Source organism: Ruditapes philippinarum, unplaced genomic scaffold (assembly GCF_026571515.1).
Source record: "Ruditapes philippinarum isolate M1 unplaced genomic scaffold, ASM2657151v2 ctg2509_1_1_1_1, whole genome shotgun sequence".
Taxonomy (NCBI): Eukaryota; Metazoa; Mollusca; class Bivalvia; order Venerida; family Veneridae; genus Ruditapes; species Ruditapes philippinarum.
The window spans coordinates 54,454-198,632 of NW_026864529.1; the positions used below are offsets into that span (position 1 = coordinate 54,454).

Sequence of the window (144,179 nt, forward strand, 5' to 3'; positions counted from 1 at the left end):
ATTACAAGAGATTTGCATAAGACTTACATGTTTTATTAAGCATATAGAGTGCAGTGGTGCATATATAAATGTTTTTAAGAAACAGTTTTGCCGAGTTTTGTATTCAACAATTATACAACGATTTTACATATGCGTGAACAAACATTAACGCGCATAAGACAATTCGTTTATTGCAATTGACTGTTGTGGCAAACTCACGAATAATGTCAAACAACACATAGTTCTATTGGTCATCTGATTAACCAGTGTCTCAGTGTAAATACACTTACCATTAAAAGTTCTAACTAATTGTAAAGAACAGAATGAAACAGCCATGACATTTGCCATTTCGTTAATGTTAATCCATTAATGCTCTTTTAGTTCTATTTTGTTCATTTACTGACACCTTGTTTACATTTTATTTCGCTATGTAAAAGGTTTATCCAGTAAAAGTTATTTTGTCTAAATATTCCCCAATTTTTATCCTTTGTTAGAGTATCAACTTAATATATTAGGGCCTTACCAATACTTTTTATACATAAGATCTGAAAATTACATAGGCCTATAGTTAAATGATAAAATGGTAGCATGTAGGCGACCAACTTATCACAATTATACTCAAACTAGTCATTTGGTGTGATGGCAAAGTATGTTGTTATGATCTAGATCACCTTGGCATTGTGTGAATTTCAAAACCGGTAAGATATCTAATAACATTAAGATTATTTATAATATATGTAAGCAATAAGGTATCTAATTCTTCCCGATATTTGTTTTCTTAGAATAGTCTACTATCTACTTCAGAGTGTCTTTAACAGCATTAACAAAAATCTAGCTACTGTATAAGAAATCAAATAGATAACAAATGTTCCTTTTCTGAAGAAAAGAGATATAGAAATTTTGCATTCAGATATAAAATAAAATATCATCATTAAGGTACAATCGTCTTTTCTAAATTCAGATCATTACGGCCACTAGTTATAAAAGAAGACTGACAAATAGTTCATATGCTAGGTAAAAAAAATGTTTTCCCTTAAACAATATAACAAATTATTTCCTTTATACTGTACTTAAAATTAAATTATAATTATGTATATATTGTGGCGGTACTTTATTACATCACTCAATTAGTTCTTTCAGTAGGATAGTATTTGTGTTTTTAAGTAAGACGTTATACATATATAATATACTAGGACGGTTTTTGATGACGGTTTTGTTGATTTAATGGTACTTTTGAAATTCAATAAACGATTGTAACAAAAAATCAGAACAATATCTTCGCTGTAATATGTCTTTCTCCTTCCTCGTGTTAGCGATGTTACATATTAAATTAACCAATCAAGTTGTTAAGTTCATGACATAGATTTTAAGTAAATGATACTTGCAGGAGATCATAAAGTTTTGTGGGAGGAAGTATGATTAAACAGAACTGAATGGCAAGAACTATGCTTAACAATTTATTTTAGAATGGTCAATGAGATATCCAGATTTCAGTTTGTAATTTTTAAAATGCAAAATGAAAATTATTCTTACATAAAAATCTGTAAATTTTACAGGAATTCAAACTGATTTTGGACGACCTTGGGCCGACAAAATACTATAAGTTTGCAAGTTTCCACCCAGCAAAATTATAAAATTGTCTAGAATAGGTCAAATACGCACAGTGCTTTTAGACTGGTAGAAATTAGTCATCATGACTTGAATCTACAGAGCAGATCAGAGAGGACGCTGAGGTCTGATTTATTCTCCCTATAATTATCCGAAAGACCAAATATACTGTTGGGATTAACGGAGACAGAATTACAATCTCGTTTTAGATATGACGTAGGACAATGACAGGATTGTTTTCTGAGAAAGACTATAAATTCTTTAACATTGCCGATGTCACAATAAATGTTACATTTTTGAAATTACCACTATCTCGTGCAATAATCTCATTGGTAAAGTTATCGTTTCTTACAATTGTCTGTAGTGTCTGCTTATTTTATATAGAATATTGTTAGAAACGTCAGTATTCTTTGAGGTGATGGTTATTGCTATAAAGATTAAGTTTCACTGTTACAACTATTTTTTAATGTGGTTCGTTAAGTCAATAGGGCATATCTATTATTGGGGGGGGGAGTTGGCTATAAGTTCATTGCAAAACAAGTATAAAAATAACATAAACTATTCTAAATTTCTAAGTAAGTACATAAGTACATATACTGCCTTGCATAATGCATGAAAATAGTTAAATACGTTAACTTCAGAATGAATCTGTGCTTCTTAGAAAGATAATGTAAAGAAAGGAGTTGTTCTTATACATGGGAATAAACCAAAAATTTTGAAATATGAAAAAGACCAAGCAACGTATTTTTGCGACAAGCCGCTTACTTAACTTGAACGAAATTACCAACTCTCTCTAATCAAATTGATTGTTGCGCAGTACAATTAAAGAAAAGTACATTACCTATAAACGTCGTTCTCTTCATATAGAGACATTTTCAATTCTTGAATTATAATGACGCTTTACCCATCGGTCGTTATACTTGCCAACAAGTATTTTAAGTTTCTAAGTTCAAAATCTTTAAAAGTTTTTAGAAACAGTTTCCATACGTAAAAGCTGAGCTAAGGAAGAATTTTTCCATTATAAGTCGGCCATTAAAAGTGCATACAATTTACAAAGTACTAATTGAGTTGCCATTTCAGTCAGGCGTTTCTTTTAGTTCTATTTTTGTTCATTTACTGACACTATGTATTAAATTTAATTACGCTATGTTAAAAGGTTTCTCTAGAAAAGATCTATTGGCTAACTCTTCTCTCTATTGTCTTCCTTGTTCGGTGATTTAACTTAATATATAATGACTATCAAATATTCCTGACATTTTACAGATATCATATAGGCTTTTAATTAAATGAGGACGATATAACATGTAGACAAACAACTTATCTCTATAAAATTCAAACAATTGATTTGATTCTTTACTAGCTATTCTACTAGTGATTTAGCTCACTCTTACGCTGCAATAGGCTATATGGGAATATATGTTTAAGTTTGACTTGTGGTTCAGGTATACCATCCTGTATACATTGTAATTACATACAAAATCAGACACAGGGTAGAAGCCACCAACTTAAGGTAAGTAAGATAGATATTAAATTGAAATCTAAAATCGTTGGCGAGATTTGAACCCAAAGTGGTAATGGACAAGTGATTTGAATGTTGAGACTCGAACAACTCTGCCACGAAGGCCATGTTATGACGCCCAAAAATACGTTATAATATTGATATCAAGTTAAGGTTATAATGTCTTAGAGGAAAACAAAAATGTTCAGTTAAGTAAATAAACAGGTAAATAAAATAGATATGTCATTTATTTTACTGCACTTTTATATTAAAAATATATATTGCATGTCTAAATTCCTAAAATTGTGTGGTATTTCTTCGATTTACAACATATTAAATCAAACTGCGTTATGTAAGATGATTAAAATTTTTGCAAAACCATATCCATTTAGAAGTTTAAAAGTACATTTATTTAAAATTTAAAAAAGCTTTATCTGTGGTTGACATATTATTACAATGGTATTTACGTACATAATACAAATCACGAGTGTTTACCTGAAATTCTTTAGACTAAGTGCTATTTTTGTTCATGTGTTCATTTACTGACGCACAATGTTCAAAAGTAGCATTACTTTACGTAAAAATCTTGTGTCAGTTTTAAAGAACGCTTTAAATAGCAAGTATATATTTTTCCGACCTATTTACTGTCAGAGTGATTAAATTGAAATGGACTCTCCGGCTTGTTTTGATGTTTTTTTTTATAGAAAATAAGAGTACTTGTTATGGTGGTTGATTTGTGCCATTCGTGTTTTCGCCCCGCGACCCCGCCAGGCGAAAAGTCGAGTTTTAACAAGTTAAAACGGCGGGGTCGCCGGACAAAACACGCTTATTAGCGAGGGCGCGGGGAGAAGATAAATAAATAAAACTTCGCCCCGCGTCGGCGCGGGACGAGATTAAAGAAATAAAACGGCGGGGGAGCGGCCCCCTTCATTTAAACTTGTTCATTATCGACCTTTCGCTTGGCGGGGTAGCGGGACGAAAACACGCTAATTAGCGGGGGCGCTCGGCGAAGTTTAATCATTAAACTTCGGCCCGCGCCCTCATTAATAAGCGTGTTTTCGCTCCGCGCCCCCGCCATTTTAACTTCTTAATTTTCGATTGTTCGCTTGGCGGGGTTGCGGGGCGAATGGCATAAATCAGCCACCATAACTTGTTGCTAGAGTTGCCAACATGCATTTACTTTGTTCACATAATGGTTTTGAAAATAAGTGTAATTCCAAAAAAAGCGACGTATATTGCAACAGTAAAATATTCTTCAGAAAGAAATTCAGTTGCGTTGAAAATTAAAAAAAACAACATAAGGTACAATTCTATAACAAAATACCTTTCTGGTGAATAACTAGAGTTAAGAGTGAGAAACTTGGTGTCTTGCAAGCTTATTTGAAGACTTCGCTTTTGATTGCTTTTGAGCCCAAAGCATTAAGTCAAGGTCACTGTTACCGAAACAGAAAATTTGTATCCGCTTGATAAGAAAAGTTATATGTGAGATAGTTTAAAAAAACAACTACTTTATATTTTATATTGCACAAAGTTACATTGTACAATTTTGTTATTGTTGTTGTTTTTTGTATTTTTTGTTGTTTTTATGTGGTTGTTGATTTTTGTCTCACTCATTTATTTATTCTTATCAAAAAACTAATTTATTACTCGACAAAAATTGAAGATCAAAGTCTTTATATAACAGTCCGTTAATGATTTCAAAAGTTTTAGTTTAAAAACTAAAAGTTTATTAGTACCCATTTGTGTTCATAGGTATCTGCTTTCGTTGAAATCTAAATGTATTTGTAGCATACGTTTATTTTATGATTTGCAATCTATCTGTCATTACATACCCATAGCTTAAAGAAAAATGAATTAATCATGATCTTTTTTAAGAGAGAGGGGGACAGATGTATAAAAGGGAATGGCAATAGCTATTACATTGATCACATTTCCTCCATTTAATAATCATGTCGAATGTTAAAATTGTGAATGCAAAAAACAAGATTGATTTTTTAACGAATCATAAGAATATTAGTCATTGGTGTAGCTTTAAGAAGACGCTACATCCATGGAATGAAACAATCAAACCGAGCTTGCAACGATTTTAATTCTACCATTTTGGACGTTATTTAAGGATTTTGTTTTCCTATTTCTCTATTTCATATCAGTGCTGTAATATTTGGCTTGTCCTTTGGGTTTATAATTTCAGTGTTTTGAATACCATTCATGTCGGCGCTAGGTTTGCATCTTTCACGAACAAATCTGACCATGTTTGCAATGTTCACCTTTTAACTGTTGCAACTGCTCTGGATGTATCTCACTTTACTGACAATTTAATGTATGGAACATATATTATTGAATAAAAATTAAATGTGGAAATAAAGAAAGCAATAACAACACAATTGTAACCGTTGTTTCTGCAAATGAAATTTCAAACTGGATATTTTATTAAAAAATTAGTAGTGAAATACGTTGATTTCCTATCACCGATCTTCGCCCAGTAACAAGTGTATTAATTATCCGAGAGATGTATATTCAAACTAGAAATCTAATTTAAGAATGTCAGTCTGTGTCAATTAGATGTCTTACTTTATAGTTAGCCTAAGAAATAAAAGCAAAATGAAAATGTTTTTATATCACAACTCATCTGGTCCTAATACTTTGTAAGATATCTGAAATGACCCCTTAATGGCTCCTAAGGCTTAATGTGATAGAAACGAGACGGAATGGCTTAGTTTGTGGATAAAAAAAAATGGAAAACATAGGATGTCACGTTTAATGAAAGAGGTCACGTATACATCGTAACTATATTTTCGGAGATGTTGACTTATCACTTCTGCATTATTCCGATATACTAATTTATCTACATGAATTTTATCACAATCTTTTTATTTGTCTTTAAGTCGTATGATGTAGTGTTAAAGTATAATCTGAAAGAACTATTTTAAATGACGTTCAATTCTTTTTGGAGTGGACTCTGATCTTATGTGAAAAAGTAATTGTCTACATACTGTTGTTATTTTACATTATATATATGTAGTTCGTTAAAGTTTTCATTCAATCCTTACACATTTGTTGACTTTGTTTAAACATGCAAACGATCGCAGCGGCAAATTATTTCAATTAAACAAGTCCGGAATTAATAGATTACTTTGACGTTTTGTACATTAGGAAAAAAGAATATCATCAACGGACAAGCAAATCATTTCCCAGTTTCTTTGTGTATAGACAGACCATAAACTTCCTAACATTACGAGAATGGATCAAAATGTTCTTGGCCCGATGCAAATCCGGTAGTCAGAGAACCCAACTAATAGTCTTACTTTTTAATATTATCGCCCTCTCCGTCAATGACACGCCCGTCTACTTATCAAAGTGTGATTTATGTTACTTAATCTGTGTAAAACCGAGTGTAACTCGGTCAGTAGTCTTCAATAAGATAACGGTATCGACGTATTGTGTGTTAACGTCAGTGTAGTGGCTAGAAGTATATCGTGCCCAGAACTTTTTGATCATACCTCGTATTTTTCAAGACAGAGAGAAAATTCAGGTGATTATGAAATACGCTTTTATTAATCAATATCAAAGGACCAGAGGACCAACACTAGATCTATGTTTAATCAGCATATTTTTCAACACCTAGAGCAATAATTTTTATTTCATTCATTTCCAATGTCAACATTACCATTTTCTATTTTATATCTCTATATTCTTGAACAAAAATACATTTTTATCGGATTGTTAAATAACAAAGAAGAGTATATGCATGTAGTTTACAAATGAACATCAGCTGGTAAGTTCTTTTGAAGTGTTAAAACTATTTTTTTAAATTAACTTTGTCGCATATTTACTTGAAAAACCATTTTTTTTAATCATTTTTGACTTCTATACCTTTTAAGTACATTGTATATTTCAAGTAATTTTAAAAAGTAATAAATTACAAATAGCATTTTTATTTGTCAAACAACAACGAAATTTCACTCACTTAATTTATACTTAATAATGAAACACCCACCCCCCACCCCCCACCCCCCCCAATTACCAATAGTCACGTGACATTTGCGACAGATACCAATCACGTTAAGATTTGAAGAAATTTATGCTATAAACTGATATTTATCCGCAGCTTTTTTAATTGGTCAGATGTCATCGGGTCATAAAATGTTGTTAGAGTATGTTACCGCAACTTGTAACCCCCTTTGGTGCGATATTTGTGCGTTATGCAATTATTTAGCGTAAAACGTAGGGGTCCGAGAGAGAACAGCCGATTTAAGACACTTCGTTTGATGCGTGTCTGAATAACTTTGAATCGGCATAACTTTTTTAATAAACAAGCAATTAACATGCAGTTTAAAGCACGCGATAGGGAATTAATTTACGGAGGGAACCGTGTCAGGGATTTTTGTTTGCTCCATCAGCGACTTAATTATCTTTCATTACGTAATATGCATGGTTAAAAAAGTCGCATAAAATGTTTGACGTTATGTTAATTTAAAATTATCTATTTCATCAAATAATTATTCTCACAAGTGCATGAACATACCTCATTTTCAAGACAGAGAGAAAATTCAGGTGATTATGAAATACGCTTTTATTAATCATATAGAAAAGGACCAGAGGACCAACACTTCTGTAATCTATGTTTAATCAGCATATTTTTCAACACCTAGAACAATAATTTTTATTTCATTCATTTCCAATGTCAACATTACCATTTTCTATTTAATATCTCTATATTCTTGAACAAAAATACATTTTTATCGGATTGTTAAATAACAAAGAAGAGTATATGCATGTAGTTTACAAATGAACATCAGCTGGTAAGTTCTTTTGAAGTGTTAAAACTATTTTTTAAATTAACTTTGTCGCATATTTACTTGAAAACCCTTTTTTTTATCATTTTTGACTTCTATACCTTTTAAGTACATTGTATATTTCAAGTAATTTTAAAAAGAAATAAATTACAAAAAGCATTTTTATTTGTCAAACAACAACGAAATGTCACTCACTTAATTTATACTTAATAATGATCCCCCACCCCCCAATTACCAATAGTCACGTGACATTTGCGACAGATACCAATCACGTTAAGATTTGAAGAAATTTATGCTATAAACTGATATTTATCCGCAGCTTTTTAATTGGTCAGATGTCATCGGGTCATAAAATGTTGTTAGAGTATGTTACCGCAACTTGTAACCCCCTTTGGTGCGATATTTGTGCGTTATGCAATTATTTAGCGTAAAACGTAGGGGTCCGAGGGAGAACAGCCGATTTAAGACACTTCGTTTGATGCGTGTCTGAATAACTTTGAATCGGCATAACTTTTTTAATAAACAAGCAATTAACATGCAGTTTAAAGCACGCGATAGGGAATTAATTTACGGAGGGAACCGTGTCAGGGATTTTTGTTTGCTCAATCAGCGACTTAATTATCTTTCATTACGTAATATGCATGGTGAAAAAAGTCGCATTAAATGTTTGACGTTACGTTAATTTAAAATTATCTATTTCATCAAACAATTATCCTCAAAAGTGCATGAACATACCTCATGTAAATGACCAGGTTCAAAATCACAAACAGTTTTATAACAACATATAAGAAAAGTTGTCTTCTGGCTTCAACAGCTTCTGTAATTTTTTACCATTAAAAAGTGCATACAAGTTACAAAGTACTTATTGAGCTTTCATTCGTTAAGCGATAATCCAGCAAATGTTTTTTAGTTCTATTTTTGTTCGTTTACTGACACTATGTATTAAATTCCATTGCGCTGTGTTAAAAGGTTCCCCTAGAAAAGATCTTTTGGCTTACATTTTCCTCTAATGACTCTTATTTTGTTGTATGGTTCGGAGTAATGGGCTTTTGAAAATATTAATATAGTTCAGTCCTTTCAGCTTAAATTTTATAAGTTTGTATTGAAATTCAAACCATTTACACCTAATTGTATGTTTTTGGCTAACTTGGTGGGAAACCAACCCTTGTACATGCTACAGCTATATTGTAACAGTTATGATATTGGAATAAGTTGATAAACTCTAAAGATAACAAGATATGTTCTATTCTTTACAATACTGCTTAAAAATTACATATTAATGATATAATTTATTCTCCTTGGATGGATTTTTTTTTTAAAATGTTTAGATGAACAAGGTATGTCTGAATACTTTATTACCCAAAAAGTAGACAATCTTAACCATTTCAAATTGTTAGTTAAGATATCAGTTGTATAGAATTGGATTAGTACAGTGTTTATGTATATATGTATAGAACTTATAAGACTGAACATAGTTTTGAGGAATATCTTGAAGTATTGCCTATAAATCTTGATATTTCTACGTGAAAGTTTAGAACTATGAATCATAATCTTCCTAAAGGGAAAGGTAGATATTTTAACATTGAACGTGCTGATAGAATATGTAACTTATGAACAAAAATGTCTTGGAGACGAATTTCATTATCTTTTTCAATGTACACATTTTTCTAATGATAAAAAGAAATATATTCAAAGTAACTATGTTAACCACCCAAGCTCTCATAAGTTTAAGGAACTTATAAATTGCTAAAATAAACTTTATAAAGTAGCTTTAATATACTATATATTATGATATAGATGTTAAACTAAACAAAACTATTCTAAAGTTGCCTTCCTTGTTCAATGTTTCAACCAAATGATATGTCAGTGACTAACAAATATTTCTGAAATTTTATAAATTTCATAGGCCTATTATTAAATGATGAATGTTTAATATACTTAAAATAAAATTCAAACATTTACAGAATATTTTAGTCGGGGTCCAGGGCATCCTCAGATTGCGAAAGTCATATGGCTGTATTTAAGCTTGACTTATGATTAAAGACATTTGATGTTTAACTAGCTATTTAACAAGAGATTTAGATCACCCTTACATTATAAAGGTCATATCGGGGTGTTGACAATCTTGACTTGTGGAAAAGAGCGCAGATGCACAATCGTGTGCAATTACATTCAGAAACACGCACCGTGTAGAACACATCAACTTTAAATAAGGTAGATGGATAGATCACAAGAAAAATTAAAGTAAAATCTAAACTCGAAGGCAATGGTAATGCACAAATGAATTGAAAGTTGAGACTCAAACAATGTCGCCACTAGCGTCCTGTTATCCAGCTGCAATCTATATTATAATACAATGTCAAGAATTAAAAATTGTGTGGTTCAAAGAATTGTAACCAAAAACACATTTGTCCTTTATTTTATCAAACTTGCATATCCATGTCTACAATTGCATGGTATTTACACAATTTACACAATACTTAATCAAACAGCGTGATATCAGCTTATCAAGGTTTTAGAAAAAAAACTCATGCATTAAGATGTTAAAAAGTACATTTTTACTTTATCGAAGGTAAATATAGGTAAAAATACCTTCAATGCTATTTTTGTTCATTTATCGACGCACAATGTTTAAAAAAATAATATCATTATTCTATGTAATTTTTAGGAACGCTTAAAACATCTTACTTTCTTATTTTATGTCAGAGTGGTTTTAATGAAAAGGGCTTTTAGAGTACATTTACCTAGAGTTGTCAAAAGGCATTATCCTAGTTTAAAAGCAAAGGCATTTTGAAGCTAGTTACATATTCATGATCATTCTAGTAATTTTTAAGAACGCAACTAACAGTAAAATACGCGTGCAGAAAGAAATTCAGTTGCGTTTAAAACTAAAAAAAAAAACATAAGGTACCATTCTATAACAACATAATTTTCCGGTCAATAACTAGAGTTAGAAATAAGATAATTCAATGAAACTTGATGTCTAGCAAGCTTACGGGAAGACCTCGCTTGGGATTACTTTTGGGTCATGCAGGGTCGCTGTTACAAAAAATAGAAAATTGTGTTCCAAGTCAAAAACAAGAGTTTGGAATGAGATTATTCAAGGAAAGTTGGTGTCTTGCAAGCTAATATGAAGACCTTGCTTTGGATCGCATTTTGGCCCCTATAGACAAGGTCACTGTTACATAAAAATGCGTTTTGGTTATAAAAGCAAATGTCTCTAGCTATTGCAGTGGTCACATTTCTCCTATTTAACTATCTTGTCAAATATTTTTTCCGATAGAAACATTGCAGAAACCAACATTGATATTTCAGTAATGTGACATAAGAATCTTAGAGTCCAAACGATGCCACATTTATCGAATACCCTAATCAAACCAGGCAACATTTTCAATTTTATCGTTTTGGACGTTATTGAGTGATTTTCTTTTCCTATCACTCTATTTCATATCAGTGCTGTGACATCTGGTGTGTCCTTTCGGGTTGTAATTTTAGTGTTGAGTTTTGAATACTATTCATGTCCGCGCTAGGCGGTGTAAGAAATATTGCATCTTTCATGAACAGATCTTATTCACCTATTAACTGTTGCATTTGCTCTAGATGTATCTCACCTTACGGATAATTTAATGATGGAATATATATTATTGAATAGGAAATATGATTAGTAAAGAAAGCAATAGCAACACAATTGTAACCGTTGCTTCTGCAAATGAAACATTAGTAATGAATTACTTTATTTTCCTATCACCGATCTTCCTCATGTAACAAAGTGTGTATTTATTATTCCAGAATATATACAAACTGTATTTTCAAACTAGAAATCTAATTTCAGAATGTCAGTCTATGTCAATTACATGTCGTACTTTATAGTAAGCCTTAGAAATAAAAGCAAATTGAAAATGTGTTTATATCACAACTCATCTAGTCCTAATACTTTGTAAGATGTCTGAAATGACTTATTAATGGCTCTGAAGGCTTAATGTGATACAAACGTGAAGGAATGGCTTAGTTTATGGATTAAAAATGGAAAACATAGGATGTCATGTTTAGTGAAAGAGGTCACGTATACATCGTAACTATATTTTCGGAGATGTTGACTTATAACTTCTGCGTTATTCCGACATACTTGAATTTTATCACAATCTTTTTATATGTCTTTAAGTCATATGATGTATATTTATCAATAAGTCATTTTAATTAATATTTAAATATACTCTGAAATATCTATTTAAAAATGACTTTAACTTCGTTTTGGACTGGAGTCTGTGCTAATGCTTGAAAGTCATTCTCTACACTTTGTTGTTAAATTACAGTATAAGTATTTAGCTCGTTTAAAATTCCATTCATTCCTTAAACATTTGTTGCCTTTGTTTAAACATGCAAAAGATCGCAGCAGCCAATTATTCAATTAAATCAAGTCAGGATTTCAAACATTACTTTGACGTTTTGTACATTTGGAGAAAAGAATGTCATTCACAGACAAGCAAATCATTTCCTAGTTTCTTTCTGTATAGCCAGACCATTAATACTTCTTAATACTATTTTCAAGAACAGAGAGAGAAAACACAAGGTGATTGAGACATACATGTACACTTTTATAAATCAATACCAATACAAAAACCATAGGACCAATACTAGGTCTATGTTAAAGCGAAGCGTCTTTATTGCTTAATCAGCATTTTTTTTCAACACCTAGAACAATTGCAGTATATATTAAATATTCAAGATCAATTACATAAAAATATTTGTATTTTATTCATTTCAAATGTCGACATTACCATTTTCTATTTGATATTTCTATATTGATGTTAAAAAAAAGCAAAACATTTTCATCGGATTGTAAACTAACAAAGAAGAGTATATGCATGTAGTTTAAAAATTTACATCACCTTGAAAGGTCTTTTTGATTTGGGTTATTTCAGTACCTTTCAAGTATAATTCAAGTTATTTCAAAAAGAAAAAAGTCATAAAAGCATTTTTTTGTCAAACATTAACAAAATTTCACTACATTAACACTAAATAACGATCGATTTTGAGAAACATACAAAGTGTGTATAATTATAATAATAAAAATAATTATTATAATAATAATAATAATAATAATCAACTGCCTGAAGTAATTGTGCAATGTCACAATTAACTTATAATTTCTAAGTTATCTTATATAATGAATTTATTTAGTTCGCCATTAAAACGCCATACCAGTATCCAAGAACAAAATTGGAAAGGAACATCATTTTTCTTTACATATGCGTTAATCCATTTAGTGTCGCTTTACTGTAGTTTTGGTTATTTTACTGACATCTTCGGTGACGGTTTTGTCTTTAAACGAATCAAATACAGGGAAAGAAAAAAAAGAAAGCAAAATTACTCTTCCCATTTCCAATTCAATTCAATTTATTTACAAAATGCACAAGTCCCACAATAGCGGGAAAACATCAGCAGCATACATACATAAACATATACAAATACATAATGGAAAACGGCTATATTACATTCTTAGTATAATAGTAATATATAGTTACAATTTGGTGAGAACAAATATATATTATAGTAAAATATTTAGTATGACTAATGGATCAAATGGAACACATTTCATAATAACCTGTACAAAACGAAACGAAAGCCTATCGAAAAAAACAAACACGAAAGATATCCAGGTTATAAACAGGTTCTAACAATTTATCATTCATTTCAGTATCAATTGTTTGTAATGAAACAGAAATTTTCATATTTGAATCTTAGATTTGCTTGAGAAAAAAAATAATATGTGCGCAACGTACTTATAGCATAAAGTTTGTAATTTAATACTTAATGTAATAGTGTGAAATTATATTTATTATACATATAGCCGAGATGACATAGTATTTCAAATATCTTAAGATATTATACTTTTCAAATTTCAACAAAGGTGATTGATTACATGTTGCATAATTTCAACATCTTTATGAAAGAGAGAGACAGACTTATATTAAGTACGTATAACAAAGAAACAAATTTTCCTTTAAATAATTCAAATGTCAAATAAATAAATATATTTATATGCTTTAGTCAATATATAATGATTAATTTTGTATATTTAACAATATAAACTTAACTATTTCATGATACACAAGAAAATGAAAATAATGCAATATATTTGCAGCATAAAGAGCATTTTTGTCAGTAATGTCATATCAGAAGAATAGTAAATATTCTAAATTTTCTAAAAATGTAGTATTTTAATGTTTCATATTTTTGACATATAAGTTTCAGTGAAGTTTCACATGTTTTAACATATAAGTTTCAGTGAACCTTTCATAAACATCATATGTGAACTATGTGAATAAAAATTACAGAATATACTGTTTATAAACAGAAATCATTAATATCTAATACATAAACATTGTATATTAGTATGTTGACATGTTTCATCTACCAATACCTTAATCTACATCCAAACTGACGTATCAAATTAAGCCGGTGTTTCAGAGGGCGATTGTTGGCCAATAATATCTTTGATTTTAGATTCAATGACATCAAAGTTTCAAAAACTTATTAATACATGAGCGGGACTGTCGAAAGTATACATATATAATTTTACTAAATATATAGACAATGTTTTCTTTGATGACAGAAATGTATTCACAATCAGATTTATATATTGAAAAAATATTTAAACGCATGAGTTAAGATCTTTGTAAAGGTTTTTCTGTGGTTTTAGAGACAATACAGCGCAACACTTGATTTGCAATATTGAGTTTTCCAAACTTTATTTATAAAAAATATACCCTTTAACATTTTCATGTAAAAAAAGGGAGGAAATTTAGAAATTTATTTTTCTAAAATTCTAAAAATTTTTCCAAATTAAGAAATGGCCTGTAATTTTTTGTTTAAATATATTCACAAAATTTTTCAGTACACATTTTACATATTCTTCGATGTTTGAAAATTATTTTATTTGCATAATTATATGCATATATAATTTTTTGCAATTGTGGTATACACACAATAACAATATCAATCACAAAACATACAGGATCTTTAAGGTTTTTGTAAAGGTTGGGGTTACTGAGGTTTCGGGGTAGAGACCAATCACAGCGCAGAACACCTGTGCTTCTGACAGTACTCTGAGTTTTGAGCACTGTATATTCAATACCTGAATAAAATATGAGTTTGCATGTTTTAATAGTATACTTGTTAACCTTTAAAAGACGTTTCATTGTATCTAAATGCAGTTACGATATTCATTTATTCCACGCAAATTGCATTTCAAATGACCAATTGCAAGTTATTAAACCCCGCTGATAAAATAGGATATTTAATGGTTTTGATCTTCTATGTATTTGTTCGTCCAACAGTCCGTTGCAATATCTCCTTATCGGTTTGGGTTTGTCCAATTCTTTAATATTGGGGCAGAAATGTTTATATATACAGGGGAGTTAATGAAGATCACCTAGTTTTATCAAACTCCATCAATGGTTTTTAAGTCATCGCCCTTTGTTATGTTAAAAGGAACATTTCTACAGTTGTTGAGGCAGTAGCCGATTTTAGAGTATAGCTGATAGCTTGTCAGCTTTATTGCTCTTTCAAATCAACAATGTCTTTTTAAAATGTAAACAAATATACGAAATAAAAGAGTGACATTTGCTCCATCCATAGTAATTCTTCTCCACGTTTTCAATTCGCTTTGCAAGTTTTTCTTGTACTAGGCAGAAGCAGTCATATAGAAGTTTATGCATAACGGCGTTTTTCGGACCAATGTTAATTCATCAGTAGTTAAAGCAATGAGATATTGAATTATTTAATGCATGAACTATTTTCTTGCCATGTCTAACAAACATTTTTCTATTAAACATATAAAGTCATTTAATATCCTTTAAAATAATCAGCAAGTGTTTTTGTTTGTCACAATTAGTACATATTCTGTACTGTTGAATGCTTTTTAAATGCAGTTAATCATGATCAGTTAAATTTCTGCCACAAAAGTTAATTAAGGTTTACATTATTAAAAAAACAGTTTAGTTCTACCACAGCTTTATACCATATACCTTGTCATTATTTTCCTTTATTTTATAATTCCAAAACTTGTTGTACAATCTTATGAAATATAGAAGCGCTTATTCTATAAAACTTGTTTTACAAGTAGAAAAACATTCAGAATAACTATAAAATGAAAAAATAAAAAATAATTCCAATTACCCCTAAACATGTTCACAAATATGCTACATTTACTTTTATTAATGACATGTTTTTAGTAGGGCTGGCAACGAATACCAAAATTAATACTCGAGTACTCGGTCATTTTTCCGATCGAGTACTCGGTTACTCGGACGATTTCCAATGATCTTCAAAGTTTAACACACAATATCAACACCGTCCGCATGCTACTTTCGTTATTATTTACATTCATAGAATTCGTAACTATAGATAGGAACAGAACAGAACAGATAGGACTGCAAAGGAGACAAATTAATTAAAATTAAATCAACGACATTATACTTTAGAACATTTTAATTAATGCAATATCAAGTTTACCACATGTTTAGCAGTTGAAACATCTTTTTCTTCTTGTAATAAAATAGACTGATCGGCGGCAACAAAAGTTTAACCGGGTCTAAATACTACCTTAATTATTATATCATAATAGCAATACGGCCCTTTGTTGTTTTCAAAAATGTTACCTTGTACAAACTGCATTGTGTTACACAATTAAAGGTTACTAATTCATAAGAGGCCGGATGACGTAAGCGACACCTGTGCGCGTGTCAAACTGTTGATCGCCTCATTAAATTTATGGTATCATTTTCACACCTCTGCAAGGAAGTTTGTGATTGCATTTTAACAGTTATTTATGAAGGTATATACCATATACCGTCATTTTTCCTTTTTTTGATAACCAAATTTTTGTAAATTATGAAAAAATAGAACATTATAAAATTTTTTACAAGTACATTTGAATAATCAGTATTGTTTAACCGATTCGGACATGTTCACGAAGTATCTTTCGTTACCGTTATTTGACATTGTTTTAGACTGCTTCAGATCCCCTATCCCCTACTTCACAAAAGCGATCCGTTTCAAACTTCATTATAATGATGCACAAAATAAACGAAAATTGATACATTAAATGTATTTACAATTTGCTAAAAAATGTTTTAAGCAACAGCGAGGCATCTGTGTTAAAAATGATAAATTATAAAAGCGAAATGGATTTTATGGTTATTTTCACTGAATAATTGCATTTTATAAATAAATGTACCCAGAATTAGATACTGAACTGCCACGGTATAATTCAATCAAAATGATATGGGAGTATATCGTTGAGGTCATTATACATATGTTTCCCAATAATGGCATTTTGTTTAAGATGAACTGTAAGTAAGAAAGGATTTCTGACAAGAACTGAAAAATACAGCACGTAACCTCATTCAATAATGTGAAATAAAAATGTCATTAAACGTTGTTGAACACAATACTGATTCTTTTGAATTAGTACACAGCTGCTAGCACCTCGTCTAATAAAGGTTTGACAGATGTTTACTTGTCCAATAAAAATAGATATTGAACTCAAAAATGTATAATAACCTCACATTAACTGTTTTAAGGAATGGGTAAAATGTATTTCAAAGTGTTTGTGGAAGTAACAAATTCAATGAAAGTTTATACATTTGTGTAATAGAAATAATTTTGATAAAAAATATGTAACAACGTATGTAAATTGTATATACATATAAATACAATATAAACACAACTCGATTTATTCTCCCGAGTGGACAATGGTTGCACCATATTTACACACAAAACTTACAATGATTTGCAAAATGTTAAACTTTATAATACTCTCTATTTAATCTTTCATATTTATGAAAGATAAAAGCGTGTCTATGTTAAGCTGTAAATTAAATTATAGAAAGAAACGTTTGGCGTATTTTAACACATGCATTCAATCTTTTTGTTACAACATAGAAAATTTCACAACCTTGTGATGGTCAATACTTGATAGTCTTATTACTACAGTATATAACTGAGCAAAGGTCCTCCACAATGTATATGAACAAAGGTCCTCCACAATGTAAGTGAACAAAGATCTTTTACAATGTAAATGAACAAAGGCCATTCACAATGTAAATGAACAAATGTCCTCCACAATGTAAATGAACAAAGGCCCTCCACAATGTAAATGAACAAAGGTCACTACAATGTAAATGAACAAAGGTCCTCCACAATGTAAGTGAACAAAGGTCCCCTACAATGTAAATGAACAAAGGCCATTCACAATGTAAATGAACAAAGCTCCTCTAAAATTTAAATGAACAAAGCTCTTCCACAATATAAATGAACAAAGGTCCTCTACAATGTAAATAAACACAGCTCCTCCACAATGTTAATGAACAAAGGTCCTCCTCACATTTAATGCTTATGTATCTGAAATATAAAAAATCATCATTTAACACTACCTGTTTAGTTGGCATTAATAATAATAATAATACTAATACTACTACTACTAATAATAATAATAACAATAATAATAATAATAATAATAATAATGATGATGATGTTGACAACGACGACGATGACGAAGATGATAATGATCAAGAAATGATAATAATAATTATTATCATTATTATTTTGTTATGATGAAAATATGTTGTTCTTTGTTTTTTTATTTATTTTTGAAGAATATATAAATTGATGACTAGTTGACGGTAATATTGTCATTTGCTGTTATATGATAAATATTTATTCATTCATTTCAATTTGGTTATATTATATTACATTCTAACACTATCGGAAATTTTCCAATATAGACATAGAAGGCCGGAAGCGCGCATTATTCTACAACAATGCACTCGCCGTTCTTATTACCTCCCTGTGTATTTCCAAACCGACACATTGACGGCGCAATTTTGTTTGAAAAATCTGATAAATAAATAACAATTTTTTGTCGAATTTTGTTGTGAAAACTATATAGAATGAAAGAAAATGGTTTAATCTGAACACCAATATCTTTAATTCAGTCGTTAACGCTGTACAGAAGTTTAAAGTGTTGTTTACGTGACGTCACAAGGTAGCGCCAAACAACACGTGCAAAACAATCAAAAGAACGCTATTTCAATGTCGCAAACGAGTTAAATTTAACATTTATTTGGTTTAAACATATTTATTGCATATATTTTAATCATACATTATACATACATTCAGTTTCATAACCATATACTAACATAATACACGCAAAGGATTTTGACGGAAGCACTAGGTGCTTATTAAAGTCAATCTTCATTATTGATAAATTACAATAAAACTAATACATGGCTGGTAGATCTATGAGCAAGTAAATAGCATATAAAAATGTGTACCACAACCGCTTCTATTGATTGTATACACAATATTTTTGAAAAAATACACAAAACTAGGTTATGTGGTAAGGCACTTGCATTATTTGTAATTGATAGATATTTCAATATAATATATTAATAGAAAAAAAAATAAAGAAAGAGAAAAAGAAGAAGGAATATTAAGATGAAAACCAACGTTTAGAGTTGAAGAGACAAATGATTTTTTAGCATACGGACAGTATAAAGACAATGATTATTTTTTAAGTGTTTACCAGTGTAATTGTTAAGTCGTAGACAGTACTTTGCAACATTTACTCGTCATGCAAACCTCCCACTATCCATTATGTATTTTTGGACAGCCAGAAATAACTCCGTATTGTCTGATTGAGAAAGAGAAACATCCCCAAACAGAAGAGTATGAAGAGAGACATTTTTAGTGATTTGACGCACTTTTGTAAGAAGGCATGTACGGTGGCAACTATAAAAGTGGCATTCGAGAAGATAGTGAAAGTTGTTTTCAGGTTGTCCACAATGGCAAAGGGGAGATTGGACTATATTACGAGTGAAAAGGTGATGATTTAGTTTGCTACAATTCATGCGAAGCCTAGCATGTAAGACCTGTGCCATTCGTGATCCGCTGTAAAAATAAGCGGGCGTACTATCACGGACTGGCATAACTTTACTTTTAAAAACTTTTAAAGTGGGTGAATTTCTTACATCTGTTGATAGGTTATTCCAATCGCGAACTGTCATGGGTAAGAAAGAATTGTAATATTGGTTAGTTCGGGAATGTACAGGTCTCAACTGATCTGGGTTTCGAAGGTTGTACGAAGACGTTGATCCAATATTTGGGGGAACGAGATTTGTTAGATATTCTGGTGCAAGACCATTTATCATCTTATAGAACATTATAAGCCTGTGATCGCGTCGTCTCTCTTCTAGGGATGACCAATTCACTTCCTGTTGAAGTTTATCGAGAGAGACCAGTTTGGTTGCTCCCTATACAATCTTGTCAAGCATATCCTTTTCAGCCATAGAGCAATTATTCCATATAACATCTGCATATTCTAGAATTGGTCGGATGAAAGAGGTGTATATTACTTCAAAAGATTTCCTATCAAGAGTAAATTTCAGTCTACGCATAATGTGAACCCGTTTCCATGCTTTATTTACATATTAATATGTTCATGCCAAGAGCAGTCATTTGAAAGAATGATACCCAGATGTTTGTGGTGTTCTTCTTCCGGTATAATTTGGCCATGCATGTTTAGAGATGGGTGGTTTTGCTGATGCATTTTTCTACTTAGCAATAGGCATTCGGACTTTGCAGGATTAAAGTTAACTTACCACGTATCGGTCCATTCTGTTATTTTTAGGATATCAGATTGGAGGAGTTCTGCAGCAGCATTTGGGTTTTCAACAACAATATATAAACTGGTATCGTCAGCAAAAAGACGGATATGACTTCCAATGTCAACGACAATATCATTTATAAAAATAAGAAACAATAGGGGTCCTAAAATTGAGCCCTGGGGAACTCCAGCATTTACTGCATCCCATGTAGATTGAGTACCAGGTAGCACAACGCGTTGTCGTCTTCCGGAGAGATAATTAGAAAACCAGTCTAATAATTTACCCGAAATACCAGCATTTTCTAGTTTGACCAACAGGCCTTTGTGCCACACCTTATCGAATGCCTTACTTATGTCAAAGAAAACCGTTCTCACTTCTAAACCATTATCGAGCGCTTTACAAAATGTATCATATAAAAGTGTTAACTGATTAACTGTGGAGTCACCTGGTCTGAATCCAGACTGAAAAGGGGACAAAAAGCGGATAGCATTTAAATGATTATAGATGTGTTTGAAGATAACTCTTTCGAAAACCTTTTCAATGCAACTGAGTAATGAAATAGGTCTATAGTTGACAGGGAGACAAGTGTCACCTTTTTGTAAATAGCACAGACATTTGCGTCTTTCCAAGTTTCAGGGACTATACATGAACGAAGAGAGTGATTAAAGAGAGAACATAGAGGGATTGATAATTCAGCTGATGATTCTTTGAGAATACGGTTGTTTATTCCATCTGGGCCCGATGCTTTTCCTGTAGAGAGATTATTTAATGCGTCTTCTATTTCTTGTGGACTAAGAACCAGAGATGTTAGGAGATTAGTGTCAGTTGGAGGAGTTGCTTGCGGGACTTGCTTACCACTATCATTCAGTAAAGTTTGGCTACAAAAATAGTTATTCAGCAGTTCAGCTTTTTCGAAGGAATCGTGTATAAGATTGTCAGTATATGGACTTTTTAAAGGAGGTATAGTTTTGTCTGTATTTGGTGAAATAAAATACTTAAGAGTAGACCACCAAGACTTAGGTGAGAGAGGTTCGGATTTAAGTTTGTTTGCCATTTGTTCATAATAATCAAGTTTAGAGCGTCGTATTAATGTGACGGTGTCATTACGAAGTCTCCTAAATTTTGCCCAAGAGGATTCGCTGTTAGTTCGTTTGGCCTTCCTGTATGCACATTTACGTTTTCTAATAGCTTTACGGACTGATGTGTTCATCCATGGTACATCGTTGGGCGTATATTCTGACAATTTTATTAGGGATACATTTGCTGCTGATTTCTAAAATATTTTCTGTTACATTGGTTGTATGAATATTGATGTTCTCATGGTAACAAGAGTGCCAGTCGAACTCACCTAGTGCTTGTTTCAGAGTGTTAAAGTCACAACGGTCATACATCCATATATGTCTTGAATAGGAAAGCAATTTTGGCTTGTGAAATTTCAACAGAGCAAAGACTGGACAGTGAAACCGAACATTTTGGTCAAGAAAATGGTCACCGACACCAGAAAATAAAACATTTTCAGCTTTAGATACAAATATAAGATCTAGAGTTGAGTTTGATGTTTTTCGGTAAAATGTGTCGGTTCATTAATAAGTTGCACAAGATCGTTCTCTCGACAGAGTGAAGCTATATTTAAAGATGCATTACGATTTTGAGATTTGAAATTAAAATCTCCCGTGATGAATATATCGGAAAACCCAGTATCGACAGCTTGTGAAAAAGAGTCTTCTATTAAGCTATTATAAATTGAATCAGCGTTAGGTGGCCTGTAAAAGTTGCCAAAAAGTATCTTTTTGTTGTTATGCAATGTAACTTCGACCCATAAGCATTCTAGGTTATTTGGTTCAAGATCAGCTCTATGCTTGAAGTGAAGATTGTTTTTAACATATATAATAACACCTCCATTACTGTCTCCGTGTCTGTCTTTGCGGAGAGGCAAATTAAATGAAGGCATTTTCAGATTTTCATCGGAGACAGAATCGCTTAACCAAGTTTCTGTGAAAGCTAGAATATCGAAGTCCAACAACTCAACAGACAATAAATCTATCTTGTTTTGAATACTTTGAACATTATAATGTACGAAAGATAGGTGGTTGTGAAAAATAGAAGGATCGTTAAGAGAAGACGATACTGAGGACAAAGACGATCTAGCTGTACTGGGTCCAGGGTTCTTATGTACATCGCCACAATTTGTAATAAATGTATGTACCCATAATACTAAAACACTGACAAAAAGTATCCGAATACAACCGTAAGTAAACAATAGGTTTGAGTTAAGACGAGACAGGTTCGGGTATAATTTTCTTGGTTGCTGTATGACATTATGTCTAGCTTGAGTTTTGGATAATATTTCATAATGTAACGAAAATAAGAGAAGCAGGTTGCAGAATACTAACATGGTAATGAGGAAGTGAAACGTCAGTGGGATGTTTGATGGAGATCTATAAGTATACATGGTACCTTGATTTAAATAATTATCGCTTTTCGGAGTAAAGCCAAAAGAATACTGAGAGCTAACCATTTTCAAAGGCTAAAAGTCGGATGACCAAGCATTTCATATACTCCGAATACACGAAAGTCAACATACTGAATAATATAATAAATATTGTGCCGTTGGTTTGAAAAGAAAATAGAGAGGAAAGCAAAAGAAAGAAAATGAAAATGATAGATAAAATGTGACTTAAACAACAAGGATTCATTCTTGTGATGCAGTAGGACTATTCTAGAGTACAAAAAAGTAGTAAAACAAACTTTCAATTTGGTGAAATATATCACAAGTTGTGGTATACAAATATTATCAATATGCATATAACGTACTATTGTACTAGATCGTATTGACAAACCCCTATACACGAACATGCGTACAGCGCACACACACACTCACGCATACACATACCAACACACACACATATAACGCGCACGCACACACAAACATATCACACAAACATATTACTTAAGTTAAAATATTGAAACAGTCAATATACATTGAAACTAAGCTACTCACACACACACGCACACATTAGATAATTCATATTGATATTGTTTCTTTTACATACCGAGACTTTATCAGTACATGTTCACATGAAATATTCACAGAAGCGTATTTACAAAAACAACTGAAACAAGCAACCTAATTAGATTATGAGAATCATATGAGATTATAGTTGTATTTGAATTACATAAACATAGTTACTTCATGAAAGAAAAAGACTTTGAAAATGATGTTGTCAATATCGTTGTTCCGGTAGCGCATCAAAAAAAAAAAAAAAAAAAAATAAATAAAAAAATAAAAAAAAATAAAAAAAAAAAAAATCCGCAACTTTTAGGCCTTTATCGAAACCGAAAGTATGAAGACCAATATACGGATAAAATATATCATTTCTCACCAGATGTCTCAGTGCGCATTAATATCATTATCATCATTATCATCAATGTCTTAATATCATTTGATATCATCAAGGTATTTAACTATCTCAAGATGTCAAAGATGTCAACTTTTTTCTCCCTTAACATCGTCAAAATGAGATTTCCGTATCAGTTCACTTAACATATCAAAATCATTAATATTTCATACATAATTATAGATATTATACAACTACTTGTTAATAAAATATTATATGATATTCCAGTATTATCTAACTGTTAATCAATATGCAACACAAAAAGCTTGTCAAACAAATTACACAACTATACAATATCATCAAAATGACTTACATATTACATAACATCATAATACACCCAACATTGCATGCCCACTATATAATATCATCAAAATGACTTACATATTTCTTTACATCATAATACAAAAAATTGCATGCCCACTATATAATATCATCAAAATGACTTACATATTGCATTACATTATTATACACCCAACATTGCATGCCCCCTATAAAATATCATCAAAATGACTTAAATATTGCATTACATCATTATACACCCAAAATTGCATGCCCACTATGTAATATTATCATATGACTTACATATTGCATTACATCATTATACACCCAAAATTGCATGCCCACTATATAATATCATCAAAATGACTTACATATTGCATTACATCATTATACACACTATATAATATCATCAAAATGACTTAATATTGCATTACATCATTACACGCCCAACATTGCATGCCCACTATATAATATCATCAAAATGACTTACATATTACTTTACATCATTATACACCCAACAATGGGTGTGTTACATTCTTTACTCATACTACCGAGCACGCCACGTAGTTTTTGTTGTGAAGTATATTTGTAAAATTGTTCAGCGTGGGTGGATTACATTTAATTATAGATATAACAGAGTAACCGTTATCATTATTTTCACGAGAAAATCGTGCACGCTTATGCAAAGCGGTAAACTATTCGTTGATATAGACAAAGTTCAGCATCAATAACTTAAAAACTCAGCATGACAGCAATCTACCACAAGGAACATACCCACGTTACTACATTTCACGTTAAATACCAAAAACTCAAGTCCTAGGCATCTCCAGAAACGTCTTTAAACATCAAAATTCTGTCTGAACAAAACATAAACAAGTTACCGCCATGTTACCGGAAGTGTAACATTTATTTCACTATTAATACTTTGTTTTTTGCTTGAAAAATATAGAGTGAAATAAAGTAAACAAACAAATTTTTATCAACGTTTTCAAAATTCGTTATTCTCAAAATGTTTCTACACAAGGTAGATTTAACGACAGTTTTTTCAGCCCACTGGAACAGCTTTTAAAGAACGTTTCTATTGGAAACTCTGAGTTGAAAACAAATTTAACCACCAAACATATAGACAAACTATATGATAATCTTTGTATTTTTTCTTGACGTGTTAGAGTAGAAAAATTATTTACATGTACAAATTAAAATTATAAAAAAGACACACGTGTTAGGCATGCAACGACTACGCGAACGCTGCGCATACGAAAGTAATTCAAATTTATACTCATCGATGCGGTTTAGCCTTTAAGTATAAGAGTAAAGTAATGATATTTTAATCTAGAAATATGCCATAAAGAACAAAACGCAACAATTATTTTTTAATTGGCACACGTAATTAACAGTCTACGGTGAATGGTCATTGAATATGAGTCTCAATCTATTTTTAGACTTGGAAAATCCAATTTAGCCAGTTAATATGATACTACCCCCAGTGAATATGATTTTATAAAAAGTTCTGTTGACTACAGTTTGGACCAATGAGATTGCAGCTATTTTTAGATCATATAACAATGTAGAATAATGCACGGTTTGAGTTTAAATGCGTAGTAATATAATCACGAAGGCCGATAGGCTTGAGTGATTAATTACAAAGCATTTAAACGAAAAACGTGAATTATTATACTTTATTATATGATCTAAAAATAGCTGCAATCTCATTGGTCCAAACTGTAGTCAACAGAACCTTTTATAAAATCATATTCACAGGGTGTAGTATCATATTAACTGGCTGAATTGGATTTTCCAAGTCTAAAAATAGATTGAGACTCATATTCAATGACCATACACCGTAGACTGTTAATTACGTGTGTTAATTAAAAAAATATTTGTTGCGTTTTGTTCTTTATGGCATATTTCTCGATTGAAATATCATTACTTTACTGTTATACTAAAAGCCTTAACCGCATCGATGAGTATAAACTTGAATTACTTTTGTATGCGCAGCGTTCGTGTAGTTGTTGCACGCCTCGCACGTGCGTCTTTTTTCCTGCGCTTCAACGAGGCAAAATTTGTACATGTATATAAGGTTGTACTTTTTCGTGATTTTTTTTTAATCCTTAGCCTATTCATATAATAAAACAATTATTGACTAGTGAGCAATTGAATATGATGTGATATTCACCAGCAGAAAGTCATATTGACCTCGGCTATCGCCTCGGTCAATATGTCATCTGCCGGTGAATATCACATCATATTCAATGGCTCACTAGTCAATAATTGTATAACAATGCACTCAGAATTGATATCTATTTCCTAAATAAACAAGTACTGAAATAAATATAAACTTCATTAGTGATTTTTTTCGTGGGAATTATATAAATAACACATGGCTTTGGCGTGAAAGAGGATATTGTCAACCCGAGCACTGGTATATTATCCCGAGGCGCAGAGGGGTAATATGCCAGATCGATCAACCCCGACAGCCATGTGTTATTTATTTTATTATACCGAAAGACCTACAAGTCTAGCTAAATCATTATCAGAAATGTTGGCAAACGGCACTTTTTTCATTACTCAAAAGCTATAAATATGGTATTGACAAAACTAAAAAAAGAAAGATAGTCGAAGGGAATTAAGTAGTACAATATGAATAACGGAGTTTGTAGGTGTTATATCCCTTACACTAAAAAAATCACATTGTAACAAAGTTTAGTTAAACTTAAAAATTTGCTGAATATGGAGTTATGCGAGAGTTATGTACCCCAGGTTGATATAAGAAATATTCCCCGGGGAATATATCCCAGGATGGTGATATTCAATCAGAACATATAATAAGCCTATGGGAGTTTTGCATTGAAGGATATATTGAGGTATAATAAAATTAATTAACTTACTATCGGGAGAAGTATTTTAAGACTGACATGGTTGAATATCATCGATAATACCTGGAAGATATATATTGAATACATTGTTCACATATCAAAGAAGACAATATATGATTATCAACAGTAAAATCAGTAAAATTAAAATAACTAATACTCGTTAGAGGGAGGTTCAAATAACCTTCAAGCTTACATAAATAAATAAAGGATATTAAATGAGCCTCTGGCAAGCATAACATTCCCTTTATCACATACATAAGACAAGAACAGTTACTGTTTAAAATTAGAAAAATAATAATTTTCATAACATTTAGCGTGTCTTTACGGTTTGTTTGTACCACGCAAATGACGTGACGTCAAAATATTTGCAGTTTACGGAGTGGCATTGCGGCACAAGTATGTGTTAAATGAAATCTTGTCTTAATTACACTCCTGTGTCGTGGTTGATGTCATAAATATGTTTATAATATACATCTGTGTTCTCATATGTTTATCAAAATAAAAGACTCATTTTATACTAGGCCTATTGTCAATGTAAGATGTAAGATATTGGTTGTATTAACCTGTACGTCTTTCGCAAAGGCAATTATATTCCTGCATATACGTGTGACACATCTTCCAATCTTTACTCACGTTGTCACATTCATCCATTTGATCTTGATCGACCAATTTAATCCCACTTGACTTGAAACATTTACATTCGCCCTATTGTTATATAAAGATTTAATTACTTTATATGAAGAATTAACACAGCATGTTTCTCAATGGGTCGAATTGTTTTGTGAAAACAAAAAAGAACGGTATTGTATATGATACCACACTATCACATCGTTTGGCCATTAATTAGAATATTCAAATCGATATCTTGCCCCTCACCACTGTGGGTTCGAATCCAGACGGGGACTTTGGATTTTTTCATGTTAGGAAGCTATCCCGCTAGCAGAACGTCGGTGGCTCTACTCAGGTGCCCGTTCGTGCATGAAATAATGCACGGAAGGGGTCTTCCTCCACCAGAAAAGCTGAAACGTCGCCATATGACCTGTACTGTGTCCGTAAAACAAACCAAACGGTCAGTGTACAAAACCGAGTTTGCAATATATATGCTGATTTTCTCAATATATGATTCCAATTCTTCAATATATTGTTCCAAAGTAGCCATGTATGGAACCAGGTGTCCTTATATGAAACCGAATTATCAATATATTAATTCCTTTTTACAATATATGAAACCATTTCATCAATGTATGGAGCCAAAATATCAATATATAAGTTGATTATCACAATATATGATACCAATTATTTAATATATTGAACCAAAGTAGCAATGTATGGAACCAGGTGTCCTTATATGAGACCAAATTATCAAAATATTAATTCATTTTTACAATATATGAAACCTTTTCATCCATGTATTGAACCAAATTATCAATATATAAGTTGATTATCACATTATATGATACCAGGTCTTCAATATATGGTACCAAAGTAGCAATGTATGGAACCAGATGTCCTTATATGAAACCGAATTATCGATATATTAATTCATTTTTACAATATATGAAACCATTTTATCAATGTATGGAGCCGAAGTATTTAATTTATGAGTTGATTATCACATTATATGATACCAGATCTTCAATATATGGATCCAAGTAAGTCATGTATGGAACCAGATGCCGATATATGAAACCGAATGATCAATATATTAAATCAATTTTACAAAATATGAAACCAGCTTATCAATGTATGTAACCGAAGTAGCAATATATAAGTTGATGTTCACATTATATGATACCAGTTCTTCAATATATGATACAAAAGTAGCAATATATGGAACCAAAATGTCATTATATTGACGGGACTTTTTAAAAGGCTGTATTCTATCCTTGCACCGGTATTACAATTTCGCGCCAATATTCCTTGTTGAACTGTCAAAAGACCAGTGCATACTGCACATTTTCTAAATAAGGAAATATTTGAATTTAATGTCACATTCACTTAAAATGGACTGGGCAGGCAAAACTTATCATTACATATGTACGAGTTGTATGTCATAATTAAAGCTACTGAGTCGTACATTTACAAAAACATTAAAACATATATATAAGTTCATCTCGACCTTTACCTTTGATCAAAAATGGGCATGGCCAGTAATACACATCAAGGTTAATCTACTCACAAAGTTTAAAAATAACCAGTCAAATAATAATTAATTTCATGAAAAAGTGTATGCATTGTAATGACAGAACCCAGTGACCTTGGCCTTTGACTTGTTGACTTGAAAATAGGCTATTTTGGTTCCATATAATGAAAATTGTTATCATAGAATGTAACATCAACTTATATACTGCTACTTTGGTTCCATACAGATATAAAATGGTTTCATATATTGTTAAAATGACATAATATATTGATAATTCTGTTTCATATAAGGGCATCTGGTTCCATATATGGCTTCTTTGGTGCCATATATTGGAGAACTGGTATCATATAAAGTGATGATCAAGTCATATATTGCTACTTTGGTTCGATACATTGATAAATTGGTTTCATATTTTGTAAAAATGAATTAATATATTGACAATTCGGTTTCATATCAGGACATCTGGTTCCATATATGGCTATTTTGGTACCATATATTGAAGAATTGTTATCATATAATGTAATAACCAACTTATATATTTCTACTTTGGTTTCATAAATTGATACATTGGTTTCATATATTGAAAAATAAATTAATATATTTATAATTCGGTTTCATATAAGGACATCTGGTTCCATACATGGCTACTTTGGTACCATATATTGAAGAATTGGAATCATATATTGAGAAAATCAACTTATATATTGCTAACTCGGTTTCAAACACTGACGGTATGGTTTCATATATTGTAACTGTGGATTAATATAATGGATTCCGGTTAAATAAGAAGGTGTTTTCAAGTCATATATAGTCGAAGTGAACTTATATATTATCCAAATGGTTACATAAATTGAAAAAGAACAATATCAGACAGCCATGGCTTTCCATATGTCAGTGTTTATCCGTGCTGTTCAACTTCAACGGGGAGAATGTTTATAATGTCTGTAGTACAGCTACGGATGAACACTAACTTACTTAGTGTCAAGCTTTACTTGGTCGCATTAATATTCACTTTATAACGTCACGACTATTTTTACGAAGGCGGTTAAAAATTATGAAGAACTAAGAAAAATAGAAGGTGACTATGAACGGAATTTGATAAAGTATTGACTTTTGTTCTTCTACTAAAATTTACACAGATCTTTTTAAAGAAATAAAGCGTTTTCATTGGATGACAAATAAAGCTGGACACTTTAGGACTGCAATAACTGTGTTTGCGATAACCAAAACTCATTTTTTGAGTGACACCCCTTCTGGCATTTTGTAACAAAATTAGGAAGCAATGATCAGTGAAATATTGTTACCTGATGGGAAAATGGTTTTGTGCAATTTCCAGCAATATTGCTTGCTGAGCATACGCATATAGGTACACCTTCAGGTCTCTTGTATAAGTCATGTGTGTCTTTGCTATAACAATTGTAACTTTCGCCTTCACAGGAATTGTTCAGTATACCCATGATCGAAATCGTGCAACCTTTCATGTTAACGGAAAAACAACAACATATTTCAACTGTTTTATTATCTTTTGTTATATATATATACAAGTCATCACATGTAGATCATCGACGCCCAGATCTATATCTAGGATCTTACGCCGGCTGCATGCATAGACCGGAGTATTAAGCTAGTGGGTAATGTTTACGTGTAACGAGGCTCTGCCGATTTTCCGCTTAACATTTACCCGTGAGTTAGATATCCCCGTCTGTAAAGACATCTGATGTTTGATTCTTTTTCTTGCATATTACATATCAATCATATTTCGGAAAGAAATAACGACAACTAATATTTTCATGTAGCACTTTTTTTTCTTAAATTAGTGTATGAATTTACACTTTCATTCAATAATGTCAAACTGACATCGTTCTAAGCTCGTAATTCATTCATTAAAGCAATTCATACATTAAGGACGCTCGGGCATGATGTCATTTAAAGCACGCGACTTGACTTACATGGAGGTGTAAGACAGGTTTTTCTAGCACAAGTGTTAACGGTAGATAATCCTGCCTGATATGCAAGAAACTCAGGTGTTTTCATCTTTATCAATATTCAGATAAACGTGTTTACAAAAATAAATAAAAAAGCGCAAACATTTAGTTTCAATTGATACTTACATGTCACATCTTGTCGACAGTGTGAAATCTTGTCGTTTTGTTTCATTTCGATTAGTTCTGGTAATTCTAAACATTTGCCATCACACAGAAGACAGCCTGGTTATAGAATGCATGCGAATTTTAACCTTAATAACATATTTTATTTACTTATCTTTGTTTAAACTGTATATTTGATTTTGTCAATCTGCTTTCAGTACATTATAAACGTGGTAAACAGTGTTTGTGTACATATACATATTGTTTTATTTCCGCAGTTTTGCATGCATGAAAGTGATGTAAATATTTTGAAAACAAAAAGAACATTATTTCAAAGGAGATGTACAAAAATCTACTTACTGCTATTTTTGACACGTGTATCATTTGGACAGTGCATTGCTACAATATAACATTATAATGTTGGTTATAAATATCAGCGTAAAAAAAGAAATTGAAACTTTTATCGCATGGTTATAAGGATTTTTTATTTCTTCTTACTAACCTATTATATTCGGTACACTTTCAACTGTATTGATATATAACAGTGCTGCTTCTACATTGATATATTTAGGGACAAACTTAACTGGTATATAACAGTTGAGTTTTGTTGTTTTTTTTTGTTTTGTTTTTTGGTTTTCGTTGCACCTGTAATATATTAGTGTAATCAGGGTATCACACATTTTATGATTTATAACATTATTATATAGTTTACATATAGTTTATTTCAAACAACTTCACAGTAAATATACAAAAAATATCAATAATTAATAAATGTACACAATACAGACATGAAAGCTGAGCTTATAAAGGCCTTCTCCTTACAGAGTTACGGCGCATAAAATAAGATCAGCTAGTATACGCGACTTGCATGAATTTTATCTGATTTTACATCCTTATCTTTAAGTAAATTAAGTCCAGATTGATTCTAACATTAAGTTTAAATCTTAAGCAAAATATAATGAAATAAAAAAGAATGATAGTACAAGACCGCATTATTTTCCTATTAAATAAAATAGAATTGAAAAGAAATAGATGATATTTGTTTGTTTGTGTGTAAGATGAAATTTTAATTTCATCGAGACAGCTTTAAAAACTCGTGAGAATACTGTTTTTTAGGTGCACGAGATGAAATAAAATTACACCTTACACAACAAACAAACACATTTTCTTAAAAACAAGTTTAAATGAAATTTCCTTAATATTTACTTTAATATTTAAATCAGTTTTCCCATTAGTCGAATTTCTCATAAAATACAAGAAGTCTTTGGCTGAAAAATAACTTCGACAATCAACGTTAATGGCGATGATATCATTCATTTTATTGATCGCTTGTTTTAATATTAAAAACAAACAATTCTAGTTGGAGAAAAAGTCAAACAATATATCCCACGGGGGAGGAAGTGTTACACGATGCATGGAGTTCTTATGATAACTTGTCAACGAGTTCTTGTGATAACTGGCACGGAGTTCGTCGGACAACTATTGTTTATACTGCAAACCACTCGTCAAAAATGGTAATTTTCATCGTTAAAAAGTGAGTTTTAGGTGCTAAATTAATTTTAATGATTAAGCTTGCCTTACATATCGCATTATGTGTCAAAAACTAATTCATAGTCCATTTTTCATCACCTCTTGCTTAAAATCTAGTAGTTTTGAGTAAAATTTCCAAGTTATTGCCATGTCGCAAGTATTGGCCTGTTAATTTCAAGTCTTCATCTTTTCTTAATAATTACCTGATTATAATGCAAAATTGCCAACATAAAGCCCTGGCTAACAAATTTATATCCGATTTTTCAAATAACCCGGAGTTCTTGTGATAACTTTTGTTACTGCCAATGTGTAACTTGTGCTAAATCACGGCACGTTTTAGCGTTTTGTATTATTCAATAAGGTTGTAAATACTTTTAACCTTTTCCCTTATATAAGCGTGTTTTGACGGCTTCCCCCCCCCTTTTTGAGGCCTCAAACAGTGAAAAAATGCCCTATTTAGGCCCCAAACACTGTTTTTCGTTTGAGAAATGTTGTAAAAAAAGTGACCACTTTTTAGGCGCCGTCCCCCATCCAAATATTACATCAGGGTTTGCCAGAAGGGGATGTGCCCCCTTCTGCTTCGGGGGTTTGAAGGAGGCGGAGTCCCCCTCATCTCCAAGAACATTTTGGACATGTGACAGGCTAAAAATGGTCTCAGGTCGATCTTAGGGTCACTAGTAACTGACGCTGAAAAGCCTTTTACTCTATCTCAATTCAGTGAGAAGTTGCAGCACTTTGAAATCAGTTTTGATGGAAATAAACAATGCAAAATAGTGATTTTTTGCAAATTTGAGACGTCCCCCCGTTGCCATGGTAACAGGAAATTTATCATTGAGCATGCTGTTACAGAGACTATGGTGTAATCAACATTTGTGCCAAGTTTCATTAGTATTGAAGCATTTTTCACAGTTTCATAGCAGTTTGAACTTGTTACAGGAGGCTTTTCAATGAAAACGGTCATTTTTCGCAATATGCTCATGGGGTAAAAGGTTCAATGTAATATGCTCATCCTTTGCACAAAAATGAGGATATATTGTTGGTCTTGATCGAGTGTCTGCAAAGGATAAACAGGTGATAGGCGATCATCTACAGTAAAGATCAGCGACAGTATCATGGCGTAAACCACAAAACAAAAATGTCCCAAAACTTACACGTTGTTCTCAAGCAGATGATATATAGTTGTGCATCGCTTATCTAAGGGCTAAGTAATTTGTATTATTTTATACCCAAATAAAGAAGTACATGTATAAAACCGATATGAATTGAAGTACGTTTTCTTCTTCATTGAAAATTGTGAAATTATATTTTGATAATTTTCACTGTGAAAATAATTATCAAATATAATTTTCACTGATAAATCAGTAATCCACTGAAAAGAATAAAATAGAATAAACAGAAAGAAATTTGATAGGGAGAAACTTTCAGAGATATAGAAATGAAGAAATAACTAATATGTTGATCATTCGGATAGTTCGACGATTGAATAGGAAGCATACAGATGATGTGAGTTTATGTGATTATACTCAAGAGAACCTCCTGCTTTCTCGGATGTAGGTATGAACGGTCTTAAACAGTTTTCTGTTTGCATCATTGCTAATGTTTGGGTCTCCATTTAACAAAGATTGGAGAGTTGCTGAACAAATGGTAGATATAGTGTTAAGACGACAGGCCCTGCTGTCAACATAGCGTTGTGGTAATTTCTTTTCCACTATTCCACAATGACAAAGAGGAGATGGAGAAATATTTTTCTTAAATATATGCAGATTTAGAGAACTACATTCAGTACGGAGTCTAGCAGTTCTGTCGCCTTCATAGAAATAAATCGGACATTTAGGGCTGTTTCGTCTCAAATAGGATTTGAAGGAGGGCAATGATCGTGAATGTTGTACTTTACTATGAAGGGCGTTCCATTTGATCAGGGCAGTTGGCAGAAAATTATATTTATAAAGCCCGGTCGGTAATATAGTTAATATGACAATGTCACGAGCAATCTTCTGAAAGATGGAGGCTTTGCATGAGAAGTGAAGGATGCAAATGTTTATTTCTTTTACGCGAGATACCAATAGATTCAGATGAGTTGAAGGTAACCAGCCCATTTTGGCCTAAGCTGATAGTTGTTAGTTAAGATGGTAGTAAGATAATCATTAAACAAGTTCAGTAAACAATCGTCTACTCCAGCAGCTTTCAACTTAAAGAGAAGACCTTTGAGCCGAACTTTATCAAACGCTTTACTCATATCGAAAAATACTAAGTTGAAGCCATATTAATTATGTTGTGCTGGTTTAAACAAATAAATGCGTTCAACTTTTCCTCGACACAACACAACAAGAAAATAGGACGATATTTATTGGGAAAAGATGGATCGCCCGTTTTAAAAAACAGTACAGACATTGGCTTTTTTTCATGTCAATGACATTGTCGTCTGAACAACGTTTTCATGCATTGTAACACCGTGTGGTTAATAAAAAATATTCATTTTGAATTGTTTGTGGTTTTAAAATTAACATTAACTAACAAACTAACATCAATTAGATCATTAAAGTATTAAAACAATATTCTAGACTTGAGCACATATAAATGTATTCCAACTACATGTATGTATTTTTCGTAGTATATTAATTAATGCTAATAGGAGATCTGTAATAATCAATCTGTTACATGTACTACTAATATACATGTAGTATGTTTTTAACTTTGATTTAAATGCATGATAGAATTGATCAATAAATGCTCCAAGCTGAGACTTACGTTCCAAATGCGGTATTATCTCAGTCTTACATCTGAAACACGACGATTTGCTTGAACAGTTACTCGTATTAGGACTAATACGAAAATCTAAAACATTTAAAAAAGTTCTATGAACAACATTATACGTATCGTATGTAGAATATTATAATAATATTATAAGCTTTTTTTATTAATATTTACAATACTAAGTGTCAATGTTTATAAAAAAACATTAGACACATATTTTGAACTGTTAAAAACCACACTGTTATTGTGGTCGAGTATCAGGGTCTCTGTTCGTCGCATCGTGCAAGTTAATTACATAAACTTGTAATCTGGCGAAAAAAATGGGTACTGACACGTACGTTCAACTTATTCATGCGTGAATGGGAAATAAAGAGTAAGAGAAATGGAAATTACCGATTCCCTTTTCAGCTTCCATAAGTGATGCGAGTGAGGTATATCCACTGGCAGCGGATTTATCCAGTTGTACACTTTCTGTGGATTTTATATGTGTCGCAAAACATACCAAAACAAGTACAAAAATTACAATAATTGCAACCCATTTCTGAAATAGAAATGCTTTTTTAAAGAAGTAAAGACTTGAAAACAAGATCAATGTGTAGAGAAAAGTCTTCGAAGCATAAATTAAATTCACATTTATAGTCTGATTGCGGGTTACTTTTTAAAAACGAAAAATTATCATAGATATTATACTCTTTTGGTAATGCCATCGCCATAATTGTCCAAAACGTATTTCATGTCATTAAGATTTCAAAAACATGGCCGTCGATTGAGTATCGTACTGTGAGATGGCCAGTGATGGCTGAAAAGAGTGCAAAGAAAATCGTAAGATTCAGTGGGCATCAGGTGACTGGATGGAGTAGTGGAATTTTTAAGTTAGAAAATTATTTAAGAAACAAAAATAGACTGGTTTTATTTTGGGAAAATGTTCATTCTAACGGCATTTTTTAGTACAAGAAGGTAGTTGGGTTTACAAACCTATTTCGAGTACGCTAAATTCATTTTTTGCTCTACCACAGCTGTATTTTTAGTCCTAGACCTTTAAAAATCAATTTCAAAATGGCCGCCATTGATTTTTCAAATTTTACTTTAATTCTCCCATGGGCGAAATACAAACACATATTTTTAGACATTTCAATTTAAGGCTTTGTTATTTTTAGTCTGCTGAAGTGTGAACGAGAAGAATAGATGCAAAAACAATAAGATTTATTGCGCCAGCCATCTTGGATTTCAAAATGGCTGACAATTTCCTATGTTTCATACACTGTATTATTATTAAAGTAAACAAGCACAAGAATGCATTTTATTAGGCTTGTTTTCTTTTATTGGAAGTGCAGTGATACTAATTCAGACTAACAAGCGCAGACTTTGAAAAACATCTATAAAAACTACAAACTTTATGGTGCGAAAAGGTCACAATTTATACCGTAAACGAGAGTCATGTTTGCGTTCACTTTGTCATTTAGATGTTATCTTTATACTTCTAAGAATAATACAATGCATGTTCTTTAAATCATTGCGATGTTTTTTAAATTGGGTTTTTATCGCCCTGATGGGGGACCTGCTCAAATGTCTGTCCGTCTGTCTATTTATCCGAGCGTCCTCTTGTGTCAGTTAGGTGTATTTGCGATCACAATTTGGCGTTTAGATTAATTCCGTACACCCCGACCTATAGGATTATTCATTGGTTATGAGAGGCAAAAGCTGCTTTTGGAGTTAGAAACAATTATGAAGATCACAGACTTCTTAACAAATCTCTCGGTAAGAGCTTGTCCCCGTCTGTCCGTTTTTAATCCTGTCCATATCTGTCTTTTTTGGATAAATTTTGAAATAAATTGCATTAATGTGTGGCACATTGAAACTATGTCTTAAGAAAGACCCAGGTTTGAAGCTCTACTCCTCAAGTTAGACTTGAAAAGACGTGCATTTTAGTATTCTGTCATTAAGAGATGTATTTTGAAATAGTTAAGCATACATATACGGTATAATAACGGATTGGGAAATGATGTACAATGTACTTAATATTATTACTTAATCTTCAATCAGGGATACCATAAAAATTGTTTGGTTATTTTTTATGGTCAATGTCAATTGCGCAAGTACATGTACTGGGACGTGAAGTGCTTGAGAGCCAATTCAACTGTCCAAAGATCAGGGTCATGTCTATCAAGAAAGACAATTTTGTAATAATTTATTAGAGAGGACTAATGTCAACAATATTTCATGCACGAATTAATATTTAAAAAAAGTATTAGTACTTCCAAAAGAACTATAGGAATCGCTATCCAGGCTGGCATTCGAAAAATTTTTTTTTTCATGTAATAGACTCCTTTCCTGAATAATAGAGTTAATGTTTCTTCTTGTAAGAGAAATATTCCATATAGTGTTTATCCCATAGAATCCCCTACATACTAGTGCCGAGCTTCGTGCATGAGGATAGCAATTCGTTTGCTTATATAGGTAACCCGACAAGAACATAGTGGTTGAGGCCCCTGTTTTGGGACTTTCGTTGTCTATTTTGTTATCATGTTGTATTAAATTATCTGTTTTGATTGACCTAGAATTGTATGGAACTTTGCGTAAATTTTTAATTTGAAAAGGTCGTGTCATGCACAAGCATGGTTATGTCTACAGTTAAACTTCTATATTATAAGTCATGTCATAAACGTGACAAGATGGTTGTGTCCGATCTATAACTTTCTCATTAATTGATGCCTTTTGAAATAATTCTGCATAAATATATGGAAATATATGGCACATTGGGACAATGAGTCACATGTAAAACCCAGCTGATAATGTAAATCAAAGACCAAAATCATACTTTCACTTCAAACAAAATGTTTCTTTAAAGTGTCTAAAAAGTCTGGTTAACGATTTTGTCATTCATGGATGAATTAAAAAAATCATTTGGGATAGATATGGTGCCTCTTTGTAAGACGACATGTAGCGTACAAATGGTCCAAGGTGGTCACACTTGTATTTCAAAATTCATAATATGAGAATGCATTGGTGGCCATGTCCAGTCCATATATGTGTTATTCAGCGAGAGCTAAGAATAAATAAGTGGTATTTTGAAACAATTTGTCTTGAGTGAGAAAAGAATTGTCGCATAAAGTAAGATTTCAGACATTAAAGGTCATATTTCATTTCATATAAATATTTTGAAGGAAATGTCCGGTCATGAATTCTGTCATTAATTGGGTGGATATTGACGTAACTAGGCATACATTTGTGGCACTTCAGGACTTTTTGTAATGCTTAAACACTAGGTTGCTAGCTAGATAGGTCAATTTGGAACATTGATGGTTGTGTCTATATCCTTGTCATTTATCCATGGATGCTTTTTAAAATAATAAGAAATACTGACAATATAAATAAATGCTTCTAAATGTTTCTATTTTTTGTAAGACTTGTAAGACTACAGTTATTATTACTTCAATTTAAAAAATGAAAAACAAGATTAACAAGGAAATGACTGCGGCGTTCATTGAACGCAACACCAATACGAACCAGCAAAAAAAGGTAATGGATCCTTTACTGAGCCGAGCTTCAGAGACATTTCAAGTGGCACGCCCTTGTTTATCTTTGTTTTACATATTTGTCAGGAAAGTGCAAAAATAGTTGATACACATTTTAGTGACTAAAGTAATTCTATGGAGTGATAGTTGAAAAATATGAGATAAAATAATTATATTGTGGCAAATGACATCAAAATATGTTATAACACAATGGAATAAGATACTCTATCAATTTCTTGAAAGATAGCCAAGAACAAAATAAGTATGAAGATTTGAATATATCTAAAGTAGTCACTTGAATGATTTTAAAACATGTGATAGAATAAGGCACAGCGTCCTTTGGAAAGTGACATATTATGTAGACGTTGATATTAACAAAGGCAAAACGCAAAATTTCTTGTTTTTTTTTCAATTAAGTAAATTAAAATTTAAAGACATAGGCTTCGACGGCATAAATTTTTCATGATTTAGTAGCAAAAAAAAACCATAATGCTCTATCAAATCATTCTGTGGTAATAAAAAGGGTAAACAGCAGTGAATCGTCAATATATTAGTTGCAGGATTGGGATCATTTAACTGTCTAATCTTCTATCAAATACCTGTAGACCTATAATGTTTTCCTCTATATTATACATTAACCGTAAGACAGTGCAAGCTCGTAGACTGTTTGTGGTTCATGTTTGCGAGACTTTTTTTCAAAGTAAAAGACAATAAAGAATCAAATGACTTTACCATTTATTTGAGTTTATTTCAATTTATAAATATGTGATCTGTTTTAACCACGTGTAGGCGTGTTAAAGTTTGATTGATAAATACGACCCTTTATAAAGTAGCTATATCAATACAACAATAAAAAAATAACATGTAAACACATCTGCGGATGTTTCTAAATTCCAAATTTCGCAATTTTCCCCTTTGATATATGAATTCTGCTTAGGCCGGTGCTAGGGTGCTCGGACGGTAACTTGCAATTTCCAGTACCGTCCATATATAGGCTCAATCAAATCGAACCTACAACGTTTTCAATTTTGCCGTTTTGGTCGTTTTTAGGGATTCTGTTTTGTTTTTGTTTTCTATTTTAAATCGGGTCGTACAGTACATATTGTTGCAAAGACATGCGGGCCCAGAGACATAGTCGCTGACCTGTGAAGATGACAGGCAATATTTAAAATATTTATATAGTGACCTTGACTCTTGGCATTCAAATTATAAAATGATCTAGTTTCCATAAAGGTTTACACAAATGCTATTCTATCAAAATAAAGAAAACTTAAACATCTAATGGTAAATTAGAATCTGCAGGTTTTATGTAAGACATCTGGGATCTCAGATACCTGATATAGATTAAATGTCCATGAAGAATGACCTGTGATAGTTTGAAGTAATGATGTAAATTAAAGTGTGCAGTATACGTACACAGTGTGTACAATTCGACATGACATGTTGCTCATATCATTATACAATTTTTGATACTCATCCCTACGGTTTAAAAGCACTTTACTTATATTTGTTAAAAATTAAAGGTGTCCATTTTGAAATCAAAGATTGCCGGTATAGCAGTCAATTTGAAAAGCATGTATAACTATCAGCCAATTATTCCTAAAAGTAATTGAAACTTTATTCCATGTAGAACGGACATACGATACGATATGTACCAGAAATAATCATTTTTTTAAGTAGACGGTTAAGGACAATGGCGGCCATTTTGATTTGACCTTTAGATGGTCAAGGACGTCGAGTACAGCCGTGGTAGAGCAAAAATGGATTCAGCGTACCCGAATGATGTAAAAACGATTGACTACCTGCTTGTACTAAAAATGCCGTTAGACTCTTAACGGAGTGTCTTTTCTGAAAATCAAACCCGTCTAAAACAACTGCATTGTTTTCTTAAGAACATTTATAATTATACAAGTCTCTGGGACAATTTGTCACTTGGATATATACATTTTTAAAAACGTTTTTGTCAGTCCTGGTATCACCATTACATCTCTCTCAATAAAAATGGAGGTACATTTAATTGTCTTGTAGGCATTTTGCAAACAATGCTCGGTTTCTATGCTAATTAAATCCCCATTGAGTGTAAAGCGTTACAACGATTCTCATTTAGGAGGCATTTTACACAATAAAGATATTTAGTCTTGAAAAACGGGGTACGGGAATGATCTGAAAATTTTCAAATAATAGAAGTACCAATTTATGTACCATATATGCATGAAACTGTATCTGGTTGTATTCCTTGAAAGTCGTAATTAGCTTAAAAACGTTTTAAATCAAATATATATATATATATATATATATATATATATATATATATATATATATATATATATATATATATATATATATATATATATCCAAAATGTAAAGTTTAAAACAATACGGATAAAAATAGCGGGAAAAAAAGAATGAAGTGATGCCTTTTCCAGTTTACATTGCAATTGTTTATTAACAAAACTGTAATAAATAATTGAAGAGAAATATCAACCGGTTTCACCCGTTAAAGGGATCTTCAAGATAATGACGTTAATAACGTCACTCCAAAGTTTAATATAATGCCAATCTATAAAATGCGAGAACCAGACACATTCAAAAGAAGAATGAAAGAAACTGTTTTAATAAACGTTCTTAAACCAGAATTGAATTCAAAATAACTTTGATATATATATAACAATAATATTATAGCTTATTATTATGTTCCTTTAAAACGTTATAAGAGTAACGTCCCTTTACACTGTTTTGACGTCGTTACCAAGCGACGTTATTAACGTATATATATGATTCCATGTACTTTTCTGGCTTTTCTGCAAAAAGAGGAAATAATATATCCGTTACTATCGCAAAAATGGTTTGACATCTGTTTGACTTTGTTGGACACCGGCATTGTAAAGTTCAAATGGCAACATCTTATCTTTACTGTTGGGGTAAAAATGGGTTAAAAACTTGTAACATATCCCTGAGACACGCTTTTTAGACCTATCATTGTTTGTATAACATGTATCATTGACCTGAATACATACAGTTTTGTTAATTGAAGATTTGCGTGACAAGAGATACTTATTTTAATGAACGTAACTTCTATCATCTAATTGTCCGTTTTATTTATACGTGACTGTTATATTGCTGTTAAATGGCTGTGTAAACGATACACATTATTGCCAGTTTTATTAATATGTTTCTATTTTATTTGAGAATTTCTGTTAAAAAACTTTTTTTTTCTCTTTTTTTTCATAATACATGTTTATTTTGAAATTGTAGTAAAGAAAGTTAAAAGAATGAATAAGGAAAAAAAATCAAAGTTTAAGGAGGATATTATTCTGGAAATAAGGATGCTAGATTAATAAACCTTGTCATAGTATTATGATGAGAGAGTTTGAAGTAAACCCTATAAGTAATGAAGAAGTTGGAGTAAAATAAAAAATATACCAATTTCTCGGAAAAAATCTAAGTTCAAGTGGGACATAATTCTGGAAATAGTCTTGCTAGAGTATTAAACTTTTTTTATTTTTGTAAAATATCAGTCATTTTATTTGGAATGAGACAAGTAGGGACTTTTAAAGTGCATGTTATATTTTAACATGTGCAGACGTTTCGTATGAGCAAATGAACAATTGTGTAAAACATAATTTAAATGAATTAACAGAGTACACGCATATTTAAAAATTAAAGAAAAACGGCAAACCTTAAAACAAACAAAGAAAGGAAAATTGACATGAACGTGAAAAGAGAGGAAAAACGTATAAATTGTGTTACATAAAATGACAAGAAATAATTCAGAGGCTTAGATAATGTTGACAGATTAATTTGAGATATGAAGTAAAGACATTTAACATAAAGAATCAGGGCTAAGAATCAAAACTGCGTCGTATCCTACAAAATGTAGACAAACGCCGCCATCTTGGAACGAAAAACGTATGTTTTTGTTTATAACTCTTTTTGTTGGTAATGACTGAAAAACAGATATATGTATTAACACGCTACACTATTTTCCGCTTCGTTTGGTATATGTTGCTTGCACAACTATTTTGTAAAACAAAAGTTTTAGCGAACTTGCAACTCGAAGCGAAGCAGAATTTTTATGAAAATTTGTGGAAACGACGCAGTTCATATTGCTTATTCAATCGTTTTTTCCTTCAAATAAATTATATACTCATTTCAGTGTTTACCATTAACTTCAAAATATAATTTTACATCATTTACTAAAATTTCATTAAAAAGAGATGTTTATTTTCTAGGAAAATAATGATTTTTACGAAATGATACGACGCAGTTGAAAATAAAATATGATACGACGCAGTTATATTTTTTGGCAGTCTTTTCAACAGGGGTAATTTTGGCAATATAATTATGTCTATTTTATGGAATAACCACTTGCGATAGATAAAAAAAACCAGAGTATTTGCGGTGTATAGCAGTGTTTTTTTGCTTTTGATTATTTAGAATACATTGTGTCATGCCCAGTATAACATTTAATTTGAAAGTTTACATTGCGGAAGCTACTTTACAGTTAAACATGACCGTGTTACTTAAATTATCATAATTTTTTGAAATAATTTCTTATGTTATCCTGTATGTTCAGTATTATCCCTATTTATGGCAAAAAATATAGTAGTCTATGAACCTGAATTTATTTTGGCTAGCTACGCTCTAAGCAATCTGTGGTTCATCATGTTCTGGGTAATGACTGTTTTTTTTTAGGTTTGTTTTCAAACTTTCACTCTACACATTAGCTTTACTGGGGAGGGGGGCAAAGACCTGAGGTGCGCCTTTGTGCATCATTTCAGGCAAAACGTTGCACCTGCAGAGAACCATCGACATTTCGAAACAACATGTAGCTTGATAGGTTTCCACACGAAAGAATCAAAAGTCCCTGGTGGTTTTCGGAATTCATAGCAGTTCAGTTCAAGTGATTTGAATAAACATCTCGGCTTCGGTCGAACCTGTCTGATTTTTTTCAACAATTTGTTAACGTCAGCTGTACAAATAAGCAGTTTTAGTTTTTTTATATAAAATTCTGGCGTGAAGTTTTAAGATTATAAATATTTGAATTAATTATAAAGACAACAACATTTAACTTTCTTATTGAAATGAAATATTTCCTTAATCTCTAAGATTATTTTTACTTTGATATTTCGGTGCGAATAGCAGAGAAATTTTCAATGTAAACAGGGGGTAAACCTCTTTGACTGATTCAATATATAAAATTGTTGCATCAAATATTTACAGAATTCATTTTAACTTACCAATACGTGATGTTTGATTTGTTGCTAATGTAAATTCAACTAAAAATTATACATATATACAATGATATAATTCATAATTTAACAAATTCAATTTGAGATATTCGTATGTATTAGAGTAACAACGTACATAAACACACAAAGTGAAAAAAGCTTGAAAGTATTTAGAGGTTAGTATATATCTTTTAAAAGTTGTAGTATTTTGTCTTCTTGTATTTAAAGTATTGATACATTATTTCGAATTCTGTTTTAAACAGTTTTAAAATGTTAAATTCATTTGACCAATTATTACTACAAAAGTAAGCTTTATAAATACTAAATCGTACAATGGTGAGTATAACATTTATGTAAAAGTATTCTTCTTGAGATATTTTATAACCGAAAATAAGGATGTCGAGTCTACGTATATTTCTTTGAATTCCGCACTCTTGAAAAATATATAAAATTTTCTCCCAAAATACATTAACTGCCATACAATCGATAAAAAGATGTTGATAATCTTCTATTTTAGGGGTTCATGAGGCGTGAGCCTTTTAAGCAGTTTAAAAGTTTTAAATATGAAAGATATACATGTAAAATTCTACAGTTGTCGTGTTTGATAAAAGAAAAAAGTGTTTGGTAGCTCCAATTTCAATCAGCGGGAAGGACATCACATTTGCATTACCATATCTATCATTGTTAAATACATGTGGTTTATTTTACTTCCTGATTTAGAAACCGGGGAGAGGATTTCAACAATTTATGAACTTTAGCCGTCACAAAATATATATCATGGAATGAAACGCGATTATAATCGACTTGAATTTGTCGAGTTTACGTGTTTTCGTTAAAGTGTCTTCGCATATCCATCATCGTCCGTATTCATGTATTTTTGCGTTTACGTCTTCGTCCCTTTTTTTCTGACTTTTCGCGTTTCAATTTCTTCAATCATAGGTGGTGGTCATAACAGAGCACCCACCCTTACCATGATTCAGAGAGCCGATACTAGACAATTAATAAAACATCTTAGACGGAAGGCTAGTATTATAATAAATATATATATATATTGTTGTAAATACGGAGGCAGAATTTCATTTTTAACATTATTGGCATATACAAACAATATTCAAACGTATAACTAACTCAGCCGGAAACCCAGAAAAGGTTAGAAAACGCAGTAAAATGACACATGTCTATTTTAAGAAAAGAGGTAATGAATATTTTTAAAATAGAGGTCATCTTAATGTAAGTCAAGGTCATGGTAACTTTCCTCTGAAAGGACAGGACAACGAGCTGCGATAAATAATTATGGTACTTAAAATTAAAAAGTTAAGCAAAATACAACCATTCAGAAGATCAAAATATAACAGTACTTCAAAATGAAAAAAAAAAATTATATCCTTTTCAATATAGTCGATGCATACCCCAAATAATTTAATTGAAATTCTGCAATATTTTGAACACCTATTTTACTTACCACCACGTTTGAGCGTTTAAATCTGTCCGCGCTGATCGTATCATAAGAAAAATCTCCTTTTGTACAACCTGTCATATCCAAAACTTTATATTTTTTATTTTAAAACAGTTTCTGACATACAACGATTACTTATACGCTACAAAAAAAAACCAAATCGAAAACAAAACAGCAAATATTGTACACGAAGCCCAGTCTTATATACAGTCAAGTAACTAGTTCCAGTTTAAGTCCAGTTTCTTCAATGTCTTTTTCATTGGAATATTTCTAATTCATAATGTAATACAATCTATGCATTACACTTAATAATTAGTTTGTAAAAAGTTTAAATACACTCATAAACACTTTCCATATGAACTACGTAAATAACCGAGTATCGAGTGAATACGAGTTGTTTCCCTTATCTCCGAACAATACAAATTAAGCCATTTTTAAACCGCTAGTTTGTTGTGATTAAATGTCCGATTTTATTTTTTTAAACCAATGGAAAGCTTGGGATCTTAGCTTTGTCACAGTATATAATTTTACATATCTTTGGATATCAAAGTATTTAAATTAACTGTTCGTTTGATTGTTTTTTTATTTTACCCCTTTTCCCAACAGTATTTCAGTCATATAGGCGGGTAGTTTCCTAACCATCGTTCCTGGAGAGTTACACCAGTACTAGACAACCTTCCTCCGCGCTAAACTATCAAAGCATCTCCCGGGGATCGAACCCACGCAAGGGAGGTAACTGGATTAGAAGTCATCAACTCCAACCCCTGACCACGGAGGTGGTAATAAATGAACTGTTAAACCTGTCATGTGTCAGCCAATTTAACATGCAATTTATATAGTGAGATACGCAACTCGAAAACTTACTGAAAGTCGTCTGCTAGTTGGGGAAAGTGTTTATCGGTGTATTGTGCGTATGAATAAAAATAGCATAGAATATCATTAAACTTAAAGTGACATTATGCTCATATTTTCATTGTCAAGTTGAGCTGAATTGACTTTATTTTTCCAAAGATTGAATGTTTAAATGATGTTTGACCAACAGATTATTTTTGAAAACGTTTTGGATAAAATTTAAAAACTGCCTTAACTATAACAAGAGGGTCATGATGGTCCCAGATCGCTCACCTGACCCATCGACCGCATCCAAGCAATGTCTTCGACAAGTTTGATGACAACTGAGTCAAACATGTGACCTCTAGTGTGTTAAAAAGGATTTTCCATATTTGGGCAATGTGACCTAATTTTTGACCAAAGACGACCCATATTCACACTTGACCTAGAAATCATCAAAATAACCTTCCTGACCATTTTCCAGGAAATTTGGATCAAAACTGCAGCCACTAGAGTGTAAATAAGCTTTTTCTATTTCTTAGTTTTTGACCGGAGATGACCAATCTTCGAACTTGACTTATATATCATCAAAACAACCCTCCTGACAAATTTCTAGAATATTTGAATCAAAACTGCAGCCACTTGAATGTTAACAAGCTTTTTCTGTTTTTAGCTCCTGTCCCCTAGTTTTTGACCAGAGATGACACATTTTCGAACTTGACCTAGAAATCATCAAAACAACCTTCCTGACAAATTTCCAGAATATTTGAATCAAAACTGCAGCCACTAACATGTTTACAAGCTTTTCCTTTTTTCAGCACCGGTGACCTAGTTTTTGACCAAGACAACCCATCTTCAAACTTGACCTAGAAATCATCAAAGCAACCTTCCTGACAAATTTCTAGAATATTTGAATCAAAACTGCAGCCACTAGAATGTTTACAAGCTTTTTCTTTTTTTAGCACCTGTGACCTAGTTTTTGACCAAAGATGACAAATCTTCAAACTTGACCTAGAAATCATCAAAACAACCTTCCTGACAAATTTCAAGAATATTTGAATCAAAACTGCAGCCACTAGAATGTTTACAAGCTTTTTCTTTTTTTAGCACCTGTGACCTAGTTTTTGACCGGAGATGACAAATCTTCAAACTTGACCTAGAAATCATCAAAACAACCTTCCTGACAAATTTCTAGAATATTTGAATCAAAACTGCAGCCACTAGAATGTTTACAAGCTTTTTCTTTTTTTAGCACCTGTGACCTAGTTTTTGACCGGAGATGACAAATCTTCAAACTTGACCTAGAAATCATCAAAACAACCTTCCTGACAAATTTCAAGGATATTTGAATCAAAACTGCAGCCACTAGAGTGTTAACAAGCTTTTTTTAGCACCTGTGACCTAGATTTTGACTGGGGATGACCCATCGTCGAAAAAGGGGCATCATTTTGTCAAAATGCTTGATAGAGTTACCTCCTCCTGTCTACAGGTTGAGGTCATGCTGGTGAACAAGTGTGCAAAGTTTCAAAGCCATATGTCAATGGACTTTGAAATTACTTGAGGTATTACAAAATCTTTAACATAAGTGGTTACGCCGACGCAGACGCCGACGTCGACGCTCGGGTGACTGCAATAGCTCTACTTATTCTTATCGAATAGTCGAACTAAAAATGGAGGTACATTGGCATTTTGCAAACAATGCTCGGTTTCTATGCGTTACAACGATTTTCATTTACATGGCATTTTACACAATAAAGATATTTATTCTTGAAAAACGGGGTACGGGAATGATCTGAAAATTTTCAAATAATAGAAGTACCAATTTATGTACCATATATGCATGAAAGTGTGTCTGGTTGTATTCCTTGAAATTTGTAATTAGCTTAAAAACGTTTTAAATCAAATATATATATGTTGCAATGATTCCATGTTCTTTTCTGGTTTTTCTGCAAAAAGAGGAAATAATATATCCGTAACGGTTACTATCGCAAAAAAAGTAGTGAACATCTGTTTGACTATGTTGGACACCAACATTGTAAAGTTCAAATGGCAACATTTTGTCTTTACTGTTGGGGTAAAAATTGGTTAAAAACTTGTAGCATATCCCTGAGACACGCTGTTTAGACCTATCATTTTTTGTATAACATGTATCATTGACCTGAATACAAACAGTTGAAGATTTGCGTGACAAGAGATACTTATTTTAATGAAATAAAATTGCCACAAGTAACTTCTTTCATCTTATTGTCCGTTTTATTTATACGTGACTGTTATATTGCTGTTAAATGATACACATTATTGCCAGTTTTATTAATATGTTTCAATTTTATATGATAGTTTCTGTTAAAAACTTTTTTTTTCATAATAAATGTTTATTTTGAAATTGTAGCAAAAGAAAGTTAAAAGAATGAATAAGAAAAATTCAAAGTTTATGGAGGAGATAATTTTTTTGATTTATAAACCTTGTCATAATATTAAAATGAGGGAGTTTGAAGTAAATCCTATAAGTAATGAAGAAATTGGAGTAAAATAAAAAATATACCAATTTCTCGAAAAAAAAAACTAAGTTCAAGGGGGACATTCTGGAAAAAGTCTTGCTAGAGTATTAAACCTTTTTTTTTTTTTGTAAAATATCAGTCATCTTATTTGGAATAAGACAAGTAGGGACTTTTAAAGTGCATATTATATATTTAACATGAGCAGGCGTTTCGTATAAGCAAATAAACAATTGTGTAAAACATAATTTAAATGAAGTAAAAGAGTACACGCATATTTAAAAATTAAAGAAAAACGGCAAACCTTTAAACAAACAAAGAAAGGAAAATTGAAATGAACGTGAAAAGAGAGGAAAAAACGTATAAATTGTGTTACATAAAATGACAATAAATAATTCAGAGGCTTAGATAATGTTGACAGATTAATTTGAGATATGAATTAAAGACATTTAACATAAAGAATAACGTTCGTAAATAAATCAATCCCAATTTCTTAATTTTATGCAACATGTTACCCACAAACCTTTTCTTTAAAAGAAATGTCTCCATCATTAACTAATCAAAGGTAAAACAATAATTAAATATTCTTAGGAACATAATTATATAATTCTGCCTCAAACAATAAACAAAATTTGTCGTTTGTGATATTATCAAGTGATGTGTTTGATATTCGATATCTAAGTTTATTTTTCAGGAATATGCGATGCAGTTAAAAATTCATATGAGCCGTGTCACGACAAAACCAACATTATGCGTTTGCGACAAGCATGGATCCAGACCAGCCTGCGCATCCGCGCAGTCTGATCAGTATCCATACTGTTCGCTTACAAACCCTATTACAAGTAGAGAAACTGATAGCGAACAGCATGGATCCTGATCAGACTGCGCGGATGTGCAGGCTGGTCTGAATCCATGCTGGTCGCAAACGCACTATGTTGGTTTTGTCGTGACACGGCTCATATTGATAAATCATGTCATATGGACACTTATTGTATGGACACCTATTGAATAAACTAAGCTACTAAACATATGATTAAAATGCATAAAATTCGAAATGTCAGTAGAACTTTTTTAAAGGTTTGTCATCAAAAATTAATAAACAATGCTAGAACATGTCTTACATTTCAAATCGTAACTTTACATTTTACACCATTAAAATTTTATTTTATTTAAAACAATTCGAATACAAAATGCAAGAGGGAAACAGAACACACAGATGTTTTGCAATTACAGAACAGCTAATTTTTCTTAATAAATTATATCATAACAAAAGCATTCTCATTTAATAATGGATAAAGTTTTGTTGTTTTTGTTTGTTTTTATCACTTGAAAATACTTTGATGTAAGTGACTGATTCAATATATAAAATTGTTGCATCAAATTTTTACAGAACTCATTTTAACTTACCAATACGTTGTGTTTGATTTGTTGCTTATGTTTATTCAACTGTTTTTTTGTTTGTTTTTGTTTTTTGTTTGTTTTTGTTTATTCACAAAAATTATACATAATAACATTGTATACATAATTATACACATATACAATGACATAATTCATAATTTAACAAATTCAATTTGAGATATTCGTATGTATTAGAGTAACAACGTACATAAACACACAAAGTGAAAAAAGCTTGAAAGTATCTAAAGGTTAGTATACAGGGCTGGGAATCAAAACTGCGTCGTATCCTACAAAATGTAAACAAACGCCGCCATTGTATGATTTTGTTTATAACTCTTTTTGTTGGAAATGCCTGAACACCAAATATATGTATTAACACGCTACACTATTTTCCGCTTCGTTCGGTATATGTTGCTTGCACAACTTTTTTGTACAACAAAAATTATAGCGAACTTGCAACTCGAAGCGGAGCAGAATCTCGTGGCCACGAGATTAATAAAAACTCACAAATGTCACCTTTGTGCCACCGTAGAATTTCCATTACGCCAGGCATATAACCCTTCAGTACGGTGGTACAAAGGTGACATGTGTGTGTGTTTTTATTTATCTCGTGGCCACGAGATACTATGGCGTGGCCACCAGTTACTAAGTTGGACCACGAGATAGCTAAGTCATGGCCACGAGATAATATGTCGTGGCCACGAGTTACTGAGTCGTGGCCACGAGATAGCTAACGTGTTCTTGTTACTTGTTTACAAGTAAAGAAGATTATAAACCAATTTGTTTTTGTATAGTACCAAGAATACTTTCAAGTGTTTCAACTGTAAGACTTATTGCAACACTGTTTTTTCAGCGTTAATGTACATACAAAGGGATGTAACCGCTTCAAAAAAGCGCACTACTTTTTGTATTTGCAATTAACAGCATCAGGGTCTGAAATTTGGCAACCATTATTTGTTTGGTCTGACGAGACAAACAAATAAAAACTTGCGTCTTCAATCTAGTAGACACAGAAGGGAGTGAACTCATTGTATTAAGTGACCAGTGCAGAGGATAGAAAGTAATTTCAAGGACAGAAATAACAAAGTAATAAAAAATAAAGCTACTTCTAGATCTATAGACCTTTTTTCAATACGATTTTCCATAGCAACCGATGTTGCATTTCGCGCATGCGCATTCTGCGTAGGGCAAAAGCGCAATAACGATACACTATGTCACGGTTCAGAACTGTTCACTTAATAGGAAGCGACCGGATAGCTCAATCGGTAGACCCTCGGTACGGTATTCCGAGGGTCCCGGGTTCGGGTCCTGGTCAGGCTGCACATTTTTCTCACCCTGTGACATTTGGCGCCCAACGTGGGGCCGTGACTGAATACAGCTCAGAGTCTAATTCACATTGCTCTGTAACTCTGTGAAATTCGAGGTCGAATTTCAATATAGCAGGGGAGTATGTCACGGTTCAGAACTGTTCACTTTATAGGGGAGAAGTTGTGTAAGCGGCCGGATAGCTCAATCGGTAGAGCCTCGGTAATGTATTGCGAGGGTCCCGGGTTCGAGCCCCGGTCAGGCTGCTAATTTTTCTCACCCTGTGACAACTACATTTAGCGTACTCGAAGGCTATCATAGACGTGATTATAAGTTTGTCACCCAGAAAACAGCATTTTTGTGATAAATTAAAGCGGTAAGTACTTCAAACATGAATTGATATTTATAACAGATATATAAAGTTAGCGGGACTAATAATTCAATGACCAAACGTCCTGTTCAAGGTATCATACAATGACTTTTTCCATCAGTAATTTAAACTGAAACTGCAGGGTGTTAAAGATACAATTTTATTACCCATGTATTACATAATATTATACAATCGGTATTCCTTTGACACGTGATCGAGTGACTGCTTAATTGTTATTTTAAAAATAAATAAATATATATTATTGTAAATACGGAGGCAGAATTTCATTTTTAACATTATTGGCATATACAAACAATATTCAAACGTATAACTAACTCAGCCGGAAACCCAGAAAAGGTTAGAAAAGGCAGTAAAATGACACATGTCTATTTTAAGAAAAGAGGTAATGAATATTTTTAAAATAGAGGTCATCTTAATGTAAGTCAAGGTCATGGTAACTTTCCTCTGATCAAGGACAGGACAACGAGCTGCGATAAATAATTATGGTACTTAAAATTAAAAAGTTAAGCAAAATACATATGTACAACCATTCAGAAGATCAAAATATATCAGTACTTCAAAATGGAAAAAAAAATCAATATCCTTTTCAATATAGTCGATGCATACCCCAAATAATTTAATTGAAATTCTGCAATATTTTGAACACCTACTTTACTTACCACCACGTTTGAGCGTTTAAATCTGTCCGCGCTGATCGTATCATAAGAAAAATCTCCTTTTGTACAACCTGTCATATCCAAAACTTTATATTTTTTATTTTAAAACAGTTTCTGACATACAACGATTACTTATACGCTACAAAAAAAAACCAAATCGAAAACAAAACAGCAAATATTGTACACGAAGCCCAGTCTTATATACAGTCAAGTAACTAGTTCCAGTTTAAGTCCAGTTTCTTCAATGTCTTTTTCATTGGAATATTTCTAATTCATAATGTAATACAATCTATGCATTACACTTAATAATTAGTTTGTAAAAAGTTTAAATACACTCATAAACACTTTCCATATGAACTACGTAAATAACCGAGTATCGAGTGAATACGAGTTGTTTCCCTTATCTCCGAACAATACAAATTAAGCCATTTTTAAACCGCTAGTTTGTTGTGATTAAATGTCCGATTTTATTTTTTTAAACCAATGGAAAGCTTGGGATCTTAGCTTTGTCACAGTATATAATTTTACATATCTTTGGATATCAAAGTATTTAAATTAACTGTTCGAAAACTTACTGAAAGTCGTCTGCTAGTTGGGGAAAGTGTTTATCGGTGTATTGTGCGTATGAATAAAAATAGCATAGAATATCATTAAACTTAAAGTGACATTATGCTCATATTTTCATTGTCAAGTTGAGCTGAATTGACTTTATTTTTCCAAAGATTGAATGTTTAAATGATGTTTGACCAACAGATTATTTTTGAAAACGTTTTGGATAAAATTTAAAAACTGCCTTAACTATAACAAGAGGGTCATGATGGTCCCAGATCGCTCACCTGACCCATCGACCGCATCCAAGCAATGTCTTCGACAAGTTTGATGACAACTGAGTCAAACATGTGACCTCTAGTGTGTTAAAAAGGATTTTCCATATTTGGCAATGTGACCTAATTTTTGACCAAAGACGACCCATATTCACACTTGACCTAGAAATCATCAAAATAACCTTCCTGACCATTTTCCAGGAAATTTGGATCAAAACTGCAGCCACTAGAGTGTAAATAAGCTTTTTCTATTTCTTAGTTTTTGACCGGAGATGACCAATCTTCGAACTTGACTTATATATCATCAAAACAACCCTCCTGACAAATTTCTAGAATATTTGAATCAAAACTGCAGCCACTTGAATGTTAACAAGCTTTTTCTGTTTTAGCTCCTGTCCCCTAGTTTTTGACCAGAGATGACACATTTTCGAACTTGACCTAGAAATCATCAAAACAACCTTCCTGACAAATTTCCAGAATATTTGAATCAAAACTGCAGCCACTAACATGTTTACAAGCTTTTCCTTTTTTCAGCACCGGTGACCTAGTTTTTGACCAAGACAACCCATCTTCAAACTTGACCTAGATATCATCAAAGCAACCTTCCTGACAAATTTCTAGAATATTTGAATCAAAACTGCAGCCACTAGAATGTTTACAAGCTTTTTCTTTTTTTAGCACCTGTGACCTAGTTTTTGACCAAAGATGACAAATCTTCAAACTTGACCTAGAAATCATCAAAACAACCTTCCTGACAAATTTCAAGAATATTTGAATCAAAACTGCAGCCACTAGAATGTTTACAAGCTTTTTCTTTTTTTAGCACCTGTGACCTAGTTTTTGACCGGAGATGACAAATCTTCAAACTTGACCTAGAAATCATCAAAACAACCTTCCTGACAAATTTCTAGAATATTTGAATCAAAACTGCAGCCACTAGAATGTTTACAAGCTTTTTCTTTTTTTAGCACCTGTGACCTAGTTTTTGACCGGAGATGACAAATCTTCAAACTTGACCTAGAAATCATCAAAACAACCTTCCTGACAAATTTCAAGAATATTTGAATCAAAACTGCAGCCACTAGAGTGTTAACAAGCTTTTTTTAGCACCTGTGACCTAGATTTTGACTGGGGATGACCCATCGTCGAAAAAGGGGCATCATTTTGTCAAAATGCTTGATAGAGTTACCTCCTCCTGTCTACAGGTTGGGGTCATGATGGTGAACAAGTGTGCAAAGTTTCAAAGCCATATGTCAATGGACTTTGAAATTACTTGAGGTATTACAAAATCTTTAACATAAGTGGTTACGCCGACGCAGACGCCGACGTCGACGCTCGGGTGACTGCAATAGCTCTACTTATTCTTATCGAATAGTCGAACTAAAAATGGAGGTACATTGGCATTTTGCAAACAATGCTCGGTTTCTATGCGTTACAACGATTTTCATTTAGATGGCATTTTACACAATAAAGATATTTATTCTTGAAAAACGGGGTACGGGAATGATCTGAAAATTTTCAAATAATAGAAGTACCAATTTATGTACCATATATGCATGAAAGTGTATCTGGTTGTATTCCTTGAAAGTCGTAATTAGCTTAAAAACATTTTAAATTAAATATATATACCGGTATGTTGCAATGAGTCCATGTTCTTTTCTGGCTTTTCTGCAAAAAGAGGAAATAATATATCCGTTACTATCGCAAAAATAGTAGTGAACATATGTTTGACTTTATTGGACACCGACATTGTAAAGTTCAAATGGCAACAGCTTATCTTTACTGTTGGGGTACAAATGGGTTAAAAACTTGTAACATATCCTTGAGACACGCTGTTTAGACCTATCTTTTTTTGTATAACATGTATCATTGACCTGAATACCTACATTTTTGTTAATTGAAGATTTGCTTGTCAAGAGATACTTATTTTAATGAAATAGAATTGCCACACGTAACTTCTTTCATCTAATTGTCCGTTTATTTACACGTGACTGTTATATTGCTGTTAAATGGCTATGTTAACGATACACATTATTGCCAGTTTTATTAATATGTTTCTGTTTTATTTGATAATTTCTGTTGAATGGTTATTCTTGCATAAAACTAAATGAGGTTTAAGAAAATTTTCACTCAGGGTCACGTTTTTTGTTTCTTTATTTTTTGTTTTATTTATTTATTTATTTTTTTTTGGGGGGGGGGTGGGGGGGGGGTTCTGTTCTTTTACGCAGAAACACTGCATCAGACAAGATAGCCCCTTCTTGCTCAGGATCTACATGCGTGCTTGCGCGTGCACGATAAAAAGTGAATTAACCCTTGTTAATAATAAAATTAGTTTGCATTATACACTTGTGTTGCTTATGATTCAACTGTCACGTGACTATGGTTATGATTTTATACATGCAAAATAGTCAATTTTATACCGAGAAAAAAGACTTGCGTCTTCAATCTTGCAGAGGCAGAACTCTTTATATTAAATGACAGTACAGTACACAGGATAGGGAGGAATTTCAATGATAGAAATAACAAAGTAATAAAAAATAATGCTACTTTTAGATCTGTCGAGTGTATTATAGTCATAAATACACGTCATAGACAGGTCGGAAAGTTATAATCGGCCCTAAAACGAAAAATACCCTTATGGTAATTTTCATAAGTGCTAAGTGTATTAACGTCCTATTGTATACTACAGCACACAGAATCATATATTGTATATGCAGAATGAAAACTGTATAATATAATTTATATCTTAGAATTTGATAACAAAAACATTATAAGCGAAAAATGGGTGTCATGAGGTGTGAGCCTTTTAAGCAGTTTATATTAGTACTAAATGTTTTAAATATGAAATTCTACAGTTAGTGGGGCGGGAAATAAGGTCTCTGCTGTCAAAATAGTGCAAATTATGATACAAGCATGAACTTTTCAGGAAATTATAATTAGACCATGTAGATTTCAAAAGAGAAGTGGGCCCAAAAATATCTCTGCTTATTCAAGATGGCCGCCATTTTTAAAATGGCCGCCGTATAAAATTAACGTACACAATAGCTCATCCATTACATTTTTACAGACCAGAAACTTACAAAAAGGCATGCATATAGTCTCTCCTTTTCAAAAGGTTAAATTTTACAAAATTTTGCTTTCATACCTCTTCAGAATCCAAGATGGCGTCCAATATGGCTGCCAATTTTAAAACTGATATATCTCTTTTATAGTATAATATGTTGCACATAGTATGCTTGTTTCCACATAAAATTGTTTAAATATATTATAAAAATGAAATTATAGGTTAACCACATTGTTATTAAAAAATTTAAGTTTTTTGTTCAAAAAGAAATATATAAAAATATGGAAAAAAAAGAAGAAAAAAATGTCATTCTTTGCATTTTTCTCCAACATGGTTTTATATATATGTGTACAAAATTCAAAAGGTTACTTAGTTTCTTATAGTGTATTTGATATTCAATCAACACTACCTTTTATTGTATAAATGTAACAAAACCATAAAATGTGAAGATTTTATACTTAGTCAAAGTGGGTTGAGTAAATTTATCCGACATTTGTAATACAAAATTTATCCGACAATTGTTATACAAAATAATGAAATTTGCAAAGGTAAGTAATATTCATCTTTTTTCCTTTTTTATATTTTTTATGAATTCATATGCAAATATTCACTGTAAAAATATTTTATTGTATTAAGGTATTTTTGTCTTCCTTCGGGTCTAGAGGGTGTGCTAAAATATCATTAAATGCAGATCCAATCATTTGAATATTTCAATTACTAGTATAAAATGTGTTTGCATGATATAAGTTGTTTCAATATTCTTAATATAATTTGTTAATTGTACGAAAGAAGACCGAATATACATCAAGGAAATATATATTTGATAAATTCATGCCTGTACATGAGTGAAATGTTGTCTATTTATGAATATAATTATTTCCTTGACAATTTAGTATTTGTACAAGCTTGTAACAGAATGATTCAAAGTTATATTTACTTGCACATCATTGTAACCAAGTATAATTGAATTAGTACTATCCATTTCTAATACCTTATGTAGACATACTATTTTCAAAAGATACAAAAACTAAGGCGACTTATACATCATATTATCTATGTGTGGTGAAATAGGTATCCATAATATCGCTTGACCTACATAGCTTATGTTTTGAAATCGGGAATTAATGACACTAGATCGCCTTAGTTCCGCTGATGGAAAAGGACTATAAGTCTTTAATACTGAAGTATGCTTAGATCATAATAATATGGAGTATCATTTTTTTCACCAAATACAGTCATAGTTTATAAACTATTGAAAAGAAACACGTCTCAGAACTTTTTTACACAATAAGACTAATATAACTTTATTCCAATAAGAAGTCATGTAAACTAAGTAATGTTGACCCTATGCCAACAGTTCATGAATTTATATTGCATCACAATGACATGATAAACGATATTTTTCTGCTCTTTTCGGAGAAGAATTTAAAACATAAGTCAATGTAAACTAAGTGACATCCAAGGGAAAGTCATTTGGACCGCTGGAGTATAATAAGCCACGAGGGGCACAGTTTTTAAAGACTTTTGTAGGGAGTCACATTCAAGTTAAAAAAAAAAAACAAAAAAAAACTACAATGCCTAGAGCTTAGATGGTCAACATATAACCTTACCAAGTAGAGGAAACCTCTTTTAAAGTTACATAAAACGTTTTTGGATCATGTACATGCAAAATAAAAAATGTTCTCAAAAAGCAAACAGAGCACAGGTATTAAGCATGTAGTATCACCTTGTGTCTTTATTAACTTATTACATGAGTCATGCTCAAAGAACCACCCAGGTTAACAGACTTGTATAGGAAAACACATTTAAAAATTCTAGCGTTAAACTATAAAGATTTGAACTAAGATATTTGGGATGTAGCATGATATAACATGCATAAGTTTGTGTGATACTACTGCATTTACAATGGGTATCACTTAATTTACAAAGACTACTGTAATAAAACCTACAGTACCCGAAGCATAGACATTATTCATGTAATATTTTTTATACTCTACAAATATTTGATAAATCATGGACAAGATTTTTAAGTCCTCTCGTGTGAAACATTTTTAGAAACTAGATATTGGGCATGTTTCTTTAAAAGCAACCTGATACAAATATTACACAAATCATGTGTGTTATGACGTAATTGACACGCTCAATATGATCGTGTTACCTTCCTTTATTAAAGAATTGAGACCTTTTTCCAACAATGATCTTAGGTGAGTGAACCAGGGTCATCATTACCCTCTTATTAAAGAAATAATGTGATATGATTACTTTAAGAAATACACTTAGTTTATATCTTAACTTTTCAAAAAACTGCATGCAAGCCATGCAATATCATTGACATACATATCTGTTTCTCATCACATAGATGCGGTGATGTGGCAGTAGCCTTTTTTTACTATGTAAGTTCAGACATTGAATGAAAAAAACAACATTATCTCATTTTGTTGGCTTTTAAGCCATGTTTATATTATAAATATGAAATTGTAAAGGAGTCAAAATATGCGTGTATCGACTACCTTTTTACCTTATATTCATGTACATGTTTGTCACTTAAAGCACGTTTACTTGATTTCTTGTCTTCTTATATATCTTTACAATTAACAATTAATATATAATATCAAATATGCTGAAACAAGAATTATCATGCAACTGAATGTATACACATTATTGTATGTGTATTTCTTGCCCGGAGATAGACAAAAATACCTTCATCCAATAAAGAGTACTTTTTGAGATGGGACATTTGTATAAGAATTCATAGAAAAGTAAAGAAAGGCAAAGAAATAGAATGGACTTAGTACTTACCTATGTATAATTTTGTGTTTTTCAATTACAATTATCAGAAACAATTACCACACCACTTTCACAAAATATAAAACCTACAGATTTTATGTTTTTACATTTTTACAGTAAAAACATGTTACATGTATTAATGGAATGTCAAATACAGTTTAAGAAATGAAGTAACTTTTTAATGTTGTACATTAGTTTAGAAAATCAAATTTGAGGAATATGCAAAAATTAGATTTTTTTTTTAAATATATTTTTTAGACAAAACTTTTGAAATGTTTACTTTTGTTAAGATTAACGTATAATTTGATTATCTCTTATATGTTTGAACACTTTTTTGTCATAAAAGATAATTTGTGCAACAACTTATACAGTAACTATAAAACTGATATAACAGTTTTGCACAAAATTGGCGGTCATATTGGACGCCATCTTGGATTTGGAAGAGGTATGAAGGCGAAATTTTGTAATATTTAAATTTTTGAATAGGAGAAACTATATGAATGCTTTTGTGTATGTTATAGGTCTGTACAAACAATTGGAATTAATGAGCTATTTTGTATGTTATGAAAATTTGAAAATGTCGGCCATCTTGAATGAGCAGAGATATTTTTAGACCCACTGTACTTTTGAAATCTACATGGTCAAAAGATGATTTCCTGAAAGTTTTATGCTTGTATCACTATTTGCACTATTTTTAATTTCCCGCCCCACTATAACCGCTGCAGGAGTTTGCAAACGTAAAACTAATCCAGTCGGGAACCCAGAAAAGTTTAGAAAACGCAGTAAAATGACACATCTCTATTTTTAGAAAAGGGGTAAAGAATATTTTTTAAAATAGAGGTCATATTAATGTAGGTAAATGTCATGGTAACTTTCCTCTGCTCAAGAACAGGACAACGGGCGGCGATAAATATGGTATACTTAAAATTAAACAGTTCAGCAAAATACAACCATTCAGAAGATCAAAATATATCAGTACTTCAACATAAAAAATCAATATTCTATTAAATATATTCGATACATACCCCGAATAATTTAATTGAAATTCTGCAATATTTTGAACACCGAATAAATTTGGATTATTTTACTTACCACCACGTTTGAGCGTTCAATCCTGTCCTCGCTGATCGGAGCATAAGGACAATCTTCTTTTGTACAACTAGTTCTGGCTTCCAAAACTTTATAAGCCGCTTTTTAACATTTTTGTTTTTCATCAGATGCGGCATTAAAGTTTTGGATTAGACCCGTTACGAAACCTAACCAGAATAACATAAGTTGATTTATTCTTGTTTTTCACTTGCAAATACACTTGACCCGATTAATTCTTGTGCATTTTACGGTAAAACAATTATTTAAATATCGTTCTATACCAATTCAAGTAATAAAATATTAATACCGTCATTAAAATTGCCTATTTAACTGTAAAACATCAATTTTCGCCGACTACAGTCGGCCATGACATTCAAGTGCCACGCGAGACCTCGTATGACGTCATTCGCGGGAAAAGATTTGAATAGAGTTGTGTACTATATTTAGAACATTTTGTTGACATGATTTCGATATTTTTATTCAAGATAATGTTTTTATTTATTTTCATAAATTTTTGAGTATTTAAATATGATTTTATTGAATATAACAGTCAGTAAATAACCTTTTTCAACATCTTAAAAAAAAGTAATCTATAAAAATATTGGAGGCACATGGGTTCATAAAGGTCAATCTCGTAATCACGTGGTCAAACATTTTGGCAATATGGCGGCCAAGTGCCGAAATTTTTTCCTGTCGGAAACTATTAGGTAGTTTATGTTCCTAATAAGATTTTTATTTGTCCATCCTTGGTTTATCAACAGATTATATATCGTTTTATCAAGGTATGCTTCACTTTACTTCGTGGCATGTTCGATAAATAAATACGAGCGTGTCAGATTCCTGGCACGATTATTGGTGGACTTTCCCTACGGGGTTATCTTCAGCGTTCACGTCATGTCATATATATAAACGGGTACGCTGAAGACCTTAAGCTATTGTACAACCTGTCATATCCAAAACTTTATATTCTCTCAAAAAGAGTTTCCTGACATATCACACAGTCAAAACAAAAATTACTTATACGCTACAAACTACAAAATCGAAAACGAAACTATGAAAATATTGTACACGAAACCCAGTCTTATATACAGTCAAGTACAGAACCAGTTCCAGTTTAAGTCCAGTTTCTTCAATGCGTTTTTCATTGAAATATTTCTGACGTTTGTAATGTAATACAATCCATGCATTAAACGTAGTGATTAGTTTATAAAATGTTTAAATTATACGTATGAATATAAATGGCATAGAATATTATTAAACTTAGACGAGTCCTCTCTTGTTTACGATCTTCTTTTATGCGATGTATGTTTTGTGTACTCGTTGTTCATCACGATCTAATATAGCAATATGCCGATGCCTTTTATATTTTCAATATAGATCTAATATTATTGATGCTAGTGTGTCAAATCATTTCGAAATTCAAGTACACATAATTAAAAAAAAACTTTTTTTGTCTGTCCATATTTTCAGCTATGGTTATTACTATATTTTTGTGTCTACGGAGTAGTGGCGGCATATAGGGATCACTTCTCCGTCGTCTGTATGTCCGCACTCACAGGAGAGTAATTATGTGGCTAGAGGAACAAAAGGTAACTGTTCTTTCTCTTGATGTCATTCATTCCGTAATGCTTTTATGTGGCTATTTTCTTTTGTGTGGCTAAAAAGAACAATAGAGAGAACAATGGAGTAGCCACATAATTACTCTACTGTTAGAACTTCCGTCTGTCTGTCCGTATGTCACAAAACTTGTCCGGACTAGTCCTCATAAACTACTGGTGCAATTTCATCCAAACTTTACAGGAATGATCGGTACCAAGTCTTGTTGGGCATATTGTCAGCACTTTCCGGTTCAATGATTTTTGTCAGAGTTATGGCCCTTTAATAATTTTTATTTTTAAAGTTTGTCCGGACTACTTCTCTTATACCACTAATGCAATTTCAATGAAACTTTACAGGATTGATCTGTAGCTCAAGTCCTTGCGCATATTCAAGGGTTTTCCGGTTGAATGATTTTTGGCCGAGTTATGGCCCTTTGATAAAATATGTTTTTCTCTGTGTGTTGCCAGATACACAAAAGCTTGTCCGGACTACTGCTCATAAACTACTAATGCAATTTCATCTAAACTTTACAGGAATGATCAGTACCAAGTCTAGTTGTGCATATTGTCAGCATTTTACGGTTCAATGATTTTTGTCAGAGTTATGGCCCTTTAATAATTTTTATTTTTAAAGTTTGTCCGGACTACTTCTCTTATACCACTAATGCAATTTCAATGAAACTTTACATGATTGATCTGTAGCTCAAGTCCTTGCGCATATTGCACGGGTTTTCCGGTTGAATGATTTTTGGCCGAGTTATGGCCCTTTGATAAAAAGATGTTTTTTTCTGTGTGTTGCCTGATACACAAAAGCTTGTCCGGACTACTGCTCATAAACTACTGGTGCAATTTCATCTAAACTCTACAGGAATGATCAGTACCAAGTCTAGTTGTGCATATTGTCAGCATTTTACGGTTCAATGATTTTTGTCAGAGTTATGGCCCTTTAATAATTTTTATTTTTAAAGTTTGTCCGGACTACTTCTCTTATACCATTAATGCAATTTCAATGAAACTTTACAGGATTGATCTGTAACTCAAGTCCTTGCGCATATTGCACGGGTTTTCCGGTTGAATGATTTTTGACCGAGTTATGGCCCTTTGATAAAAAGGTGTTTTTTTCTGTGTGTTGCCAGATACACAAAAGCTTGTCCGGACTACTACTACTGGTGCAATTTTATCCAAACTTTACAGGAATGATCAGTACCAAGTCTAGTTGTGTACTGTCCGACTGTCACAAAACTTGTCCCAACATGAAATTGGCCATCATGAGGCGACACATGACATGTGATCACTGACCGCTCTTGTTAAATATTTAAAATCAAAATGTCTCAATGTATAATAAAACTTCCCAATCTACTATATCAACATATCAATATCAATTACATTAGATATAACCACAAACATTGACATGCGTTCTTTTGTTATCAAAAAAGTTTTGAATCCACTATCAAAATTAGATAGGTGAGGGTGTAAAATAATTTCGCATGTGTTTTCCGTTATTATCATTTATGTATTGCTTATTATAATTGTTTGTTTGTTTCATTTTACGCCTTTTCCAAACAGTATTTCAGTCATATAGGCGGATAGTTTCCTAACCATCGTTCCTGGAGAGTTACACCAGTACTAGACTACCTTCCTCCGTGCGAAACTACCAAAGCATCTCCCCGGGACCCACGCCAGAGAGGTAACTGGATTAGAAGTCATCGACTCTTACCCCTCGACCACGGAGGCGGTTTTATGATTGTATGAACTAATTTTAACTTAACTTAATTTTAACTATTATAACTTTGTGTTGCTACATGCAATAACTGTAAATAACGTGTCGTTTATGTATGCACACAGAAAATATGAAAATAAAACTTGAAAACTTAGCGATGAATTCGTTGTATTCTAATCTGGGAATATTTGCACAGAGTTATGTTTATTCTGCAAGTCTCTGGTAATTTCTGTTGATAATCAGCTACATGTATGTCTAAAAATTTCATCTCAAATCTGAAGGCGCATATATTGCAACACAAAAGCCTCTGCCAAGCGGAAGCCACGCCAATCTGTGTTTTTTTTAATTTTTACTAAAAGCAAACAAATAAAAGGTTTAAACAAATCATTAAACAAGAGGGACAAGATGGCCCTAGATCGCTCACCTGACCCATCAAACTCAACCGAGCAATTACCTAGACAAGCATCCTGACCAAGTTTCATGACAGGCGAGTCAAAAATGTGACCACTAGTGTTTACAAGGATTTTCCATATTTGAGTAGTGTGACCTAGTTTTTGACCCCATATTCGAACTTGACCTAGAAATCATCAAAAGAAACATTCAGATCAATTTCCAGGATATTTGGATCAAAACAGTAGCCACTAGTGTTAACAAGAGTTTTCTATTTTTAGCTCCTGTGACCTAGTTTTTCATCCGAGATGACCCATGTTCGAACTCATCCCAGCAATTACCTAGAAAAGCATCCTGACCAACTTTGATGACAATTGAGACACAAGTGTGACCACCAGAGTGTTAACAAGCTTTTTCAATATTTGGGCGGTGTAACCTAGTTTTTGACCCCAGGTGACCAATATTCGAACTTGACTTTCAAACCAATTTCCAGGATATTTAGATCAAAACAGTAGCCACTAGTGTCAACAAAACTGATCTATTTTTAGCTCCTGTGACCTAGTTATTCATTCGAGATGACCCATGTTCAAACTCATTTGAGCAATTACCTAGACAAGCATCCTGACCGACTTTGATGACAATTGAGTCAAAAATGTGCCACTAGAGTGTTAAGTTTTTTCCATGTTTGGGCGATGTGACCTAGTTTTTGACCCCAGGTGACCAATATTGGAACATGACCAGAAATCAATAAATCAAACTTTCAGACCAATTTCAAGGATATTTGGATCAAAAAAGTAGCCACTAGAGTGTTAACAAGTTTTTATTATTTTTAGCTCCTGTGACATAGTTTTTCATCTGCGATGACCCATGTTTGAACTCATCCGAGCAATTACCTAGACAAGTATCCTGACAAAGTTTGATGATGACTGAGGCAAAAATGTGACGAACAAATGTTGATGGACGACGAAAATCTCACCCGAGCTAGCTCACGTGAGCTAAAAGGCAAAAAAAATCTTCTTTTTTTGGGGGGGGGGGGGGGGATGGTGTCAGAGATCATGTTTTTTTTTTAAATCATAATTTTATCCTTTTGTTACTTTAGGCACTTTTGTGACGCTTTATATTATATATACATGTATATCTTAAGTTTCAGGAAAATAGCTGACATGGTTTAAAAGATATAAAGATATTAAAGAAAACAAAAGACATAAAGATATTTATAATTTAAGGAAAATAAAACAGAAAGACATTACAGGAAAACAATCAGTACCAGACAAAATAGATGATCAGTATCACTTTATTTCATGTAAGTAATTTAAAAGAATATGTTTGATCTTTGCAACTTGAATAATTGCAAATATAACAGGCATACAAACAATCAGATAAAACAAGCTATATAGAATACATTCCTTGAGAAAAATACTATATTGGAACTGAATATGTCATGTCATATTGTTATAGATTATAGATAACAACAAACCGCAATTATAATTCCAAAGAGAACTTCAGCTTGTTTGGCTCAAAATCCAATCAAGTATGAAAATACTTTAACCCCTTTACCTAGGTATAACTAGAACAGACAGTGATTATAAGTATACAGCTAGATCAGCCTGCACAGATCAAACCCAGTCTGGCCAGGCTCTATACCATTGGCAGCTCAACTTTTGTATCAACTTAATAAGTTCCATAAAATTCAAATGGACCCTTCAAATGTTCTGAAGCAGGGCACTTTATGTGGGACACCTGAACCTCTCTAAAATAGGGAGTTAAAACGTCACCATATAGCTAGAACAATGACTCCTACGTACATCAAACATCAGAAAAAAATATTACGTATCTTAAATATATATCTTTCAACTTTCATACAGACTTTACAGTAAAAAAATAAATAACAAATTTACTTTGGTATGACCGACAAAATCAGGGATTTTTTCCAGGATTTTGGGAACATGATCCATACCCATGAAATTGGGAATTTCAGCTGGGAAAAAATGCATGACTGAAATTTTGCAGTGATGACATGGATGCAAACAATTACTGTCTATGATGGCATCTTCAAACATTTTAGCACTATTACACTGAAGAAGCCCTTATTTGCAAAGATTTTAGAATTTTTATTCAATATTTTTTTTGTAACTTTCAATTCCGAATTTTTTCCTGTCACTGTGGATTGGGAAAATAATATACTATTTTCAATTGGGAATATGACCCAATAACGGCTAAAAAATAAGCCAAAAAAAAACAACCTGAAACTTATATAATTCATTCCTTGACAAGTCTCGCCTCACATTAAAATCAGGTTTTACTTGTCATTGTAACAAAAATATTAAGTGGCTGTCTATAGTTCTCTGCTTATTTTCCTAGCTTCATGTGTACTCTTTAAAGAGACTTTTTCCTAGTTCCTCAATATCTCCATCAAAATAGAGCCAGCTTTTGAGCTTTAACACATAATAAAAATCCATTCTGCCAGAATCCGTTCGAGCCATGCTTTTTGGTAATTAATTTAGTTGGTACAGAAGCTGCAGCACCTATTTAATTAGAGCCTGTATGTCCAGCATTAAGCCCACATCAGTAAAAGATCCTATATTTCAAACCAGCTCTCCACATTTTACAATGTTTAACTTTATCTGTTGGTTTTTCCCGGACTTGGTACCACATTTCTGTAAAAACAAATACATCAAATAAAATAACATAGTTGTTGGAAATCATACATAAATTAACAAAATTAAATACTGTAACACTAGGAAAAGAGAGAGAGAGAGAGAGAGAGAGAGAGAGAGACACTATTACATCACTTTTTTGAAGATTAAATATTATACATGGTTATAATGATACATAAAATGTAATGACTGCATAAGAAATGACATTGTTTAAAGCTTATTTTCTATATTTAAAGTGGAAACACCCGTCATGTCAATCACTCAAAATAAACATGAGGGCCATGATGGCCCTGAGGTCGCTCACCTGTATATAGGCCCCTGGAGCGGGGCCAGTTTCAACCCCAGGGCTTTTATTTGAACAAACTTGGAAGACACCCATTAAAAGATGTTTCATGATGTTAAGTTTTTACTACCACACATATAACGAAAAACAATGACTTAACCTCCCCAGTTTAAACCCCAGGGCTTTTATTTGAACAAACTTTGTAGACACTTACTAGAAGATGTTTCATGCTTAATATCTATACTCTAGCTATTTGGTTTTTTTCAAAGAAGATTTTTAAGTTTTTGCTATACACATAAGGAAAATCAATTACCCCGGGGCGGGGCCAATTTTGACCCAAGGGATTTTATCTGAACAAACTTTGTAGACCCTCATTAGAAGATGTTTCATGCTTAGTATCTAAACTATAGCTATTTGGGTTTTTTCTTAGAAGATTTTTAAGTTTTTGCTAAACACATATAAGGAAAATCAATGACACTCTGGAGAGGGGCAAATTTCGACCCCAGGGTTTTTATTTGAACAAACTTGGTAGACACTCACTGGAAGATGTTACATGCCAAATATATAACCACCAAAGGAGCATTCCTGTGAAGTTTGGATGAAATTGACTTAGTGGTTTATGAGGAGATGTCATTTAAAGTAAAAGATTACTGACGGACAGAAGCCGGACGGACGCCGGACGAAAAGCAATCACAAAAGCTCACCCTGTCTTTTTTGTGACAGGCAACCTAAAAATTTGTTAACCAAGGATTTTTCTCTTTTGAAGCCAATATTCTGTGTGCACTTCCAAAAAAGTGAATACTAATCAGGTTTCTACACAATTCTACATGTAAAAACATTACTATCATTATGTTATAAATTTATTTATCACACATCTTACTATTACACTACTAAGGTGTTGGTTCCCATTAATACAATCATATTTCGACAAACAACTTGAATATTATTAAGCTGTAGCAGTATTATTAATTGATAGCATGGTCTTCTTACCTCTATTTTCCTTACAACGTCCATTCCTTCAATCACTTTTCCAAAAACAACATGTTTATTGTCCAGCCTGCAAAAAGTTAGTGGCCAAGTATGAAGACAATACACAAAGAACTTAACAAGAGGGCCAAGATGGCCCTAGATTGCTCACCTCACTCATCCCAACAATTACCTAGACAAGCATTCTGACCAAGTTTCCTGACAGGTGAGTCAAAAATGTGACCACTTGAGTGTTAACAAGGATTATCCATATTTGAGCAGTGTGACCTAGTTTTTGACCCCATGTGACCCATATTCGAACTTAAACTAGAAATCATCAAATCAAACTTTCAGACCAATATCCAGGATATTTGGATCAAAACAGTAGCCACTAGAGTGTTAACAAGATTTTTCTATTTTTAGCTCCTGTGACCTAATTTTTCATCCCAGATGACCTATGTTCGAACTCATTCAAACAGTTATCTAGACAAGCATCCTGACAAAGTTTCATGATAATTGAGTCAAAAATGTGACCACAAGGGTGTTAACAAGGTTTTTCCATATTTGGGCGGTGTGACTTAGTTTTTGATCCCAAGTGACCCATATTCGAACTTGACCTAGAAATCATCAAAAAATTTTTAGACCAATTTCCAGGATATTTGGATCAAAACAGTAAGCTACAAGAGCCATGAGTCAACATGGCCATCCCCCGCCGAATGTGTTTGCTCATTGGAAGAATGTATATATAGTAGAGCAGAGTACTTTTGGTAATGAAAACTGATGGCTATAGTGATTACAGATTTGAAACCTATGTGAATACTGATGGCTGAAAATAACAAAGGGCAATAACTGAAAAATAATGCAGGGTAGGTTATCATTCTTGTGTGCTGCGTACCTCCTCAGTAAAATCTATCCATGTATGAAGTTTCAAGTTGATACCTCAAATACTTTTTGGGAAAAAAATTGAATTGAAAAATTAAGTATGAAAAATAACAAAGGGCAATAACTCAAAAATTATAAAAGGTAGAGTTATCATTCTTTTTTCTTGTGCACTGCACACCTCCTGAGTTAGATCTATGCACCTATGAAGTTTCATAATGATATCTGAAAGGCCTTTTGAGTTATGCTCTGGACAAAAATTAATTTTGAAAAATAAAAAAGGGCAATAACTAAACAATTATGCAGGGTAGAGTTATCGTTATTGTGCACTGCACTCTTCCTCAATGAGATCCATCCACCTATGAAGTTTCAAGTTGATACCTCAAAAACTTTTTGAGATAAGCTCTGGACAAAATAGTATGAAAAAGAACAAAGGGCAATAACTAAAAAATTGTACAGGGAAGAGTTATCATTATTTTGCACAGAATTTCTCCTCAATAAAATCTATCCACCTATGACATTTCATGTTGACATCTCAAATACTTTTGAGTTATGCTCCACTCGGGTGAAAAATTATGTATGAAAAATAACAAAGGGCAATAACTCAAAAATTATAAAAGGTAGAGTTATCATTCTTGTGCAGTGCACACCTCTTGAGTGAGATCTATGCACCTATGAAGTTTCATTTTGATATCTCAAAGGCTTTTTGAGTTATGCTCTGGACAAAAATTAATTTTGAAAAATAACAAAGGGCAATAACTCAAAAATAATGCAGGGTAGAGTTATCAAATTCTTAAGCACTGCACTTCTCCTCAATGAGATCTATCCACCTTTGAATTTTCAAGTTGACACCTCAAATACTTTTAGAGATAAGCTCTGGACAAAATAGCATGAAAAAGTACAAAGGGCAATAACTAAACAAGGGTGCCATAGTCACAAAATACGCCCGTTTACGAAAGCTTTAGATGGAGATAGAGGCATAATGGATAAGTATTATCTAGCAAGCAAGTTTTTATTCTTGGCACTGTGTTGTTAAATGAACCTTAAAACAAATCAGTAGGGAAGATATGCACAGGATGTGTGACCTTTACCTTGGTCGCAGGGACCTGAATTTTATGCACGGCACTCAGCCTCACAATGATGAACATTTGTGCCAAATTATACTGAAATCCCTCTATGCATGTAGAAGTTTTGCTCCAGACAAGTGTTTTTCTATGAGCTCTAACTGTGACCTTCACTTTTGACCTAGAGACTTGGTTCATGTGCAGGGCACTACGTCTCATGGTGGTGAACAATTCTATAAAGTAACATTAAAATTCCTCCATGCATGTAGAAAATATGCTCCGGACAACATCTGGATATTTAATCATCTCCAGTGACCTTGACCTTGCAAATATTAACCTAAATTAAATGTGTCACACCTGTAGTCATGATAGTTACCATTTGTGCTACAATCCATCAATAAATGATGACTAAATGGTCCCTATACACATCTTCAAATTTTTATCTGAACTTTGACCTCTATGTGTAACCTTGACTTTGGTCGCAGGGATCTGAATTTTGCGTGCAACACTCAGCCTCACAATGGTGAACATTTGTGCCAAGTTATATTGAAATCCCCCTATGAATGTAGAAGTTTTGCTCCGGACAAGCATTTTTCAATGAGCTCTATGTGTGACCTTGACCTTTGACCTGGAGACCTGGATCATGCATGGAGCAATACATATCATGGTGGTGAACATTTCCATAAAGTATTATAAAAATTCTTCCATACATGTAGGAGATATGTACATGTAGGAGATATGCTCCAGACAAAATCTGGATATTTCACCATCTTTAGTGACCTTGACCTTGCATATATTGACCTAAAGTACATGTGTCACAGCCGTAGTCATGATAATGACCATTTGTGTTACAATCCCTCAATAAATGATGATTAAATCGTCCCTATACACATCTTCATATTTTTATCTAAACTTTGACCTCTATGTGTGACTTTGACCTTGGCTGCAGGGACCTGAATTTTGTGCGCGACACTCCGCCTCACAATGGTGAACATTTGTGCCAAGTTATTTTGAAATCCCTCTATGCATGTGGAAGTTTTGCTCCGGAAAAGCGTTTTTCAATGAGCTCTAAGTGTGACCTTGACCTTTGACCTAGATACCTAGTTTATGTGCGTCACATGGCTTCTCATAATGGTGAACATTTCTATGAAATTTCATTAAAATCCCTCCATGCGTGTAGGAGATATGCTCCGGACAAAATCTGGATATTTCATCATCTTTAGTGACCTTGACCTTGTATATATTGACCTAAATTATATGTATCACAGCCATAGTCTTGATAATGACCATTTGTGTTACAATCCCTCAATAAATGATGACTAAATGGTCCATATACACATCTTCATATTTTTATCTGAACTTTGACCTCTATGTGTGACCTTGACCGCAAGGACCTGAATCTTGCGCGCGACACTCCGCCTCACAATGGTGAACATTTGTGCCAAGTAATATTGAAATCCCTCTATACATGTGGAAGTTTTGCTCCGGACAAGCATTTTTCAATGAGCTCTAAGTGTGACCTTGACCTTTGACCTAGAGACCTGGTTCATGTGCGCGACACTGCTCCTCATAGTGGTGAACATTTCTATGAGGTTTCATTAAAATCCGTCCATACATGTAGGAGATATGCTCCGGACAAAATTGGTCGCCGCCCACCCGCCAGGGGCCTTCCCATAATACGTCCCGTTTTTCAAACAGGCGTATAAAAATTGTAAAGGGAAGAGTTATCAGTCTTGCGCACAACATTCCTCCTCAATAAGATCTATCCACCTATGACATTTCATGTTGATATCTCAAACACTTTTTGAGTTATGCTCCACTCAGGTGAAAAATTAAGTATGAAAAATAACAAAGGGCAATAACTCAAAAATTATGAAAGGTAGAGTTATCATTCTTGTGCAGTGCACACCTCCTGAGTGAGATCTATGCACCTATGAAGTTTCATGTTGATATCTCATAGGCTTTTGGAGTTATGCTCTGGACAAAAATCAATTTTGAAAAAAGGGCAATAACTCAAAAATCATGCAAGGTAGAGTTATCATTCTTGTGCACTGCACTCCTCCTCAATGAGGTCTATCCACCTATGAAGTTTCAAGTTGATAACTCAAATACTTTTAGAGATATGCTCCGGACAAAAATGTCGGACGGACGGTCGGACGGACGGAGACTATTTCTATATCCCCCGCCGCCTTTAATAAAGTTATGATCAAGGTTTAAGTTTGGGGATGGTAAAAAAGAGTTGAGCTAAAAATGAACGAAGGGCAAAACTCCAAAATTAAGCAAGGCAGAGTAACATTTCTTATACTCCACACTTCTACTCAATGAGATCTGTCAACCTACAAAGCTTCTTGTTAATTTCTCTTGTAGTTTCAGAGTTATGTCCCGGGCAAATAACAAAAGATGACAAAAATATTAATGATAATGTTATTTTAGTCAAATAACTTATATCATGAAAAATTTACTTTGTGATAAATAAGCCAAGCATTCATGTATGGTAATTATCAATGTATGATCATTATTAATGTACGATAATTACTAATGTATGATAATTATCATTGCATGATAATTATCAGAGCATGACAATTATCAATGTATGATAATCATCAATGTATAATAATTTTTAATGTATGATAAATATGTATCATGATAAAAAAAACTTCCTCCGTTTTCCCACATGTACAATCATAAACTTCTGAACACCAGTTGTTATATTTTAACTTGTATCTACCACAATCATCAAAACACATAACAGCTGGTGTTTACTTAGTAAAACAAACCTCTATATTACATACTGGTAGATATAAACAAATATCATTTATCATTTAATATAATCATTCATTCTATAAACAAAATCCAGGCTTTCCTTCTGACAAAAAATTAGGGCAAATTTTAGGGCAATATTTAAGAAATTTTAGGGCTAAAATAGGAATTTTAGGGTAAGTAAAAGAAATTTTAGGGCTAAAATTTGGAATTTTATAACTTAATGATGGCCCCAAAAGACCATGATATAGACTCAACTTTGCATATTTGACACAAAAGTAGCTCACAGATAAATGCTCAAAGTTATAAGTGTCCTGGAACAACCAATATCCAAGTAGTTGAACTGTTATTAGCCAATAGTAAATGGAAGGGCAAATTATGCTTTAAATCTATTTTAGCTATAAATGCACTTATCAACATTTATTCATTTTAAGGTTGGTACATTTTCAACAAGCTTTGATCTTTCTTAAAAAAACAATAAGAACGATATGACCCACTCAGGTCATTCCATGAAATGTTTTAACGTAAATTCAAACAGCAGGGTATTCATCACTAAAGAATTCTTTAAAGATAACTCAGGGCTACTAAAATTTTTAGAAAAACTTCACAACAGTGTCAATCTATTCAACGATTTTTAGTTGTTTTCTTTTTTTCCAGATTTTAAAAAACACTTAACTGGGGTGCAAAATGGTAAAGAATCCAATCATTACAGCCAGTTTACCTTACCCACTTTATAATATTACTAATATCATTATATGGAAACTTGTCTAGATCTGCTAGCTTGTATCACTTACAAAATATCTATTCTACAGTCATCACCTGAAAATAACTTGATCATAAATTTAGATTTTATCAAAAAAGGACCCCCACATACAGTCTGAAGTAATTTAGTGGTACCTCATAAATAGTTGCTTTAAATACACCTAAGACAGAGGTAAATGGCCACTAAAAAATTTAACTTGCTTGGGTTTTTTTAAACCTATTTTAGACAAGTTACTATTATGATATAGTCAAATGCAGACAATTTTCATTGTTCCATTTAAAACAAACAGTTTCTTATTGTTATTCTGGTAACATCTGGCAATTAATCAAGAATGGCATTTCTGCAGGAGCTGTAGTACATACAACATGTGACTATAGGCAATTTAGTCAGACATGACATCAGCGCCACTGGCTATGTTCAAATTTAGGTTGTGATTGAAAAATAGTTGTTTCGTGATATGTTATAACAAAAGATTAAAAAATAGGAATTTATGTAAAATAATAGGGCACTTTTAAGAATTCCCTTTGAATTTTTTTAAAGGAATTTCAGCCAAAATGAAAAAAAATAGGATTTTTTAGGAATTTTAGGGACGCTGGGCAGCCTGAAAATCTTATCTAATCTACAAATGTAGATATAGCAGATAAACATACACTTACCAGTCAGTTTTCTCTGTACATATAAAAAACTGTGACCCATTTGTATTTGGTCCTGAATTTGCCATTGACATTGTACCTGTCATATAAAGTAATAAATCAATGTTTATAATCGAGAGAAGCAAAAACAAACAAACAAACACATACTCAACAGTCTACTTTTCTCAGTATAGATACAAAACAGCACATTTTCAAAAAATAAAATGATAATTGAAGTAAAGGTCACATTGACCTTTAATCTTTTGATGATGTTGTAGAAATGCAATGATATAGGAAGTTTCTTTGTTTGTTTGTTTCATTTTTTACGCCTTTTCCCAAACAGTATTTCAGTCATATAGGCGGGTAGTTTTCTAACCATCGTTCCTGGAGAGTTACACCAGTACTAGACTACCTTTCTCTGTGCTAAATTACCAAAGCATCTCCAGGGGATCGAAATCATTGAAGTTTAGACTATTAAATTAATATATTTTTAACTAAAGCCCTATCAATTTAAAATTAAACATGATGATGCCTTTAATGTGTTAGGCCCAAAACCGGAAATTTTACTTTTTTTACAAAGGAAAAGAAGAAAAGATTAAACAAGTTGTGAGATTTCTCTTTAACTTGAAATATCAAATTTGTTACAGCAAATTAAGACAATTGAACACATGAGTCTCAGGATGCTACACTCAGGATGATGATCATTCAACAATTTGTTTTAGGTCAAGGAAAGGTGTAAAAAAATTCTATTTTCATTTAGTAAATTTTAAATAAAAACTAAGATAAAAAAAACTCCAGTATTTAACTTAGACAACTATATTCACAAGCCAGCTTACAATCTATCTCATTAATGTCAACAATCTTTTTTAGTTTAAATATTTAAACCAAGGCCCCTTTTTTCATGTCAATTTTCACAGCAGGAAACTTACACAAAATCATAACAAAACAAACAATACTTAACTACATAAATTATTATTCAGCACATAATGTAAAGAACTTGTCAATATATTTAAAAGGCTGTATAACTTGTTAAATTCAACAAATTAACAATTTTTTACCTAGTCATATTAGATCTATATGTATAATTTATTATACAGAAGAATTCAACCGGATATGCTATAAACAATTATTGTTTAAGTGGGTTATTAAAGCTGTAAACTTCTAGATGTGGAAACATGTTTTCTTTTCCAATCTCAAACTTTGAAATTAGAAAAACATTTCAGGTTTTAAATCTAAATCATTACAACACTGCATGTATTACAAACCAGGCTTTATACCACACAGCAGTTATGGTGTATAAATCTTTAAACAATCTGGCACCGTTATAATAATTATATGAGTGAAATGTTTTAGTTTCTCTCACAATGAATTACATAATTTACGCTCAATCGCTCATAAGGATCTTGTTCTGAAAAGTATACCTCATACTGATTATTTAAAGGATTTTTTTCTTATTTCAGTATTGACGTTTGGAATAAATTTCCTATTACTATCAAACAATGTTCGACTTAACAATCTTTCAAAAACAACTGTAAAATTTATTTTCTAAGTTTACAGCTAGATAAATGATGAAAATTGACCACTTTATATTTTGATTGTTGTAAATGTTGATATCATCCCTTTTTTTTCTTCTTTTTTTTTTAATCATTACAAATTTATCTATAATTACTATAATTAATTTTAGTGTCAGTCTGATGAATGAATGAATGTGAATGAATGAAAATACCTAACCTTTACAATCCAAAAAATTTGTTTATACAAAAAGATTTTAAATTTTGTATAGATCTATATTTTTTTCTTACTTATTGTTAAATCAGAAGGCCATACTGAAAATAAGTATACCTACTTACTGTGTAAACTTTGTATGATACCTACTATAAATGAAGATTTTATTATTATTATTATTATCATCATCATTATCATTATTATTATACTGTTTGTAGTTAATTTTTTGTATTCTAATATTGGTTTAAACATATCTATTTAAGCTTGATTGCAAAACAGTTTCTTGCAACTTATATCAATTACTTTCGAGTTGCTTCCTGGGGCCAACCAGTGCTGGTGTCATATGAAGAAACATGGTCATGACCCAATTCTCTTAAGGGGCATGTCTCCCAAAACTATGTATGGTCACTCATGTGAAGTTTCATTGAAATTACACCAGTAGCTTGACTGTGAAAGCCGGACAAGATTTTTCTATTTATAGCTCTGACGGACATTTTGTGCAGCAAAGCAGAACATGCTGTGATATTCACAACTACGGATGGTACTGAACTACTGTAAATTTTGGTGGAAATATCCGTTAAGCAGTTTGACCTGTGTTAGCTGGACACGATTTTTCTATTTTTTAGCTCTGGCAGCCATTTTGTGTGGCAAAGCAGAACATGCTGGTAATATGCACAACAAAGGATGGTAATGTTCACTCATGCAAAGTTTTATTGAAATCCTACCAGTAGCTTGACCTGAGAAAGCAGGACAAAATTTATCTATTTTTAGCTCTAGTGGCCATTTTGTGTAGCGAAGCAGAATATGCCAGTGATGTGCACATCTAGGGATGGTACTGATCAGTCCTGGAAAGTTTGGTTGATATCCCAACAGTAGTTTGACCTGTGAAAGCCGGACAAGATTTTTTTCTAAATTTAACTCAGGTGGCCATTTTGTGCAGGAAAGCGTAACGTGCTGGTGATGTGCATAACTAGGGATGGTACTGACCACTCCTGTAAAGTTTGTTTGAAATCCTAACAGTAGTTTTGACCTGTAAAGGCCGGACAAGATTTTTCTATTTTTAGCTCTGGCAGCCATTTTGTGCTGTAAAGCAGAACATGCTGGTGATGTGCACAACTAAGGATAATACTAATCACTTCTTTAAAGTTTGGCTGAAATCCAAACAGTAGTTTGACCTGTGAAAGCCGGACAAGATTTTTCTATTTTCAGCTCTGGCAGCCATTTTGTGTAACGAAGCATAACGTGCTGGTGATGTGCACAACAAGGTATGGTCTTGAACGCTCCTGTAAAGTTTGGTTAAAATCCCACAAGTACTTTGACCTCACGGTGTAGGCCGGACAAGATTTTTCATATTTTTTACCTCTGGCGGCCATTTTGTACAGCAAAGCAGAACATTGTGGTGTTGTCACAACTAGGGATGGTACTTATCACTCCTATAAAGTTTGGTTGAAATCAAACCAGTAGTTTGACCTGTGAAGGACGATCAAGAATTTTACATTTTTAAAAATGGCGGCCATTATATGCAGGGGAGCAGAACGTGCTGACAACGTGCACAGCTAGGGATGGTTCTGATCACTTGAGGTTTGATTGTAATCCTACCAGTAGTTTGGTCTGTGATTTTCCGATTTTCAGCTCTGGCGGCCATTTTGTGCAGCCAAGCAGAAAGTGCCAGTGATGTGCACAACTAGGCATGGTTCTGATCTTATCTGTAAAGGCCTAACAAGCTTAATGGGGACAGACATAGAAACGGACGGACATACAACTTAAATGGACTAAGCAGCCATTTCTTTTGTTACTTTCTTTTGTTTAATAGAGGGCCATGGCATCTTATTCTATTGTTACGGAATGAACTCTATAGTTCTCTTCTGTTCTGTTTACAGTTACATTATGGCACCTTAAAATCTTCACTTAAATAGCCCGGACAGACAGATGGCAATGGCAAAAACAATATGACTCCCAAAAATTTTGGGAGACATAATAACATTCATGCTAAATAATATACATACACGAGTACTTGAAACTTGTTTATCTGCACAGATATTAAATCAGGTGTGCATTATTAGGTAAATGGAGAAGATTACCTTACTATGTCAATATGGATTTAAAGATTTTATCATCAAGTGCACATATACACATATAAGCTTTCAAAACATTCCTTTAATGGCCCAAGGTCAGAAAACAGATTTTTAAATATTCTAAATTTAACACCACATAATTTCAAATAAAATGCATAAATAACATATTGTGGGCTTAAATTGACTGAAACTATGTATGTACAGTATGTAGGTATGTATGTACTATGTTTAGTATTTTACACAATATCTTTGTTAACAGGCTTTTAAAAAACAAGAACACATGCAGCCAAAATTTCAATTGTTATAATATCTAGTTCCAAATTTGTTTGCACAAACCATTTTTTTGTTCTAAATTCAAGGCCCTTAAACTATTCAATGCTTATACAAACCATTTTTATACAAAGTTCAAGGCCCTTAAACTATAATTCAGTGTTAACCTTTTGCAAATTACATATTAAATTTTGTAGCCAAGATAATGATTAGATATTGTGAATTTTTTTTCCCCCCAAGTTCAAGGGGGATAACTGTAAAAACAAGAGGGCCATGATGGCCCTGAGGTCGCTCACCTGTATATAGCCCCCCCCCCCCGGCCAATTTTTACCTAAGGCCTTTTATTTGTTTATTTGAACAAACTTGGTAGACACCCATAAGAAGATGTTACATGCTGAACATCTAAGTTCTAGCTCATTGGGTTTTTTAAAAGAAGATTTTTAAGTTTTTACTATACACATATAGTTAAAAACAATGACACCCCTGGGGCAGGGCCAGTTTTGACCCCCGGGCTTTTATTTGAACAAACTTTGTAGATATTTACTTAAAGATGTTTCATGCTTAATATCTTAGCTCTAGCTCTTTGGGTTTTTTAAAAGAAGATTTTTAAGTTTTTGCTATACACATACAGTAAAAACTCCGAAAACCGGACCCTCTGAAAACCGGAATCCTCTGAAAACCGGACTATTTTAAAAGTCCAGTATTTTCTCCCTATATGTTCATTGAAAAAAATCCTCTGAATACCGGAACCTCTGAATTCCGAAAACCGGACGATTTTCTATGATTTCTAATGCTAAACATGCATAAAAAATCCTCTGAAAACCGGACAGCAATTTAAAGTGTCAACTTTCTGTGTCCTTTAATGTAGATCTGAACATAATCTCAACAGGTGACATATTCAATTACCAGCAAATGGTCATATCCTTTTAACTATGCAGGTGTGAAAACACTTGTCAGTGCACGTTAATTTCTTATTGTCAATTAAATTATAGCTCTTTAATCATATTTGTGTCTTTCCTCATATAGATATGATTTTTCAAAAATGTTTTTAATGTGCTATGTTTTTTTAGTATAATATGTCAAAAAGAGTCGGGAAACTTTTTTTTTTAAATGATTCAAGTTTTGCTTTAAATTTTGATCTTATTGTTATCTTTGTTTTGATATCAATTATATGCAAAAATAATAATAGTAATTTCCATTAATTACATATTTCAAAGCTAATGAAAAAGGTATTATGATATATTTCAGACAATGTGGGGTTTTAATTTCTGATTTTCTGAATTATAAATATTCATGGATTTTCATAATAAAATTACTAAAGACATTTATTGCAAATAGAAATTAAAATATGAGTAAGACAAAAGGGTTGAAAAGTAAATACAAAATGATTAAACAAAGTCATTGATTAAACACATCATAATTATCAATAAACGTATAAAAGCTCTGGAAACCGGAATCCTCTGAAAACCAGACTTTTGGTAAAGTCCAGACAGGGTCCAGTTTTCAGAGATTTTACTGTATAAGGAAAATCAATGACCCCCGGGGCGGGGCCAGTTTTGACCCCAGGGCTTTTATTTGAACATACTTGGTAGACACCCATTAGAACATGTTTCATGCTAAATATCTTAGCTCTAGCTCTTTGGGTTCTTTAAAAGAAGATTTTTTAAGTTTTTACTATATGCATATAGGGAAAGTCAATGACCCTCTGGGGCAGGGCCAATTTTGACCCCAGGGCTTTTATTTGAACAAACTTGGTAGACATTGACTAGAAGATGTTTCATGCCAAATATCTAAGCTCTAGCTCTTAAGGTTCTTTAAAAGAAGATTTTTTAAGTTTTTGCTATACACATATAAGGAAAATCAATGACCCCCGGGGCTGGGCCAGTTTTGACCCCCAGGGCTTTTATTTGAACATACTTGGTAGACACCCATTAGAACATGTTTCATGCCAAATATCTTAGCTCTAGCTCTTTGGGTTCTTTAAAAGAAAATTTTTTAAGTTTTTACTATATGCATATAGGGAAAATCAATGACCCTCTGGGGCAGGGCCAATTTTGACCCCAGGGCTTTTATTTGAACAAACTTGGTAGACATTCACTAGAAGATGTTTCATGCCAAATATCTAAGCTCTAGCTCTTACGGTTCTTTAAAAGAAGATTTTTTAAGTTTTTACTATATGCATATAGGGAAAATCAATGACCCCCCGGAGCGGGGCCAATTTGGACCCCAGGGCTTTTATTTGAACAAACTTGGAAGACACTCACTAAAAGATGTTTCATGTCAAATATCTTAGCTCTAGCTCTTTGGGTTCTTTAAAAGAAGATTTTTTAAGTTTTTACTATATGCATATAGGGAAAATCTATGACCCCCTGGGGCAGGGCCAATTTTGACCTCAGGGCTTTTATTTGAAAAAACTTGGTAGACACTCATTAGAAGATGTTTCATGCCAAATATCTAAGCTCTAGCTCTTTGGGTTCTTTAAAAGAAGATTTTTTAAGTTTTTACTATATGCATATAGGGAAAATCTATGACCCCCATGGGCAGGGCCAATTTTGACCTCAGGGCTTTTATTTGAAAAAACTTGGTAGACACTCATTAGAAGATGTTTCATGCTAAATATCTTAGCTCTAGCTCTTTGGGTTCTTTAAAAGAAGATTTTTTAAGTTTTTACTATATGCATATAGGGAAAATCAATGACCCCTTTGGGCGGGGCCAATTTTGACTCCAGGGCTTTTATTTGAACAAACTTGGTAGACATTCACTAGAAGATGTTTCATGACAAATATCTAAGCTCTAGCTCTTAGGGTTGTTTAAAAGAAGATTTTTTAAGTTTTTACTATATGCATATAGGGAAAATCAATGACCCCTGGGGCGGGGCCAATTTTGACCCCAGGGCTTTTATTTGAACAAACTTGGTAGACACTCACTAGAAGATGTTTCATGCCAAATATCTTAGCTCTAGCTCTTTGGGTTCTTTAAAAGAAGATTTTTTAAGTTTTTACTATATGCATATAGGGAAAATTAATGACCCCCTGGGGCGGGGCCAATTTTGACCCCAGGGCTTTTATTTGAACAAACTTGGTAGACACTCACTAGAAGATGTTTCATGCCAAATATCTTAGCTCTAGCTCTTTGGGTTCTTTAAAAGAAGATTTTTTAAGTTTTTACTATATGCATATAGGGAAAATTAATGACCCCCTGGGGCGGGGCCAATTTTGACCCCAGGGCTTTTATTTGAACAAACTTGGTAGACACTCATAAGAAGATGTTTCATGCCAAATATCTAAGCTCTAGCTCTTAGGGTTCTTTAAAAGAAGATATTTAAAGATTTTTCTTTCGGTTGCCATGGCAACCAGAGTTCTGCATGGAATTAAATTCTTTGAACAATTTTTAAAGGTGACCACCAAAGGAACGTTCCTGTGAAGTTTGGATGAAATTGGCTCAGTGGTTTATGAGGAGATGTCATTTAAAGCAAAAGTTTACGGACGGACGGACGGACGATGGACGGACGGACGCCGGACAAAAAGCGATCACAAAAGCTCACCCTGTCACTTTGTGACAGGTGAGCTAAAAATCTGACCATGACCAAATTAGAACTTAGCTTGTATTTTCTGGTAAAATACCACCACATGCACTGTCAACCTCGATTATACAATTCTACAAAAGTTAGAGCAGAAACTGAAAATTTCTAATTTTTTCTAAGTTCAAGGAGGATAACTCAAAACAAAATTAGATTTTGACTTGTATTTTCGGGTTAAATACCTGCACATGCAATTTCAACCTTATACATATAAAAGTAAGATAGCGGGAACGTTCAAGAGGAATAACATTTTCTAAAATCATCAAACCATGATCAAATTCAAACTTGACCTGCTTATTCACATGATGTATCTATTAGTCAAAGAGTTGAATGTGCACAACTATTGGGGAGATAATAAACGGAAACTGAAAATAAACGGAAACTGAAAATTTCTTATTTTTTTAAGTTAAAGGGGCATTGCTCTACTAAAAATCATCGAACCATGACCAAATTCAAACTTGACCTGCATATTCCAATGACATATCCATTTGTTAAATTTGAGACGAAATCAAGAATGTGTACAACTGTTGGGAAGATAATGAAAGGAAACTGAATCCTTCAGTTAAAGGGGCATAACTCTGCCAAAAATCATTGAACCATGACCAAATTCGAAATTTACCTGAGCATTTCTTTAATGTATCCATATGGCAAACTTTTTGTTGAATGTGTACAACTGTTGGGAAGATAATGAATGGAAACTGAAAATTTCTTCAAGTGGCATGACCAAATTAGAACTTGACCAGCATATTCCTATGATGTATCCATATGTCAAACTTGAGTTGAATGTGTGCAACTCTTACCAAGATAATGAACAGAAACTGATGATGACAGAATGACAGCATGGCAAAATGACGAAACAGGGTATTACTATATGCCGCGGCCACTTGCTAAATAAAACAGCCTGTATTAAGGGGTAAACTGATTGGGAAAAAAAGCTACTGTTTTGGTAATTGACATCGACAATTTTCAACAAGAGGGCCATAATGGCCCTGAAGTCGCTCACCTGTATATAGGCCCCCGGAGTGGGGCAAGTTTGAACCCCAGGGCTTTTATTTGAACAAACTTGGAAGACACCTATTAGACACCTATAAGGTCTATCTTGTTGGGTTTTTTAAAAGAAGATTTTTTAAGTTTTTCTTTACACATATAGTTAAAAACAATGACACCCATGGGGCAGGGCCAGTTTTGACCCCAGGGCTATTATTTGAACAATCTTTGTAGACACTTACTAGAAAATGTTTCATGCTTAATATCTAAACTCTGAGTGTAGGACAAAAGCCCCCCCCCCCCTCCTACTAAAATGACAAGGTGGACAAAATCCCCCCCCATGAAATTTACACATAGGACAAAAGCCCCCCCCCCCATTAAAATACAGGTAGGACAAAAGCCCCCCCCCCCAGTTCAGCAAACAAAAGCCTCCCTAAGGTTTATAGACCAGACTCATAACTATCTTTTTCTCACATGCCCAGTGTTAGGGAACTTTGGTTATACTTCAAATAAATCTAGACAAGTATGCTCCTTCCACTTTTATTTCCTTGATAAGCTTTGATAAATAAATCCCCTAAACTCTAGCTATTTAGGTTTTTTCGAAGAAGATTTTTAAGTTTTTGCTATACACATATAAGGAAAATCAATGACATCCGGGGCGGGGCCAATTTTGACCCCAGGGCTCTTATTTGAACAAACTAGGTAGACATCCATTAGAACATGTTTCATGCTAAATATCTTAGCTCTAGCTCTTTGGGTTCTTTAAAAGTAGATTTTTAAGATTTTTAAGATTTTTGGAAGACACTGACATTTTGGAGGTTTTACAATCTCAATTATAATATTCCTTTACACCTTTTTTTCGATTTCCGGATTTGGGAAGTAAATTTTAATTGATATAACCTAAATTTTACCGAAAAATTCAGAATTCAGAATTTAGAAGTTCCAGATTCAGGGGTATTTATTATATAGAAAACAGAAGGGGAATTTCGGGACCCTGAAAAATGTTCGGATTTTAGAAGTTCCAGCATTCAGAAGTTACACTGTAGGGCAAATCAATGACCCCCTGGGGCGGGGCCAATTTTGACCCCAGGGCTTTTATTTGAACAAACTTGGTAGACAGTCACTAGAAGATGTTTCATGCCAAATATCTAAGCTCTAGCTCTTTGGGTTTTTAGAAGAAGATATATGAAGTTTTTTCTTTTGGTTGCCATGGCAACCAGAGTTCTGCATGGAATTAAATTCTTTGAACAATTTTCAAAGGTAACCACCAAAGGAACATTCCTGTGAAGTTTGGATGAAATTGGCTTAGTGGTTTATGAGGAGATGTCATTAAAAGTAAAAGTTTATGGACGCCGGACGAAAAGCGATCACAAAAGCTCACCCTGTCACTTTGTGACAGGTGAGCTAAAAATGCTTAGAGGTGAGCACTTTGTGCTCTGATGACCTTAACAGAGCTGTCACTTTGAAAGGAAATTAAGCCCAATCCACTATTCTCATTGCTTGATAGTATAACAAGAGCCTGGATAATGTATAAAATAACAGAGGAAGATTTTACTCAAATACAGGACATCCTTAAAATATTTGGAAAGTGACCTTCAATTATGATCACATAGACATGTATGGAACTGCAAGAGAAAACCTTGAGAAGGTATATAGATTTTGATTGCAAAACTTAAATGAAGAGTTTCCAAATGTACAAAAAGGGCTGAAATTAAAGTTTTACTATTTATATTGTATGCAAAAATTAAACCAAGAATTTACTATGTTCACAAAGGGCTAAATTGATTAACAATCTATGCCAGTTATAAATCTTGGAAACTGACCTTTGATTATTACTTTAAATACATGCATTAGGTTTCAAATAAATATCTTCAGTAGATTTGAAGGTCAAGTTTGCATGCAAAATTTTAAAAGGAATTTTCTAAGCTTACAAAGGCTCACAAACAATTTAAAATCTGTGCCAGAGTTTTGGGCCTTGAACAGTGGCCTTCAGTTATACTCTCAAAGACATTATAAATTATATAAAGTGTTAAGTAAATAAATATCTTAAGTAGTTTTGAAGAAAGTTGTTGCGCACAAAAACATACATTTACTAGGACTTTTTTTCAAAGTTAAAGGGGCATAACATTCATCAAACCATGACAAAATTCAAACTTGACCTGCGCATTTCTTTGACGTATCCATATGTCAAATTTGAGTTTAATGTGTAATACCAGGCCTCGACATTAGCGGTGGTCCGTTGGTCCGAGACCACTTGATTTTGGCAAGGACCACCTATTTTTAAAACCCACTGGTCCCTCGGACCACTTGAATTTTCTGGTTGATGCAAGGCTCATTTGGGAGAATGGCGATTTGGTCAAAACCATGTTATATAACTTTGTTTAAAATCTATGTCTGATGTACATGTATATGGTTCATTAATCTCCGATTAGGTAAAGAAGTTCTTAAGTCATCAATTACTTTCATTTTAAGTCGGTAAAAGTTTGTTTATGCAAGTTAAAAGAGTTAAGAATTTGTGATATTAATTTAGGTATAAAATTCATTCAAATGGTGCTAGTAATTATGCATCGTCTGATAACTATGGCTGAACCATTAACATTTATGTTATGTTACATGTTAATCAACCGTGAGTATCCGATGATGGTAATTATATGATATTGGATAAACTTAAATTTCAGATTCTTGAATAACGGCAGCAAACGAAAGGAACTGGAAAAATAAATCTAGTAATTCTATGCTATTTATCTTTATTTTAACTGTTTAACGATAAGAGATCTGTTTCTTCTAGAGTTAAAATAATTTTGATAGGTTAAAAATACCCAATATCAAAAATGAATATCAACCAACAAGCAACAAGGAGGTAAAATTCTGTATTATAAATCTGTGAGAAAAATAAGATAAGTTATAGTAAATAATAACGTTGTCATTATTTTAATAATTTAGATATTTCCTTGTTTTCAAAGCGAGAATAAGATAATTTATTAGTTCCATTAAAATGTTAATCTATTAAAATGCTATGTAATTATCATGATTATAAGACGTACCACGTATCAGCAATGAATATTTGAATAACAGTAAGAAAATAACAGACACAAATGGCTTCACTGTTCCCTAACTGGACTTGGGGGAGAAACTTTAATATAAAATTTAACATAAATAAGAGCTCTGCTGTGTATTGTTAACTGAGATAAAAACAAATAAACAACTCTACGATAAAATACCTACTGACTTGCTCTCCTTTTCTGAATAGATGAAAAATATATATCTAAAAATATCTGTTTTCTTTAAAGGTTAATAATACATCTTTGTCATAAAGTATAAACATTTCTTTCTACATTTGCAGTAAAATGATATAATAATGATAACTGACCACCTGACTTCTGGAAGGACCACCTAACTTTCAAATCTAGTGGTCCGGCGTACCACCTGCTAAAAAAGTTAGTGTCGAGGCCTGGTAATACCCTAGAGGAGATAATAAACGGAAACTGAAAATTTCATATTATTTTCAAAGTGAAAGGGCATAACTCTTGCCAAAAAATCATCGAACCATGACCAAATTCCAACTTGACCTGCGCATTCCTTTCACATATCCATATGTCAAATTTGAGTTGAATATGTAACACTGTTGGGGAGATAATGAACAGAAACTGTAAATTTCATATTATTTTCAAAGAGAAAAGGGCATAACTCTGCCAAAAATCATAGAACCATGACCAAATTCTTACTTGACCTGTATTTTCTCATGACATATCCATATGTCAAGTTTGAGTTGAATGTGTTGTACCGTTGGGGAGATAATGAATGGAAACTGAAAATTTCATACTATTTTCAAAGTAAAAGGGGCATAACTCTGCCAAAAATCATCCAACCATGACCAAATTCGAACTTGACCTGTATTTTCTCATGAAATATCCATATGTCAAATTTGAGTTGAATGTGTGCAACTGTTACTAAAATAATGAAGGGAAACTGATGATGACGGAATGACAGAACAGGGTAACACTATATGCCCCGGCCATTATATGGCGGGGGCATAATAAAAATAGATGCATTCTACCTAATAGAAAACCTAATGTGCTAAATAAATGTTCATTGTAAATGAATAATACCTGGTCCTGTGTGTTTCAAAGTAAAGTTTTCATCTTCAAATTTAGAACCATATATAGATTTTCCACCTGTTCCATTATGGTTTGTAAAATCTCCACCTTGGCACATCTGTACTATGGTTAAGGATTCAAATATTGATATTTCATTATCAGTTGGATGTTAATAAGGATTCTAATTTGGTATTTCATTTTGTGGTTGGATCTTAAGTCTAAGCTTTAAATGTGGAGAAGACCTCAATGAATATGCATATTCAGGCATGAATTGGCACCTGAGTAAAGTTCCCATTTACTTCTTGTAAGCTTATTGGTCTCATATAAACTTTATCAAATATTTCAGACATCAATCATCAAGACATGAAAGCATCTTAACATCCTTATGTCAAATACCACATGCATATAATGTATTACATGTAAAAAGAGAACATTTCAAATATGTAATGAATCTGAAAAAAATCCACATTAGCATGGGTTTCAAACTTACAACATCCAACTTACAAATTAATATAACACATCTCCATAGACCTTTGAACCTAAGACTCCTTTGTCTGGCTTTCCAATAGATTCAAAGAATAAGTCAATGATTTGACTAAGAGATATTTATGTCAATCAACCATGTTTTAAACGGGTACTCAAAGGGAGAGCGCTATGATACAGAGGTTAACCTTGAAATGTAAAGTATGGTGTCCATTTCGACACATAACTTTCAAAAATCCTTAACTATTTTAACCTAATTTACCCCCATTTGCATAATATTGTGAAAAATGGCCGTTTTCATTGAAAAGCCTCTTGTTACAAGTTCAAACTGCTATGCAACTATGAAAAATGCTTCAATACTGATGAAACTTGGCACAAATGTTGACTGGACCTTAGCCTCTGTAACAGCATGCTCAATTCTAAATTTCCTGTTACCATGGCAACAGGGAAATGTCTCAAAATTGTTAACAAGAGGGCCATAATGGCCCTGAGGTCGCTCACCTGTATATAGGCCCCCCCAACCCCAACCCCCCAACGTTGCAGGGCCAATTTAACCCAAGGGCTTTTATTTGCACAAACTTGGTAGACACCCATAAGAAGATGTTTCATGCTAAACATCTAAGCTCTAGCTCATTGGGCTTTTTAAAAGAAGATTTTTTTTTAAGTTTTTACTATACACATATAGTTAAAAACAATGACACCCCTGGGGCCGGGCCAGTTTTGACCCCAGGGCTTATTTTTGAACAATCTTTGTAGACACTTACTAGAAGATGTTTCATGCTTAATATCTAGCCTCTAGCTATTTGGGTTTTTTCAAAGAAGATTTTAAGTTTTTGCTATACACATATAAAGAAAATCAATGACCCCCTGGGCGGGGCCAATTTTGACCCCAGAGCTTTTATTTGAACAAACTTGGTAGACACCTATTAGAACATGTTTGATGCTCAATATCTTAGCCATAGCTCTTTGAGTTCTTTGAAACAAGATTTTTTAAGTTTTTACTATATGCATATAGGGAAAATCAATGACCCCCGGGGGGCCAATTTTGACCCCAGGGCTTTTATTTGAACAAACTTGGTAGACACTTATTAGAACATGTTTCATGCTAAATATCTTAGCTCTAACTCTTTTGGTTCTTTAAAAGAAGATTTTTTAAGCTTTTACTATATGCATATAGGGAAAATCAATGACCCCCTGGGGCAGGGCCAATTTTGACCCCAGGGCTTTTATTTGAACAAACTTGGTAGACACCTATTAGAACATGTTTGATGCTCAATATCTTAGCCATAGCTCTTTGAGTTCTTTGAAACAAGATTTTTTAAGTTTTTACTATATGCATATAGGGAAAATCAATGACCCCCCGGGGCAGGGCCAATTTTGACCCCAGGGCTTTTATTTGAACAAACTTGGTAGACACTCATTAGAACATGTTTCATGCTAAATATCTTAGCTCTAGCTCTTTGGGTTCTTTTAAAGAAGATTTTTTAAATTTTTACTATATGCAATATAGGGAAAATCAATGACCCCCCAGGGCGTGGCCAATTTTGACCCCAGGGCTTTTATTTGAACAAACTTGGTAGACACTCACTAGAAGATGTTTCATACCAAATATCTAAGCTCTAGCTCTTATGGTTTTTTAAAATAAGATATTTAAAGTTTTTTCTTTCGGTTGCCATGGCAACCAGAGTTCTGCATGGAATTAAATTCTTTGAACAATTTTTAAAGGTGACCACCAAAGGAACATTCCTGTGAAGTTTGGATGAAATTGGCTTGGTGGTTTATGAGGAGATGTCATATAAAGTAAAAGTTTACGGATGGACGAGGGACGGACGCCGGACGAAAAGCGATCACAAAAGCTCACCCTGTCACTTTGTGACAGGTGAGCTAAAAATCACTATTTTACATTGTTTTTTCCATCAAAACTGATTTCAAAGTGCTGCAACTTCAGTGAATTGAGATAGGGTAAAAGGCTTTTCAGCGTCAGTTACTAAGTTACCCTGAGGCCATTTTTAGCCTTTCACATGTCCAAAATTTTCTTGGCGATGAGGGGGACCGCTGCCCCCCTTAAAACCCCCCTCACAGAAGAGGGCAAATCCCCCTTCTGGCAACCCCCTGATGTACCATTTTGATGGTACAATAATCTCGAACAATAAACAGTGTTTGGGGCCTAAATAGGACATTTTTTTACTGTTTAAAGCCTCGAAAAAAGGGGGGATCAGGCAAAAAGCCATCAAAGCATGTCTATATGAGGGAAAAGGTTAATTAACTGTCTAAACATTAACAACATATTTGTTTCAAGTTTATATAAACAGACTGTCTGTCATATTATTTAATTTGTTACCACTGGGGACATCTAACAATACTCTCCCTTCCTCAGAAAATATTTCAAATTTACTCAAATGAGGACAGAGATCTCACTTTCAGCTTTTGTCTCTGAAATTATAATAACAAAAACGTCCTAGAGCATATTTGTTACACCATTTCTAAATGAAAATGAAAAAAAAAATCTACTTTATGTAAATTGAAGGCTTTTTTGACCTCAGTAGAATTTTTCAAGCAGGCAATAACATCTCAGCAGACGACCTTCACTTGTCAAAACATGAAATTATCATTTTTATTGCTTAATATTGGGTAAAATATAGAAATATTTTCAACACAAGGCAGAAAGCTGTGGATTTTCATATCATTGAAAGACACTTACTAGAAAACAAAAAAATTCTAATAACTTCCACTCCAATACAAAAAGCAACACTTCCAGTTTCGCTTTAATGGACCTTTCCGGTATTTCGTAGCAGAACATTTAGCCACACATTTTCCATTTATTGCTAGGTCAACTGCTCACAAACAGTATCACAAACATAACCATGTGTTCTTTTGTGCAAACCAGGTCAACCAGTGACTATGTATTATCCCAGTGTAGCAACTGGATAACAAGTTAGCCAATTTACATAAAACTGTAAACACTGGAAAGGTCCGTGTCAGAAACAGTTGATAGGTGGCCCTACAGTGCAAAATAAAACATTTTCAAATTAGATTATAATGGGCAAAGATGCGGTACCCACCAGGGAGTACAAGATTAAATCTGACTCAAAGCAGTTTTATCAAGTAGTGAAATATACATATTGGACTTTTCATAGAGATTCTTTGGGCGATTAGAATTTCCAATCAATATAGGGCAAAGTGAAAATATTTTTGGTGACTTTGCCCTAAATAAAATGCAGTTATTACACTTCTCGCCTAAATAACCCCGTTCTTAAAAATATGTTTATACTATGGTTTCAGCAATCATTTTATGCACACAAAAAGCGTCATTTTTTTTCTTCAAATTTTCAAAACTTTCTTAGTGTAAGGGAGGTAATCAAAATACTATAAATCACAGCAAAGTCACATATCTATGGTATGACTGGTGATTTGTGAATAAAAACAATCATAAATCATTAGAGGTGCTAGCTTACTCTCTGATATACATATAATTGGTTAGGGGAGCTCCTATCTGATCAGACTGATGTAATGACAACAGAATCTCAATCTAGATGTTGGAAGTTTACAACATAAGTTGTCAAACCATACAGAGATTTCTTTCAGTATGACAAGCATGGTGTAGGTTGGGGCATTTTTTCTTTTTTTTCTTTTGCCAGAGGGTGTGGGCAGTTGCCTTTTTTGGATTGTTTAGTACAAAAACAATAACTTCAATTCCTGCCAATAGCTTCCTGTATGTTAACAAGATCATAAATTTACAAATGATTGTAACAAGAGCTGTCAGTAGGACAGGGTGCATGACTGTTCTCAGTGCATAAGAGTAAAAAATGTAAAAAAATTTAAGTTGAAGAAGAACTGTCGTTGAAACTGACAAATGCCACCAAACAGGGCCCAGTAGAGGAACCATGACCCTTGATTGCATAAAAAGCATAGTTACTATAAAGAGAGTGTAATAAGAATATAGAACATTACCAAATAGTTTCTCATATTCTTGGTGAGTCGAATTATTTCAAAAAGCATCAATGAACGAATGACAGAGATATGACCAGACACAACTTTTAATGTACTACTTTGACATTCAAGTATAACCTTCACCTTTTAAACAGTTGACCTGGTGTTTGTGTGTGACAAGTTTTCCCTTATGTGGCACAGAATTATGCCTAGTTATTTCAAAATCCATTCATGGATAACAAAATTGATAAATGGTTATAACACTCAATGTACTTTTATGAAACTTTTAACCTTAGAAGTTCTAGTGTGACATTGATCCTTAAGCTTCAAAATCATCACAATTGTTTTAGATAACCATATATTTAAGCCAAATTATTACAAAATCTGTCAATGAATGCCAAAAATACATGGACTGGACATGACTTTCAATTCACAATCATATCATGAACTTTTTAACACTCAAGTATGAACTTGACCATTTTTATGAAAAAATTCAGATCATGAATTTGGCATGTAAGTGTTAACTTGAATGTTGAGATAGGGAACCTGATTCATGTACATGGCACATAGTGATTATGTCACACACATTTATGCATTATAATTTTCTAATCCATCCACGAATAACAGAATTGTTGAACAGACACAAACATCAGTGTACTTTTATAATAATTCACATCATTAATTTTGATCTACCACTGTGACTTGACGTTCGAGCTAGGGACCTGATTCATGTGCAAAATACATCATCATTAAGTCCAACACATTTATGCATATTAATTGATTTTTAAATCCATCAAGGAATGAAAGAATTTTTGACTGGACAAAGTTAGTACAAACAGACAGACAGATGTTACAAAACTTTGTTTTCTTATGGAGATCTAAAATTGCACACATAAACTTAATCATAGTGTGAGGGCCATGCAGATGCCTGGGTGAGTACAAATGCTCTCCCTATTCTTCATATAGTCGTACTACAAAGGATACAAATGAAGGTATAACTCTGTGGAATGAACTGCCTTTGTAACCAAACCCTTTCTCATGTGTACATAAACATCTGAAATTTTCTGAAAATATATAACATTGAAAACAATCATATACATTTTAAGATCATGAAAATAAAGGGTCATTTTGCTATTCATACAAAGATCAAATAAGAATCAATTTCATCTAAGGAATCAATGTTATCTAAGAAACCACAAAATCTTGTCAAATGGCAAATTCCATATAAATATTACACTTATTATAGAAAAAGAGAAAGTTGATCTATTGAATTTATATTGATTTGATATTATTGATTATATTATAATAAGCACAATGCCAAGTCATATGGCCACATGCTAGCTTTCCTGGTACTGGAAGATCTCATGTGTGCCCCTCAGTGCATCCTTTCCGGCACAAGTGGGTACCTCTGTACAATTATCAACCTTTCTTAATCTAGCTGGATATCTTCATAACATAAAAAAATCCAATGTACCAAGTGGGATTCAAACCCATAGTGTTGATTGGGCAGTGGTTCAAAGTCAGAGACCTTAGCCAATTATCCAACAATACCGTAGACAAATATTTTGAAGCTATATTTGCTTCCTCATAAAAGAAAAAGGTTTTTCGATAATAAAGAAATACCTGCAGTTTTTGGCACAACATCTGGTCTCAACTGTATAACAATTCTTCCTGATTGTTTGTTTCCTATTTTTATATCAAAGAACACTTGTGAACTTGTCCGAGATCTTTTACCTGCTGGCTCATCATCCTATAATACAAACACATCATCTCGTAAAACTTACTCTACGCCTGCTAAGGGTGATCTATATAGCATTGTAAAACAGCTTGGTTCCTGGTCAAACACTGACTCTTTTTGGTTTCTGGCCTGGTTAAAAACAATTTGATATTTACGCAATATTTAAATTCAATTAATTTGGATAAAACATACAGATAAGACTGAACAAAACTTTATGGAAAGAAAAGAAACAAACATTAATTTTTTTTTCAACACCTGAAATATGTAGGAGATCAAGTACAATTTAAGCAAAATATTCGAAAACAGTATGAAAACAATCCATTTAAAATTTGATAAAATTATTTTGATATACAGTGAATAATAATAAAGGAATATCTAGCAATTGTTAAGAGATACAAAACACTGAATGAAAGCATAATTCTGAAATTTTTCCCTTTTTTTTGTTCGGGTCCATTTACCAGACTCTTTCAAGAAGCAAATAATTTTTTTTTTAACTCTGCCTATATAAAAACTCCCAAATTTTAGGCTGACGATTTTTTTAGGGAGAAAAAACATAACTAATCGCCATGGGAAAGTAGATGGATACCAACTATTTAGCAAAGTATTGTAAAAAGGCCCTGAAAAGGAATGTAATCATTGGTCTCTAATTTACAGTTAATCTATAGATGAATAAAGATAATTGAAACAACAAATTTGATATTGTGTTCATTCCCAATTTTGGCATCACATCAAGCATTTTTTCTGACTGACCCAGGCCCTTCCCTAAGTTGTAAAGAAGTCACTATAGTTGTCTAATTAGTATGTACAAATATTTGTGTATCCAAATATACCTGTATATATAAGAGAACACTTACAGTATCTGTTTGTGCCTGTCGTTTTGTTGGGGATTGTGAGGTGTTTTCCTTGTCATCACTAGCTACAGTCTCCCCAGCATGCTCTTGTAACCATGTATCTTCAGACCACACTAAAATAATCAAAATATAAGACATCAATTTTGTACAAACATGACCAGAAATACTCATTTACTTTCCAAACATTACAAAGATCATAATGTTAAGATGTTTATGAAATTCATTTCCTGTTTTAATATAACTGTTTTAGAGATTAGTAATCCCACAAAAAGCATCAAAGCATGCATAAATACAGCAAGCTAAAGGATGAGTCATCTCACCTGCTTTAGCATGACCTTCCTTCACTTTCATAGGTTTTGCAAGATTGCATCTGATTGTTTTACCGAACAACTCGGAATCATTCTGAAAATTAAATTGAAAGCATTTTCCAAATAATGATTTGAAGGTTTAAAGAATGTTTACAGCTTAGCATTTTCCAAATAATGATTTACAAGTTTACAGAATGTTTACAGCTTAACATTTTCCCAATAATGATTTGGAGGTTTATAGAATGTTTACAGCATAGCATTTTGCAAATAATGATTTACAAATTTACAGAATGTTTACAGCTTATCATTTTACCAATCATGAATAACAAGTTTACAGAATGTTTACATCTTATCTTAAAAGTCAATAGCTATTCATATCGATGAGATCCTTGTAGAATATGTGGAGAAACATTCACACACATAAAAATTCATTGATGGTTAAAAGATAGTATCTTAAAACAGCATCATAATGACCAATATACTTCCAAGTGATCTACCAAAATGTTAGGCATTCAATGACTCTGACCTTAACCAAAATCTCTTAGATTTATTATTCATAATTTATTTATTTATTTATTATCTTGACATAATTATAATGATAAATTTAGGTTACGATTTCTCTGCTGATATAATTGCTATATTAAGTGTATTTAGTTATCTTACCAGGTTATCTATTGCAGCTGCAGCATCCTGGAAAAGAAACAATAACAAAAAGTTAATGCACCACAATTTGTTTTGTTTGTTTGGTTCTACAGGACACCAACACAATTTTCGTCATAATTATGGCACCAAAACAGGAAGATAATTTTGGTTCATCATGTGTGTTACAAACTTAAAACAACACAAGGTGTCAAAATTACCTCACCTGCTTGGACTAAGAGATGCAAAGACTCCAGGAATTCAAACCGATTTAGTTGCCTCTTATGGTTAAGCAGGGATTAACGGTTAACAAATGAGCCGTGCCATGACAAGACCAACGTAAGGTGTTTGCGACCAGCATGGATCCAGACCAGCCTGCGCTACCGCGCAGTCTGATCAGGATCCATGCTGTTCGCTATCAGTTTCTCTACTTGTAATAGGGTTGGTAAGCGAACAGCATGGATCCTGATCAGACTGCACTGATGCGCAGGCTGGTCTGGATCCATGCTGGTCTCAAACCCATTATGTTGGTTTTGTCATGGCACTGCTAAAATATTATAACCATATGTTCATGTTTTGAGGTTACTAGGTATCAAAGTAGGTCTAGGACATTCCAAACATAAAGCACAGTAAGGTTTACATTGATCTAGTTCATTTCTTATAAGCATGAAATCGGAACTTAGTAGATTTAAACAGATAACAAGTGATATATATACCTCTGCTAGTTCAAACTCTATAAATGCAAATCCTCTGTGTTTCTCTGCAAAAAAAACACACAAAAGAATACAAAAAAGAAATGCTTGCCTTTGCTAATCTCGAACACATTTCACTCAATTTTTTATTTATTTCTATAAGAAAACCTTATGCTAAAATCATCCTTCTCACTATTACACATTTGATTTATTTAATTTAAGATAAAGCATTATTCTGAATGCTTACTGCTAAACATAACCAAAAATATCATGCTTGGTTTAAACATATTTTATTCGATATATTTACTATAATACATTATAATGAACAATATATACACAATACATATGGGATTGGGCAGAAAGCTATGAAAGCTTATGAGTGTCCTGTCCCAGTTTAAACAGTTTACATATATACAGTTCATGGCATTATCATGCACAATGTTCATTTAGTTGAAAATATATCAAAGATATTTTCAAAAAAAAGGTATTTTGCAACAAATACTAAACCAAATGGTCAGGAAAAAAAAATGCAAAAGAAAATATCATTCTTGTAAGTTTGAAACATTCTTCTGAATGCAAAAAATGACAATACAGACCTGTCTCATAATCCAGTGGGACATTTATGTCTGTCACATCACCAAATGGAATAAATGCAGCATGCAGAATTTTCTCATCTACTTCCTCTGACAGTCCACCTGAAGTAAATATTAAAACAGTTAATATCATAATAATAAAATCAGTAAAATTTTGCAATCAAATGGTTTAAGAATAACAAACATTATAGAATAAATAAATGTTTGTTGTAGTATTTCAATGCATAACTACCGGCGGCACGAAATACCCAAATATACTCAAATACACCCAAATATAGCAATATTCATTTTTGTTTGTATAAAATACTGATTATACTCAATTATACTGTGAAAATGAATTAATATTAATAGAATAATATAACTTAGTCAGCTATATCTTTCATTCATTCTGTTAAAATGGGCAGTTCAGATGTTGTAAGAAAATAAACTTGTGACATTTGCTTATGGTCTAGTTTCTTCACTGAATATACTTGCAAATTAAAATGAAGATATGATATATTTGTTGTCTACATTTAAATTTCTATGGTATAATTTTGTTGAAATTTCATGCAAGTGTGGATCTTTTTATATTTTTTAGAAAATTTAATATAGCTTTAATGGAGTGTACTCACTAGTACTGTATTTGAGTATATTTTGGTTAAAAACATAAGATAGAAAAATGTATATTTGGGTATGTTTGATCGATCTTAGTGAAAGTGTATATTGTAATTCATAATTAAAACAGCAACTTTTTAGTATTAAACATTTATTTTTAGTATATTTGAGTAATATTTGGGCAATATTTGGGTATATTGTAAAGAGATACAAAAATCTTGGAAAACCAATGTCTTTATTTCTAGCAAATACAAAGAAATTATTTATGAAACTTTTTTGACAACATGTTGTTATGATGATGACATGGAAATGGAGAGAATCATCCCTGAACTGCAGCAAATTTGTTAACAGATCTATTATTGAAAACACAACAGATAAATTGGCCAACTTCTGAAGAAAGAAACAAGTGAACTAACTTCATCCTTCACAGTATTCAATCATTTTTTCATTGTTAATCAGACAAAGAATATATATAACATAATAAGTTGTGACTACTTTGTAGCAGCTACTGTACTGTATAGCAACTTGCAGGCAACACAAAAATCATTAACAGGCAAATACTCCATTTTTATTCAAGGGCTATAACTCAGTAAAGATTATTCAACCAGAGAAACTTTAAAAATAAGAATCATTAAAGGAACATAACTCTGACAAAAATCATGGAACTGGAAAATGCTGACAAAATGCAAAATTAGACTTAGAACTGATCATTCCTGTAAATGTTCCGATAAAATTGTAATTTTTAGTAGTCCCGACAGACAGACATACAACGGAGAACGCTCTGTTTTTATTAAAAATTCCATGGTGAATTTTCAAAACATTATTTTAAAATGTTTAAAGCACTGAAGGACCGCAAAAATCTTAAGCCAGTTGGCTGGTATTTCACTTCTTCCTTCTTCCAATATACTGGCCACCTGCAACTAACTGAAGTTTACTTATTTCAAACCATTTACTATGGGAAAATAAGAAATCCTTTCACAGAGATCAACATGACAAAATGGCAGTTCGTGCACCTGACTGGTTGAAAAGAAAAAGCCACACTAATCTCTTAGTTGCTTCTCCAATTATACAGCTTCACATCAACTTGACATTTTAATAATCAGGTCTAGGATTTCATGATATTTATGGACTGTCCATAAATTTATAGACAGTCAAGAAATTTAAAGATTTTTCAATCCATAAAATTACAGATATTCAATGTGAAATTTGCTGATTTTAGTTTTACAATAAAATCCGCAGCTTAAGACAAGTTGTTTTATTGATTGTTTATATTTACAAAGGTAATGGGGTGAGTTTCATCTTTGTATGATGATTTTGAAATTTTTGTTAAAAGTGAAAATTGAAAGTCATCAAACTGTTCTGAATCTTAGCATACTGTTACATTTAATCATATAATACCTAACCTTATTCATTTTAACCTGCGGTTTTAAATTTTAATGCAACTTCTACTATTTTCTTACTTAATGTCTGTAAATTTACAGATAAGAAAATCTGTAAAATTATGGATTGTCCAAAAATTTACAGACTGTCCGTAAATATCATGAAATCCTAGACCTGATAATACTGTACAGTACTATAGTACAATGAATCTTAATTATTTTGGGAGTGGGTGCTTTGTACGAAATCTGTCTTTCCTGTTTTATTTGAAAACAAGTACATGCGATAGCTTGTTAACATACATATTTCTAGATTTTACAAATATACAGATTTTTGGGTACGAGTCGGCTTGGGGGCGAATCTATAATTCTTTACTTGTTATTGCATGAAATAGCTGGGAAATGAGCATTCTTTTTATCTTTTTTTAATCTTGATCAATGACAGTTATATGAATTATATATTGAACACCATTGTAGGAAATTTCTCTTCTGTATAACTGTTAATTTATCACATTGATATTACCGACATACACCATACGCTTGCTGTTTGACGCCATTTTTGTGTTTCGGATTACATCGGTTAATGGCCATAATACACTAAATATTTGGGGTTGAAAACCACTATACATTACAAGTTTGCTTCTTTAAAAAGAAGCATGCGAGAGGTCTTTTGCAGCTGCGGAAAATTTGTTTAATTCGAAAATATTTGGGGATATTTTTGCATAAAAGGCGCAATAAATGGTTATAAATTACAATTATTTAACAAAATATAATGTATCATATATATATATATTGAATATAATATCATTATGAACGTTTATTTTACACTTCATTTTTTCAATGTTTTGAAAGATTATAATTATGCAAGATAAATTAACTTTTTTCTTGGCGCATTAGAGATAATTTTTCTACAAAGGGAACAATATATGAACTATGTCATCAAACTAAATTTAAAATAAATGCTATTTATTATATACTTATAAATGAAATATTGAGAAATATTGATGAAATAAAATGTGTATTTTCATTTTCCGTATTTTCACTGTAAAAATTTATTTTTCACTGCAGTGAAACATATTTTCCGTATTTTCACTGGTGTCTTGCCGGACTACTTTCATTTAAATTCTGCCAGTACACAAAATTTAAGGGAAAATCTTTCAAATTTTAATATCAAAAAGGTGAAAAATGTATATAATAAACAGAAAATTCAAGTTTTTCTATAAATACATGATTTATTTTCATCTTGTGGCATGAAAATTACCATATTTCACTCGTGGCTACCGCCACTCATGAAATATTTATTTTCATACCACTCAATGAAAATAAATCATGTATTTATAGAAAAAACTTGAATATCCTCTATGTATATTAGAAGTAACTTATCAAAATAAAAGTTTCTTGAAAATTTCAATAAGCAAATTTTCGGTTGATGTTTTTTCTAAGTATATGGAAAATTTCCTCTACATTTTCCAAAACGGGCAAAAAATATGTTAATCAAACGATTTTAAAGTGTATGATGCAAAAATTATTGTTTGGTTTTAAAAAATAAAAAAAGAATACTTCTAAAATGTTTGTGTGAAATAAAAATGGCCTTAGAGCGAGTGGCGCATGCACAAAGTCATTGCTAAACAGATAAAACCCTACTTAAAATAGCAAAATAATAAATAGTTTTTGAAAATTTTATTCTGTTTACGTACATTATTCATGTGTATTAAATAACAGAGACATTCTATGTTACAACTTTTTGAGTAATTTAATAATGGAACGGATAAAATTTTACTGTTGATAAATTTTATAAAAAATATTTCATAAGATATAGATTTATACCCTTTAAGTCCCAGATTTACATAAAATATGTTTATATCATTTGATTGGAATAAACAGTATATAAAGCTGCATGCCTCCAACCACAGTATTTGAAGAAAATCAAATTTGAGTAAATTTTGTGCCATTTGCGCCAAAAAATCTCCGTTGCGTTATTTAGTCATACCGGTTCAAAAGTTAAAGGAGCAGCAAAACTTCGGTATACTGTTTACTCGATCATATAATAGTGCATGGTGATATTGTAGCTATAATGTTCACTATTACTATTTATCGGAACATGAAATAGTAAAACGCTACTCATAAAAAAATACGGTAATCGATTTATACATTTTAAAAGATTAAAACGGAATGAAACATCCACGTAGCGCTAAGTAACGTAAAAAGATATTTTCCGATTTTTCTATGTACCGATTTGTTCACTTCGATTTAAGTTAAGTCGTATTTTTAAGCGGAGCATGCGCATAACAATTTTTGTAGACTGCTCCTAATGATTTAGACTCCGCTTGCAAGCGGCGTCTAGTAGATACAATGTATGCATTTGTCCATACAGCAATGGGGAAAATTTTAGACTTGATTTTGTGTATTTTTTTGTTTTAACAAAAACACAGTGTTTTTAAATTTTCTAATAAAAATAGCTTTTATGATGTACAACATGTCACAGAGCTTTCAGGGATTAGAATAAACGTTTAACTGAAGTGATAGTGCCATATGTTTGAATATCATATTCTTTTTATCATTATCTAATTTTATCTACGTAATAAATAACGTGCCAATGAGCCAGTCTTAGTCGATCGTTCTAAAACTTAACCGTTGTGAGAGCTAGGTGACAACTGAGGCAGTGTCACTTACTTCATTTGCTTCGCCTCTGTTGAAGTTCGACTCCGCCTTAAATTGTCATATTAAATTTGATATTATACTCCATATGCAGAGACATATAAATACTTATTTTAACGTCTCTGCCATATGCTAGCATTTAGTCTTTGTTGACGGGGTAGAAGGGAACCAGGACCATTTTGATCAATATCACTTGTCGAATCATTAAATTACAATTTACAAAGCCTAAACCACGCCCACTATCAGAGAGGCGGTTCTCACTCAACCGTTAAGAACGTACAACAAACCGGTTACGCTATGCACGCCCGTTTAACTCACAACGAGTGAAAAATGTCCATCGGTTAAAATGTTGTGAGCAACTTCCGTTCCTCGTTGTGAGCACCCATCTTTGACGTGTGACACGATAAACAAGGTGACATTTTCATAATTTTTGAAGATTACAGACATTTATGTAAAAATATCGGAATGCAGTTAGCTAGCTATGTGTTTTCCGAGTATGCACATGTATAGATATTGTCTGTTGGTGGACAATTTGATGGAAATACCGTGCGACGCAGTCACTCGGGGTAGCTGGAAAACTGGAGACAACTTCTCTTTGGACCTAATTTAACATTGAAAACGTCGATTCTGGTGACGTTTTGTGCATTCTTACCTAAAACAGATGCCCACAAGTCATCAGCGTAAATTATTATCTGAAAGTCTTCGTAGAAACGAAGATATACTCTATTTTGCTTTAATCCTCGTTGTGAGCACCATAACCTCGTTGTGAGCGAGACAAGCGCAGTGCTTGTCTGGTTTTAATATGTAATTCAAATGGCAAGAATACAATTTTCAATCTACCAAAAGCAATCAAAACGTTTTTGTACAAAATTTTTTCTTTGCAATAGTTCTTCTTTTTCTTTTTAAAAGTTTTTTTTGAAAATTATTCTTCATATTCACAAGTCATCAGATTAACAGAAGAACTAATCAGTGTAGGTAAATCAGGTATTTTATTTCGTATACTCTAGTTTGGCTCGAGTGAACATCACGGGAGTTTATGAATATTTCAACAATTTCACAGTCTGTGTGATACACACATACATGTGTTTATCCTGAGCTGAAGACTGACCAAGTTATGTAAAACAAGAACTATCACGGTAAGTTGACAATGCCCCTGAAGTGGTGCTTTGTCCTTTGATTTATGGACCAGATAGATTATTTGTTTTTGGACAATTAGATCTTCAATGTGAAGGTAATTCAATGTCAAGGTGAAATACATATAGGTCAGTTGGAAGGTCTTGTCCAAAGGGGCATTGTGTCCAAATATGAATTAAATCAACTTACTTATAAAGAAGTGATGACCAATCTTAAAGTCTTTGGATGTTCTAGAAGGTCATTCACGGTACAAGATAAAAAAAATACAGATCAGTTTGAAGATCTTGTCTAAAGGGGTGTTGTTTCAAAATATGAGTAGAAATCCTTTTACTAATAAGGAAGTTTTGACCAATTTTTAAGTATTTGGACAATTTGACCTTCAAGGTGAAGGTCATTCAGGGGTCAAGTTCAAATAAAATAGGGTAGTTGAAAGGCCTTGTCCAAAGATGTGTTGTGCCTAAACATTATGCCAGGACATTATGGCCAATCTTAAATGTTTTTGGACAATTTGACCTTCAAGGTAAATGCCATTCAGGGGTCAAGGTAAAAAAAATACAGGTCCGTAGGAAGGTGCTAAGGGATGTTGTGTTCAAATATGAATCAAATCTGTTTTCTAATAAGGAAGTTAAGGCCAATGTAAAAGTTTTCGGACAGATTGACGGACGTACCAACTTTTGATATTTATGAGGCAAATCAGCTCATAAACACCACCTGGACCAACGTCCATTAGCAAAATTAGCTCAAAAAATAGCTCTTAATTTGAATTTTATGAGTTTTTGTTCTTTATTTAACTACGGAATGAAGCTCATAAATATCATATATTTGCTCGGACTGACAGACGAACAGCTCAAAACTAATATGCCTCCCTTTGGGGTATGCACAACGTCAAGTGCAAAGAAATGCTGCTGTGCAAAAACGTTTTAATTGCTGTGGTATATTGAAAATTATATTTTCACCATCTGAATAACATATTAAAACCATACACGCACCTCGCTTGTCTTGCTCGCAACGAGGTTATGGTGCTCACAACGAGGATTAAAGCAAAAAGGGTATATCTTGGTTTCTATGAAGACTTTCAGATAATAATTTACGCTGATGACTTGTGGGCATCTGTTTTAGGTAAGAATGCACAAAACGTCACCAGAATCGACGTTTTCAATGTTAAATTAGGTCCAAAGAGAAGTTGTCTCCAGTTTTCCAGCTATCCCGAGTGACTGCGTCGCACGGTATTTCCATCAAATTGTCCACCAACAGACAATATCTTTACATGTGCATACTCGGAAAACACATCGCTAGCTAACTGCATTCCGATATTTTTACATAAATGTCTGCAATCTTCAAAAATTATGAAAAAGTCACCTTGTTTATCGTGTCACACGTCAAAGATGGGTGCTCACAACGAGGAACGGAAGTTGCTCACAACATTTTAATCGATGGACATTTTTCACTCGTTGTGAGTTAAACGGGCGTGCTATGGCCTGTAAGGGGAAATCACTGCAGAACAGTTTGTCCTCAAAATCATTCGAACATTATGCAATTCGTACCAATATTTAAATGGGTATATTCTTGGCACATATTGCCTTGAATTTATTTTAAGTATACCAATCATTTCAGTTTTATTTGTTATCTAATTTATTTTGATTCGACCAGACGTTTTAGTCTTTGTCGCAACAGACAAACATTAAAGAATTTCAGACCTGGCATTATTTTGTGAATTTATAGGATTAAGTTCTACCTTTTCACAAAAATATGCACCTTTATTATTAAACAACGAGCACATACCAAGAACATGGAGAAAAAATTGATTTGTGCTTCGGATATTCAACTGTAATAGAGAACGATTTTTAATGCTGATTGACTGTTCACACCATCTGGCGGCGTCTTTGATGTGCAGCATCAACATTTAACTTGTTTTACGCTTTAAATGAGATTCATTCACTACAATCAGATACGCAAAAATGGATGCCGCCAGCAATCGGTCTGAACACTGTGGAGAGGTCTGACCTCTCCAATGAGTCAAAAGGAATCGGCACACTCAGTGTTGGTATAGTGTAAAAAAGTAATTATAAGGTTAACACTTATTGATCACTACTGATTGGTTCAAGGGATAAGGAAGTGTGTCTGTATACTTTAAGCTTCCTTCACAATCGACCTAAAATAAATTCTATATAAACCAAGATTACAACCGAGGCAAATGATATTTTAAAGTGTTTGACGACGTATATGTATCTAGAGAAGAATGAAAATGCTTGCTAATTTAGTTTAATGAAACGTAAATTCATAGAGCAACTATAAATGAAACTGGTTGTATGTGATTACTGTGTCCAAAATGAGAAATGTGGAGTGTCTTGCTGTCAGCAAGAGAAAGAGATGTATTTGAAACAAATACCAGTTGTTATATAAGTAACAGAAAGAGCATCGAAACACGAGGCTATCTGATTTGGCGCAGTCCCCGAGTATAAATCAGATTGCCGAGTGTTTTGATGTTCTTTCTCTTTTGTATAATACCATATACGATTAAACTCTGGCACATTTTCAACAGAAACATCCCCAAACAAACTATGATACAATAAAAAGAAATGTACTTGAAAGAAATATAAATTGTTATCGTGTGCTCAAGCTGTCACTGTGACGCCTACATAAAATTATTTTTCTATAAAGGCCAATTATGCCTCAGGACGAATAAACTTTTTGATGAAAATGATAAAATGAGTTTAGTAGGAACTAAATAATGGTTTTAGAGCCTGTTAGATGCTAATCACCTAATAAAAGCAGCGCGAAATGTGAAATAATTTGTTATAAAAGTATTTTTTTTATTGTTTTCATACTTCTTTTTATTTGATTATTTGATTTTCTTTTGTCTTATTAAAAGTATGAATATTGACTTCTGCTAAGTAGACGTTGTGTTACTTGGCATATACTTCATAGTTCGGGCGTATTTTCTGTGTTAGCTACAGATGTCGGGTCGTAGTCCATATTACAAAATGAGAACAATTTAAATTTCATAATTTATTTCCATAATATCCATTGGTTATACATATTACATTGAGCTATATGTTGAGTACCGATAGATGTTTCATCCCAAAAGTTGTCGATGTCAGAACTGAAATGAAATTTAAAAGCTCGATGTAAAACCATGATACAATGTATTAATTTACACGTATCTAAATGGGATACAGGCCACAATCAATGTACAAACAAATTAGTCTAGCTGACAAACGAAAACTTTAATTATGATCAATAGATTGTTTCTACATCTGGCGACACAGGCTATTGATTTTATTATCCAACTGTAAACGGAAAACGCACCATTTTCAGGCGTTTTAAATATATATTTCTATTATAACTTGTTGTTTCGATAATAACTGCCCGTGTGTCCTGTCATGTTTGGTATCTTGCTGGGCCGATGATTATGTGTAGGGAGATACGTGCATTGAATGCCACCCTTCTTTGTTGATAGTGGTTTTCAAGCAATAATTGCAGCATCGTTTCGAAACAATTTTGTTTCAGCATATTATCAATGTAAACAAACCGTTAATTTAGAATACAAAATGTTCGTCTTTACAGTTTCTTGATATCTAAGTACAGTTATACAAGTTCCTGAATAAAATGTCACTATTACCAGAGATTATTAATGCAAAAGAATCAACAACAAAGTTTATACCATCATTTTGTTAATCTTGACAGCACATAAAGTCTCTGGAGCAAGCATTGTTACAGTTGGAGCCAGAGACTGAACCTGCTCCACCTGGACAACCGGCTCCCTCATTGTAACAGCTGTATGATGCATCTGAAAGAAAAATTAGCTGCGTCACGACAAAACCAACATAATGGGTCTGCGACCAGCATGGATCCAGACCAGACTGCGCATCCGCACAGTCTGATCAGGATCCATGCTGTTCGCTATCAATTTGTCTACTTGTAATAGAATTGGTAAGCGAACAACATGGATCCTGATCAGACTGCACGGATGCGCAGGCTGGTCTGGATCCATGCTGGTCGCAAACCCTTTATGTTGGTTTTGTCGCGACGCGGCTCAAATAAGCAGTTATTTGTTGGGTATAGACAGGCAATAGGCAATTTCTGAATGTGTTTGTAAATGATTTAAACACGGTCGATAAGTGAGGTTGTGATTAGTTTGCGGTAAAATAACAACACACCGTTTTTTGTATAAATTGTTGTTTAACGAATAATGATAAAAACAGATTTTGTCTAAATTGCACTGAATTGCTTTTAAACGGTTGGTTACTTGAATTTTAACCCATCTTTTTAAATATTAGCTAACATGACACCTAATATATCGAATGTGAGATAATCACTTTTTACGTGGGTATCAATATCATCGGGATATTATACAACAAGTATACGGTTAGAATTTATCTATAACGCATCTAAACACATTATATACAAAACCAGATATAAAAATGGAAACTAATCTAATGTTCTAAATACAATGTATAGTTTATCTCTTAAGGGATACTCCGGCAAATTAATGACAAAAATATTAAAATGATCCTATGTACTCCAATCCCGCTATAACGACATTTTATAAAGCCCAAGCATGTATTTCGGTATAAGTTCTATATATTTTGCGTTTGAAGCGTAAATTTATCTGTGCATGTTGAACAAAATTTAGACACCGACAGAATCACCAAGTTGTTTTAAAACAATTCATGTAACATGAACAAACCCTGGAAGTTACAATAACAGATATTGTGGATATTTTATGATTGAAACAAGTCTAAGTCATTCATTTGACATGTTCTTTTACGTTTCTAGAGTGCACTGTGGCAACTATTGTGAAACCTTAACGCTCTAACCTGACCCGCGTGGGTCAAGATTGGAAAGCGCCATTTTATTTTTTATAAAGTAAAAAGTTTTGTTCCTATGACAGTTTAGTGCATTCATTTTGAGGACATTTACAGAATAATTAATGAAAAATTCAAATCGAAGAAACTTAAATTTTGCCTGTGTCTCCCTTTACAAGTTATGAGAAATTGTGAAGAATAAATATGTAAATGTGACTCACCGGCAACTTCAATAGAAGCTAGCATAAGCATCCCAACCAAAAGGAGCACCAACATAAGTTTCCCGTTCATATTGCTGTATTGGAAGTTTTGTCCACAAAAAGTACCTATAACAGGAGATGAATAACCAACGCTTAGCTGAGAGTATTTATAAGGCTGACGTCCTTTTGATGATTTTATCTTGTGGATTTTTAAAAGGATAAGAGTATTGTTAATAAGCTGTATATTATTTTCCGTTCAAAGGTATTTATCAGCAACGGCTGGAGTGAGGCCCTAACCGTTCAGATATATATGTGTGTGGCTTGTTACATATTACTATTATTCTTTTTACACATTTTCTGAGGCACGTTTAGCCTTAGCAACGGAACAAAGTTTCTATTTCTGTAAAAAAAGCAATTGAACTTCGAACGTGTAAAGTGCTTATAACTAGAGTAAAATAGTGCTAAATGTGTAATAAAGTCATCACAATGTAAATAAAATTGTATTTTGACTGCTACACAAAGTATCAAATCACTTTAACTTTAATATATATTAAAGCAAATAAGAAGCAAATCATGGGTTTTCTTATTGATAGTGGGTTATTTTTTAAAAAAGAACTGGGGCAAAAAAAATAGGTTTTTTGGAAAAATTTAAATATAAAAATTTTTATGACCCTTTCTGTCATAAGAATGAAGAAATATGAGAAAAGATAACCCCAGGTGTGTTAAAAAAAACAATCTGATATAACATTGCCGCACCTATTCGGTACCCGGCAGGTATAAAACTCAAAACGGAAAAAGAATTAGGAATGAGAAAGGAAGGGACAGGTGCACAGCTTGTTACAACACTATATTATATATTTTGATGACCTGTCCGTCTGTTCGAATCAATGATGGGTTTATTATATATGTTTAATATATAGTATTCTATTTAATCTTTGAATATTAGATTTTCTTCTAACCGATGATAGGAGTGTGAATGATGCATATCCTTTAACACCGTTATCATACAGGTTAAATAAAACAACCATCTGTAATATTTAAATTTTTTGCCGTGCTTGGCCCTCCCCATACTTAATCACTGTGTTTTTTTTGTTTTATTTGTCTATAGGTTATAGGTTATGTTGCACTTCTCATTTTCACACATGATCTGACTAAATCAAAGTGATCCTCCGTTTAAAGTATATATTCAACGGTACTCTCTTCATTACAATCTATTATTTTTCAACAACAACAACAACAACAACAACAACAACAACAACAATAAACACTTTTATTAAACGAACACCATCGAACCTCTGCTGGTTATAAAACCATAATTTTGTGATTTTAAAAATATATGAGCTGCGTCACGACAAAAACCAACGTAATGCGTTCATCCAGACCAGCCTGCGCATCAGCGCAGTCCGATCAGGATCCATGCTGTTTGCTATCAGTTTCTCTACTTGTAATAGGGTTGGTAAGCGAACAGCATGGATCCTGATCAGACTGCGCGGATTCGCAGGCTGGTCTGGATCCATGCTGGTCGCAAACCCATTATGTTGGTTTTGTCGTGACACGGCTCATATATGCTTTTCACAACTAGATCACAAGCTAGTGCTTTACGAGGGAAAGATACAGACAGATAAAGCTTAACAAAAGTCATGTCTCACTTGTAACAAATGCTATTTTGTACGGATCATATCTTACTAAAACGATACAATTCAACAGGATGGAACGCGAAACAGCTTGAAAATCATCTGTAGAAATCGTTATAAAACAATATAAAACCATTCGTTTAGAACTGTTTCGAACAATAGTGTGGCTGAGTCCCAGTTTTCATCATATCAAAGTTTATTGACTGCCACACTGTTTAAACACGTATGTATGAAATGTGTTTAAACATGCGTTTTCTGTATCCTTACTAAAGTATGACACTTTTTTTATGAATTTTGGCATAACAAGAATACGGTATCCCAACAAACGTGTGCAGAATATGTGTGTTAATATTATAAATGTAATGTGGAATGTTTTGTATAAATAACCATTGAAACTTATTGAAATTATAAAACGTATTCAACGTTTTTTGTCATGTGCATTTAGTATGTTCTTGCTGTGTTTTAACACCGCTATAGGTACGACTGTCTTTTCAGTCAATATTATTCATGAATGTTCTACAAATCATTAAGATTATGAATTAATATGTTAAGTTTTATCCGTCAAAATACTTCGGGTATATACATGTACAGTGTTGGCTTATTAAGTTTCATACTATTAACTTGGCATAGCATATCTTGTAATACCTATAATACCTTTCATATCTCTCATCAACGCTAGCGAGTTTGTTTGTTTTCTAAATTATAAGTACTTGCGTTCTGTGTATTAAGCTTTTGATTAGTTTATTTATTCTCAGTGGGAGCACATTTATGTAAATGATCATAAAGCAAATAGTTGCTTAACTACGGAGAGTGGGGATATACACTTATGTCTGAAAATTCATAATGTTATAAAAATGTATTGTTAGATGATAAATATTGGGAAAATACTTGTTTATCTAAAAGTTGCAACATATATTGCTGTATTGGTAGTGTATGTGTAACACTGGTATATAGATAGTTTGTATATTACAGTGGTATGTCATGGTATCGATATATATAATGTATATCGTGGTATTGATATAGTTTGGTATATCGTAGTTTATATCGTGGTATCGATATAGATAGATAACGTATTATCGATATACATTTAAGTACACTTAGTCCGAACACGGTTATAATTTCAGCAATAAGAAACACATTTTTTTCCGAACTTCGCCCTTAATATAAATGTATGGCTATAGAGAACTTGGCTCAGAGGATGATTGTCTATAAGAAACTCTTAATAGTTCAAGGTTAGGAAAAAGCAGAAAAATGGCATGGTAACAGAAAACACAAAAATATGAACTTCCTGTAAATAGATGGCGTATTTTTCTAGGCGAGTGTTAATGATGATAATAATTGTTATACACCTTAAGATAAGAACATTATAAAAGATTTGTCTGTATTTAAAGTAGAAGTTATATAATATTTGTTCAAGCCCTGGGGATTTTAGTCTAATAAAATTAATGAAATTACGACTTGTTCGGTATTATTTTTTGTATTGATACTCTCTTTATTAAGTTAGCAATTTTTCCTTTATTCAGTTAGCAGTTTTTGCAATGTTTGTTTGAATGAAAATAAGCTATTGTTTAATTGACAGTTTTATCTTTTTCAACAAATTACACGAACTGAAATAATAACCCACTTCTGCAACATGTTCTTATATTCTAAGGCAGAATGCCTCTAGAGTCATGCTAATTTTCATGAATATTTTGCAATGTATTTACAAGTTAAATATTGTGAATTGAACAAAGAAAGTATTACACACGGAAAGTAGCACTTATAATCGATGCAAATTATCAAATAGAGGTCACAATATGCAAAAAAAGCCATTACTGCGTTAGCATCGCAGTAGAAATTTCGCCATAAACCACAGCAAAGTCAGTCATTTCACGCACTTAACATGTAAAGTTTTTCTTAAATCTCGAATAGATTTACTTTTCTTAAAATCTTAGAACATTTTTCAGAAGTTTGATTTTCTTGAAAGATTTCGGCGCATCTGAAGGCTGGCAGCTATAAATTAATTTTATAAACATTCCTTAGGTACGAATTATCACAAACATGTTATCCAAAACCAAAAGTCATATGCACGAAACTCTCTATCATAATATATCAGACTATGGAACATCCTTCATAACGGTTCATTTCAAAGTGTTGATTGTTTGCCAATTTTAAATGCTAAAGGTTAAAGATTTAGTCTGAACATATAACCGGAACATGGATTCCAGTGAAATAGATACTCGTAATAATGTCGTTTGAAAAAAGTTCATAATGAATAACTTTGACGATCCAGACCGTTTTTTCAAATGGAAATCCGGTAATTAAAGTTGTTAACGTCATGTTTAAAACCTCAGCTGAGTCCCTTTAAGTCAATACACTCGCGTACTAAACAAACACAGCGATTAAAACTTGCATTAGACACTTAACAATTATATAGCCTGTTATCTGTTTGAAATGATACATTGTAAAAAAAAAAGTTGTTTAATTTGAAATATGTTCCATATATAACATGCAAAGCATGTCATGGTTTGTGATCTTTTATACATTTTTTTGATTTTACTACATAAAATTTTCAACATATTAATTTTTTTCTAAATTTACTTCCGCTCATTTGCATGCTTTCAAGAGCATTTTTATAGAGATTAAAGTTGCAAAAGAATGTTCTTAAAAGTATACTACATGTATTATCTCAAGTACAGATGAATACTTTATTAGCTGTAAGATATTTCGTGCTATGGAGCTTCATCATGGTGGCTGGTTAACGCAATGTCGTATTTTCACTTCTTCGCCTCAAAATGCGAGAACACGAAGAGAAGACAAAGTTGGACTTTGCTTTGTCGTCTCTTCGTGCTTTCGCTTATTTGGATTTTCGAGGCAAAAAAGCGAAAATACGACAGAAGGGCAAAAATACGACACATAAAATTTATCGTATATTCGTTTTTTCACTTTGTTGCCTCGAAATTCCGAAAAAGCGAAATCACGAAGAGACAACAAAATCCAACTTTTTCGTGCCTTTTCTTTTGTGTGTGTGTGTGTGTGTTTTTTTTACTTTTTTTTTTCATTTTTTTTTTCATTTTTGCATTTTAAGGCGAAGAAGCGAGAATACGATATGGCGTAAATCAGCCACTATACTTTATAGTGACTAGTGACTAACATGACTTCAGCAAGTTGTTGCTTTGAGATATTATGCCATTCTTTTTAGATGGCATAGCGCTGTTTGTGGTACTGTGAGAGGAAGAAAAAAAGTACAAAATCCTACAACATTACTAAAGTTGTGTTATCTACATGGATGTTTTTCAACAGACTACATTAAATTCTTCTTTCATGAATGATATCAAAATAGTTTAAAGTAACTCAACTGAGGGTTTGTTTTTCTTATGATTGGACTAGAAATAATTATATTTTTGCGATGTTTATACCAACTGATATGAGTCTTTACCAGTAACTTGTAATCAAAATGACGTTAATAATTACAGAGGCATTACACTTGTAAGTTGCTTGTCAAAATTATTTACTACAGTTATAAATAGGCGAATCGAAAAATTTTGTAATGAACACAACACTATTTCTGATGCACAGTTCGGATTTCGTAAGGGAAGATCCACTGTAGACGCTATTTTTATTCTTAATTCATTGGTTCAGAAATTTTTAAATGATAATAAAAGATTGTATGTTATATTTGTCGATATGATGAAATGCTTTGACTCTGTTTATAGAAATGGCCTTTGGTTTAAATTGTACAATTGCGGAATTCAAGGGAAGTTACTCAGTATAATACGTGATATGTATCAAAAAGTAAAATCTTGTGTTAAGTCGTGTTCTAGCTATTCGGATTATTTTTTATATGCTGTAGGTCTTCGTCAAGGGGAAGTTATGTCCCCTCTTTTATTTTCTCTTTTTGTTGAAGACCTTGAATTATATCTTCAGTCTGAAACTGAAGCAGGTCTTACTTTAGATGACATAGTTTTAATTCTTTTATTATTTGCTGACGATATGGCTATCATAGGTAAAAACTCAGATGAAATACAAACTCTTTTGAATCTCTTATTGTCTTATTGTAATACTTGGGGCCTTAAGGTTAATACCTCAAAAACAAAAATTATGGTATTTCGAAAAAGGGGTGCACTTTTAGCATCTGAGCATTGGACCTATGATGGCCAAGAAATCGAAGCTGTTAATGATTTCAATTATCTAGGTACTATTTTTAATTATACTGGTAAATTTATTCTAAATCAAGAACATTTAATTGGAAAAGCTTTAAAATCAATGAACATACTGTTATGTAAATGTAAAGAGTTTGATCTTAGTCCAAAAACATTATGTCAGTTGTTTGATGCCTTCGTTTCACCAATATTAAATTATTCATGTGAAATTTGGGGTTATTCTAAATCTAAGGAAATTGAAAGAATACATTTAAAATTTTGTAAAAGGTTGTTAAAAGTTAGATTAAATACATGTAATACTAGTGTATATGGGGAACTTGGAAGATATCCATTATATATTCATAGATATGTAAGAATTATTAAATTCTGGTTAAAACTTGTAAATACAGACAATATAATATTAAAAACAGTTTATACTCAAGCACTTGAAGATAGCAATAAAGGGCAGACAAATTGGGTTTCTAATGTTAAAAATATTTTAAATAACTATGGATTTTCATACATTTTTGATAATTGTAACAACATAGACAAGGTTATGTTTTTATCAGAATTTAAATGTCGCCTTATTGATTCCTTCAAGCAAGAATGGTTCAGTAATCTTGAAAAAAGTCCTGTTTTATGTATATATAGAAATGTTAAATCTTGTTTTGAATATGAATGTTATCTTAATATACTACCTAGGTGTTTTAGATTTTATTTTTGTAGATTAAGAATGAATGGTCTTCCGCTTAGAATTCAAACAGGTAGATTTAGTAGAAATAGGATTCCTCGCGAAGAAAGATATTGTTTGTGTTGCAATAATCTAGATATTGAAGATGAATACCATTTTATTTGTATATGTAAATGCTATGACGTTATAAGAAAACAACACTTAAAAACTTACTATTACAGAAATCCATCAGTATACAAATTTACTCAACTGTTAAACTCAAAAAATAAAAATGAGCTTGTACGTTTATCAAAATTTGTTAAAGAAGCTCTTTCCATTAGGTATACACTTTTAACTAATAATGTCTGAATTGAATCAATGTTCATTCTCCAAATGATTTGTTTCCATGCCAAAAATATTCATAATTAATCTTATTTATTTATAAAAATATACAGAAAATGCACATCTTTTTTCATAGCTATATGCATGTTCTTTGTTTGTTTGTTGGTTTACCTACTTATATCTTATTATTAAACTATTGAATACGTTAAATGTGATATCCAGATTTTGTTTGTAAATTTTCATGCAGCTAAAATATATGTGAATATAATGTATTGTAGATGATGTACTTTGTACAAGTCTTAATAAAATTTCTGTTCTGTTCTGTTCTGTTCTGTTCTTGTTTGCAAAATTTCAGATCAATTGCTCATAGCAATCATTTCTATAGTGCAAAATGAGCTAAAATGAAAAGAATTTCAATGCATTAACACAAACTGTTGAAGATGTGTCATGGCATATCAATTTCCAATTTATTTCTGAGCATATTTCTGAATTGTCTTTGGCATATTTTTCAGTTTTAAGTACTTGAGTGGAGCTATATCAAGATTTTCGAATTTTATGTTTTAGGCTTTCGGACCTCATTGGAGTCCCTATTATAATTTGTTAAGGCTTTTGGACCTCATTGGAGCCCATTTGATAATTTGATTTGCGTACGCATTTTGATTGATTGATTGAATGATTATTGATTGATTGATTGATTGATTTGTGTATAGAATTACAGAAACTATTCTTAATTCATTTTGTGTTTAATAATCGGTGTTGTTTATAATTTTCAACCAGGGATGGAACGTGTCGGTGGTTGGGGAAACATTCCCAGATCTTCGTCTGATTATACAGAAGATCTAGAGACTGCATCGTGGATATTAACATCTTGGGTCTCTCGGTTATTTGTTAGGTGCTTTCATTGGTGGACTTTTATTTGACAGGTAAATTTTCAACTTACTTAATTGGCGCTTTATTTGGAGGTCTTTAGTTTTGCGGATATATGAAAACGTACAAATGACTTAGCTCTATAATGTAATAAATAAAAAGAGAAAAAAATCCACTCATGTTCATCTAGTGATAACAACTTATCCCTATACTTATTAAATTGCCTGTATTTTCTACCAAATAAACCAGAATATTAATGTTTATTTGTTCTATAGTGAAAACAAAGAAAAGTTTCAAAAGGGGAAATGTATCCTTACTAGGTTCGTATATCGTTAGGTCTTATGCACTTGTTAGAATAAATTCATATTTTCATGGGCATCAAACAAATATTAATTTACACAATGCAAAGGCAAACATATTCAATTGATTCATCATAATATATAGAGGATATTCAAGTTTTGTCTATAAATACATGATTTATTTTCATCGAGGGGTATGAAAATAAATAGTTCATAAGTGGCGGTAGACAGCACAATTTGACAGTCTTTCCCTTAAATTTTGTGTACTGGCAGAATTTAAGAGAAAGTAGTCCGACAAGACACCAGTGAAAATACGGAAAATATGTTTCACTGCAGTGAAAAATAAATTTTTTACAGTGAAAATACGGAAAAATAAAAATACACATTTTATTTCATCAATGTTTTTCAATATTTCATTTATAAGTATATAATAAATATAATTATTACTGAAATATTTATACAACTTTTTTTTTTAAATAGTGAACAATTTAACACAAAATCTTTGAAATGTTTTCATAATCTTCAATGGCAAGTGCGTGCTGTGGAGTGTACAATTCCATATATTCTCCATTGAAATGCACTGATTCACTTTATAAGTACCATGAACAATTCTACATATACTGTGATAAAACTTGCTTAATACATATAACATATACTTATTGGTCGGTTTTACCTTATGTGAATTGTTCTGTAATAAAAGCTCTGTAATACAAAAAATAGTTACAACGAAAGAAATATGCATGGATGTAGTTAAAAACGGTGAGATACGTGATTGGATATTAAATGTGTTTACTTAGCAGGTAATGAATTATTCTAAAACATTCATCACATAAATGTTCATACAAAATCACTTAGAGCTATGTCTAGAATTATTTTCGAACAATGTTGTATGAGAATATCTAAATCATATATATATCTATAGGTTTTATCGATATTTAAAATTATTATTGAACATGTGCCCATTATAGACCAATTCACCTTAACGACGTTCATTGGCTAGTACTGAGGACAATGCAATACATTGAATATTGTTCATTGACATGCCAAATACACTTCATAAGTCCTGTGAACAATTGAACATGTACTACATAATATAACGTATTGAGGTCGAACACGCTATTTAAAAATACTGTCAGCAATATTCAACTTTTTTTCTTTTCTAGAATGAACCGTTTACTGTTTCTTATTATCGTTACGATATTGAACGCCTTAGCAATTGCGTTGTTTCCATGGTGCAGCACCTTTCCAATCATGCTAGCGATAAATTTCTTTTCTGGCTTATTTGAAGGTGGAATGGATGTTACTTAAAATGAATTTTTGGCGTATATTTGTCCAAAGTACGAGCGATGATGCACAAAAAACGCAGACTATTGCTATTAATGTAATCTAGTAATCTAAATTTAAACCACTTAGAAAGAACTTGGCCTTGTAATTTGTGGGTTTTTTTTTGGAATTGTCATAAAAGGACCAAACACGTTTTGCTTCATGTCTTATCATTTTTCATAGACAGGAAATTTAATCTTATATTTGTTCGTGTGCAAATGTTAATCCTAATGCCTAAAATGGCAATAGGTGGTCATACATGTCTGCTATTTGTTGAAGTTAACATCTGGTAACCGTTTTTTGCAGCATCCTTGATTAAAATGCATTTGCTAAGTTTTCGTTATAGATTTCAAAAATTAAATAATTAACATATACCATGTGCCAAACAAATATTTGCTGATTCCAATGGTGCATTTTTTTTCAAATGAAGCTCTTGTATTTATCCCGATATGCTTGCAGAAGTTTGTGACACAATGTTACCGTATGTTTTCATCAAAAATATTCCAGCACAGATCATTTTCTTCAAGCATAACGGGAACAATAAAAGAGCTAGAATAGTAGAGAATGTACCACTGGAATCGGCAAATATTTGCCTAAAATATGGTATAAATTGAAAGATGTCACGAAAGAATGGCAAAAGCACCGTTATATGTCATGTGCGCAATTATAGATTGTGACCCAATGTTACCGAAAACAATTCACGTGATCACGCATCCTGAGAATGTAATTGATTTTTTCAGGTGGAAATTCCCATGTTGCATCTATTTTGGGGGCAGAAATCATCACCTTTTATGCAAACTATTCACTTTGGCTTTAGCTACGGTGGAATCATTAGTCCATTGTCGGCAGAACCTTTTTTGGCGTCAAAAAACTGACCAAGTGAATTAGTTGAAAGTATAACCGTAACGGCATTAACAACAACAGAACTTTCGGTTGTAAATGTTACAACAGGAAGTGAAGAATGTGAAGAAGTATATGATGAAACACATTTCCATTATGCATATCTTATTGCAGGTATTGTATCGCTTACTGCGACAATCCCTTTTCCTTGCCTTTACTTGCTTTCTCAGAAGTATGCAACATACGTCGATTCACCTATAGCTTCATCCGACATTAAAGATGAAAATACGATTGACGAGCTTCCACAGTTTTCTTTGAAGAAAAATATAACAGTTGTCACACTTCTGATGCTACTTATCAGCATAAATGTTTGTACAGAAGCAAGACTTTTAACGACATTTTTGACTGAATACTTGAACTGGTCTACGGCTGAAGGTCTGCACGTGACGTCACTATTCTGGGGAACATTTGCGGCTGGCAGATTTCTTGGTTTTCTTGTAACACGTTTCGTTAAAACGTCAACAATGATAGGTATAAACGTGGGTGCTCTTACTCTATCCTTTGTAGGCATGTTTCTTGCAGCAAGGTACAATATCAAGGAACTCGTCTGGGCATGCGCGGCGTTAGCTGGGATGAGTACGTCTGTGATTTTTCCCGCAATTTTCACGTGGACAGGCCAAAGTATTCTAAATGTGACGAGAACAATTTCTGCTGTTAATCTCGTGGGAGTGTCTCTTTTTAAAATGCTTTTCCCGTTATGATACGGTCATCTGATGGACAATTTAACACACATGTATTTTATTGATTTGCTGATTGCTCAATGTGTTATCACCATTTGTATTTACATATCCTTTCGCGTACTGCTTAAAGTTTATGTTAAAATCATGACTTTAAAGGAAATACTAAAGTGGTTTATTGAACAGGATTTCTGTTACAGAGTAAAGCTTATGTCTGTAGTTAAATCACTCTCATGGAATAAACGCAACACAGGCTAATTCGGAAACATTGAATCTTTTTAACCTTGAACAATGTATATCATCGGTACAACTTTCTTTGTTCATAAACATTTTTCTTTTAAGAAAAAGCTTGATAATCCTGACGGACATGTAAAAAGTCTTTGCTTTTTTAACTATTCAAAGATACATGTAGTTGTACTTTTACAAATTATATTATGTAATATACAAAAGGGCTTCACAAACGCACAGCTGTATTGCATGTGTTTTTTTTACTGGCAATGAATTACGAAGGATGCCATCATATCTAAAACATATGTCTACTAAACATAAACTATTTCTAAATTCAAATTTTCATTTTAAATGTTAGATTGCTTAAGCCGGTGCTAGTAAATCGTGCATTAACATGCTTTATTAATTTTCGCCGCTTTGAGCGTACTGTAGGGATGTCTGTCTTCTCTGTTTTCAGTATTGGAAATATTTAAAAGTGTATAAAGACATCCGCCAAAGAATTTCAAGCTTGAATAATTAGATTTCGGCGCCCTTAATATGGTTTATACCGGTTCCTGATGGTATCCGAAACGGGTTCTGAGTATGTTGCCGATAGTTTTGACATCTTGACATCTGTTTATCTAAGGAAAGTTATTCACATATATAAAAAATTGACATATGTGCATCATTGTGTTTTTTTTCTTTTTTCTTTCTTTTTTTAATTTATAGATGACATGAAGAAAACAGTGTTGAAAATAATCATTTAAAGTTTAATTTTAAATAGACAAAATTTTGTCAATTTTGTCAGAAATGTTATAATTAAAATGGAAAAAACCATGTAAAAGCATCTTTGTGACAATAAATTTTTTGTGTTAAAAATACAATTTATTCGGAAGTATATGTTGCCAAATGTGTGATTTTCGTTTTGGGAGCGAAGTGCCTATACTGCTTTTGTTTGTTCTAACTAAATCAATTTAAAATATATCCGTTTGTGTCTAAATAACAGCAATAAATATGTTAAAACTTATGTGTATACATGTAATTGCATAATGATTTCATTGTTATATGCAGGCTTTTCCAAAGCGTGAGTTTTCAGAGTGAGTCTTTCATTATACAACGTAAAGCGTGAGTTTTCAGAGTGAGTCTTTCATTATAAAACGTAAAGCGTGAGTTTTCAGAGTAAGCCTTTCATTATAAAACGTAAAGCGTGAGTTTTCAGAGTGAGCCTTTCATTATAAAACGTAAAGTGTGAGTTTTCAGAGTGAGACTTTACTGATACAACGTAGTGTGAAGTCTCAGAGTGAGTCTTTCATTTTACAACGCAAATCGTGGGTTTTCACACTGTGAGTCTTTCATTATACAATGTAATGCGTGAGTTTTCAAAGTCCTTTATGATACATCGTATATATAAAACTCTCTATGTATATTAAGTAGTTGCTACTTTTACTTTTTGTTAAAACCCAACCTAAGGTTTAGGATCCACATCTTCTTTTTTTTTTTACAAAATCAGTAAAGATGAAGTTCAATACAATGTTAGTAATACAGAATCGTTTTCAATAACTTGTAAAACCCTCGTTTTGGTATATCAAATCAAAATTATCTTGGTGTTTTAAAGCCCATGATGTATAAGTCACCGTTAAGATCTTCATTGTTATACCGAAAGCGACTGGTAAATTTGTAGAAATAATGTAAAACAAACCAACTTGTACTGATATATCAACAGGCTTGACGTTTTTGCGACGGACGCGCCCTCAGGCGCGTTCAGAGCTAAGTCATCTACACATGGGATTTCGTCGGCTACAATAGTACATGAATTTGATCCTTTAAAACTCCCATACCTTGTCGGGATATCTTAATATCTTCCATATTTAGCCTTTTCAATTTCAAATTAAGTTATCCAAGTTAAAATATGAACGTATATGATTGATAAAAACGTTGTAGTCCCGTAGTATTATTGCGCAATATGCAAATTACTGCCGAAACGATTTACCGCTGTCGAAAAAGTAGGACAGCAAATTATACTATAATAAAGGTGTAAGCTCTGAGTTCCAAGAAATTATTAGTAGGAAATAAATATTTTTACATTATACAAAACATTATTATTAACAAATCAAAAGTTTTTCGTGACTCTAGAATAACTCGCGCATTAATAAAAGAAGAACTATTTTCGTGACTCATACCGCGGGTTTAGCTGAATATTCAGCAGTTATTAATAAATTAGATACAGTACAATGGTTAGTATAAATATCTATTTTTGAAAATGCATGTAACAAGAGAGCTTTTCAACACTTTACCACCATGTAGTCTTTCTTGGTTATCTTTATTGAAGGAAGTTATAATATCAGTTCTACTTCCGATTCGTGTGGTTTGTTTACAAATAAATTTCTAGGTCACGATATGAGTTAACCTTCGCTATTCTAAAAAATAGATTCTGCTTCACTTATGCTGATTTATGGACAGGCGATTAGTACACATTATACATGTAATAAACCAGCGGATTACATGCAATACAAATGACTTATATTTTATTGTCTATATGCCCACTATGATAACACGAGGCAATTCTAAATAGCATTCTCACATGTATAATGTATTATGCTTGAAGTAAATTTGCATGGTTTTATTTTAGAAATATTTCGTTGTCAGTTTTTTCTTCTATTTACATATCATTTCTAATTCGATAAGGACACTGATTTACAAGTTTGACCAGAGTTTTTAGGCATAAATTTCATTCTGTATTTAATGCTTGAAAGTAGAAAATCTGAATTATAACAGTTTGGGACACATAATATATTGCTCTACAAATCTCGAACTTGTATGGAACAAATTTTCTCTGTAATATATTTTGTGTTTTGTTTTATTAAAAAAAAAGCCTGAATGTCTCTCCGGTTGCATGTCCGTCGCATTCAGTGCTGCAGCACTTTGATTTTTTTTGCGGATACTTTTCATAAAATTTGTAAGCTTTGTGTAACTTTTGTTTCCGCGCGTAGATGCAAACAGAGTGTTTTGATATGAGCCTGATTCTGACAGTGACATTTAGTTGTGTTTAACGTCGAGCTAACACAAGAGAGGTCATATGACGACTTTCCAATTTAACTGGTTAAGGATTATCAAAGATGTCCCTTTGTGCATTATATCTGACACGGATGGGCACCGGAGTAGAACTACCAACGTTCCGTAAGCTTGCTAAATAGTTTCCTCTAATTAAATAATTCGAAGTACTTAGTGTTTTTTAACCCTGAAGGACAAGTGGTTTGAATAGAGAAAAGTAGACTCCATAAAGAACCCCCAAAACGACAAAATTGAAAATTTTAGTGGCGTGGTATCGCAAGGCATTTATCTATTTCCCATTGATGTTCGTTTGCCCAAATTATCTAAATATTTGGAACAAGTAACAGTAAGCTTGTTTGTCAAGGTGAAACATATCTCAATTTTGTAATAATAACGTATCAAATAAAGTTAATCATCGTAAATAACACCTACATTTACACGTATTGGAGACCTCAATTATTGATGATTAAAGTGTTTTTCCTATGTGTCGCTTGCCACATACCTCAGTATCCTCGAATACTTATAAACTAGTTTATATCACTAGGTCATGCAGTGTAAATGGTTTTACCATGTTACTATTCTTTGGGTAACTGGAGTCATTATCCACAACTAATTATATCAAATTCATATTATCAAATTCATAATACCAATGTTGACAATATACGCTTTGAGTACCTGTATAATTCAAAAAAAATTATTAAAATATTCTGTACTACTAAGGTATATAAATAACTGATATAAAAATTTCATAATCACGCGATTTAATGCTTTGTTTTCTTGTATTAATCAGTAAGGGTTAATACAAGGCAGAGTAAAGTCGGAAACCCATAACTGGTCATGTGACACTCATGAATTCTTAAGCAATTAGGTAACTATATATAGTAACAATTGTATAAAGACCGCATCTTCAATCTCAAAGCGCAAAACTATTAATTTGCACGCTGTAGTATCCATTTTCATTGGACAATCATAGTGTTTATATTATCCTTATATTATACCAAAGTGTCGAATTAATAAATTTATTTATATTCTTATAACAAAAGGCAATTATTGTATAATACATGTATATACATATTAATCTTTAGAAAGATTCTTGAGTGTGTAAATCGCACGTATAAATGTTTACTTATAATCCTCACCGGTGTCCTACGTTACATAAAAATCTGGAAACAAAGTGATCCCTCGGAAGCATTAATCACAATAAAATTACAAGAGAATTGCAGACACGGCTTGATTGAGTCTGTACATGAGGGATACTGAAAACGTGCAACATCCCTCAAGCCCCCTAGCACGGGCTTAAGTGGAACTTAATTCTCAACACTTAATAGTGCTGGCATCAATGATCATGAAGGTCCAGAAAAATATAACAACAATGAAGTGAAGTACGGGGCAACTTTATACAGCTGCCACTCAGCATTTGACACCTGCTTTTGTGAAGTATAAAAATCTGGAAACAAAGTGATCCCTCGGAAGGCTAGTGTGACATGAATACATAGCATGATATTTACTGAATTTATTTGTAAATACTTGCACGCTGACCATTTATCTTAAAATTCTAAAGCATGCCGAGGTCATTGGCTAGTATGCCATGAATACATAACATTTTATAATACTGCACGTTTGTAACGTCATTTTTCATTGGATAATCGTGACGTTTATATAGTTTTATATACACGGCTGCTGTCGATTCATGAAGAAATATTACGTTTTTTTCTATAAAAATGATGCTTGCTGTATTATAAATTCGTTATAAAGATTGTTGACAGGTTATATGGCCGTATATAAACGGCTGTTTGTAATATAACCGTCGCCTAACGGCTCGGGTTATATTTATAAACAGCCGTTTATATAGGGCCATATAACCTGTCAACGATCTTTATAACTAATAATATATCCGGATGAATTTTAGATATTAATTCTTAAACCATGTAATTGTAAAGAGTGCAGACTCTTATTATTATTATTATTTGTTGTTGTTGTTGTTTTTCGTTTCATAACTTACTGTGTATTATCATAAAAAACTAAGGGGAATCATTCATGCACGTATATAAACGCTCCTTTTATAGCAGTTCCATCCCTTGGACTGTAGTTAATGGTAAAGGCACATTATTTTTATTCCTTCTGTAAGAAGTGCAAACACGGGTTTTATAACGTTTAAACAACGATTTAAGAGGATAGCAGCTGCTTATCACTTGAAGAAAGTAGCGGTGAATGTAAAATCATTTGTATGTGATAATGCTGACTAAAATTAATAAGAAAATGCCGCCGTGACTTTATTAACCAAAGTAAATAAGTAAATGATAACGGCGAAGTGTTTTGTGGGATACCGCGACACTAACATTTTCAATGTTGTCGTTTTGGGGCTTCTTTAGGGAGTCTATTTTTCTCTATTCTAACCACTTGCCCTTAAGGGTTCGAAAACCGCCAAGTACTTCGGATTATTTAATGTGAGGAAACTATTCAGCAAGCTTACGTACTTCACTTGAGTGTTGTTATATTTTCTGGTCCTTCGGGATCATTGATGCCGACACTCTTGAGTGTTGAAAATTGAGTACCGCTCAAGCCGGTGCTAGGGGCGTGAGGGATGTTGCACGTATTCATAATCCCTTATGTACAAACTCAATCAAACCGAGTCTGCAATTCTCTTTAAATTTTGTTTTGATTAATGCTTCCAAGGGATCTCTTTATTCCCAGATTTTTGCGGAACGTTGATAGTTCTACTCCGGTGCCCATCCGTGTCTGATATAATGTACAAAGGGACACCTTTGATAATCCTTAACCAGTTAAATTGGAATGTCGTCATATAACCTCTCTTGTGTTAGCTCGACGTTAATCTCGACTAAAAGTCACTGTCAGAATCAGCAGCTCATATCAAAACACTCTGTTTGCAACTACGCGCGGAAACAAAAGTTACACAAAGCTTACAAATTTTATAAAAAGTATCCGCCAAAAAAATACGTCAAGCCTGTTGATATAGCAGTACAATTTGGTTTGTTTGTCATTATTGCTACATATTCACCAGTCGCTTTCGATAAAACAATGAACATTTAAGATTTTAACTTTGACTTTAAAACCAAGGGCTTTAAAACACCAAGATAATTTTGATTTGATATACCAAAACGAGGGTTTTACAAGTTATTAAAAACGATTCTGTATTTCTAACATTGTATTGAACTTCATCTTTACTGATTTTGTAAAAAAAGAAGACGTGGATCCTAAACTTTAGGTTGGCTTTTAACAAAATGTAAAAGTAGCAACTACTTAATTTCATAGATACTTTTATTTATACAATGTATCATACAGGACTTTGAAAACTCACGCTTTACATTGTATAATGAAAGACTTACGCTGAAAACTCACGCTTTACGTTGTATAATGAAAGGCTCACTCAGAAAACTCACGCTTTACGTTGTATAATGAAAGATTCACTCTGAAAACTCACGCTTTACGTTGTATAATGAAAGACTGACTCTGAAAACACAAGCCTTACGTTGTGTAATGAAAGACTCTGAAAACTCACGCTTTACGTTGTATAATGAAATTCACTCTAAAAACACACGCTTTACGTTGTATAATGAAAGACTCACTCTGAAAACTCACGCGTTACGTTCTATAATCAAAGGCTCACTCTGAAAACTCAAGCTTTACGTTGTATAATGAAATACTCACTCTGAAAACGCACGCTTAACGTTGTGCAATGAGAGACTCACTCTGAAAACACATGCTTTACGTTGTTTAATGAAAGACTCACTCTGAAAACTCACGCTTTGGAAAAGCTTGCTTATAACAATGAAATCATAATGCAATAAAATGTATACACATACGTTTTAACATATTTATTGCTGTTATTTAGACACAAACGGATTTATTTTAAATTGATTAAGTTAGAACAAAAATAACGCATTATAGACACTTCGCTCCAAAAAAACGAAAATTACACATTTGGCAACATACTTCCGAATAGATTGTAATTTTAACACAAAAAAAAATATTGCCACAAAGATGCTTTTACACGTTTATTTCTTTTCCATACTCAGAACCCGTTTCGGATACATCAGGAACCGGTATGAACCATACGTAGGGCGCCGAAATCTAATTATTCAAACTTGACAACTGATATTCTTTGGCTGATGTCTTCATACACTTTTAAATATTTCCAATATTGAAAACAGAGAAGACAGACATCCCTACAGAACGCTCAAAGCGGCGAAAATTAATAAAGCATGTTTAAGTACGATTTACGCCACTAGCTCCGGCTTAAGCAATCTAACATTTAAATTGTAATTTTGAATTTAGAAACAGTTAATGTTTAGTAGATATATGTTTTAGATATGATAGCATCCTTCGTACCTCATTGCCAGTAAAAAAAACATATGAAATACACCTTTGTATATTACATAATATAATTTGTAAAAGCACAACAACAAGTATCATTAAATAGTTAAAAAAGCAATGACTTTTTACATGTCCGTCAAGATTATGAAGCTTTTTCTTAAAATAAAAATCTTTTCTTGTGTATTTGGAGGAAATGTATCCGTACTCGAGTATGAACAAAGAAAGTTGTACCGATGATATACATTGTTCAAGGTTAAAAAGATTCAATGTTTCCGAATTAGCCAGTGTTGCGTTAATATCATGAGAGTGATTTAACTACAAATGCGTTACATTTCATTAATGTGATATTCAGCTCTATGATAGACTGATTCAGTTATTTTAATGCACCTGTTTAATAGAGGCTGAGCTTGCAAATGTGTCATGAATACATCCCGTGGTTTTCAAAAACGCCCCTTCTGCCGATACTGCTGGTTCCACAATCACAATATTTAATAAATGTTATTCAATGATTATTGAGCTTTTCATCCGACAATGGATGACGGCATATAAAGCTCATTATGAACAGTATTGCTTAAGGAAGTTTTATATGTTGAACATTTTATCCAGATGAACAAAAACATATAAAAGTAGATAGGAAATTCAAAATCTAGTATAATATAATAATTGCTAAACGCTGTATCTAAGATTGATCCTGTCTATATGCATTTATATCGGTTATGCATATAAGTGCAAAGTGACATCGATCGATTTAATAAACATAATGTAAAAAGGATTTTTCCGGTAAATTCACAGTTAATTAAAATTAGTAGTTTGCTAATATGTTTGATTGCTCCATGCTGAGGTTATAGCTACAAAACCTGCAATTTAAACAACGGCAACCGCGGAAAAAAATCGACATCGACAAGGCATTTGTTGTTATTATTGACAACTATTGAGTATGTTCCATGCTATCAATTAGACAGCAAATCCTATGAGGTTTCATTTTCAAAACACCAGCATGTTTTCAATCTTAAACATCAAAATGTTTCAAATATTTTCATTGGGTCTTTAACAGAATACAAGACAAGATGTCTGACAATAGTGAATAGCCTGAGCGAGTCTCTGCTATAGCATTGAAAAATCATGGCTTTTATCATTAAACAACAATATGAAACAACAATTGGAACTGTTTTTCTACAAAAATCGTTGAAATGTCTTCTGTATACATTTATTTCTTTTAAATATAGTATTTATTCATAAAATTCCGCAGAATAATATAAGTTTAATGTAAATTCATGGCCGCATAATTTCACATCTGTACATAAACAATTTTTTTGTTTCAAAAAATGCATTTATAAGAAATTATAATAATTGCTTAACATTGGTTCACGAGATATTTAATTTCATTTATGTCGGGCAATACATAGATGCGAGTATCTTCATACATTTATCTTCTTTGGGGCTGGATTTTAAGGCACTCCGACACTGTTCAAAATAGATATCGTCATTCCGGCTTCCCTGGTGCCGGGTAGAAGACCTTGTTCACTTCCAGGTATTATTTGAGAATAAATTAAGTAAAACTTATGACATTCTGTATGTTCGCTGGATAGCTTTATCTAATGAAAGAATCTAAAGCTTTAGACGGGAATCAAACCCTCGATAGTGCAGGCCCAATATACATATTTTAGTCGATATGTCGTAGATTTGTCATTCATACAGACACTATTATTTATAACGCCATGGGTAATGTTAAGTTAAAGTAAGATTTATTAAAAAGCACATTCAAAACTATCGGCTTTTGCTTGCGCATTCGAATGTAAGTAAAAATCTTGCCGAAATTGGTGAATTTTGAAAATACAAAGAAATACCTGGGACGACTTCATTTCGTCAATTTCCAGAATATCATTTAAAAAACGACGATGAATTTACATACTTTATTTGATATATTAATTTGGATATTGTTGGGTTTTTTAAATGTGTGTCTGAAATAACTTCTCACATACCTACGCAAACACCAACACATTCGTTCGCCAACACCACAGTTATAGAAACAACCCGCGCAACACATTTTTCTCCTTAGGACACATCCGACCTAGCAATCCTAGTTTTTGACAAAGAAATCTCCCGAAGTCTAAAACGGGAAAATTGATTGAGAGAGAATTAACCTGTTTGTTAGTGACAATGACAACTAAACACACTTAACACATATAGAGTATTTTAAAGATTATTAACGTGGACATAACGGGACTAATATTGAGTTATTTGAAAGAAAAACTGAATAAAACAAGTCACAATTAAACAACGGTAGGATACTACGTCATCGCGCACTTGCTGAATGCTCCCACTTGGACCATTTTTTTGTCGATTCGAAGGTAAAATACAATTTTATTATAAGAAAACGTAAGAGTATTAAAAAATCAAGTAGCGCACCAAAGAATGGCTATAGTACTTGAGATAATTGTTAAAAAAGTTTATAGATTCATTGCCTGGTTTAAGCTTGAAAACGGGATAAGTGTTTTTCTCTAAATGCTCCCACTCGGACTTTTTCCGAAACATATAAGAAATAAGGTTGAAAACCTTCTTGAAAATTATTTTAAACGTACCGTAATATAAACCGAGTCTTGTTTAGTATCAAATATTTCTATTCAAAAGTCAGTTTTTTAAAGTTTTTTTTATAAAAATAGAAAATGCTCCCACTTGGACTCGATTTCAGAGATGCTCCCACTGGGACCCAAATATATACATTTTGAAAGCAAATTGATGTGCCAAGCTTTTATGGATTATTCTTACAATTTTTAAACCATCTGTGTTTGGCGACATAAACTTTAACCTTCTTTTTACAGAGATCACTTCTTACGTCGTTGGGCAGGACCCGGTGCCATGGCAAAGTTTCAACTGACAGGATCACTTTACAAAAAGGTGCACTTGGCTTGTGTGGGATCCGAAGGTGATTCAAAATTATTGCCAACAACAAAGATAGGACTATAAGACTTTAAATTGACAGTTTGGATCTCAAGAATAAAGTTTTTTTTTAGATGTTAAAACAATGGTGGTTCTTTAATACATTGTTTAGTACCATACTGGATTAAGATTCTGTTGGACTCGTACACATATTAGAGGCCTGCATTTATTCAATAATTGCTGACTTTAATATCTTGTTAATAATTTAAAACCAAATGATTTGCGTGTTTGTTAAACTTGTGATTTAGATTTTATAACAACATAATGGTACGTTGAAGTCAATATCTATCGGTTGATTTGAATAGTTTATTAAAGAACAACATGTGAATCATTTTTGTCATGAACAGGTTGTACTGCCATACCATGGCAAATAAAGCATGCATCACAATTATTGACAACTTTGACATTTTTAAGTATGAAAGTTATCATATGTACGTATTTTTACCTAAAATAACAAAATTAAATAAATAAGAAAACAAAGATCACAGTTATTTCTTTATCACAGTCTTTACCATATCTTGGTAATTACAATTGAAATTTTATATATATGTATATAATTATGCTACTAAAACAATTTTCAAACATTAAGGAATATGTGAAATACGCACAGCAAATGCTTGTCCACATTATATGTAATCATTAATATATACATGTATGCATTCATTTCTTATTTAAGAATTCAACTTACACTTTAAAGAAAATATATTTATAATTACCTCCCTTTATGAAATATTAATTCGGTATTATCTTTACAAATAATGCTTTTTGGAACATACAATATTGATAAATCTTCATTTGAGCATTGTATTTATTATATAAAACCAAAGTTGATTTCAGGATATTTAAATGACGTTAAAATAATAACAATCATACAAGGAGGAATCACAGACAGTAAAATCCCCCGCCGAAAAGGAGGGCATTTCATAGGGGAAGTAACCCTTTATTACATGTAAAAATCCAAGTAATGACACTCGTGAAAATTAATGAAAAGTAATAGCCTAGAAATAATAAATCATGACAAAAATAACACTCCAATGAAAAAAAAAAACAAAGAAAAAACAACAAAGAAGCATTAAGTGAACACTTCTGGGCCTTATGCTCTGCTATGCACTTTTATCTGCACTGTCCCAGTGTTGTTTCCTTAAATTTAAAACAGCATACGGAAGTTTTGTTCAATATAAAGTTTCAAGTTTATATCGCAAATAGTTTTAGAGGTATAGTCCTTGCAAACTAATCATAGTGAATACAAAGGGCAATAACTCCAAAAACTGGAGAGTTGTCATTCTTGTTTGTGGTATGTCTATCCTCCATTTAAGTTTCAGATAAATTGATCCTTTATGACACATTGTTCAATGATTAACGAAAACACTGAACAAAAGACAATTACTTCAAAGAGCTACAACTCTTGTGTTTTCTAGAGTATTCCTCCTCACTAAAGATATATCCACAGTTGGTATCTAAAATATTTGCTCCAGCTATGCCGTGCCAAGATGTCCTACCATGTGCTTTCTTACGTCGCAATGTGGTTTATACCTTTTCCCATACTGGTCACAAACACAAATACTTTCTGCAAAACAAAACGTTATTATATTTTAAAAATGTATAATCAATTTGTTTTTTTTATTTCAGCGACTCTATTTAACGAGGAATTGTTTCAACACAACCTTTTTTCCTTATTCTTAGGCCGATAACTGTTCCTCTAAGAAGACATATTTACGAGACTGTTATGATACAATGTGTCACAATTTAGTGATCTAAATATTAGTATCGTATTTTAAAAATGCTGTTTCATTGAAATCTAAGTGATAATATGAATATATGAATTTGAATATAAATATATTTTGAAAAAATAATAAATTCTTAACACAGCAATGTGCTTTCAAAATATGTGTATATTTAGGTCCAAGTGGGAGCATCTCTGAAGATAAGTCCGAGTGGGAGCATTTTCCATTTTTATAAAAAGAATTAAGAAAAACTGATTTCTGAATGGAAATATTTGAAACTAATCTAGAAAAATGGATAAACATGACTCGGTTTATGTTCCGGTACGTTTAAAATAATTTTCAAGAAGGTTTTCAACCTTATTTCTTATATGTTTCGGGAAAAGTCCGAGTGGGAGCATTCAGAGAAAAACACTTATCTCGTTTTCAGGCTTAAACCAGGCAATAAATCTATAAACTTTCACCATTCTTTGGTGCGCTACATGTTTTTGTAATAATCTTACGTTTTCTTATAATAAAATTGTATTTTACCTACGAATCGACGAAAAAATGGTCCAAGTGGGAGCATTCAACAGGTGCGCGATGACGTAGTATCCTACCATTGTTAAATAACGTGCGACAATTTAAAGCCTTGCAAAACAACCTACCAATAGTTATTACATTTTACGGCTACAAAACAAAACAACGTTAACAACAAAACTATCAAATACAACAGAAACAGCAGAAGAAAAATAGCTAGTTTGTTACTAATGTTTCCTTCTCTGCCCAACATGGACGCGGGTAAAAGCATCGCACCTATGTTTCTACATGTGAGACCAGTAAAAGGTCCGTGGTTATAAAGATATTTTCTAAACTTAAAGACAGAACTTCAGTATTTGATAATTGTTTAGAAACCAGCTTTGAATGTACACTGGCCAATGAAAATCCCGATATCTGAGACTAAACTCAGAAACAAATTTGACCTTGAAACCTGGCTTTGAAGTTATTTTTTTCTGATTTTCATTGGTCATTGTACATTCTTTGCAATTACTGTTGAGTTTGAGCTTAGATAATTTCGTTATAACCTCGGACTCTGATTAGTTCGACGAAGCTTACTAAATAGAATTTTAAATGAGATTCAGGATTTCAACACAATCGAGCTAAAATAGCCTAAGAAAATATATTTTCCTAAGATGTGTTTTTTTCTCCATAAAAATTCAGTCAGGTTTACATTAAACATAAAATGAACACAACATGATGAAATACATATTACATATGCAAATAAAGAATTGCTTTTAGACTGATTTAACTGGTGCGGGGATAAATGACTAAGCATAACGATTTAAAAGATTGTGATTTGTTTAAAAAAATGATATCAGCTTCAATTGCTAAGATTTCATTCAAAGTAGTTAAGATTTAATATAAATGCAAATAGGACTCTCAATGTGGTTGTGGCGTGATTCCCTTAATATCCTTTGGAGTATTTTAAAGAAATTGATATATGGATGGAAAGCACAATAAAAATCTGGGATGCAGTGTAATAACTGTTGCCATTCAAATCATTATTGGGGAATTTAAAGTGTCGACTCTTGATGTGCTAACTGAAAGAAAAAATAAAAGAAAAAAAAAATACAATGAAAGTTCTGCAAATGCTATGTACAAGAATTACTCAAATGAAACCAGTATAACTGTAATATTCGGTTTATTTGAAGGAAGACCTACACTCTTAAAGCAATAATATTAAAGTGTTACACATTATAAAAGTCGTTATATTTAATTAAATAATGAAATCGAGAGATAATTATAATTGCAAATTGCAGACCCTTTTTTTAGTAAGTCTGTGATTCTAGTGATGGAAAGTTCATCCTCTTGTGCAATCCCTAGCGCCGACATAAGCGATATTCAATAAAAGCATTGGTATAAATATCACGCCGTTCCAGACAAAGATACAAAACAATACAGATGAAAAAAGTAAGGTTTCTCTGGAGCAATGAAAAAAGGGAAAAATAGTAGATATAGTCAAAAATTCAGTTTTAAATTTGCAGTAATTTTTTAGTTTTACATTGTCAAGTGAATAAATCACTTCAACGATTTTGTTAGTAAATAAATTCCACTGGGCTTAAAAAAATTCCATCGTAAAATATGTAAATTCTAACATTAAGTGGGAGTAATCAGAAAGATCTTATTTATTATTCACATGTAACCATTAAAGTCAAAGTCACAATTTTTTCACGAAAAAAAATCAACAACATTAATAAAAGATTCACTGTAAATCTTGCATTAAGCTTATATTGGAGCTAAACTTATAACCTGACTGCTAAACGTATTATAATTTTTATTTGTACAGCAACAATTTTATATTCCAAGAAACCTACGTTATTACGGTATTAACCACTTGATTTTAAGAACACGAATTTTAAAATTGCAAACTCTCATAATTGTCTAATAAACACGTACAATCTAAATAAAGAGCTGAGCACAGGGAATAGTGAATTAAAAATGTTATTTCTAGTTGTTTCAAGCAGAGCACTCTTCCGTTATTTGAGCGTATTAATTTCAATTAAAGCTAATATTTTTTGACAGGAGTCAACTTTAATTTCAACGAGAATGGTGCCCATAAACTACTTAAGTGTCAGTAAAATGGTTTGTTCGTGCAGAAACTGAAATCCTAAGAGATTTGAAACGTTTGAGAGAGGCACTAACCAATCATTAATGCTATCTCATTCAATACTTTCATCTTCCAGTCATTTTTACAAGCGGCTGAAATAATTTACTTAATATCAAATAATACAAATAAATTAATAAATTGTCATCCTGCTTTTTATTTACTTTGTTATTCTAATCTCTTCATAACTGATATGTCTTCAAGATTTATCTTTGTTTCATATTTCATTTCATGGTATATGTCAGTTGGCTATAATTAAAAGCATGACTTTTTTCTTGTTCAGATGAGTATATACTTTTAATTCGCACATTGCTATCCGAAATTTTTTACAATGTATGTAAAAACCATGTAAGAGCTTCTACGGCTGAGTGATTGAGGTCAGTTACTTCGAACCACGTATTCTTCACCACTTTTTGATCGAGTTCCGCCAGGGACATTCTGTCATATCAGGAAGGTATTCAGCAAACTTATAGGATGTCGAATGTTTTAGGTGCCGATCGTGCGGGCGGGCACTTGCGGCATTCTTCAACAAATAAAGCTAGAAAGTCGTCGTATGATCTAATTAAACCAAAACATGAACTTAACATTGCCGATGTAACTGAAACAACCAGTCCTTCGCCTCGCCAAAAAAAAACAAAAAAAAAATGAAAATAAAAAAAATGAAAATAAAAAAAAAAGAAAGAAAAAAAAAAACGTTTTGAATTTGACGCACTAATCACTGAAATGATATATTTAGTTTTATAACATTAATATATATTACTTCAGAAAAGCATTCAGGAAAACAGCTCGAACAGCATTGCCATTAGTTCACTCTGATCAATGCAATTTGAAACAATCTGCTTTAAAGATGATTGAATGTAGTATCATTTTCCTGTCCATGCTTCCAGATCATATAAGAAAATATTTGTCTATTTAATATCAAATAGACGTTTCCTTTAGTAGTTAATATCGTCCCAGAATGTATTCACTACAATCTATCTTCAATATATATAAATCAAAGCCAATCACTTGTATGAAATTGGCCGAAAACTCGTTTATAGTTCGCTAATTAGATATAAGCACAATTATGTTGACAGTGACAAATATATCATTGCCAGCATAAATATCACAACCAAAGGAAGCATGTAGAAATCTATAATCCTGACTTAAACCATAAAGACGATAAATCTGTATATAATGTTTGGACAAAATGCATGATACTAGCTCTTAAGAGATAGAAATGTAGAAATAGAGTTCTGTTCTTTTGTACGTATGTAAATGCATTGAAATATATCATTATTCACGAATCAGAATCAGCTTCAAATAATGTGATGATAAAATAAGCATTTATTTCTAATGCTAAAGAAGGGAAAATCTCAAATATTAATTATAGGAACTTGAATATGATATAATATCGTTGAAATTTACTATGACTAGGCAAAACTGTATTTAATTTTGTTTATTAGACATAAGGCTTGGACGGTAAAAATAACAAAAGAGAAAACAAATATTTCACAGGTAGCCAAAAACTGCTTAATGAAAGCTTCTTTATGACATTTCTTAGAATGTCAGAATACTTTAAGATTTATCTCTAATTAGAATTACCTATATTCAAACCAAAGGAGGATATTTATTTTTTCACATGAAAGTGTATTGAATAGCACACTGCTATACTTGATAAAATGAATTGTTTGTTATTTTTACATATCCATTACAGTGTCAGTTAATTATTGTCTCTTCTTGTATTTTTATTTGTATAGAAATTTTCAGCAAACTTGATTAACACATTTTTATAATTGTGTGTTGGTTTAAAAGACATATAATAATTATTTTTTATCTATATCTAAAGCAAAGAATAAAGGATAAAAATCAGGTATATCAAATTTTGTAAACTGTGCTAATAAGTCTAACAATATCATTTCCCTATTACTTATAACAGTTGATTCAATAAAATGCATGTCTAAAAGAACATTTTATGAGTGACAATTACCAGCTTTATCAGGTAATTCAGACAAGAACATGAATTGCAATTTTTAACGCGAAAAGTGCCAGACAATCACTTACAGTTCACTCATCTCATGGAAACAAAACAATTTCTGCATTAAACTCAAAGTTAATTTTCCATTAAATGGTTCTTAATATCAATTGTCAAGCAGAAATGAAACCTGATCTTTTCATAACAGATATCATCGCTCATCTTTGATGCAGTTTAAAAATGTCCAATTTGTTAAAGTACTCGATCAGTTTATACAGGAAATTTTGAATAAATGCCCATCAAGCCCGACCCCAACCCCCCCCCAAAAAAAAGGTAAATCTTTTTTACTTGTTTTTTTATTTTTGTGTCTTGTGATATTCAGTTTTATTTATTTTCGCCCATTGTTTTCTCGTTTAGGGCACACGCATTTTTTACATGGAACATACGCCGCTTTTCATAAAATGTTATGAAAGTGTCATAATAAAGGTTCAACAACAAGCGTCGTATAAAATTAGTTTGCAAATGTGTTTGTAAATTCACAATTTTAACATTTCGTGCTAACTGCTTAAGCCGGTGCTATTGGGAATAACGGTAACTTGAAATTTCCACTTTCGTCCATCTATAGGCTTAATCAAATCGAAATTGCAACATTTTGCCGCTTTGATGTTCTTCAGGAATTCCTGCTTTCTTTACTTGATAGGAAACTGAAACAGATTGACCATCTCTAAAAAGAATTTCTGAGTAGCCTGGCGTTATAATTTGAAAAGAAAAAGAACTTTTTTTTTCGATATGGTTTTAACTCAATGTTTAATTTGCAATATACTACGGAATGCCGTTAGGGCCATCGCCTATGAATATGTTGATCTAAAACGCGATAGTCGATAGTACGATGGTGAAAACGCGAAATCACGAAACAACGATGGTGAAAACGCGAAAGCACGATGATGAAAACGCGATAGTACGATGATGAAATCGCGACAGTACGATACTACGATGATGAAAACGCGATAAACTATCGTGTTTTCACCATCGTACTGTCGCGTTTTCACCATCGTAGTTTCGTGATTTCGCGTTTTCATCATCGTACTGTCGAGTATCGCGTTTCAGATCAAACCATTCATAGGCGATGGCCCTAACGGCATTCCGGAATGCCGTTAGGGCCATCGCCTATGAATGTGTTAATCTGAAACGCGATAGTCGATGGTACGATGGTGAAAACACGAAATCACGAAACTACGATGGTGAAAACGCGATAGTACGATGATGAAAACGCGATAGTACGATAATGAAATCACGACAGTACGATGGTGAAAAGGCGATAGTACGATGATGAAAACACGACAGTACGATGGTGAAAACGCGATAGTACGATGGTGAAAACGCGATAGTACGATGGTGAAAACGCGATAGTACGATGATGAAAACACGACAGTACGATGATGAAAACGCGAAATCACGAAACTACGATGGTGAAAACGCGACAGTACGATGATGAAAACACGATAGTTTATCGCGCTTTCATCATCGTAGTATCGTACTGTCGCGTTTTCATCATCGTACTTTCGCGTTTTCATCATCGTGCTTTCGCATTTTCACCATCGTAGTTTCGTGATTTCGCGTTTTCACCATCGTACTATCGACTATCGCGTTTCAGACCAACACATTCATAGGCAATGGCCCTAACGGCATTCCGTAATATACCTGTGTTTTTTTTAATTAATTTTACAGTATAAATCCTTTTTTAACTATTCCAATGCTTTCGGTATGATTACCAATAGCAATGATGGACAAACTATTATTTCACAATGTGCTCATCCTTTTAAACGGTTTACTCTTAAGAAAACCGTTAAATATCACAAATAAAAATATACTTTACACCCCCTGTTTTTAAAATGCACGGATTTGTATGAATATTCATTTAAAAGGACAAACAATTTGAATGTTCTTTATCACTTGTTAATGTACACATTCCTGTTTACCCATCATGATGAGCCTTATTCAATTTTGATACACTTTATTTGTGTTCTAGACGGGATAAGAATTGATTTCTTACCGACAAGACATTGAAATGTAGTTCTGGAACATAATCTAATGAAATTTAATCAGGAAATTGTCTATGTCAGTCATTTGTCACATGAACAAATAATTAATCTAGTGTTACAGAAGGTTACAAAATAACCGGAAATATATGTTTATTGCAAATGTATTTATTTACACTAGAAACCGTTTTTATAATAATAAAGCCACTGGTAATTAAACCTAGGTAAGTATACATTCAGAACCTAAAATTTTAGGTACAATTTTCCAGCCTCTAAAGGTACTTCTATTATAAATGCTGAAATGTCATTTAAATAACTATACTAAATAAGAAGGCAATAATGACCCTTATTTCCTTGTATTAAGTCTCTGAATGTAAAAGTGCTTTATACAAACTAGAGCTGCCAACATAATTACACCAATTGAATTACACATACCTTATCTTAATGACACATGATTTTATTATTTTTAAAGAGAATAAGTTTGAGAAAATTCATTTGAAAAGTATGAATGCTTGACAAAATGCTCTTATTGGTTTGATTAACGTTGAGACAATATTGAAGAAATGTCACAAAGGGTATAGAATTTAGAAAGGTAACACAAATACACTCAATTCAAGAGCTTACACATCGCTAACTACATGTTATAGAATAAAGACATTGTGGACAAATTGCGTTTAAATTTGAAACAAATATATATATCAACAAATCATGCATATGGTATAGAAAATTTCTTAACAGTCACTCAAAATGTCTAGACACAATATCAATGCCTTTTTACTTAAATGTGAATAATACTTGAAATATTACTCACAACAGGAATACAGCTTTTAACCCATTTTTTTTTCAAGGAATTCAGGCATATACCTACTTTAAACCCCCCACATCCCCTCGCACTCAATTGCACACACCCCGTCCAACATTTGCACTTAAATTAGCTTTTAAGTTTTGACTTATATAAGATATGTTATGGAATTTTTAGAAATTGCAAGAAGTAAAGAAGACGCTTGGTCATTTTCCTAAAAAAGGTCTATATGAAGCGACGTTTCTGCACGATTGTGCCATTTGAGTTTCAAGGGGAATGAGAGTTGCTGCACTGTTTTACTTTATACACAAAATAGTACAAAAATGCATGTACCAATTGTTAATATTCACTTATAACAACAAAATTATCAGCAATAAGTCGGATTACTAGAACCAGCCTTAGGCAGACTTATATTTCAAAACGTAGAATTGTGACATAGATGGATATGAAAAAAATCGATATTTTATAATGTTATATTTTCGACAATTACAAACATAATATAAATCTTTCGTGATAGATAAACAATAAAATAGTTTCAAATACAAAACATACGTAATATTTTTCGTAAATTTAAGAATTACACAATGTCTGCCTAAGTCTGGTTTTTGGTAGTGTTGACAATATATATGGAGATGATTATAACAAAAAAAATATTTTATAAAAAAAAAATTAAAATCAAATGACATTTTTATCAAACAAATGTACCGAATAATCTGTCGAATAACAAAACTTCTGTAAATGAATAACATTAAGATAGTGCTTGATGCCAAAACTTAGGCAGACCTAAAATGTCTGCCTAGGTTTAATGGTCTGCCTAATGCTGGTTTAAATATACTTTAGGTCTGTTTTAAGCTTATATATCATTATGTTATTGTATACAAAGATGTGTTACGTCAGTGAATGCTGTTTTAAGCTTCTATAATACACAAGTTACTGACAAGTATTTTAAAGAAAATAAATTTGGATTACTTTGCATTATGTATTGATTCTGAAAGAAATCGTGATTTGTGAAGATTAAATAAATACTGACACTGGAGCATATTGCTGTTCTTGCATTTAATGAAATATTTAGAAAAGACAATTTTGATTTTTCAATACGGATCTTTGTCCATAGGGTAAGAGTTTGGTGGAAAAGGGTTTTTGTTTCACAACAGTGACGCAGTGACAGTTAAAACATCATATGTGTGTATTTGAAGATTTTTAACCCATTAGGTTTTCAATAATTAGCCTGCATAATTGATATTAAGACAAGGCTAAAGCACACCAAGTCTACAACAATTTTATTTCACTGAGAAATCCTATTTCACATTAATCTAAAGATTTTCCGACAACTTTGCATAACAAAAATCTTCAAATATCAACCAGTCATGTATAATGTATTGTAAAGATATCTAAGATTGATGCATTCACCGCTTGTAGAGTCTTTTTGTTCAGTTAAGGAACAATTCTCATCAGTTATACATGTAATTGACATACATAATACAAACATAATCTGCAATTCACTTACATTATGCATTAATAATATATTAAAGAAAACTTTTGAATAGTGTCATATTAAATAACTCATTCTTTTCATTATAATTAATTGGACTGCAGTTTATGAAATTGTTACCAAGAACTGTTGATATTAAGTTTGTATCACAATAGATACATTATATATTGTCACTTCCATCCTACACAAAAACTTAAATAAATGTAACAACTATTTGTTTTTTACCTAGACCTGAAAATGTAGGTCATGGAAATTAAAAGAAGTTGTTTTATGCAAGCACAGATCTGGGAATTCACAATGTAGATTTTTCATAAACAGACGATAAGAAGTACACATTAACAAATATGAAAACTTGAAAGGATAATTGATTGCGCATCGGTCGTAAAATGAAAGTCTATAGAGACTTATTTAAGTGTAAATACAAAGTGAAATGCTTTAAAACGTTGTAATGATATTTCAATACTCAATCTGATATGTTTCTTGGATTTTTTTTAAAATACTTAATGACTTTCTAAGAGAAGTGATAAGAATTGCTTGTGGTTTTAGCTCTTATAACTCAATTTTTTATTATAAAACTATAAATTTTGCGAATATCTTAACGATACAATTCGCTCTATTTTAATATAATTATCGTAACTATGATAAAAATTATTTTAGAACTTCATTTCTGTAAATGTGTCGTCGTTTGAAATAAATTTTCCGAATATCTTAACGATAAAATTCGCTCTATTTTTAATATAATTATTATCACTATGATAAAAATTATTTTAGAACTTCATTTCTGTAAATGTGTCGTCGTTTGAAATAAGCAGTGTGAAGTAGTTCTATAAATGATCATGCTTTTATTAATTTATTAATTTTTTGAGGTGATGATAATGTATGGTCTACACATAGAACAACAATAACAAATCCTGTACCTACAGGGAATAAAATGAAATATAATCTAGTGGAACAGAGAAAGAAATATGGTAGCGACGCGTTATTGGAGACATTGAAACAGTTTTGGAGTCATTTAAACTTTTATTTATAAATATTTAAAACAGAATTTTATCAATTCAATTTAAATGCAAATAAGGGTGTTTGTCCTGTTAGAAACAGAAATTCATTACATACACAGAGGAGTACTAAAACAAATTGGTTCGTATACAACAAACGCTATACAATATTTAACTTTATGTTTGTCAATGTCACAAGACATCACCAGTTCTGTAAAATATATATAACATTTTATGTTGTCATTAATATAAGAAATAAAAAAGTCATAAATCTAAGATGCTGCAAAAATAAAGTAATGTTGGATATAAAAGGGAAAACAAAATAAATACGTTTTCAGAAAAATAAGATTTGTGTAATATATATAAAGAACAACATGTCAATAAAAGGATTACACCTTTTGTCATTTTTTCTTTCTTATTTATCTTTCTTAAAGTGTATGTTTTTTATCGTTACACTGATTTTTGTCTATTTTCATGTGCTTTTCTCTTTTCACCTATTATTTGTGCGTCTCGATGCTGCATTCTTGCACTTACTTAAAACAAGACACGCTAATGGTTTTCGCCTGAATTGATGTCAATGTTATTTATTTCTGTCAATGCGTTCGGTTAAAACCTACATCTACCAAATGAATTCTTACAACATAAAAATATAATCTAGTGGAACAGAGAAAGAAATACGGTAGCGACGCGTTATTGGAGACATTAAAACAGTCATTTAAACTTTTATTGATAAATATTTAAAACAGAATATTATCAATTCAATTTATGTTTGTCCTGATAACAGAAATTCATTACAAGTGTTTGTTTTTTATCGTTACACTGATTTTTGTCTATTTTCATGTGCTTTTCTCTTTTCACCTATTATTTGTTCGTCTCGATGCTGCATTCTTGCACTTACTTAAAACAAGACACGCTAATGGTTTTCGCCTGAATTGATGTCAATGTTATTTATTTCTGTCAAAGCGTTTGGTTATTCCTTTTATAACCTACATCTACCAAATGAAATCTTACAACATAAAAGAGAAGATCAGATATCGTGTTATTTGCATGTATTGAAGTATCTAGTACCTTTTAAGAACAATCGAATAAACCTTCGGTAGAAATATATGATTTATTCTTGTAGATCATTTTTATAAACTGACTATTGCAAATCAGTAATTTTAAACTCAATGTTATCATTTGAAATTTATTTATGTGATCAAATATTATGAAATAATTTTTATGAAGTCACCATAAACTTGCCTTGGTAATATACAAACACGGTTTATATACAAAATTAAATAAAATTTGGTGACTATTATGGATTCGATAAAATCATAAATGAAATGATCGTGACAATACATCATTAATCATAAATGCTTACGGCATAAAATTAATGAAACAATGTTTCATATCCAAACATAAATGAATTATCAGCATTTCTGTCTGCAACTTCAGAAACAAATTCGAGTAGATTCCACATATCTCGTGCATTATAATTAAGGGACCTAATTGAGTAAGACAAGCATAATTTAAAGCTAATATTTGCTGACTCGACGGAAATTAAAAGTTACAGTTTTGATCCCGAATGATAACGTGACATAGAATGAGACAAATGTGACACTGAGTATGTTATGACTTTTTTCCTCTCTTATATTGCATTTTCACTTATATTTACTAGATTATGCTTAATATATTATATACTCTTTAGCGTGACTTTTTTTATATGTGTGCAGAACGAAAGCTAGTTCGTCAACTGCACAAATTTTTGCCGTGTTCACAGTAACTTTCCAAGCACGTTATCAAACTAGATTTACATAATCGCCATATGAACACATCTGCAATATGTTTCTAAATTCATGTTAAGAATGTTGGATTCTGATTAAGCCGGTGCTAGGTGGCGTGAGTGTACCGACCATGAAAAAGTTCCACCAAACCGAGCCTGCAACTTTTCAATTCTGTCGTTTTGGGCGTTTATATAGTATTCCGTTTTCCTTTTTTGCACTATTTTAAGTATTTTTTGCATCTACCCACAGTCAGTAAGGCTGGACACAATTAAACGTTTGTGTTACTGTGACAAGGAACAAATGTATAAATTGAACCATTTTTAAACAAATATTTTATAGAAAAGAATTTACAATATAGGACAACAAATAAATATCTGAAAAATAGGTGAAGGATTTTTCATAAATGATGTCGACTTTTAGAATTATTCAATAGTTCTGTGTTTTAATTATCGGTAAAATGAATTAAAATATACTCGTAAAACGGGTCAGATGTCATTTTACTCTCCATACATAAAAAACTTATCTCAACTTTTGAAAAAATACTACAGATGAAAGAATTTCTGAGTAAAAAAGCTGTGAATGTAAAAGCTTATTGATACACATGCCTTTTTACCAGTTTCAAAACTTTTTTATTCAGATTATACAAAATATCTGTACATTAGGTGTCAATAACTAACCGTCACTGTAAGTGATTTGAAGAAGTAATATTTTATTATTTCACGTTTGTTAAGAAATGTTATTTCTTATTTAATATTTTTATTGACAAAAATTACACAATAACACAGATGTATTGTTCCAGTTACATGTACAGTTTATATCAACTTGAATATCAAGCGGTCTTTATTTGTCTTGCGATCACATCTTGATTATGAATATTACTCAATTTTTAAAAAGATATGTTGACAAGTTTAAGAGCTGCTGCCAATTTGAAAATAATACACAAACGTTGATTTAGTGAAATGTTGAAGGAAATGATTTATTGCCTGCGATATTGCTTATCACAAATACTTTAAGCCTCGGTTCTTACAAGACAGTAACGTGGTCGTGGTTTCTTATAAATATATATTATCAAAAACACATCCATTATGTTCATTCTCTAAAGACGCGCCAGATGTACAGTAAATCTAATTTAATAACTACTTTTACCAAGAAACACCAGTTAATGTGTTAGATATTTCTCTTATTTAAAGTTACATTAAATAAATATGTAAAAATATTTTGCCGTCGGCCTAAAAACCAAGCATTCTACAGTTTCATTAACCTTTTTAACAGTATCTCGTCACATATAGTTCATAAATAAGGATTTTAAATGGAAAATCCCACGGTAACACTAAAGTTCGTATACGAATTTCAACATGCAAATGAAGACTATAATCAGCTCGAGTATGCGCTACGTCACGGTATTATCGTTGCTATCTGGAACACAGCAAATAAAAGATTTTCTTGTGCAAACACACTTTAACCGTTTAAGCTTCACGGTGCACTAGGCATGGGGTTCAGAAAAAGTTATCATCTCATAAAAAAGATTAAATTTATATGAAAATATCCGTTACAATGCGGAAATATATCGTTAAATTAGGACTGCTACTTATAGGCATGTTTGTTGATTTAACATTGATGTACGGATGATTAGAAGGCGGGGTTTCTTATACAAACAGAAAATTTTTACTTCCGAATTCGCCACAATGAGGTTGCACATTTGTTTGCCAATTAAAAAAAAAAAAAAAAAAAAAAAAAAAAAAAAAAAAAAAAAAAAAAAAAAAAAAAAAAAAAAAAAAAAAAAAAAAAAAAAATAAAACTCTTTTTGGTAGTCTGGACACCAAAATAAGATCTGGATTCGATATGAAACCCAATTTAATAATGAAATGTCGTTATTTCTGTTTTTATGAAATTTATTAAATGTAACTTTAAGTGTCCTTGATGAAATATCAATCAACTTGCAAATACTAACCTGCCACTTTCTTTCAAACAAAACTAAAAATTAATTGACAATAAAAATGTTATCCAATGTTTTAGATACAATTTTTAGTCATATTATTTAAAACAAAACAAAAACTGAAAGAAATATACAATGCAATGCCACAAATGGTTATCTCAAGTTCAGTTTTCATAAATATCAGCCTTTCTCAGTTTATTTGATGCAGAAGCATTTATCACATTTTAGGAATTATATTTATTATTATTTATCATTATTTCTTAGATTTTTTTGTTGAGTTCTACATCGCACCGACACTGTCAAGGTCATATAGCGACTTTTAATCTTTACTGGTGGAGGAAGATCTAGGCTGC

At 32.3% G+C, this 144,179-nt stretch overlaps 2 protein-coding genes, 1 long non-coding RNA gene and 1 pseudogene across 4 annotated transcripts; 1 reads left to right on the forward strand and 3 right to left on the reverse strand.

Annotated features, from left to right (window-relative positions):
• Window positions 1-16,887: 16,887 nt before the first annotated feature.
• LOC132725957 (uncharacterized) lies at window positions 16,888-60,726 on the reverse strand. Its single transcript, XM_060711185.1, has 10 exons — window positions 60,665-60,726; window positions 55,351-55,389; window positions 36,013-36,160; window positions 35,614-35,700; window positions 31,696-31,734; window positions 31,360-31,455; window positions 30,553-30,722; window positions 27,669-27,810; window positions 27,118-27,168; window positions 16,888-18,288 (listed from the first exon to the last, which is right to left on the reverse strand). The coding sequence occupies exons 3-9, from the start codon at window positions 36,032-36,034 to the stop codon at window positions 27,134-27,136; spliced, it is 591 nt and encodes a 196-aa protein (XP_060567168.1). The 5' UTR covers window positions 36,035-36,160; window positions 55,351-55,389; window positions 60,665-60,726; the 3' UTR covers window positions 16,888-18,288; window positions 27,118-27,133.
• A 6,080-nt stretch (window positions 60,727-66,806) lies between these two features.
• Window positions 66,807-98,923, reverse strand: LOC132725955 (peptidyl-prolyl cis-trans isomerase E-like). 2 transcript variants are annotated; one of them, XM_060711183.1, is made up of 12 exons: window positions 98,835-98,923; window positions 96,345-96,443; window positions 95,773-95,816; window positions 95,081-95,107; window positions 94,430-94,511; window positions 94,113-94,222; window positions 93,144-93,270; window positions 92,505-92,584; window positions 87,120-87,225; window positions 74,398-74,473; window positions 68,300-68,366; window positions 66,807-67,026 (listed from the first exon to the last, which is right to left on the reverse strand). In XM_060711183.1, exons 1-12 carry the CDS (start codon window positions 98,866-98,868, stop codon window positions 66,955-66,957), a joined length of 924 nt encoding a protein of 307 aa, XP_060567166.1. In that variant the 5' UTR covers window positions 98,869-98,923; the 3' UTR covers window positions 66,807-66,954. The 2 variants fall into 2 exon arrangements, with proteins under 2 accessions (XP_060567166.1, XP_060567167.1); XM_060711184.1 differs by lacking the exon at window positions 98,835-98,923 and adding an exon at window positions 98,781-98,797.
• A 6,174-nt stretch (window positions 98,924-105,097) lies between these two features.
• LOC132725960 (uncharacterized) lies at window positions 105,098-107,292 on the reverse strand. Its single transcript, XR_009625131.1, has 3 exons — window positions 107,133-107,292; window positions 105,768-105,893; window positions 105,098-105,206 (listed from the first exon to the last, which is right to left on the reverse strand). It is a non-coding gene; the product is annotated as an uncharacterized LOC132725960 (long non-coding RNA).
• Window positions 107,293-116,816: 9,524 nt separating this feature from the next.
• LOC132725956 (sodium-dependent glucose transporter 1-like) lies at window positions 116,817-118,126 on the forward strand (annotated as a pseudogene).
• Window positions 118,127-144,179: the final 26,053 nt, after the last annotated feature.

What these genes read in the sequence shown, in the direction of transcription:
- LOC132725955 (XM_060711183.1), bottom strand. Translation starts at nt 98,868, where the DNA reads ATGGCGTCAAACAGCAAGCGTATGGTGTATGTCG. An exon ending in TAGAGTTTGAACTAGCAGAG is followed by an intron (nt 95,108 to 95,772) that starts GTATATATATCA and finishes TTTCTTTTCCAG; the next exon opens with GATGCTGCAGCTGCAATAGA. An exon ending in CAGCTGCAATAGATAACCTG is followed by an intron (nt 94,512 to 95,080) that starts GTAAGATAACTA and finishes TTTAATTTTCAG; the next exon opens with AATGATTCCGAGTTGTTCGG.
- LOC132725957 (XM_060711185.1), bottom strand. Translation starts at nt 36,034, where the DNA reads ATGGAAGCTGAAAAGGGAATCG. An exon ending in GGAAGCTGAAAAGGGAATCG is followed by an intron (nt 35,701 to 36,012) that starts GTAATTTCCATT and finishes TAAATGTTTTAG; the next exon opens with ATTTTCGTATTAGTCCTAAT. An exon ending in CTGTCGACAAGATGTGACAT is followed by an intron (nt 30,723 to 31,359) that starts GTAAGTATCAAT and finishes TTAACATGAAAG; the next exon opens with GTTGCACGATTTCGATCATG.